The 123,815-nt window shown below is 38.3% G+C and overlaps 4 protein-coding genes across 11 annotated transcripts; 2 read left to right on the top strand and 2 right to left on the bottom strand.

Moving 5' to 3' along the window:
* Window positions 1-28,986: 28,986 nt before the first annotated feature.
* LOC131343508 (regulator of G-protein signaling 3-like) lies at window positions 28,987-59,868 on the bottom strand. 5 transcript variants are annotated; one of them, XM_058375242.1, is made up of 25 exons: window positions 59,737-59,868; window positions 56,307-56,486; window positions 54,186-54,361; window positions 51,990-52,040; window positions 51,702-51,760; window positions 51,221-51,315; window positions 50,612-50,680; window positions 50,424-50,487; window positions 49,108-49,198; window positions 47,765-47,832; window positions 44,887-44,968; window positions 44,661-44,766; window positions 43,160-43,529; window positions 42,740-42,788; window positions 42,355-42,611; window positions 42,151-42,234; window positions 40,709-40,820; window positions 38,547-38,590; window positions 37,492-37,614; window positions 35,072-35,830; window positions 34,291-34,361; window positions 33,892-33,996; window positions 33,268-33,329; window positions 32,950-33,116; window positions 28,987-32,500 (listed from the first exon to the last, which is right to left on the bottom strand). In XM_058375242.1, exons 1-25 carry the CDS (start codon window positions 59,781-59,783, stop codon window positions 32,288-32,290), a joined length of 3,504 nt encoding a protein of 1,167 aa, XP_058231225.1. In that variant the 5' UTR covers window positions 59,784-59,868; the 3' UTR covers window positions 28,987-32,287. The 5 variants fall into 5 exon arrangements, with proteins under 5 accessions (XP_058231225.1, XP_058231226.1, XP_058231227.1 ...); XM_058375243.1 differs by having other exon boundaries at window positions 50,424-50,484; XM_058375244.1 differs by lacking the exons at window positions 54,186-54,361; window positions 56,307-56,486; window positions 59,737-59,868 and adding an exon at window positions 52,265-52,384 and having other exon boundaries at window positions 28,988-32,500.
* Window positions 59,869-62,234: 2,366 nt separating this feature from the next.
* dnm1b (dynamin 1b) lies at window positions 62,235-92,064 on the bottom strand. Of its 4 annotated transcripts, none has more exons than XM_058375688.1 (23): window positions 91,666-92,064; window positions 84,522-84,595; window positions 83,847-83,996; window positions 83,413-83,616; window positions 83,089-83,187; window positions 81,909-82,069; window positions 81,486-81,628; window positions 81,146-81,281; window positions 80,575-80,642; window positions 79,200-79,338; window positions 78,741-78,827; window positions 78,587-78,657; window positions 78,412-78,463; window positions 77,745-77,756; window positions 76,897-77,010; window positions 72,031-72,140; window positions 71,311-71,422; window positions 71,100-71,111; window positions 70,685-70,858; window positions 70,294-70,535; window positions 69,367-69,564; window positions 67,837-67,874; window positions 62,235-65,614 (listed from the first exon to the last, which is right to left on the bottom strand). In XM_058375688.1, the coding sequence occupies exons 1-22, from the start codon at window positions 91,824-91,826 to the stop codon at window positions 67,853-67,855; spliced, it is 2,541 nt and encodes an 846-aa protein (XP_058231671.1). In that variant the 5' UTR covers window positions 91,827-92,064; the 3' UTR covers window positions 62,235-65,614; window positions 67,837-67,852. The 4 variants fall into 4 exon arrangements, with proteins under 4 accessions (XP_058231671.1, XP_058231672.1, XP_058231669.1 ...); XM_058375689.1 differs by having other exon boundaries at window positions 62,235-63,450; XM_058375686.1 differs by lacking the exon at window positions 67,837-67,874.
* A 2,064-nt stretch (window positions 92,065-94,128) lies between these two features.
* ciz1b (cdkn1a interacting zinc finger protein 1b) lies at window positions 94,129-101,884 on the top strand. Its single transcript, XM_058375743.1, has 16 exons — window positions 94,129-94,235; window positions 94,505-94,670; window positions 95,968-96,098; window positions 96,193-96,356; window positions 96,538-96,637; window positions 96,748-96,832; window positions 96,938-97,020; window positions 97,272-97,330; window positions 97,441-97,620; window positions 97,759-97,883; window positions 98,673-98,754; window positions 98,845-98,958; window positions 99,891-100,016; window positions 100,096-100,150; window positions 100,239-100,360; window positions 100,883-101,884. Exons 2-16 carry the CDS (start codon window positions 94,540-94,542, stop codon window positions 101,117-101,119), a joined length of 1,794 nt encoding a protein of 597 aa, XP_058231726.1. The 5' UTR covers window positions 94,129-94,235; window positions 94,505-94,539; the 3' UTR covers window positions 101,120-101,884.
* Window positions 101,885-105,878: 3,994 nt separating this feature from the next.
* surf4l (surfeit 4, like) lies at window positions 105,879-114,899 on the top strand. The gene is made up of 6 exons (XM_058375437.1): window positions 105,879-106,100; window positions 108,595-108,781; window positions 110,166-110,242; window positions 112,342-112,385; window positions 112,841-113,027; window positions 113,503-114,899. The coding sequence occupies exons 1-6, from the start codon at window positions 106,053-106,055 to the stop codon at window positions 113,767-113,769; spliced, it is 810 nt and encodes a 269-aa protein (XP_058231420.1). The 5' UTR covers window positions 105,879-106,052; the 3' UTR covers window positions 113,770-114,899.
* Window positions 114,900-123,815: the final 8,916 nt, after the last annotated feature.

Here is a 123,815-nt window from a genome sequence, read left to right as displayed (position 1 = left end):
GAGAGATGGAGAAAGGAGGGCTTCCTTTCCAGATACACTGCCATGTGGTCCACAGAAAACTGGACCACCTCTTCCAGTGATGCCGGACAGTTGCACTAGACCCATTCTGCTGTCATCTTGGCTAGTCAATCAACAAACTGCTCCAGCATTACTGAGATCTACTACATTATAGGTGCCACACTCCTCTACCAACAACCACCTCCAGCAGGTGTCTCAGTGCTGCTGGGCAAATGCAAGCAGGTTGTGCTCTGGCAGGTAGTCAGTCGGAAAAAGTTGGGCTTTACCAGATTGCAGTGGCAGCAGGTAGACCACCCGATCTGATTCTGGCTAGCCCTTTCCTTCAGTAGCATACTCGAAAATCTTGCTGAATGTTTCTGCACTGTCATGTGGACACATCTTGTTCACCATGATGTGAAGCATGGTTCCCGGGGCTGCACTAGTGTACTACCAGTCTTGGATAACAGCATCCAAACATCCCAGTTTACCAAAACTCCCAATGCCCATCAACCCTCCAGATCTGTGCCTTTACCCAAGAGAAAAGACCCAGAAGACAAGTTTGACTAAATAAATCAGATTTTAGACTAGATTTTAAGACTATGTCTGAGTCTGGACCAATTATTTCAAAGCTGTTCCATTATTGGAAGCCCCTAGGTAAGCTTTTTGCTGCAGCATTCAATGTTTGAGGTACCTACAAAGAGCCTGCATCTTTTGATTAAAGTATGTGTGACACATCATAAAGTCCAGAAGTTCACTCAGGTACAGCAGTGCAAAACTATTTAGTGCTTTATAAGTCATAAATAATATTTCATAATCAATGCAATACTTTTTAGGAGTCAAGGCAGTGAGGATAGGATAATGGTGATAGATAGTGGTCATATCTTTTCTTTCTAGCAAGGATTCTGCTGGCTTCTGCATTCTGGACTAATTGAAGCTTTATTCACCAACTGGAATATCCAGACATATCCAGACAAGATCCAACATGGAGGCATGAACTAATTTGTCTTCATCAAGTAATTTTTTACATTTTTATCTTAGCAATATTTCTGAGATTCCTGCCTGTTGTCACAGTAGTAATGCTTTGTTTTTATGGAAGCATTTATAGGATTTATCAGGAAAATAGTGGATGATACAGTTAATGTAAGCCATAATCAGAACATTGAACAGTCTACTATTCTTCTTGTCTCAAAGAAACCCAGGCCCACCTGGCCTCAATGACAATCACCCAGTAGCCCTAATTGACAGGGCTACAGTTCAGCATTTAATGACATAATTATCTCCATATTCACCACCAAGTAGGAGGTCCTGAGAGGTACCTGGGCCTGTCTCTCTGTCAATGGATTTCCTTCAGGACAGACCACAAGCAGTATGGGTTGGAAAACATGTCTCACTGTCCCTCACCCTCAGCACTCAAGCCCCCCAGGGTTGTGTTCTCACAAAGTACTCAGTGTACACCTTGACTGTGTGGCCACTTCCAACTGTACCACCATTGTTAAGTTTGCTGATGACTGTGGGCCTGGTCTCCAACAAAAATGAGACTGCCTACCTAGAGGAGTTTAAAAACTGGAGATACGGTGCCAGGACGACAACCTCATTTTGAACATCAGCAAGACAAAGGAGTTGATAGTGGACTTCAGCACAAAGCAAGAGGGGATTTAACAAACACTTGCGATCAACAGGACCCCAGTGAAGAGAGTGGACAATTTACTGCAACATCATGCAGGACCTCTTATGGTCATTTGTCAGTTTGATTTGTTGTGCATGCTTCTGTAGTGGTTTAACTCCTGGTTAAATTTGCTACAGTTTTAAAGAGTTTATGATTCATTTTGTAATTATTTATTAGGATAGAGAGGCATGTTGATCTAGCAATACTAAGAGCCTTTGTATAGCTAAGAAGTTTCTCCTTCCATGCTGCTCAGGATACTCTCAGTTTATTCCGAAGCTATTTACATAAAAAAATATCAATGTCTAAAGTGTGCATGTGATAGTTATACAGAGGGAAACCACATCACTGCTTGTTAAGTTCCTTGTAATTTTAAGACTAAACTACAGCAACAGCTCACCATATGACACCGGCAACTAATCCTGAATGCTCATCGTTTACCACATTTCCAAGTAGTTAGACACCACCCTACCTCCACTAGCTTCCTGTTAACAGAACAGCACCTGCCTACCTCCAAAGCACTTATCACACTTCATTCTACACCATGCTCCCTCCAATCCTCTTTAAATGAAGACTAAAGACCTACCTCTACTATAGCACTTTGTGTATCTATTATTTAAAAAAGAGAAAACAAAAAAGCTTGTCGAAAAAGTGGGTTTTTCGATTGATTTCACTCCTAGTGAGCTGGCAGGAGAATATGTTTTTGATAGAGACTACAAAGCACTTCAGTAAGTCACAAACCTATAAATGTGAATTTCTATTTCAGCATCCAGGAAATTCCCCGATACCCCTGAGTCTATGAGGGCTGGAAAATAGCATGCATTAATACATCAAGTTAATAATACACTGTAATGTAAATTTGCAAATTTCAATGATGGGTGGAAAAAGACCTGCCATCATTGATAGTCTTTTGTTTTTGGACAATTCTTTCAGTCTCCTTGCATCAGCACTTTAGGCATTTGTTAGGTTGCTTGGGAGCCACTGATTCAGAGTGTGCAGTTCATTCCATTCATGCTCTGCTGCTAACATGAAATTATAGGCATAATCTGTTGCTGATCCCTTTTCTTGCTTTAATCTCCAATGTCAGCTTGTTCAGCCACATGTCTGTTCTAATTACACTGTAAACTGTGCAATAATAATACTAATCAGGCAAACATTAGAATTACAATCACCCAGGGTGTACATCAACACACAGAGGATATGGAACCAGACTGGATTTTTCTTAATAGATCGGGTTGTTTTGATACTAAGTGACATGCTAGCCATAAAACTATGCAAATTACACATTTAGCGTACATATGATTTTTTTTTAAATAATAGATTTATTTAATTGTGCATGTATGACTATTTGTCATACAAGAGAGATAGACCATGTGTAAGTAAACCACTTCTTTAACACACCCCACTAAAAATGTACAGGTTTAGCTCAAAGTATCTGATAAATGATGATGGCAAACTTCTTCTACAGACATAAACCCTTGAAGAAACACAACATCAGATAACTCTGATGTTAACTCTTATATAATAAGTATGTGCTCTGAGATTTTGTGGGGCAGGAAGAATGGGCTTCATACACCCTATGACATTTAAAGTGTCTTATGGGAAGTTTTTGGTGAAAAGTGTAGTGCTGTTAAACTTTTGCAGTCCTTTTAGTAACAGGGACAAGCAGAGTGTGAGAACCTCCAAGAATATTCCCATGCCTTATCACAGATAAGTAAAAGATCTGTAGTGAATCTGTCATCACACACATTCTGAGAGATCAGTTATTAAAGGGTTACAAGATGCATCACTTAGAAAAGAGCTCAGGAAATTATTGACGGAAATATTGTCGAGTCTCCTTGAAGTATTTAATGAGGCAATCTTGTGATCCATGGAGGAAAGCAGGTCCTGTGGCCATAGGATAGGTAGAAACAGACGTGCATTTTGATGACAATAGTGAGACTAAACATAAGAGCATCCTTCTTTTTTGGTTTATTTACAACAGTTAATGTTTATAGGTGATGTAAAACCATATGCATTATATGAAGTTTGGTGGGCCATTACTCAAAGATATGCACACAGAAATGGGATTGGAGAGCCAAAGAGCCAATACAACTCTCTACTGCTCAGGGAAATGTGTCTTCATATTGAGACAGGCAATGGGACGAGTCATAGTAGGCTCAACTAAAGACCCATGCAGAGTAAGCAACTGGAGCACACAGTCAGCAAGTGTCTAGTGATGGATTTAAAGATAAGGTGACTATAGGAGACTATCTATGATCGTAGTAGTTAAGGACACTCTGAATGAATATCATAAGTGGATGAAGGGAGAAGAAGTAGAATTTAAAACCACATTAAACAGTAAACTGGTTTCTGATTGGTGAGAAGCCTCTCAGCAGATGCAGACGTTGTCTCCAAGCCATGAAGGATGAGGGCCCTGTGTTACTTTTAGAGACCGTAAATGTTCTCTTACCTAATGAATAAATTGTTTTGCCTGCTTTATTAACCTGTCTACATGTGTACCGTGTGAAGGTAGTTAATCTAATGCAATCTAATGCAGTCTACTATGCAATCATCTAATGCAATCTACTATGAGTGACTTGGTATTCCAGATAATGCTGATCTACCGGAATGACATTTTGGTTTTTTCTCAAACCAACTGCATTAACGCAATTATTCAATACCAGGTTGAAGGTAAATTTACAGAGGTGTAATTTTCTTCAGCAAGAAGTGCTTCCTTGGTCATCAGCTTTCACCAAATGGTTATGGGGTTTGACCCAAGCATATTGCAAGGTCAAGGTCAAACTCAAGGAATGGAAGGTCCCTATAACCTTCAAAGAGCTACAATCCTTCTTAGGATTCTGTAGCTCTGTAGCAGAATATTTATTGAGGGGTTTTTTTTGGGATCATACACCTCTTCTGTGTAGGTTTTTTCACTGTTGTTGGTGATCAGGCATTGACACTGTTATGTCATCCACAAATTTTACAATGGAATTTGTGGCCACATGAGAGGGGGTGGAAAACAGCTTTGCAAGGCTCCAGAGTTGAAGGTCAGCAAGGAGGAGATTCTGACCACCTGGCATTATGCCAGACAAAAGGTTTAGGATACAGCAGCACAAGAAGATGTTCAGATCCAGAGCCTGGAGTTTCACATCAGGTTTGGAGGGCACAACAGTATTGAATGCTAAGCTGTAGTCCACAAAGAGAATTCCCACCTATTCGTTCTTTTTGTCCAGATGGGAGAGAGTGTATAAGTCTGTAAGTCATTTCTTGAAATACAATAAACTGTATCCCTCATTCAGGGATACTTAAATCTTCAGCAGATACTATGTTTGTTGTTACAGGTGCACCATACAGCAGCAGATGTCATTTGGTGTGAGTGCATTCGAACAGACACTGCTGTAAAACTAGACGAGGAACAATGCAAGCAAAACAATTAATTAAATAGGCTAGATAAAACATACAAAGATAAAATGCCATATTTGCAATTCATAACTAAGCTGTATGAAAACTTAAAAGCACTGCATTTAACATTTGTTACTCCTACAAAATACAGTTGTAATGGTCATGGTATTCAGTTGTCAGTTTAAGTCCTTTGCAAATCCTGCATGCATGGAACGTAAACAATATAAACATATATACAGTCATGTTTTGACTATATATGATTTAAACATACACTACATGGTCAGACGTTTGTGGACACCTGGCCATCACATCTATATTCATCCCATTCTTGATTTAGTCCCCCTTTTGTTGTTGTATTAACCTCCACTCTTCTGTGAAGGCTTTGACTAGATTTAGAGCGTGGCTGTGGGGATTTGCTCATTCAACCACAAGGGGATTAGTGAGGTCAGGCACAGATGTTGGATGAGGAGCCCTGGGGCACAGTCAGTGTCCAATTCATCCCAAAGGTGCTCCTTTGGCTTGAGAAAGGGCTCTGTGCAGACAATTCCATTTCTTCCACTGCACCCTTGCCAAACCATGTGTTCATAGACTTTGCACAAGGGTTCCACTGAAGGTAAATTATAATGTTACAGCATACAAAGATATCGTATACGATATGCTTCCAACTGTGGGGAGGAACCATATGTGAGCATGCCCGTTACTTTTGGCCATATATTGTATAATGTATGATACAAGAATATCACAATTTCTAGACCAATTTAGGAAGCATCACCTAAAGAAAGGACAGCAGGATCAGAGAGACCCAAAATGAGTCCGTGGAAAAAAATATCAAATTAATAGGACAAAATTATCTAAAAGGCAGCAGGTGTTTTATAATATTTAGGTCACAACAAACATGTTCACTACATACATACATCATTTAACAGCTGAAACCCATACAAATATATAGATGACATAAATTTGAGCTCAGAATAAAAAAAACACAAATATATTAATTTATTATATAATGTGTTTATTCCATATATTCTTTCCCTACATGGTTTGGTATTGACAAATTCAATATAAAATCTGGTTACACTGTGAAGGACATTGGAAAGTACTTCTCTATGTATTGGAATGGTAGCTGGGCCTTAAATGAGTATAAAAATATAGAAAGTAGATCTGATTCACCTGCCATTTGAGTCCATTTTGTCCAAATGTTTTTGCGCCTGTCTGACATCAGAGGCTGCATACATCCTCTAAGCAACCAGTGAACTTGGCATAAGTTAGACAACCATGGCTTTGTGGCTTTAAAAACTGGTTCAGCCCCAGCAAGGTCACTGGGAGGCCCATCAGCTCAGGGAGGATGCTTGTACCCAAAGTGGGTGTATTTCATCCAGCAAGGGATTTTCCCCTACCTTCAGCCAGGGTGGAAATTCTGAAGAACACATCCGTTTTAGAAATGCACTTGACCTCAGGCAATGGTAGTGAACCATCACTCAGACTAGTGGAGCTTGTTATTTTTCACTGCTATTTTCGGAGGCAAAATATGAACAGTAACCAATGTTAATGCAAAAGGCAGGCAGTTGGTATATATAAAAACAGATACACAGAACTGTAAACAAGAGCCGAGGAGATTAAGGACATGCTAGGCCTAGAAACAAATTAGGGTTTGAGGGTTTTGTTGGTTCCCATCCCTGCTCAGGATAGAGGACCCACTTATTTTAAGAGATATATAGGCAGAAAGGTATAGTAAATCTCTGCTGTGTATGGTGCTCTAGAACTGAAAATAATGTATATAATGTCATTATTTCTATAATGTCTGAAATAATGTCATAGTTTCACTTATGTATTTGTTTTTAAAATGTTTTATTTATAAGTACTTCAATGTATTTTTCTAATCTCTATGCATTACCCCCCTATCTTGTGCAATTACCACAGACAACCATTTCAAAAATTTTTTTTTTTCGGAAACAGAAAGTTGTTTATCTAATATTGGGAATCTAAGGGCACTGGCTGAATTTTGTTAATACAAATGTGAAACAGTATAACAATATATTTCACTTGAACAAAAGGGTTCTATGAGGCCTTATCTTCTAGATGGTGCTCTCTCTAGAGAAAATTTGTTGTTAAGCTCATTATAGATGGCTAGAGATTAATGGAAGTTGTTGGTGATGGTGAAATTGGTGAAAACTCAAATATAATGGACAAGAAAGAGTGGTTTGAGCCCTGAGCTCATCTGTCATTTTATCCTTTGTTCAGGGTTTAGTGTGTTAACACTATCTGGTTCATAGCAAACATTTTGATAGGCGGACAACAAAATATATGCAGTAGAATAGTTAACAAAATTGGAAATGACCACATGTATAGTTTTGTTCTATATACTACATTTTGGCTAGCTAGACCAAGTTATCAGGCTAGCTACATCTAAAAACTTGTAAGTATGTGCAAAGGACTGTTTCCCACTCCCTTCTATTCACAAAGAAACTATGATCTAATCATCTGTTATAATTAGCACCAAAAGTTTGTTGTGTGCTATTTCTTTCCATCCCTTATGCTAGATTGGTTTGAGAACAGGAAAGATGTAAAGCTCAAAATCTTTTTGCCAGATATTACAGACTGAATGTTTCATCACAATCCATCTGCTCTGGTGAGTTTGAATGATTCTTCTCCTCAGGCAAGTGTAGTATCAGGATCTGAGTAATATGTGTGAGTGCTGCCTACTCTTGTTTGACATGGTGCATATTCAGGAGCCCTTCCGATAACTTTCTTAAAAAGCTTACATGGAAACCCTGTTTCGATGGGAACCCCTCTGGAAGATAAGAAAACTCAAAGCGCAAGTGTGGCAGAGCAAGAGCCTTCTATTGGCTACCCATTATTTTTTTAGGCAAAAGGAATTTAACAAGGAAACAAAAATACTCCACCTGTTCCAAAGGAAACAGCCCTAGAATTCAGCCATTCAATACCATGGAATCATTTGGTTTCCGATCTTTTCTCTGTACCTGAAAATACATCATACACATACATTATATGACCAAAATGTTTATGGACACCTAACTATCAGACATTTAAAAAGTATGTTCTTGTTAAACTTTCAAATCCAGATTTAGTCCCTCCTTTGTTGTTATAATTACTTCCACTCTTCAGGAAAGGTTTTCAAAAGATTCTGGAGCAGAATCTGGCTGTGGCAATTTATCCATTGAACCAAATGTGCATGAGTAAAATCTGGCACTGATGTGGGGTGAGAAGGTCTGGAACCCAGTTAACTTTCTAATTTATCTCAAAGGTGCTCAGTGGGGTTAAGGGTCAGGGCTCTGTACAGGACACTTGAGTTGTTCCACTCCACCTTAGGCAAGCCATGTTTTGTACTTCACTTTGTGCTACAGCAAAGACATCATATACCATTCAGAATAACACTGTCATGCTGATGATGCTATGTCAGCCAACTATGAATTGCTCAACCACCTAAATTGTGGCAGCAAACAGAAATACTCAAGAAACAGTATCTTAAATCTTAAAATACACGAATATTGTGTTTTCTAAGCTAAATTGCTTTCCATTTCAGAAAATTTGTTCCAGGTGATTACCTGCAACCTGACAACCTGAAAGAGACTAGTTAGGTGTGGAGTGGGGTTGAGGTCAGACATCTGTACAGGCCACTTGAGTTCTTCCACATCAACCTAGGCAAGCCATTTCTTAAACCTTGCGTTTTTGCACAGGTGCATTGTCATCCTGGAGCTAGTTTGGACTAGACATCTAATTTCCAATAAAGGAAAATTGTAATGTGACAGCATACAAAGACATCATACAAAATTGTGTGCTTCCATTTCTGTGGCAGAATCACACATGGGTGTTATGGTTGTCCACAAATCTCCAGGGATAGATATTTGGGTGAAAATGGTGTGTTCGTTGAAACTTTTAAGAGATTGTTTCATCCTGTGAAATATTTGCTTTGATATTTTTGGACCGTTAAAACAGTTCCTGAGCTCTATTAGGTTTACTAAGATTTTTAACTTCAGTCCCTTGTGTTGCAGTGTTGTTATGTGAAGCAGTATCCATAATATGAAGGGCCATAAGACCATAAGAGCAAACATCAGTTTCAATATTACTCTTGTAGCTGTCAGTTTCAGAACCATATTTGATCAGAACAGGATCTGGGGTCTGCTCCTTTGACCAGCAGCAATGTGCATTGAATATGTCAGAATTCTTCTCAGCCCATTAAAATAAAAAACCACACATTTAGTAATGAAAAAAATCTCAGCATGTAATAACTGTGACCGATCAGGCCGATAAAAATGAAAAGCATCCATAAAGGAAAGAAATTCCAAGCACTGCTGAGGCCCCCTTATTCTATGCACGGGTAATATCTGATGTTTGTGGTACAAAATGTACCGAGACACTAAATGTGAGATTTTTATGAGTCTTATGTGCTGACACCCACAAAATTCACTACTGCTGAGAAAGAGCTGCAGTGCGTAGCAGGTTGGCACAGAAAATTCCTAGGGATTATGTTACCCTCTGAAACTCTCCTGGCTTATAATCAAGACGCAAGGCCATTATCCCAACATGGATGCCTAAGCAGTTCATTCTCCCCATATAATTTCAGCATTAAGTTTAAAGCAAAAACATGAACTTTCAGCTCGTATTTTCCTACGCTACAACCACCTCATCACTCTTCACTCGGCTCAAAAACCTTCACGCACACTTTGTCCAAGAGACCCATCAGAAGCAGGCCAACACAGGAAAGCATTAAACCATGTTCTCATGAAATTCAAATTACATCTTTCACTGACATGTAGCAAGATATTATTATCATTATTGAGATTATTATAAAGGATGTTTTTGAGGTAATGCAGTACAAGAAAAGTGAAGTAACTGATGGTACATCATCCATCTGAGGCTGTTAACCTGCCTTTTGCTTTTCATTTTGTAGTCTGGGCTGCTCCATTTATATGGAATTCTTTACATGAGAATCATTTACATTCATTAAGCATGCTTGTGTTCATTACCGTCATGGTACGTGGCTTTAAAATCGCAAATGCAAAACTGTGAAAAACAAGAGTGGAAGACCACACTTTCATTTGTTAATGAGACAAGTGTAAAGGTTTCAGTCATTATATTTTACGACTTTTTTTCTCATAGTAAAATGCTGTAAAACTTATCAGAAAAGCTCTGATGGAAGCAAAGGCATCTGGGTTTAGGTCATTTTACACTACAAAATCATTTTCTGTTTCAATAAAAACAGAAACAAACCATTTTAATGCATAAAGAGGATGCTATGTCAGCCAACTATAAATTGCTCAAGCACGTAAACTGTGGCAGCAAACAGAAATACTTAAGAGAGAAACAGAGTCTTGAATCTTAAAACTGAATAATGCATTTTTTAAATCTTAAACTGTTTTCCATTACCAAAGATAAACACCAGATGACAACCTGCAAAATAACAAAAGAGATATAGAGGGAGTCATTTCCTCATATAAAAGGTTCTTAGTGTCTTGCTTTAAATGTCAAAGTGTTTGTTGCAAGTGCCAGTTGGTGGGTTTTTGTTTTTTATAGGGAAAGGACGCAGCATATACTGGCTCACAAATGTGATTGGAGGAGGATGTTTCTGTGCCTTACAAGTCTCAGTAAATCACCAAGCATCATAAATCACGGTGGAAAAATCCCATAGTTTCGATTAGTAAGGGAAGGATTTATGGTAGTCCAGTAGGAGCTGAACCCTGAGGAACAGGACACATTCAGTAGCACAAAGTGTTTCTTTCTTCTAGAAGTCAGGACACAAGTGTTAAAATAAAACAGTGGAACAGTAACACACACAGTCTCTAACATGGGGAAGGGACCTCTGTTTTTCTGGGACATCTTTGTCTCTCTGTTTTTGTGTGTGTGTGTTTGTGAATATATATACCCTGAAGGTTTGCTGTGTGTTGTGGTATCAGGCATCCACACATTAGAAGCCGATCCTTTAGGTTAAGTGGACCTCCATGGATCTGATTGCTCAACTGGGGGAATTTGGAGGCCAAGTCAACACCTTGAACTCTTTGTCTCATTCCTTAAAATGCCCTGTCATGTTCTTGAACAAGTTTTGTAGTGTGGCAGGGTGCATTATTCTGCAGAAAGAGGTCAACTGCCATTAAGGAGTACTTTTACTATGAAGGGAGGGGGGGGGAATCTTGGTCTGAAATAATGTTTAGGTAGGTGGTAAATATTAAAGTAACATCCATATGAATACCAGGACTCAAAATCTCCCAGCAGAACATTCACATTCATTTCAAAAAGATGATGTGATTCATAAGACCAGGCCACATTCTTCCATTGCTCCATTGTCGCCAGTGTTCTAACAACTTTCTGTCATAGCCAGCATTAAGGATTTTGACAATTAACTCTACAGTAGCTCTTCCTTGGGGTTTAGACCAGACAGGCTAGCCTTCTCATTGGGTTTTGTATGCCCATGACACTGTATCTGGTTTACTGATTGTCCTTCCTTGGACCACTTTTGGTAGGTACTAAACTCTACATACTGGGAACACCCCACATCACTTGTTTTGGAGTGCTGTTTTCCCAGTTCTGCTGGGCCTGAGCCCATTTCCCTAAGCTCTCTGATATTACAACTTTCCCCAAATGTTCTTGAGACTTCCATTCTTTTCTGTGCTACAACATCATGGCTAGGGCAACTTACTTTCTGGTCCTTAGCTCTGTGTTGTTTTATGTAGCTCAGTGTTGTTTATGTAACTCTGTGTTGTTTTATGTAGCTCTGTGTTGTTTTATGTAGCTCAGTGTTGTTTATGTAACTCTGTGTTGTTTATGTAACTCTGTGTCGTTTATGTAATTGTGTTGTTTATGTAGCTCTGTGTTGTTTTATGTAACTCTGTGTTGTTTTATGTAGCTCTGTGTTGTTTTATGTAACTCTGTGTTGTTTATGTAACTCTGTGTTGTTTTATGTAGCTCAGTGTTGTTTATGTAACTCTGTGTTGTTTTATGTAGCTCTGTGTTGTTTTATGTAGCTCTGTGTTGTTTTATGTAGCTCTGTGTTGTTTTATGTAACTCTGTGTTGTTTATGTAACTCTGTGTTGTTTTATGTAGCTCTGTGTTGTTTTATGTAACTCTGTGTTGTTTATGTAGCTCTGTGTTGTTTTATGTAGCTCTGTGTTGTTTTATGTAACTCTGTGTTGTTTATGTAACTCTGTTGTTTCTGTAGCTCTGTATTGTTTTATGTAACTCTGTGTTGTTTATGTAACTCGGTGTTGTTTATAACTCTGTGTTGTTTATGTAGCTCTGTGTTGTTTTATGTAACTCTGTGTTGTTTATGTAACTCTGTGTTGTTTTATGTAGCTCTGTGTTGTTTATGTAACTCTGTGTTGTTTATGTAGCACTGTGTTGTTTTATGTAGCTCTGTGTTGTTTTATGTAACTCTGTGTTGTTTATGTAACTCTGTGTTGTTTTATGTAGCTCTGTGTTGTTTATGTAACTCTGTGTTGTTTATGTAACTCTGTGTTGTTTTATGTAGCTCTGTGTTGTTTATGTAACTCTGTGTTGTTTATGTAACTCTGTGTTGTTTTATGTAGCTCTGTGTTGTTTATGTAACTCTGTGTTGTTTATGTAACTCTGTGTTGTTTTATGTAACTCTGTGTTGTTTTATGTAGCTCTGTGTTGTTTATGTAACTCTGTGTTGTTTATGTAACTCTGTTGTTTTATGTAGCTCAGTGTTGTTTATGTAGCACTGTGTTGTTTTATGTAGCTCTGTGTTGTTTTATGTAGCTCTGTGTTGTTTATGTAGCTCTGTGTTGTTTATGTAACTCTGTGTTGTTTATGTAACTCTGTGTTGTTTTATGTAGCTCAGTGTTGTTTATGTAGCACTGTGTTGTTTTATGTAACTCTGTGTTGTTTTATGTAACTCTGTGTTGTTTATGTAGCTCTGTGTTGTTTATGTAGCACTGTGTTGTTTTATGTAGCTCTGTGTTGTTTTATGTAGCTCAGTGTTGTTTATGTAACTCTGTGTTGTTTCTGTAACTCTGTGTTGTTTTATGTAGCTCAGTGTTGTTTATGTAACTCTGTGTTGTTTCTGTAGCTCTGTGTTGTTTATGTAACTCTGTGTTGTTTATAACTCTGTGTTGTTTTATGTAGCTCAGTGTTGTTTATGTAACTCTGTGTTGTTTATGTAACTCTGTGTTGTTTTATGTAGCTCAGTGTTGTTTACGTAACTCTGTGTTGTTTCTGTAGCTCTGTGTTGTTTATGTAACTCTGTGTTGTTTATGTAACTCTGTGTTGTTTATAACTCTGTGTTGTTTATGTAATTGTGTTATGTAGCTCTGTCTTGTTTTATGTAACTATGTTTTGTTTATGTAGCTCTGTGTTGTTTATGTAGCTCTGTGTTGTTTATGTAACTCTGTCTTGTTTTATGTAACTATGTTTTGTTTATGTAGCTCAGTGTTGTTTATGTAACTCTGTGTTGTTTCTGTAGCTCTGTGTTGTTTTATGTAACTCTGTGTTGTTTATAACTCTGTGTTGTTTATGTAATTGTGTTATGTAGCTCTGTCTTGTTTTATGTAACTATGTTTTGTTTATGTAGCTCTGTGTTGTTTATGTAGCTCTGTGTTGTTTATGTAGCTCTGTGTTGTTTATGTAACTCTGTCTTGTTTTATGTAACTATGTTTTGTTTATGTAGCTCTGTGTTGTTTATGTAGCTCTGTGTTGTTTATGTAACTCTGTGTTGTTTATGTAACTCTGTGTTGTTTATGTAGCACTGTGTTGTTTTATGTAGCTCTGTGTTGTTTTATGTAGCTCAGTGTTGTTTATGTAACTCTGTGTTGTTTATGTAACTCTGTGTTGTTTTATGTAGCACTGTGTTGTTTTATGTAGCTCAGTGTTGTTTATGTAACTCTGTGTTGTTTATGTAACTCTGTGTTGTTTTATGTAGCACTGTGTTATTTTATGTAGCTCTGTGTTGTTTATGTAACTCTGTGTTGTTTTATGTAGCTCTGTGTTGTTTTATGTAGCTCAGTGTTGTTTATGTAACTCTGTGTTGTTTATGTAACTCTGTGTTGTTTATGTAGCTCAGTGTTGTTTATGTAACTCTGTGTTGTTTTATGTAGCACTGTGTTGTTTTATGTAGCTCTGTGTTGTTTTATGTAACTCTGTGTTGTTTATGTAACTCTGTGTTGTTTATGTAATTGTGTTGTTTCTGTAGCTCTGTGTTGTTTTATGTAGCTCTGTGTTGTTTTATGTAACTCTGTGTTGTTTATGTAACTCTGTGTTGTTTATAACTGTGTTGTTTATGTAATTTTGTTGTTTATGTAGCTCTGTCTTGTTTTATGTAACTATGTTTTGTTTATGTGGCTCTGTGTTGTTTATGTAGCTCTGTGTTGTTTATGTAACTCTGTGTTGTTTCTGTAGCTCTGTTGTTTTATGTAACTCTGTGTTGTTTATGTAGCTCTGTGTTGTTTCTGTGGCTCTGTGTTGTTTTATGTAGCTCTGTGTTGTTTATGTAACTCTGTGTTGTTTTATGTAGCTCTGTGTTGTTTTATGTAACTGTGTTGTTTATGTAGCTCTGTGTTGTTTATGTGGCTCTGTGTTGTTTCTGTAGCTCTTTGTTGTTTATGTAACTCTGGGTTGTTTATGTGGCTCTGTGTTGTTTCTGTAGCTCTGTGTTGTTTTATGTAGCTCTGTGTTGTTTATGTAACTGTGTTGTTTTATGTAGCTCTGTGTTGTTTATGTGGCTCTGTGTTGTTTTATGTAACTCTGTGTTGTTTATGTAGCTCTGTGTTGTTTATGTAGCTCTGTGTTGTTTTATGTAACTCTGTGTTGTTTATGTAACTCTGTGTTGTTTTATGTAGCTCTGTGTTGTTTATGTGGCTCTGTGTTGTTTCTGTAGCTCTGGGTTGTTTATGTGGCTCTGTGTTGTTTCTGTAGCTCTGTGTTGTTTTATGTAGCTCTGTGTTGTTTATGTGGCTCTGTGTTGTTTTATGTAGCTCTGTGTTGTTTATGTAACTCTGTGGTGTTTTATGTAGCTCTGTGTTGTTTTATGTAGCTCTGTGTTGTTTCTGTAGCTCTGTGTTGTTTTATGTAGCTCTGTGTTGTTTTATGTAGCTCTGTGTTGTTTATGTGGCTCTGTGTTGTTTCTGTAGCTCTGTGTTGTTTATGTAGCTCTGGGTTGTTTATGTGGCTCTGTGTTGTTTATGTAGCTCTGTTGTTTTATGTAACTCTGTGTTGTTTATGTAACTCTGTGTTGTTTATAACTGTGTTGTTTATGTAATTTTGTTGTTTATGTAGCTCTGTCTTGTTTTATGTAACTATGTTTTGTTTATGTGGCTCTGTGTTGTTTATGTAGCTCTGTGTTGTTTATGTAACTCTGTGTTGTTTCTGTAGCTCTGTTGTTTTATGTAACTCTGTGTTGTTTATGTAGCTCTGTGTTGTTTCTGTGGCTCTGTGTTGTTTTATGTAGCTCTGTGTTGTTTATGTAACTCTGTGTTGTTTTATGTAGCTCTGTGTTGTTTTATGTAACTGTGTTGTTTATGTAGCTCTGTGTTGTTTATGTGGCTCTGTGTTGTTTCTGTAGCTCTTTGTTGTTTATGTAACTCTGGGTTGTTTATGTGGCTCTGTGTTGTTTCTGTAGCTCTGTGTTGTTTATGTAACTCTGTGTTGTTTATGTAACTGTGTTGTTTTATGTAGCTCTGTGTTGTTTATGTGGCTCTGTGTTGTTTTATGTAACTCTGTGTTGTTTATGTAGCTCTGTGTTGTTTATGTAGCTCTGTGTTGTTTTATGTAACTCTGTGTTGTTTATGTAACTCTGTGTTGTTTTATGTAGCTCTGTGTTGTTTATGTGGCTCTGTGTTGTTTCTGTAGCTCTGGGTTGTTTATGTGGCTCTGTGTTGTTTCTGTAGCTCTGTGTTGTTTTATGTAGCTCTGTGTTGTTTATGTGGCTCTGTGTTGTTTTATGTAGCTCTGTGTTGTTTATGTAACTCTGTGGTGTTTTATGTAGCTCTGTGTTGTTTTATGTAGCTCTGTGTTGTTTCTGTAGCTCTGTGTTGTTTTATGTAGCTCTGTGTTGTTTTATGTAGCTCTGTGTTGTTTTATGTAGCTCTGTGTTGTTTATGTGGCTCTGTGTTGTTTCTGTAGCTCTGTGTTGTTTATGTAGCTCTGGGTTGTTTATGTGGCTCTGGGTTGTTTATGTAGCTCTGTTGTTTTATGTAACTCTGTTTTGTTTATGTAACTCTGTGTTGTTTATGTAATTGTGTTGTTTATGTAGCTGTGTTGTTTTATGTAACTCTGTGTTGTTTCTGTAGCTCTGTGTTGTTTTATGTAACTCTGTGTTGTTTATAACTCTGTGTTGTTTATGTAGCTCTGTCTTGTTTTATGTAACTATGTTTTGTTTATGTAGCTCTGTGTTGTTTCTGTAACTCTGTGTTGTTTCTGTAACTCTGTGTTGTTTATGTAGCTCTGGGTTGTTTATGTGGCTCTGTGTTGTTTATGTAGCTCTGTTGTTTTATGTAACTCTGTTTTGTTTATGTAACTCTGTGTTGTTTATGTAACTCTGTGTTGTTTTATGTAGCTCTGTGTTGTTTATGTGGCTCTGTGTTGTTTCTGTAGCTCTGTGTTGTTTTATGTAGCTCTGTGTTGTTTATGTGGCTCTGTGTTGTTTCTGTAGCTCTGTGTTGTTTATGTAGCTCTGGGTTGTTTATGTGGCTCTGTGTTGTTTATGTAGCTCTGTTGTTTTATGTAACTCTGTTTTGTTTATGTAACTCTGTGTTGTTTATGTAATTGTGTTGTTTATGTAGCTGTGTTGTTTTATGTAACTCTGTGTTGTTTCTGTAGCTCTGTGTTGTTTTATGTAACTCTGTGTTGTTTATAACTCTGTGTTGTTTATGTAGCTCTGTCTTGTTTTATGTAACTATGTTTTGTTTATGTAGCTCTGTGTTGTTTATGTAACTCTGTGTTGTTTATGTAACTCTGTGTTGTTTCTGTAGCTCTGTGTTGTTTTATGTAACTCAGTGTTGTTTATGTAACTCAGTGTTGTTTATGTAACTCTGTGTTGTTTATGTAACTCTGTTGTTTTATGTAACTCTGTTGTTTATGTAACTCTGTGTTGTTTATGTAATTGTGTTGTTTCTGTAGCTGTGTTGTTTTATGTAACTCTGTGTTGTTTATAACTCTGTGTTATGTAGCTCTGTCTTGTTTTATGTAACTATGTTTTGTTTATGTAGCTCTGTGTTGTTTATGTAACTCTGTGTTGTTTCTGTAACTCTGTGTTGTTTCTGTAACTCTGTGTTGTTTTATGTGGCTCTGTGTTGTTTATGTAGCTCTGTGTTGTTTATGTAGCTCTGTGTTGTTTTATGTAGCTCTGTGTTGTTTATGTAGCTCTGTGTTGTTTCTGTAGCTCTGTGTTGTTTTATGTAACTCTGTTGTTTATGTAGCTCTGTGTTGTTTCTGTAACTCTGTGTTGTTTTATGTGGCTCTGTGTTGTTTATGTAGCTCTGTGTTATGTAGCTCTGTGTTGTTTATGTAGCTCTGTGTTGTTTTATGTAGCTCTGTGTTGTTTATGTAGCTCTGTGTTGTTTCTGTAGCTCTGTGTTGTTTTATGTAACTATGTTTTGTTTATGTAGCTCTGTGTTGTTTATGTAACTCTGTGTTGTTTCTGTAACTCTGTGTTGTTTATGTAGCACTGTGTTGTTTTATGTAGCTCTGTGTTGTTTTATGTAGCTCAGTGTTGTTTATGTAGCTCTGTGTTGTTTATGTAACTCTGTTGTTTTATGTAACTCTGTTGTTTATGTAGCTCTGTGTTGTTTCTGTAACTCTGTGTTTGTTTATGTGGCTCTGTGTTGTTTATGTAGCTCTGTGTTGTTTATGTAGCTCTGTGTTGTTTCTGTAGCTCTGTGTTGTTTCTGTAGCTCTGTGTTGTTTTATGTAACTCTGTGTTGTTTATGTAGCTCTGTGTTGTTTTATGTAACTCTGTGTTGTTTTATGTAACTCTGTGTTGTTTTATGTAGCTCTGTGTTGTTTATGTAACTCTGTGTTGTTTATGTAACTCTGTGTTGTTTTATGTAGCTCTGTGTTGTTTTATGTAGCTCAGTGTTGTTTATGTAACTCTGTGTTATGTAACTCTGTGTTGTTTATGTAGCTCAGTGTTGTTTATGTAACTCTGTGTTGTTTTATGTAGCACTGTGTTGTTTTATGTAGCTCTGTGTTGTTTTATGTAACTCTGTGTTGTTTATGTAACTCTGTGTTGTTTATGTAATTGTGTTGTTTCTGTAGCTCTGTGTTGTTTTATGTAGCTCTGTGTTGTTTTATGTAACTCTGTGTTGTTTATGTAACTCTGTGTTGTTTATAACTGTGTTGTTTATGTAATTTTGTTGTTTATGTAGCTCTGTCTTGTTTTATGTAACTGTTTTGTTTATGTGGCTCTGTGTTGTTTATGTAGCTCTGTGTTGTTTATGTAACTCTGTGTTGTTTCTGTAGCTCTGTTGTTTTATGTAACTCTGTGTTGTTTATGTAGCACTGTGTTGTTTTATGTAGCTCTGTGTTGTTTCTGTGGCTCTGTGTTGTTTTATGTAGCTCTGTGTTGTTTATGTAACTCTGTGTTGTTTTATGTAGCTCTGTGTTGTTTTATGTAACTGTGTTGTTTATGTAGCTCTGTGTTGTTTATGTGGCTCTGTGTTGTTTCTGTAGCTCTTTGTTGTTTATGTAACTCTGGGTTGTTTATGTGGCTCTGTGTTGTTTCTGTAGCTCTGTGTTGTTTTATGTAGCTCTGTGTTGTTTATGTAACTGTGTTGTTTTATGTAGCTCTGTGTTGTTTATGTGGCTCTGTGTTGTTTTATGTAACTCTGTGTTGTTTATGTAGCTCTGTGTTGTTTATGTAGCTCTGTGTTGTTTTATGTAACTCTGTGTTGTTTATGTAACTCTGTGTTGTTTTATGTAGCTCTGTGTTGTTTATGTGGCTCTGTGTTGTTTCTGTAGCTCTGGGTTGTTTATGTGGCTCTGTGTTGTTTCTGTAGCTCTGTGTTGTTTTATGTAGCTCTGTGTTGTTTATGTGGCTCTGTGTTGTTTCTGTAGCTCTGTGTTGTTTATGTAGCTCTGGGTTGTTTATGTGGCTCTGTGTTGTTTATGTAGCTCTGTTGTTTTATGTAACTCTGTTTTGTTTATGTAACTCTGTGTTGTTTATGTAATTGTGTTGTTTATGTAGCTGTGTTGTTTTATGTAACTCTGTGTTGTTTCTGTAGCTCTGTGTTGTTTTATGTAACTCTGTGTTGTTTATAACTCTGTGTTGTTTATGTAGCTCTGTCTTGTTTTATGTAACTATGTTTTGTTTATGTAGCTCTGTGTTGTTTATGTAACTCTGTGTTGTTTCTGTAACTCTGTGTTGTTTATGTAGCACTGTGTTGTTTTATGTAGCTCTGTGTTGTTTTATGTAGCTCAGTGTTGTTTATGTAGCTCTGTGTTGTTTATGTAACTCTGTTGTTTTATGTAACTCTGTTGTTTATGTAGCTCTGTGTTGTTTCTGTAACTCTGTGTTGTTTTATGTGGCTCTGTGTTGTTTATGTAGCTCTGTGTTGTTTATGTAGCTCTGTGTTGTTTTATGTAGCTCTGTGTTGTTTATGTAGCTCTGTGTTGTTTCTGTAGCTCTGTGTTGTTTTATGTAACTCTGTTGTTTATGTAGCTCTGTGTTGTTTCTGTAACTCTGTGTTGTTTTATGTGGCTCTGTGTTGTTTATGTAGCTCTGTGTTATGTAGCTCTGTGTTGTTTTATGTAGCTCTGTGTTGTTTATGTAGCTCTGTGTTGTTTCTGTAGCTCTGTGTTGTTTTATGTAACTCTGTGTTGTTTATGTAGCTCTGTGTTGTTTTATGTAACTCTGTGTTGTTTTATGTAACTCTGTGTTGTTTTATGTAACTCTGTTTTATGTAACTCTGTTGTTTATGTAGCTCTGTGTTGTTTCTGTAACTCTGTGTTTGTTTATGTGGCTCTGTGTTGTTTATGTAGCTCTGTGTTGTTTATGTAGCTCTGTGTTGTTTTATGTAGCTCTGTGTTGTTTATGTAGCTCTGTGTTGTTTCTGTAGCTCTGTGTTGTTTTATGTAGCTCTGTGTTGTTTATGTACCTCTGTGTTGTTTTATGTAGCTCTGTGTTATGTGGCTCTGTGTTGTTTCTGTAGCTCTGGGTTGTTTATGTAGCTCTGGGATGTTTATGTGGCTCTGTGTTGTTTCTGTAGCTCTGTGTTGTTTTATGTAGCTCTGTGTTGTTTATGTAACTCTGTTGTTTTATGTAACTCTGTTGTTTATGTAGCTCTGTGTTGTTTCTGTAACTCTGTGTTGTTTTATGTGGCTCTGTGTTGTTTATGTAGCTCTGTGTTGTTTATGTAGCTCTGTGTTGTTTCTGTAGCTCTGTGTTTTATGTAACTCTGTGTTGTTTATGTAGCTCTGTGTTGTTTTATGTAGCTCTGTGTTGTTTTATGTAACTGTGTTGTTTATGTAGCTCTGTGTTGTTTCTGTAGCTCTGTGTTGTTTTATGTAACTCTGTGTTGTTTATGTAGCTCTGTGTTGTTTTATGTAACTCTGTGTTGTTTTATGTAACTCTGTGTTGTTTTATGTAACTCTGTGTTGTTTATGTAACTCTGTTTTATGTAACTCTGTGTTGTTTATGTAGCTCTGTGTTGTTTTATGTAGCTCTGTGTTGTTTATGTACCTCTGTGTTGTTTTATGTAGCTCTGTGTTGTTTATGTGGCTCTGTGTTGTTTCTGTAGCTCTGGGTTGTTTATGTAGCTCTGTGTTGTTTATGTAGCTCTGTGTTGTTTATGTAGCTCTGTGTTGTTTATGTAGCTCTGTGTTGTTTTATGTAACTCTGTGTTGTTTTATGTAACTCTGTGTTGTTTATGTAACTCTGTTTTATGTAACTCTGTGTTGTTTATGTAGCTCTGTGTTGTTTATGTAGCTCTGTGTTGTTTCTGTAGCTCTGTGTTTTATGTAACTCTGTGTTGTTTATGTAGCTCTGTGTTGTTTTATGTAGCTCTGTGTTGTTTTATGTAACTCTGTGTTGTTTTATGTAACTGTGTTGTTTATGTAGCTCTGTGTTGTTTCTGTAGCTCTGTGTTGTTTTATGTAACTCTGTGTTGTTTATGTAGCTCTGTGTTGTTTCTGTAGCTCTGTGTTGTTTTATGTAACTCTGTTTTATGTAACTCTGTGTTGTTTATGTAGCTCTGTGTTGTTTTATGTAACTCTGTGTTGTTTTATGTAACTCTGTTTTATGTAACTCTGTTGTTTATGTAGCTCTGTGTTGTTTCTGTAGCTCTGTGTTTTATGTAACTCTGTGTTGTTTATGTAGCTCTGTGTTGTTTTATGTAGCTCTGTGTTGTTTTATGTAACTCTGTGTTGTTTTATGTAACTGTGTTGTTTATGTGGCTCTGTGTTGTTTCTGTAGCTCTGTGTTGTTTTATGTAGCTCTGTGTTGTTTATGTACCTCTGTGTTGTTTTATGTAGCTCTGTGTTGTTTATGTGGCTCTGTGTTGTTTCTGTAGCTCTGGGTTGTTTATGTAGCTCTGGGATGTTTATGTGGCTCTGTGTTGTTTTATGTAGCTCTGTGTTGTTTATGTACCTCTGTGTTGTTTTATGTAGCTCTGTGTTGTTTCTGTGGCTTTGTGTTGTTTCTGTGGCTCTGGGTTGTTTATGTAGCTCTGGGATGTTTATGTGGCTCTGTGTTGTTTCTGTAGCTCTGTGTTGTTTTATGTAGCTCTGTGTTGTTTATGTAACTGTTTTGTTTTATGTAGCTCTGTGTTGTTTATGTACCTCTGTGTTGTTTTATGTAGCTCTGTGTTGTTTCTGTGGCTTTGTGTTGTTTCTGTGGCTCTGGGTTGTTTATGTAGCTCTGGGATGTTTATGTGGCTCTGTGTTGTTTCTGTAGCTCTGTGTTGTTTATGTAGCTCTGGGTTGTTTATGTGGCTCTGTGTTGTTTATGTAACTCTGTGTTGTTTATGTAATTGTGTTGTTAATGTAGCTGTGTTGTTTTATGTAACTCTGTGTTGTTTATAACTCTGTGTTGTTTATGTAGCTCTGTGTTGTTTATGTAACTCTGTGTTGTTTATGTAACTCTGTGTTGTTTCTGTAGCTCTGTGTTGTTTTATGTAACTCTGTGTTGTTTATGTAGCTCTGTGTTGTTTTATGTAGCTCAGTGTTGTTTATGTAACTCTGTGTTGTTTATGTAACTCTGTTGTTTTATGTAACTCTCTTGTTTTATGTAACTGTGTTGTTTATGTAGCTCTGTGTTGTTTCTGTAGCTCTGTGTTGTTTTATGTAACTCTGTGTTGTTTATGTAGCTCTGTGTTGTTTATGTAGCTCTGTGTTGTTTTATGTAACTCTGTGTTGTTTTATGTAACTCTGTGTTGTTTATGTAACTCTGTTTTATGTAACTCTGTGTTGTTTATGTAGCTCTGTGTTTTATGTAACTCTGTGTTGTTTATGTAGCTCTGTGTTGTTTATGTAACTCTGTGTTGTTTATGTAACTCTGTGTTGTTTATGTAACTCTGTGTTGTTTATGTAGCTCTGTGTTGTTTATGTAACTCTGTTTTATGTAACTCTGTGTTGTTTCTATAGCTCTGTGTTTTATGTAACTCTGTGTTGTTTATGTAGCTCTGTGTTGTTTATGTAACTCTGTGTTGTTTATGTAACTCTGTGTTGTTTATGTAGCTCTGTGTTGTTTATGTAACTCTGTGTTGTTTATGTAACTGTGTTGTTTCTGTAGCTCTGTGTTGTTTCTGTAGCTCTGTGTTGTTTATGTAACTCTGTGTTGTTTATGTAACTCTGTGCTGTTTATGTAACTCTGTGTTGTTTTATGTAGCTCTGTGTTGTTTATGTAGCTCTGTGTTGTTTTATGTAACTCTGTGTTGTTTATGTAACTCTGTGTTGTTTATGTAACTCTGTGTTGTTTATGTAGCTCTGTGTTGTTTATGTAACTCTGTTTTATGTAACTCTGTGTTGTTTCTATAGCTCTGTGTTTTATGTAACTCTGTGTTGTTTATGTAGCTCTGTGTTGTTTATGTAACTCTGTGTTGTTTATGTAACTCTGTGTTGTTTATGTAACTGTGTTGTTTCTGTAGCTCTGTGTTGTTTATGTAACTCTGTGCTGTTTATGTAACTCTGTGTTGTTTTATGTAGCTCTGTGTTGTTTCTGTAGCTCTGTGTTGTTTCGGTAGCTCTGTGTTGTTTATGTAACTCTGTGCTGTTTATGTAACTCTGTGCTGTTTATGTAACTCTGTGTTGTTTTATGTAGCTCTGTGTTGTTTATGTAGCTCTGTGTTGTTTTATGTAACTCTGTGTTGTTTATGTAACTCTGTGTTGTTTAGGTAGCTCAGTGTTGTTTATGTAACTCTGTGTTGTTTTATGTAACTCTGTTGTTTTATGTAGCTCAGTGTTGTTTATGTAACTCTGTGTTGTTTATTTAGCTCTGTGTTGTTTTATGTAGCTCTGTGTTGTTTTATGTAGCTCTGTGTTGTTTAATGTAACTCTGTATTGTTTTATGTAACTCTGTGTTGCTTAATGTAACTCTGTGTTGCTTATGTAGCTCTGTGTTGTTTAATGTAACTCTGTATTGTTTATGTAACTCTGTGTTGCTTATGTAGCTCTGTGTTGTTTAATGTAACTCTGTGTTGCTTATGTAGCTCTGTGTTGTTTAATGTAACTGTATTGTTTATGTAACTCTGTATTGTTTTATGTAACTCTGTGTTGCTTATGTAGCTCTGTGTTGTTTAATGTAACTCTGTATTGTTTATGTAACTCTGTATTGTTTTATGTAACTCTGTGTTGCTTATGTAGCTCTGTGTTGTTTAATGTAACTCTGTATTGTTTATGTAGCTCTGTGTTGTTTTATGTAGCTCTGTGTTGTTTTATATTGCACCCTGGTTCTGGAGAAATGTTGTTTCATTTCAGTATGCACTGCATCAGCTATATATGGTTGAAATGACAATGAAAGCTTCTTGACTCAAACAACACTGGCAATACAGACATATAGCTCTGTTGTTCAACTTGATGTTCAGTGGATTATAAAAGAAGTAGTCAACACAAATAACGGGATCATGCAATATCTAGTGCATAGGGTCAGGGTCGGTGCAGTGCACAGCTCTTAGATCTCACGCACCACCGATATGAGACGAGCAATACACAGCTGTTTAGAATTAGCCAGGAATTTTGTTTGGAAGGTAGCTGGGAAAGTGGGGGTGTGTGTGGGGGGGTCATGTTGTGGAAACCGGTAATCTGTTGTTTTGCTTGTCAATTCAAACCTGATGGACTGCGTCAGGTGAGCTTTTTATGTGATGGTAAGAGAAGTTAGTTTGTTTTGAAAGAGTACAATATTTCCATATTTTGAAGTCAAAAGAGGATATGGGTCACTTAAGGCTGTGCTTATTTCAGTATTTATTTCCAGTCATGGCTGCTTTACTCTGATAAGATCAGAAAACAGAGTATGTTGCTTGCAAACATTGACATGCATGTTGTAGGTCATTGACAAATGCAAAGCATGTATTAAAAAACTAAACAGGCTTTAAGTTATTTGTCTCTGAGGACATTCTGAAAATTCCCTGAATAAAGCCCTGTCCAATGTTTTGTTTATCCATCTTATTTGTGGGGAAAATAAAGATGGCAAAAAATAACAATAGTCAACATAGCCAGAAATCAAATGATTCCCATATTGGTTGGATGGCCTCCTGGTATTGTGATAATGTCCTTTTCCTCTGCACAAAGAAACAGTCAGACAGAGGAGGCACATATATTAATGGTCCATATTCTGAGATGACCCTTCCACGATGTTGTGTGGCTGGGCTTTTTTCTTTTTTTTTCTCTTCTAATTCTGCTAGCTATGCTCTTTTCTCACCAGTGCTGCAATTTAATTAATAGTCCCACATCTGGAGTAACATTAACTTAAGAGCAAATTCTTCTGCTTTTTTTTCAGCCCAAGGTGACAAGAAACAGCAGGAGAACAAGTTCAATGTTTAGTCATTTTAATAGTCATTAGGCTGTGCTAAAAAACATGAGATTTTCTTAAGAAACCTCGTGTGTGATTAAGATATGAGTAATTATTGCACTTTATATAACAACACTGAATTCTTGAATCTGATTGATCAGAATGTATTAATTATTTACGACAGCACAGCTCTTACAATGGTATACAATTGAATAGATTACATAAATCTGCTTGGGTTAACACCATTATTCTAATAATAAGCAGAAGAAAAAAGCAAAGAAAAACCTGTTTTTGTTCATAAGGTAAGGTTGCGGTTAGCATATATTGAAGGAATCTCAAATGTTTTGTAATTGTCAGTACATTTGTAAATCTGCACCAGTAAAGTCTTTAGTACTGAGAACAGTGCTTTTTTGTCTCATTAACTTATTAACAGTGGAACAGTTTGCAGTGGAATTACTGTTTGTGTCAGTTGTAATGTAAGTGATAACAGGAAGTAACTTATCTTGTAGATAAGTAACTATAAGTGTGCCATCCATTAATAATATAAAAAATGTAATCATTAGCAGATTGCTGTGGTGTAAGCATGGTGTAAAATAATCTGTCTCAGATTGATTAGTAGTAGTTGTTACAAAAGTTAGATCTACTTTAATACCAAACAAGCAAGGTAGACTACATGTAATAGACATAACTTTTAAAAATGAAAGGGCTACCCCTATAGATAGATAGATAGATAGATAGATAGATAGATAGATAGATAGATAGATAGATAGATAGGTAGGTAGGTGTGTGTGTGTGTGTGAAATAAGAATAACTGCTGAGCCAAATCTTTTACCACTAAGCAACTGTAAAAAATAGCCGAACCTCCAAATTGTGTAAATGTTAATCTAGTTCTGTTTCCCTCCTAGTGTTGCTTGTTGTGGTTATTTGTTATTACTGCTGGAACGCTGCGCTCACTGCACAAACAAGCCCAGGAAATACTCCATAAACCTGCAGGCAGTGGACAGCAGTGTGCTTGTAACCCATTACTTCATCATACCTATTCAGAGCTTGGTTTGGCCTACTGCTTCTTACAGCCACAACAACCAACAACCACTCTGCTCAGCGTGACAGGTTTAAAACAACCATACTTCAGAATTACTGCCAACAGGCCTGGCTGCAAGAGTTACTGCAAGACTTACTTTTTTACATGCCTTTTTTCTTTTTCTTTTTTTTTAAAAGGCTACCTATTTGCTGTTAATAATTTTCAACTATCCTTCTCTTATCCTTGGATGCCCTTTGACCCTGACGGAGGAATGTCCCAAAAAATGAGGTTAAGCTCTGCATAACTGTCCAGATTTTTAATCAGCCTGTGGCAATGTTTGAAGGAGGCCGAGTTAAGCATACTTTGAGGTGAATGATGCAAAATGAAAACTTTTGGAGGATTTCAAGCGTTGGCAGAAGGATTGTAGAAAGGGTTATTTACAGTGGGAAAAGGGAAAGCCCTAATTTGAACCATCTGAGCCTTCGAAAGAAGTTGGGCACCAGAAAGAACAGCATGACAATGCCGGACAAAAAAGTAAAGGAGGCCACATCATTAAAACGAGGCCATGGTGGATTTTTATACTTCACGAATGACCAAAAATTCATTTGAGTCGCCATGACTAACATTACCTTTTATAGAAGTTACCCTGTTAAAAGGAATAAAACAAGAATTAACATGGCAGTGAGTGGCGCAGCCACAGTTTGGCCTCTGTAGCTGACTTTATTTTACTCATCATACTGCAGATTTAGTTGCCAGTTCACCTCGGCATGGCCTATTGATTAAACTCCTGTTAAGAACAGGATTGATGTACTCATCAGAGAAGTCGAGAAAGAGTGCTGCGGTGGTCATACTCTTCATATTACACTCCATAAACTCTCTGACATGAAGAGCCATGCTCGATTACATGATACAGTCTGGGAAGTCTGTGTTGCTCTGCAGGGTTTTGGAACTACGCTTCACTGGACGTGGTTTCATTTCTTGTGGAAGCAAGCTGCTGCCACAAATTCTTTTTGTTTCTGATTGTCTCAGAGCAAAGCTTATATAGTTCATAGACATAATCAATATCCATAAATTGGCCTGGATTGTGCATGTGAGAGAGGGAGTGCAAATGAGGAGAGTAAGAACAAAGTCTGACTTTCTGACATGAAAGTATGTGCATGAGATAAAGCACCAGAGGGAGAGAGAGCAGACAGACAGCGATAGTGTGAGACAGGGTGTGAGGGAGGACTGTTCCTTTAAGAGATAGAGAAAACTGGCTCAGCGCCCATTCTCCAATCTGCTGATGATGAGGCGAGGAAGGAGCCGGGAGCCATATTTAGCGATGAGGTCATCCTTTATGGTTAAAAAAAGAAAAAGATAAGGGAAAAGAGAGAAGCCATAGAAAGTGCAGTCACTGTTAATGTCTGATCCTATCAGCCATCATATAGAATGACTGCCTTTCTGCATTTGAATATATCTCTGAATTTGTGAGTCTCCTACATGTGACTGCCCTTTGCTGCATTGTGGACATATTTATTTATTTTTTATTAACAAAGCAGCTTAATTAATGCATATGCAACAGGTTCTTTGATTGGTTCATCACATTTGTGAACAATCTGCCGCATCAGGAGGCATGTTGAATCAGATCATAAGCATTGTTTATCGAAAGGAAATGCAAATGTATTTAAATAAATCTTAGCTATTGGTATAAATGTAATGAACTGGTTTTTACTGCACATATATTAGTTCTTTATTACATTGCTGGAGAATCAGTGAATGTTTCTAGTCCAGTTTGCTCAGAAGTTTGCTGAGTGTGTGTCAATTTTATGGAGTGGGATTTGCCCTCAAATACCCTTACTACTGAACTGTCTTTCTCTCACACACATGCAAGCATGAACACACACACATGCACACACACACACACACACACAAAGACTACTGCCCTGCCATCCCTCAAATGATTTGACTAAATATAGACTGTGTGGTCAGGACAGATGTGCCAAAAGAGTAAGCTGGGATTATAGCGCCATCTATAGGAATAAATACATTTTATAATCTAGCCGAGAAATTTTATTGCAATTGTTATTACCAATACATAGTTATGCCAACACCATTCCCTATTTTTATTCGTTTTTAATAATTCAATGAATTCCTTCATTTAATGGCTAGGCACCCCGATGCTCTGACCCCCAGTAGACTACATCTACTCTGTGCTGCCTGCCTTGCTCTACCCAGTGCAGTTTACTTATCTCAACAACCCCTCCAATGATAATACCATAGCCTTCAATCTACACACTGCTCTCTTTACACCGGGACAAAAAGAACACATATGTGAGCATGCTGTTTGTGGAATACAGCTCAGCATTCAACACCATTTTGCCCTCCAAACTTGACTTAAAACCAAGGTGAGCTTCCTTCCTTCCCGGACATCTACACCAGGTGTTTTCTGAAGAGTGCACAGAGGATCATCAACCATGGACTACTGTCACTGCTCCATCAGGCAGAGAGTATCACAGCTTATTCTAGCCGGTCAGCAGACTTTCAATCTATAATAACACCACCACAAGCACAGCCCACTCTTCCATACACTGCACCTTATTATCACCTTTACATTTACACTGTATATGAGGGTAAAGGGTCTTGCTTCTGATCAGTAGTCCACTGGCTTAACCACTTTCGAAAATTGCCTACTAAATGACTTAACATTTTGAAAATACCCTCAGATTAGCCAGACCAATTAGGATAAACAGAAGTCCTTTGTTTGAATGGAAGATTATTTAATATGTGCCTGTGCCTCGACACAATGTTGTTAAATTCTATTCACCCTGAAATTAGCCAGCGCGTCCGCATACAGCTGATTTGCATAAGTCATGAGTCACAAAAACTCACACAGAGCCGAAAACAATACAATGATTGTTATGAACAATGTAATGCATTGTTAAGACTAAAGCGTGAAAGTGTGCCTCACAAGCAGAGAACACTGACAGCAACAGCATTTTTTTAATTATTATTTTAATCAAATTACCCTAATTTGTGGGTTTCTTTTGGATGAAGTCATTCATATAAAATGGATGAGTAAAAAAAGATTTGTGTGTGTAATTAAAATAAATAAGCAGTTTAAACTTGACAGGATTATCTTTATATAAAATTGCAGTAACTCATAGAAATCTCATTCTAAAGCCTGTCTATTGAGTCTATATAACCAGATTTTCAAGAACATTTTTTGGGTGCATGTGCACAAACAGCAAATACTGTATATACCTCTAGTAAATTGCTCAATAATGACAAATATAAACATAACAGAAAAGGTGGTATGATGATGCAGTGTGTGGCTGCTGCATGCCAGGGTCCCCAGTTTGATGCTGAGCTCAGTGTATTGTTAGTGCAGTTTATGATTATGTATGGGTTTCCACCAGGTTCTCCAGTCTTCCAACTAAACTGGGTTAAACTGCCCATAGAGTAAACGAGTGTGTGTGTGTGTGTTCTTACTCCTGGTGTTCCCAGGACAAGCTCTGAATCCACTTTGAAATTTACCAAGATAAAGAGGTTACTGAAAGAGTGAGTGAGAAATGTTTTCTTAATATTATGTTATAGTGTTTATGTGCACAGCAGTTGGTTGACTAACAGATCAAATAACTACATCTACAACTACAGCATACAACCGTGCATAAAGTAAGGAAAATCACAAGCTTTCATATTGATTCAAAAACATGTTTTTAGGCTTTAAGGCCTGAATCAGCCAAATACTGTCTTGTTTTCTTACCCGTGTCTAATTTCCTTTAATTTGTTTTCGTAGTATATTAGCCCTCCGGCTTAGAGGGATGTAACTGTTTCAAAGCTCTCCTTAAGAAATGCTTCCAACCAAATAACTCTCACACCTGCACATGGAGCTTTATCCTAAACTAAACACCAAAACGTACAGTTTGGGTTTTTTTTAAACATTGAATATTTTCTAGGGATAAAGAGGGCATTCAGCCAGTAAATCACACAGAGCCTCATTTAGTACCTCAGAGAGCCAACATCAAGCTACTGTACATAATATTAATACACTGACACAATTTACCTTACAGGTTTAGCCAAATTTATGAATGTAGTGGACTACTGATCAGAGGGTCATGAGTTCAAATCCCAGTACTCCTGCTGGACCCTTAAGAAAGGCCCTTAACCCTAAACTGCTCAGTTGTCTAAATGTAAAATGCAATGTCCTTCATTTCGGTAAGTCACTCTCGATAAGGACATGTGCCAAATGCTGTGAATGCACAAAGATTATTATTTATTTACTTTATGTGTCTAACATTAAGCCAAGACATCTGCAGCCTACTAACAGCGTGACAAATAAAATGTCTTAGTCAAAATAAAAACAATATTGATGAAATGTTCCTGATGCAGAGTAGGTCCTAATGCAAAATACTTTTACAGTATAAAGGAACTACTAAGTTATGTAGCTTTATTAAACTCAATATAGAGCACTCACAGGCAGAAGTAAGTGGATGGTGAGCGCACAAATAAATACAGTAATGATCATATTTATAGCAAGAAGTTAGGATTTTTTAACAAAAAAAAAGCAATTTAATATAACTCAGATCTTGCAGAAGCCTAAAACACTGAAGCGCTGTCCCCTAAATGGACATGGAATTTACGACTTCTGACTTTTATGCACTAAATATATGCTCTATGCTCAGTTACTCCATAGCAACTAGAAAAAAACAAACAATACATTGAGGTTTTATTATTGTTTAACATCTCAGATGTATACTTAAATAATAACAGAGCCTCTCTATAAACAGGAAACAGAAACATTTCCACAACACAAAAGGTTTTACCACGACTAAATATTTATAAAGCATGTCTCCTTATAATCACTTGTATCCGTTGTGGACCTAAATTTTGTTTTAGAGCCTATTTATCTATATCCATTGTGAGGTCAGCTGGTGGGGAGAGCTCATTTATTGCACATTTAAATGAAAACAGGTAGACATGGTATAAAGTCTACAGTGCTGAAAATGTATTGTGTATCCAAATCAGACTGGTCTGAAATGCTGCAGTTGCACTGGGTCAGATTTGATGTTTACAGATTTAATCTGCTGAACAAAATGAATAAACATATAATGAACCTGTTACTTTTTTTCTGCATGAAAAGCCATGTCGGATGGCAGGTTAGATGATTAATTACAGTATAGCCTCACTGGAAATAAGGTCAAAGCTCTTAAACAGCTTTTGTAATTATCAAATGTAAAAAGGTCAGTATGTGGTATTTCAAATCTCCTGGAATACAACTGGCATGAAATATGAGCAATAAGGAGCAAGCTGCTTTTACCTGCTTTTGCTTCCCTTTACAACTTGATTAGTATGAAATTTAGCAAAAATCCATCTGACCTGTTATAACTCCTACAGACTCTTAAGATCAGGTTTAATCTATGCTGTCAAAGTTCATTTGTATGTACTGAAAACTCATACATGCAACCTCCTGCCATTTTAATCACATGTAAAGGGCATTCAGTGCTTCTGTTTAAAATCTCTGATATACAGGCAGGTGACAAATTAAAAGGATAAAAAACCAACATAAAGTGTCTTAGAAAGGCACCTGCATTAGCCCAACACAAGCCACCAGAATAACTCAAATGCACCTTTGAGATTTCTGCAAATCTCTGGGACTTTCCTGAAGAGATTAACATTATCCTTCCAAATGCTATTGCCTTTGTTGGTGTGTTGATGATGTTGGCAGAGTGTGGTCTAATACAATCAGTCCAAATCTTCCCAAAGTTGTTCAAATGGGTTAAGTGTGATATGCCATTGGATATAGGATCATTCCCATCAGGATAGAAAAGCTTCATCGTAGATGGGGAAAGGTGATCAGTCGGAATAAATCTGTATTGTTTAGTGTTGTCCACATTTTCATAAGGCCAGCAAAATACGCCCACAGCATGACAGAGACATTGTTTTTTCATCTTAATTTGTCACCCATCTGTGTCTACATCATTTTGTAAAACTGGTGAATGAAGATTGCAACACAACAGTACCAAGCTTCTTCTTTGCTTTCTTATCCAACATGTTTTTCATCCTCTGGATGCTGCTAATACAGTCAGCCATAAAGATCAATATTTCAGACCATTTTAAGTCCATATATCAGAATTTTTACCAGCATCATCCAACAGGGGGCAGCATTGAATCAAAATACACCTCACTGGTACATACTGGGTCTATATCAGCACAAAACACACACACTGTGCTATACACAGGCTGGGGAGTCTGGACAACACACACTGTTTACTGCTTGACATCCATTTGATATGGAAATCTGCATATCACCCTCGTGCTACTGACATGTAAAGACTCAGCAGTCAGAATCACCGGCTTTAAGAGAGCTGTGTAGTGGCACTCTCTTTTGGTGGATTAAATCCAGGTAGAGGTCGGATCGGAGGAAGCGAGGGTATGGGTCTTTCTCCATGAGTCCAAAAATCCGTCTCTGAGCCAGGTCGAAACAGTCAGCACCAATGTTCTCCATGTTCTCCTTGGTCTGCTCCCTGGTGTAAGAGTCCAGATTAACCTAGAAGAAAAGGATAAAGAAAAATCATGTGTTTGATGGATTGATCTGGTCTAATTTAAAGTACCCCTGGATTCATGAAGAGGAATTTTAAATGGCTCTGACTGTAAGGATTGGTGTCACTTTCTTTTTGCATAGTAAAATTCACATTTTCCCATAAACACAGACTTCCAGCACTTTAGGTGAGCAATGTTTACGGACGCAGTTTGTGACAGTTTTTTCATACATCACATCTGTTATAGCAGTTAATGTGAACATTACTCAAAGCTCTTGACCTGTTGGTGCATGATGTTTTTTGCATTGTGCTGCTGCTACATGATTGGCTGATTAAATAATTGCATGAATGTGCAGGTCTACAGGTTTTCCTAATAAAGGAGATGGTAAGTATAAATCCTGAGCTACATTACACATTAATGCCATTGTTACTGACTGTTTAAGTCTTTTTAGCCTACCTCTTTAGATGACTGGATAGAGATGTACTCTTCAAATATCTTTTTCGCTCTTGAAGCCATCTTGGATAAAGATTTGATCCTTCTGTAGTCTTCACAAGCAAGCCAGAAATCTAGGTTCTCCTCACTGAACTCCGTCTGCAGGAAGGAGCGGAAGACGGCAAGTCCATCTGTCCAAGCATATAAAGCAATCAGAGTTATCACACATGTAAAAGAAAAGATATTCAAGTAATGAAACTGATTAATTAATTGTGTTGCTGTGCTATTGTACAATGAAAATACTGTACAGTGACTGAATTTTAGAAAACAAGATGTACTTACATTTGTGAGACAGCAACAGGTCAAAAGATTCTCCCCATTTAAGAGCTTCTTCTGGAGTAGGCCTATAGAGCAACAGAGAAAAATACTTTTTTTATTCAATCCTATGTATTTAGTTCATTCCTAATGCCAATGATTATATTAAATTTTTCAATATTCAGTTCAATTTAACTGTATAGCGCTTTTAACAGTGGACATTGTCTCAGAAACATAGAAAGAAAAATGATAAAGTTTAAAGTTAAGTTACTATTTTATCCCTAATGAGCAAGCCTGAGGCAACTATGGCGAGGAAAAACCTTGAGAGGAACCAGGGCTCAGAAGGGAACCCATCCTCATTTGGGTAACACTGGACAGTAAATAATGTAAATGTTGGTAATGTCCTTTCTGCAACAGCAACCAAGAGCTCTTGAAGAACAGTTCATTATCAACTTAGCACTAATTCCTTCCTGCTGATGTAATATAAACATGTAATCCTTGATATTTATGACCATTCACATTCTTCTTTTCATTCTGTCACATTACTTGGAAACGTAAATTCAAAGAATTGATAAACCTAAGACTACTTAAATAAGACTTGTCGCATGTTACTCATTTCTGGTAATAGATGAAGTAGCCACTTAAACTAACTTGTCTGATTTGAGGACTTTCTCAAGTTTGCTGGAAGGATGGCTTCCTGGTCTGTCATTGTTCTTCTTCCTGAGGAAGGTCAGACGATTCTTCATATCTTTTGCACTGCAGGAAGAAAAGACACTAAGTTTCACCAGCCAGCTGATGTTCAAATGTGTCTAGCTGTTTGGAGTGTTAAGAAACAAACCAAGAGACAGGTAAAGACATTATTATCAAGAATATTGTAACAGCAGCTGGGTTTCGTTGTGAGCAAAGATTCCTTTGGCAAGATTCAAGTTGTCTTTTAGTGCAGTGTGGAGGCATTGTTTTGAAGCATAGAAAAGGTGTTATAAATACCTATTCAACAACAAATGAATTGCAACGCTGAATGGCAAAGAAAAAGAAAACATTATTACTTACAGATTTTTTGATTTCTTTTTCTTCATGGCACTTTTCCCCATTTGACACTTGCAGTTTGGCTCACCACAGACCTAATCATAGGAAAGGAAATGCATTAATACTGTGTAATATGCCCTCAAATGAGAGGTCAATGCACTGATACAGAAGGGCTAACCCCTGAGAAGTGTACTGCTATATACACTGAAAAATATCATGCAATGTTCACTGGCCTGCCACTTGATCCAAACTGCCAATTTTGTGGTACAAATTAAGAGCTTCAGTTACTGTTCACATCAAACATCACAATGGGAAAAAATGTGATCTCTGACTGTGGCATTGTTGTTGTTGATGCCAGATGGGCTGATCTCTTTGGATTTTTAAACATAACAGTCTCTGGAGTTCACACAGAATGGTGCAAAAAAACAAAAAACATTGAGAGGGCAGTAGTTGATGCACGATTAGGTGCGCACACACACACCAATTCATGAATGCCCAGAGAAATTTGGGAGTGCCAACGGGATCCCCCGAAACACAGGGAGAACATGCAAACTTCGTGCACACCAGACAGGACAGAAACCAAACCTCCAACCCTGGAGGTATGTGGCAAGCGTGCTAGCCGCTATAGCACCAGGCCCCACCCCCATATAAACAATAACGTAACATGCAATGTATGTAAATGACATTATTATCCATGTTCTACATTATTACCCTGGAACATCAAGGTGTTAAACACTAACGGTCGAGAAACACTTGGAAGAGAAGGAAAGAGAATGAGTTTGCATTCAGTAAAGGAAAAACCTACCCTCCTACCGGTGAAGAGCAAGCAGATCTGATGGACAGACCCTCTGTTCTTTGTGAGCTCTTTCCTCAGGGTCTGGGGTGAGGGGACAGTCCAGCGCTGCTGTGTTTCTCTGCTGTTCTCCATGCAGTGTATGGCCTGGTCAGAGATAAATCGTGGAGAGCGTGGCTCCTGCAGCAGGCTGCCCTCACTGTGTGTGCGCCGGTGCAACGAGCGCTGCACACACAACCTCGTGCTCTGCTGCCCCCTGCCAGGTGACATCTCCACCAGGCTCCTCCGCTTCAGATAGCCTTCATCACTGTCCTCTTCTTCCTCCTCCTCCTCCAGTTCTTCATCATCATCATCAGTGGATGGTGAAGTGAGAGCGTCTGGATTGAAGGAGCGATCTAGGCACAGTTTAGGGATGATAAGAGGTGATGAGGAGGAAGATGAAGATGTGGGCCTGGCACTCTCCCCTTCACCCTGTTCCCTCTTCTCGAACTCAGGCTCTCGTTCACCTTGCTTTGGCTCCTTCATCCTCTCCTTCCAGATGGCAGCAGGCTCCATGTGTGCGGATTTAGAGGTGTCTCCCAGTGTAGGAGGGGGTTGGACACATTCACTCAGATATGACACACAGTCAGAGGGGATACTGGTTCTAGCTCTTGTAAGACCACTGAGAGGGGAGCTGGTGGCTTGTGATGGAGAACATGGTTCTGAAACACTGTGTGCTGCGAAGCCCAGCAGTCCCAAATCAGCCTGATCACCAGCCTTTGGCTCTAGCATCTGCAGAGAAAGCATTCACCAAACATTACTTTTATAAAGTCCAAATTTTGAAAGTCCAATGTTTTCTAACCTTATCTCTCTCCACTGAGCCTTACAAAGTGTTTTACATGCCCCTGTACCAAAGGAATTCATTTATTTCTTACTTAAAGATATTTGCAAATCATGCTTTAAATATTTCAGAGCTAGAGCTACGTTCTCCACAGGTTAACAATGTCCCACAGTTTCAACATTTTACTCTACAGAACAATGTAAAAAAGCAGTGTTTAGCAGAGAAGAAAGTGTCCAGGAAGAAGCAAGACAGAGAGAACGCAAGAGAAGACACTGCTAAAAAAAATTTCCGTGCTAATGATTTCAAATTACTTGAAAGTAATTATTATAATGGGTAATTTTTGGTGTAGAACCACCCTTCTTGTCAACACTGCATAGGACAACAAAACTGGACAAGCATTTGTTTGTATGTAGCTTGTCCATGTTTGCTTGTGCCATTTGCTTGTATGTAGCTTTCAAAAACGCTGAAACAGCGGATGACATTTGTTCCAACCAAGCATTTGCACCTCTGTAACATCATTCTTCTGGAAATTTGGTGTCTGGCATTTTCTGGATTATCCATTCATGATCCATTTAGACTGTACACCAATGTTTTTGTGTTTTACATACAAGAAGACTGAATAATTTAAACTATATGCAAATACACATGCAAGCTTTTACTGCGGTCATCAGTTGTGCTGCTACCGACAGATATTTGATGCCACATCTGATATGTTCCACTTCAGGAAATTACAGCATGATGTTTATACAGCATTAAGGCAATAACACTCACCTCTCAAACATGAATCATATTCTTACAAGATTTACAGCTTAATGTTCTTTTAGCAGTAATTTAGCAGCAGTAGTCCAATATATGCTACAAAAATTTACCGCATGAGCTTTACATTATTGTCAAAACAAAAATGAATGTCAAAAATGTCTTCTATCAACATTAAAAACTAAAGCTGCTGTTTACTTTAAACTGTCAGAAATGTACAAATAGCCTAAACATACTACAAGCAAATGTAGAAAACAATTAGAAAAAGAGTTCTAAAAATCACTGATACTTGGCACAATGGCACATTGAAATGTACATTGAACATACAGTACATGCTGCAAATAGCTGTTACATCTATTGTCACAATTTGAATGACCTCACCTTCATTAATGATCCCGTGTTTATCTCCTAAAAACAAATAATGTGTTCTTTCATCAAGGCAGCAGCACTGGAAAAGCTCTTTGTGACATCTTCCCTTTCCACCCGCCCTCCCATTCGCCCTCCCTCACTTGCTCTCTCTAAGTCGCATGTGCGTATCTGTTTGTGCTGCTCTGATTAATGATGCCGCTGCTGAATCAATTGTTGCTAATGCCAGCCCAGGGGGCACCGAGTCACAGCAGAGATGAGAGATTGGCGAAAAAAATCTGATTTTCTCCTTCATTGTCCTCGAAGGGAATGAAATAAGACTGTAGGAGGCATCCTGTTTAAACACACACTGAACTGTAGGATTGAATTCTAGCTGGAACCGTGCTATAAAGCACACATGCTCAGGAGAGATACTCTACAAAACAGTGTGCCTTACCAATGTGATGCTGAGTGTGTCTGCGACAAATTGAGAAAGGTGTGTGCTTTGTACCTGATCAGGACTCATTCTTTCTCTCATAGTCAGCTGCTTGCTGATGTTGTCTCTGAGACACTGGTACACTCTTCTCTTCTGCTCAGCTGAAAAGGCCTCCAAGCTGAACAGACATTCAGTTCTCTAAATACAAAAAAGAGAGAAAGAGAAAGAAAGGTAAACAGAGAGCGAAATACATCCCTTTCATTTAGCCGAAGAGCAGCCGATATGTGCTTTATTGTCAGGGTTTATTATGTGTGTCCTTCTACTGCTCCAGCTCTGAAAGGCAACCTTTGTCTCACACACTGCACTGAATAAGAGGTGAGGGAGCAAAAGCAAGGGACAGAAAGAGGGAGTGAGAGAGAGAAAAGATGAGAGAAGGCAAAAAAGAAATGTCGTGTGTGTGTGTGTGTGAAGGAGAGAGAGGTGTTGTCAGGGAGATGGGCAGATGGCCGTGTGTTTAACGCTTCGCCTCTGCGTGTATTTGCTGGAGTGAGCCGTCTGTCTTGCTGACATGTCTACTCTTCTGGGAGAGAGAAGCTTGGAACGCACTCACATGTGACGTACGTCATAATCATAATTAAGAGTCACTCCAGCATGAAGATGCTGTTAACATACTGTAAAAGCCCCTGACACTGTGGTAATTATACAGTATTTCTCAATTACATGAAATGTACTATATGATACTATACAGCAGGGCTGCCAAATTCTTCTGAAAATGCATTCAGATTGTATTTTCATGAAACATTTACTCTTACAGTGGAATTGTATGCTGTACTTTTACTATTACAATGGAAATATTTACTAATAACATCAGCCAGACACAGAAGTAACACTGGCAGCAGCACTATGACGCTATGCATTCATATTGCATCTTGCTATCTTTTGACCTTTGCTTAAGGAGGAACATGTTTATCCCTTTTTACTGATATTTAGAGCAGCTGCCAGCCACAATTCATTTTAACTAGGTCAATTTGTCTTATCTGTTAAATATCTTACATATATGCAATTATTCAGAACTTTTGGGGGCAACATTTTTTTGGAGGTGACAAACAGGTGAACTCATTCACTCTTACCTCTATTCTGTATGAGACATACAGGCGTAGTTTATCTGCAGGAACTGCAAAAGAAGAGATACATGTTAAAACAATCAGTGCAGATCAAATGGACTGCATGTTTAGACAATTGCATTGATATTGTAAAGGCCCTCATTTATTGCGGATTTAATAATCCACATTAATGTAATGAACACCCATTAAGCAATGACAGTCTCTTCCGTGTAAATGGGCAATAAAATGCCTTATCACTAGAAAGGGGCAGAAGAAAGGCAGAAATGCCTACTGTGGCACGCCTTTGGATATTTCTATCCATCATCAGGAAGATGAATAATACACACGCCCTCCAAGGCAGCCAGGGACTGACTCTACCGGAGACAAGGCCATTGTTTATGGCGGACACAGCAGCAGAGTGCAAAGCAGCTCGACAGCCAGTCTCAGACACACACACACACACACACACAAAAAAAAAAAAAACTCTGCTGCCTCCTTCCTGAGTGTTGCCGTGGCTCATATACACAGTCACAAATAATCCAGGGTGGAGCTTGTCACATCCCCTCTTATCTAAACAATCTGTTCAGAGATGCTTCATACACTTTCACACAATATACACACAGCTGTCTATTTCACAATCCTGTAAACATATAGCAAGTCAGTAAACCAATGAAATAGGCTAGCTGTTCTTTTGCATCTCTCTCTGGGAACTGTTATTGCCTTTATTAAACATACCCTGTTTCTGTGAGGTATAAATATGAGGATGCACACATGTAAAATGCATTTGGTTCCATGAGAAAAACAAAGAACAAAACAAGTCTCTGACAAGCACAAATCATGTAATAGATGAGCAGGTAATGGAGGTAAAAGATTTCATTGTTATGAAAAAAACAACACAACACTCATCAAAACACTGTTTGGAAGCATTGCCTAAAAGAAGCGCTTCCTTAGGGCACCTCAAAATATATGTCTCCTGAACTTCACCAGGTGTCATTAGGTGGTCAGAGGAGACAAAATCCAAACTTTCTGGTCATGTACACCATCCCCCTCTTTGGTGATAAGAGGAGACTGCATACAAGGGAAAACACAGGATTTCCACTATAATATATGGAAGTGGCTCATTAATACTTTGTGGCTATTTTGTTGCTGGGGATGTGGAGGGGATCTTGTAATAATTGAAGGCATAATACAGTACATTCTGCAGTGTACCAGGATATTTCAGACCAAAACTGGTTCCCTCTGCCAAGAGCTCCAGACTTTGCCATAGTCAGAGTATTCAAGAGGGTGATGAGCAAAGCATACATTTGGACATTTGAACAAGTCATTTGTTAAAAAAGCAAAATCTGTCTGTCCGTGAGTCCTACTGAAAACTTGCGGCCTGAATAGAAGAGGAAATTCCAGAGTAGGCATGTCAAAATAATCATTTTAATGTTTGAAAAAAATTAAGTAAAGATACACCATGTTCCTGTATGTTTGAGTTCAGAATGTCACTTATTGCCTGTTTTATATTTCTATATTTTTACTCATTTTCATGAAGGGTGTTAATAATTCTAAAGGCTATTACTTTTTAAAATTTCATTCTAATGCAATGTTCTTGAATTTGTATTCCAGCTACCAGCTAATGATGCCAGAGAGGGCTTTTACAATACCAATAAGCTGCATGAATTAACATCACACAGTAAGTGAACCTGCACAGTGGAGTAAGGCTGTATATATGAAACTGCAGTTCACTATATAGTGCACCATTTTAGGAGCTTTGTGATTTTGATTAAATTCTGAAATGTACTGTAATTTATGGTGTCTTAGCAAGATGCAGGGCACCAAATTGCCAAAATGTATTTTGCTGCTTGTAAAGAATCGGGAGACATTTTTCCTATTATTTCTGTTCTGTTATCACTTCTGTGCATTCTATCTTTGTGTCTCTTACTAAATTTCTTCCTTTGAGTTTCTTGGAATGAAAAAATTCTCCATTGTTATTCTTACATTTGTCTCTTCTTCTTTTTCTCTTGCTTGTCTTTCTTACCTGTATAGTTTCTCATTTCATTTAGCTCTTTAAATGGCTTTTTACCACTTTTGTGGGTATACTTCCATCACTTTCACAAGCCCTCCAGCATGTGTTGATTTAGCAGAATCTCTAAAAGCAAAAAAATACCTGCCATTATGCAGAAAACAAAGGTGAGTGGACATACCGTCTTGCAGCTGGATCTGGTGGAGGTAGAGAGGACTCTGTAGCACATTGCATCGACCGGGTTCATCCTCTCTAGTTAGCAGCATTAGGTCGGTGTAGATGAACACTGTGATCTGTAGTGTTAGACAGAGGAGATAGAGTCTACTATAATTCACTGTAACAGCTTTGATCAACAGTGTAAAATCCTAAAGCCAAGAAGAGTATATTCATTGTCATTGTGGTAGACATACATGTTGGAGAGTTTGCCATATTACTGCCCGTCATCTGCAAATCCCCTGAGCTAATTGCCTTGCTTTTTATTAGGGATGAAGGGGCTGATGCTATTCAATTTATATAAAATTAGAAATTTTACATTTGTCTTAAAATGCACCCAAACCCTGTTGACCACCATTATTTTTTTATTAGAGTCAGAGTCTCCAAAATATGTAAGAAACAGCCATAGTAAACTGTTTTTTACTGAAGAATGTTTACATATTAAAATGTAATAGGACCTTGCTTTATATGATAATAACACTATCAGATATTCTAAGAAGCACTAAGATTTTACATTGATTGTACACTGAGATTCGAGGAAAAGTCCAGGTTTCCTAAAATAATGCGGCTCTGCAGTGACAGTGCTTCATCTTCAGTCTGTTTGATTCCCACAGAAAAGCCAGCTGGGTCAGTGTTTGTTTTGATCCTTACTCCAGCCTGGAGCAAGGCCAATCTAGTAAACTCTGCAGCTGAATAACACAGGCAAACACACACACACACACACACACACACACAAATGTACTTGTGGGAGTTCACTGGGGGAATGAGAGCTAGTGATGAACAGCTTCTCCTTATTAAACACACCAAACTTTACAAATGCCAAACTCCTCAGCATGCATTCACAAGAGCTTCAAAAGAGAATAAAGGTCAGTTAACAGTGGACCCCTGGTGAGAAAGCACTAGGATAGAACAAAAAGAGAAGGCAGGATTGCTATAGATACACCATGGATCAGAGTGGCTATTGTGGCACAGAGAGATTTATCTTTACTCAATATGACTCAAGCTGTGTTATCTAGAGGTCAGGCTATTCCCAAACCCAGAGTTTCTCAAAAGCTGCTGCCACAAGAAAAGTCAAACCCAGGTGTCTTCTTGCCCGAGTCCGAATCTGATTAGACATAGTTGCTAACGAGACCAGTATGTTTGTACTGAACACACCGCAAATGAGTTTCATGAAGATGAACAAAATATGTCAAAATGTCGAAAACTGTCTCCAAGGAAATTCTCATAGCAGACAAAATCTTTTAAAAAAAGTGTCAATTAGCCACCCAGTCTGCTGCTTCTTCTCCACTGAAAATGTTGAGAGTCACAATACAGGAATACAATCACAATACAGGAATACAAGAACAGGCCACAAGTCATAATGTAGCCCTTGTTAGTAAACCTTTCCTGGTTAGCATTTTTTGGCCTTACCTTAAGTGCCATGTTTGTGCTGTCATGAAGGATCATCTCTTCAGATAACAGCAGTGTCCTCTCCGGGCTGCATAGGTCCAGTGGCTACAATATATATATATATATAAAAATAGTTAGAGAGCAAGAAAGAGAGAGAGAGAGAGAGAGAGACATGAGCATCACAATCATCACAAGCACTGTGGGAATGAAAACACGATCCTCTACCTGGACAAACACAGGGAAGATGAGGATCTTGGGGGCCAGGCTGACGTAAGTGCCATAGCTGGAGTGGGGAAGATGGGACTGTACAAGAGTGCAGTTCTGGTAGTTGGCAAAGCTCTGTCTATATGATGAAGGTGGAATTGTGGCTGTCTTGCTGTTCAGAGACCTGCGTAATGTGGCTCGCGTATCCACTCCAGTGTCCTGGAGGTAGGCTGTGCTCTGTTGAATTCCTCTTGATGAGTGAGTCTGATAGATTCTCCCTGAACAAAAGAGCAGAGTATTATTTATTCCAGAAATTTTCTCCAATAAATATTTTCACTTGTATTCAATTCTAACAGCAACAATTATTCAACTATGTTAAACAACCATAAACTGTGGATGGTCTTACCAAGAGTTCCTAATGTTCCATTGCTGTCTGGATAAACAGGTTGTAATATCTGAATATGAAAGAAACATTTAGCTGACAAAGCAATCTTATAAGAGGAATAAGCCTCAGTGACAACATCTTGAAACAAAATGCAAACAGGTAGATGTCTCTACAAATAGTTATGTAATTTCACTGTCCATATGTTGAAGTTTGGACAATATAGAGACTAGGATTGAGAATGTATTATACTGAGCACTTATAAAAGAGAGAGAGAGAGATCCCACATATTTGAAAACACATTAAGAGATCAGAACTCAAGCTGTGCAGAAACACACCTTAGGGGAAATGGCCAAGGCATTCATATGAATGTAAGAAAATGGATTGCTAAAACACTGTAGTTTCTTGTCTGTAGTGAACGAGATGAGTTGGATTTATATTTACCTGGTTTCCTGGATTTACAGGGGACAAGATGATGTAATTGTCACCATTTGATGATGTCACACGAGTGCCCTTGAGGGTCTGTGTACGTGTTTTGTAGTCATTCTCTTCCCGTTTCCCAGTCCATGACCATCTCGGCTCCCGGGTTCCGTTTCCTGGACTCTCAGAGCTGTTTCCCTTCTTACGACGGCTTAGTTTGTGGTTGGAGGGCCGGGAAAGCAGGGGTGGTGTTTTGTTTTGGGTCTTGGTGGTGGGAGACAGGCTGTCAAAGCCGGAGGTTTTATAAGATGGCCTGTGAATCAGGCCTTCGTAGTAGGGCTTCATGACTGGCATTGTCCTCCAGACCACCACTGTGATTTCATTCCGACAATTTCTAAAGGAGAAGAAAACATTTTCTAGGAATTCAAACTTACAAATCATTTCCTATGATCATTTCCAGGGAACTCTTCCAGGAAAATTCCATATTTCTCTTTAGTTTTCATCCCTCCAGTACAGTTCTATAGACTTATTCTGAGTGAAAGGTAGTTACCAGAGTGTTGAAGTTGAGTTTTTATCTAAGCTGCAGTAACATGTTATGCCTACTGTCACAGAAACTGTAAAGCCTGTCCTTCTACCTTTCACATTGTACAATTTTACTTTTGTATGTCCAATGATGCACACTTTCATTCAGATGTTTTCTGTGTGTGTAGCAGAGAAATAACAGAATTAAAGAAAATGCTTATATTTAATGAACTGATGCTGATTATTTATACATCTTAACACCCAATTTTTTTAGTATGTTATATACCTATAAAAACTGCAACCAGTTCTTTAAGAATTTGTTTTGTTGTTTCAAAGAAAAGATTGTATACTATGTAATGACACAAAAAGATTCCACAACCATTTATAACAAGTATCAAGAGGTATGCAGGATGTTTAATCACAAGGGACATTAAAGTTGTTCATTTGATAACACGCCTACATATTGAAAAGTCATTAGCAGTTTGTATTACAGTTAGCATTTATTTGGTTAAGTCTTTTGGCTGTTAGTTTTATCAGTTGTTTCTGCCAAGAACTAGAAGGAGTTTCCGACATAGCAGTTTCTGACAATTGCTTTTGAAATGTAGCTGTTGTGTTTGCAGTGTAAATTATTTATTGTGAACATTCGAAATGATGGTTTTGTAGGGCATTTAGCACACATTATAAATGTAAAGCTTTGCTGATTATTTCTTGCATAACAGGTAGCCAAGACAATGGCAATGATAATTATGTCACTTTTTAAAGATCCAAGATCAGTCTAAAACTGTTTCACTGCTGGCATTAGAGTCAGATCAGGCTTACCCAAAATGCAAAATTAAATGCATTATTTTCTGAAAGTCCATTTATAATGGAAATCACTTCTTAAAAATGAATCTTGAAAGCATAATTATATAAAGTCAAGGCTGTCAAGAATCTGCATGAATAATGTTTCTATTATCACACCCTACAGCAGCTATGTGATATTAAAACAGTAAGAATGACAGACCTAATGGCATGAGCCAGGTCCACACACTTCCAGTGCTCTACAGGTTGGCCATTCAGCTGAAGCACTGTGTCTAACTGCTGCAAACCAGCCTGGTGAGCTGGACCACCTTAAAGAATGACAAAGAAATAAACACCATAGCAAACATGCTATAGCAAAATATCAGATGTGTAAAAACACACATCAGTTTCTCTGCATGAAGAATTTTATAGAATATCATGGGACTGACCTGGGTCCACAGCCTGCACACGCACAGGTGAGTCCGAGCAGATAGTGAAGCCGAAACCATCCTTTCCTCTCAAAATGGTAACCTGCATAAACACACATCAGCGAGAAAAGAACTGTCACACAGTCTGTGGGAACTGAATTGCTTCACCTTTGCGTGTGTTTAGCTTAGTGAAGCAATCAGCATCTGGGTCAGTTCCAATTCAGGAGCTTAATCAAAATCCACTTACTCAGGTCCAACAAGTGGGCCTAGGCCAGATTTACATCATTTATATTTATTATTAAGTATATAATTTAAATTGTTCCAGGAAATAGAATAAAAAGATTTCATATAAGATAATTAAATAAAAGGCCACTTAGATTTTACTTATTTTTTGCTGGGATTAGAGAAAAGAAGGTCCAACAAAACACACTTTAAAGAAAAAGAACGTCATGTGAGAAATACAGTATCCTAGCAGCAGTCAAGTTCAAATGCCACAGCTCCAAACAGTCTAGATTATTAAAATGTACAAGTTGCTGGGAGATGTAGAGAGGCTTTCACACTCAGTGGGAAAAAAGGGAAACGAGTTGCTTCTGAAAACTGCCAGAGCTCAGTCAAACAGTGCAAAGGGGGATATTTGGACAGGGCAGAGGTGAAATACCGAAAGAAGCAGGCGCCAAACTAAATAGGCGAATGTGGAAAAAAAATGTCACGCATGTAACACAACACTGGGTAGACAACAATAAAGTGCATGATGGAGGGAGAGCGGACAAAACTATAAAATTTTTGGAAGCTTTCCTTTCATTTTTTGCTTCCTCTGCGTCAGCTGGTTTAAGTACAGCACTAAAACAATATCAGTCCTGGCTCTCCCTTCTTCACCAAAACATTCTGCTTTCTTTCATGTCTAAGGCCCACGGTTGTAATGTTTTCTAACTGTACGATTTTACACTTGGTAGCATCCTCCCTGGAAAAGCACTTCTAAACCTGTAATCTATTATCTTTCCCTTTATGTACTTTTACAAATTTCAGATCTGCTTAATGTCTGGTATTCCCTGAAAACCAAACTACTTAAATATTTTAAATATAAAAAATAAAACCAGAGAAATCTGTAACAGAACAGGTGGTTAATGCTTACTAGAAAATGGACATACCAAAAATTCTCAAGAAATTATTTGGTAAATAATTACTCTACATATTAAGATATGTCTCCTTTATAGTAACAATGTAACACCTCTCCAACATTCCATGTTCCCAAATTTCCCCATCAGCAAGAGAAAAATAAGCAGCAAGACCAACCTGAGGCAAGTTGCGTTCAATGCAAAACCTGCACAGTCCATGAATGGTATGCATAGCTCCTGACCTACACCTGCCTGCACATGTACACGACTCCCCTAAAGCTCTGTACGTTTTGAAGAAGCCTGATTCACTACATGCATCAGTGCTGTTGTTCAGAGTGCGGTGCTAGTAAAACACGGCATGCCCGCTCATGGGAACCGCTCTGTATAAAAGAATCACAGGAAGTAACCTTCCAACCCCCCAGGCCGTGGCCAGGCAGTATGGCTGCACTTGATAAGCCAACAGGTTTCCTGAACAGTTCAGTAGTGTAGTGGCTCTACTCTCTCTCTCTCTGTGTCTCTCTATCGTTCTCTTCTGCTAGGCCTGATTTCATGTAAACACAAAACATCCATTATGACCATGGGGCATTAAAGACATGTTTGTTTAAGCTGGGCACATGTCAGCAAGGTGTTACAGCGGGACTTTCTCCTGTACGTGCCAAAAAACAAGTCCGGCACAAGTTATGAAACGCTCCTTTGCACAATATAAGTGTATAAGAGTATTTATAGGGAAAAGAAATTTAAGCACAAAAATATATGTTAAAAACATTAAGAGAATGAGCAGGTTAAGTAAAAAAATAGCTTATTCTACAAAATCCTTAAATATGTCTCTTTACTAGATACTTTCTCCTAAAGATCATATCAGCAAACTACTTTTCCAATAAAAGTCAGGAGACAAACCTTAAGAACTTAAAAGTCTCAATACTGTAGGACAGGAAGGAAAGCCATCTATGATTATGACTTGCTTTTCAGTTTCCAGATTTTAGGTAGGAAAACATGTCTTTGCCAAGAACAAACAGACTGGCAAGAGCATGGAACTCAAAAGGAGATAAATCATAAACAACACATAGAGGCGGGCTTCCTATTACGGTCACTTTGTTAGCCTTTCCCGTTTCCCAGCTTTGTCTGAAGAGAAAAGCCCAATTGGAGAGCAAGGCCTGGGAAAAGCTGCACGCTAAAGTGGATGGGCGGGTTTGGAATCAGTGGTGGGTGTAAAAGACAGAGACAGAAAGACAAGGAGACAGAGAGAGAGAGAGAGAGAGAGAGAGAGAGAGAGAGAAAGAGAGAGAGAGAGAGAGAATGATGATGAACAATGAAGAAAAATACAATGTGTAATATCCACAACCACCCACTCTCATTCTTCAGCATTAACACAGCTTTTGACAATGACATTATGTCATTAATGATAATGTTTCCATCTTAAATGAAAGTTTGTATAATGTTTAAATTATATTCACAGTCACTAAGAAGAACTGAGGAACACAAGGATAGAACAACTGTAATGAATTTTCTACCTATTTGTCTGTATTACACACGACATTTTGGGTGATAGATATATATATATATATATATATATATATATATATATATATATATATATGCATTAGTCTTATTGTTGCAATCATCGCTCGGGTTTATGCAAAATTAGGGATGCACAATTAAAATTTTAAACATAATCACAGTTTTTGTCTTTCTTGCACTAATACTGAATTAAATAATTTTGATGAAAATTTATGATTTAATTTTTTTTACCTATTTAAAGGAAAGAAAAGTTAAAGCTCACTCACAGTCAACGATTGCATGTTCTCCGGGGATGTAATATCAGGTCCAGCAGCATGGTTGGTCAGAGCAGCTTCTGAAACATACACAAGAGAATCCCATGAGTCCCAGGAGGAAAGAGTGGCCTTTGAGAACATTGCTCAAGTCTTGAAGGAATCCTGAAACACAGCAGCACGCTTAAACCAGAGTCCCGCTTTGGTCTACAGCGCCTCCGAGATGAAATGGAGTTAAAGAAGTCTGAGAGTGCCTTTATTCATCTCATGCTTTAGCCAGAGAGAGAGAGAGAGAGAGAGAGAGAGAGAGAGAGAGAAATCAGCTTCTCTCTATGCATTATCCCAATCTAGCAACCACAGGCTCCCCCCACATCTCTCCCAGGAAACAATGTCTTTTTAAGCCTTCTTCATTGAAGTTGCTTTCAGCTGGGACACAATGCAGCTGCCTTTCTCCCTTAAGGTCTGACCCAATGCCCTAACTCTCTTACTCACACACTCTCTTATTTTCTCTCTCTCAGTCATTCTGTCTCATCAAGTTTAATCTTTTCTGATTACACACATAGGACACGTGTCCTCCAGCTCACTGCATCTCTTCATCCTAACACACACACACACACACATCACAATTGTCAGTTCCTTTGCTCACTTACAATTACAGCATATTCACAATGCTTTTAGTTAAATACAAAAAGTAGCAGTCACACCCACTTGCATTCGTCCTAACTAGTCACTCTGAGTGAATGTCCCTGCAGGAGGGTTGTGAAAGAGACTAATCTCAAAAGTAGCTTTAAACTGACTTGGACACTCCATTGAGTTTCTCAGTGATTAAAACAAAACAAAAAAACTGCAGTCTGTGTACATCTTCCTTGTTATTGAATAGCACAGAGTGAATGCACTGTGCAGTGATACATTAGCTTCCTGCATTAAGCACTGTCTGTGTGAAAAAGTTGCAAGGATGCTGGCATTGTTGATATCGTGGGTTTTAATGAAAAGTTTTTTACAGGAGCATTTCTGTGCAACATATTAAAAAAATCTGAGCAGATACAAAACTATATAATTTTATGATGTGATATAGGAAGAGATGTCAGATTTTAATTAGCTTATATTTGTCTATTAAACAACATCCAGAGAGCAAATAAATTAATAAAGCTAAGCATGCATGTACACTGTCTTTCCCTTTATTGGTGGAAAGATTTCCCGACACATTCACGATTCCAAACAATTTCCAGTTTCAAAACTTACCATTTCAGTTTCAAAAGGTCATTAACAATAATATGAAATATTAATATTTCATAAAATTCCAGGCCTATAGCAGATAAACAGTAGCTATAAGCAGAGAAAACGTCATCTTAACTCACCATCAGACTGCTTGATGCGACGTGTAGCTACTCGCAGATGTTTGTTCCTTCCCAGCTCCTCACCCAGGAGATAATACCAACCCCTGATCTCCTGCACAGAGAATTGAAAAAGTGAGCTCTTTCACAGGTCCAGAAACACACAACAGACAGGCAGAGGAGAGATAGAGGAAAAGGGAAAAAAAATGTAAATAAATGTCCACTCAGTGTCTGGCAGGCCAATGCTGCTACAACGATCACTTTCCAAGAATATCTTGATTAATTTTTAAAAATAAGACCTTTCTATGTGTGGTGGGATAAGGCAGCAAGAAATTAGGTACAAGAAAGCAGCACAGACTTTCACATGCCCATTATGTTGTTCTTTTAATTATTGTATATTGTTTTGAAACACCATCATATTTGACCACTGAAGGGTGAATTAAATAATCATGAATAATCATGGCACCTGTTAGTGGGTGGGATATATTAGGCCTCAAAGTTGAACAATTTGGGTGAGTTTGAGTTTGATAAGGGCCAAATTGTGATGCCTAGACAACTGAATCAGAGCATCTCCAAAACTGCAGCTCTTGTGGAGTGTTCCTGGTCTGCAGTGGTCAGTATTTATCAAAAGTGGTCCAAGGAAGGAACAGTGGTGAACCAGCGTTAGGGACATGGGCGGCCAAGGCTCATTGATGCACGTGGTGAGCTGGCCCATGTGGTTGGATTCAACAGACAAGCAACTGTTGCTAAAATTGATGCTGGTTCTGAAAGAAAGGTGTCAGAATACACAGTGCATCACAGCTTATGGGGCTGCATAATAGCAGACCAGTCAGGGTGCCCATGCTGACCCCTGTGCACTGCCAAAAGTGCCAACAATGAGCATGTGAGCATCAGAACTGGACCACAGAGCAATGGAAGAAGGTGGCCTGGTCTGATGAATCACATTCTTGGCCCAGATCTCAATCCAATCAAGCATCTGTCGAGTGTGCTGGACAAACAAGTCCGATCCATGGAGGCCCCACCTCACAACTTAAAAGACTTAATGGATCTGCTGCTAACATCTTGGTGCCAGATACCACAGCACACCTTCAGGGATCTAGTGGAGTCCATGTCTCGACAGGTCAGGGCTGTTTTGGCAGCAAAGGGGGGAATAACACAATATTAGGCAGGTGGTCATAATGTTATGGCTAATTGGTGTCTATAGTGTAACTACAGTTTCAGACACAATATGGCCAAGTATTGTGTATATTTTTGCTCCATCAATGAATATTCATTATTCTATGTTCACTTAAACAATAAGATTTAATGCACATAAAAGATATAATCGCTGATGTATATACCTTTGCAGAAGTGATGAGGGACTGAATACCAAAACTCATACAGCCCAGGAGCTCACTCCGTCTGCTAGAGCAAACACACATCCAGACAACAAACAAAAAGAAAATTATGGGTGCCTTGAAAATTTAAAATGAAAATTTTGCAGAAACATAAATGATTCAGTAAATAAAAATAAAATAAAAAGAACCACCTAGAGGTCCGACTGCGATTCCAAGCGGTCACCAGTAGCCTCTTTATTTGCTTGTCCTTGCCCACATCTCTGTGCACAAACATCAAAATCTTCAAAAGCTCACCAATCACTGTCCAACATTCCAAAAATAACAGCTCCCCTCTATCAAAAAGCTGTGTCTAATAAAGAAAAGTATTTTCCTATTGATTCAGGCTGGTCAGCAGATATTGGTCTAACGGTGAAAACATGCATTTAAAGCTTGTAACATATCAAAGTTGTGGAATGAATAAACTCATACACAATGTATTATTTAGCTACAACAATGTGACCTTTAGCTTGCTCTTTATTTCCGTGCATAAACTATTAATTTTCTCCTTAAAAGCAGATGTAGTAGGGCTGCCTAACACAATAGCAATATTTTCCAGTAATATGCAACTAAGTCTGTAACAAATGAATTCTTTTGTTATCTGGGAATTAAATGTATCAAAGTATGACTCAGCACAGGTTCAGCAGCTATTTTTAATAAATTGCAAAGCATTTTGTTCATGTTTTGTACCAGTTTAATCACATTATACTGTTTCCGGCAATACCATGTAGTCGGTTAAAATGAACAATGAACACTGTATTTACATGACAAAGGTCTCATTAAAGACAGGACTCTTGCAATTGATGACAGTTCTGGTCTTCTGCCTTCTACTATGGTCAACATCTGGAACCAGAGCTATCTGAAATAGAACATCACTCACATTTTAATGCATGCTTTACACTGAAAGGTTTAACTATAACATGAGGTCGTTTGTGTCATGGATGTAACGCTTGTCAGTGAACGCACTGTATTTTAGGTTGTATCTATCTAAGTGGACAGATGACTCAGACACTTTCATCTGCCTGAAAGCAGCACAGCCTGAGAGTGGGTTCAGACTAAGGGTAAAACTCCTCAGGGAATAACATGACACAGATAGATGAAAACAACATCTCACTTCTCATGAGTCCAAACATTTAAGCTACAATTAAAGATTAAACATGCATTTTAAATGGTGTATTGTCCACTTACAACACAAATCTATATATCTATAAGTATATCTACAGTATAAGTTATTATCTGACCTACCTTGACATACGAATCACATGGCCTACTCTCCCGTCCCAGCAGACCCCTAGCTTCCAGAACTGTGGGTTTTGACACCGGAAACATTTTCTCAACAATGATACAAACCATACAAACAATGACTTTGAAGCAAAGTTGATTGACCATTAACATTAATGTATAGCCTTTAAAAAGTCATTTCAACTGTCCAGATGTTCAGACCATGCAACTGAATGCAACTTCAGTAATGATCATCTAATTCACAAATAATTATCTATACCTAATATAGAACATGGGGGTTATGGTACTTACTCTGAATATGTAGCAGATCATTGTCTGGTGTTACTGTCAGTTTCAGCTGACCTGCATGTAAAAAGGCACCTATTTTAAACACCTGTTATTATATAAAAATCATGGTGATCTCAAAACCTCCTCTTCCACTTTCAACAGTACATTTATTTTCATTTTAACAATGCTCATTTTAATACAAAATATAAGAATGTGGTTTTGTATTTAACTTAAACCATGCACTTCAACTAAAAAAAGTCTGCCAGGAGAAACAATGGCTTTAGAAGATCAAGACTCACCACAAGTTTGTAAAATGAACGAGAATTTCTGCCATTTGTTAGACCAACCAAGTGGCTCGCTCTCCATGTGTTCACAGTCCATACCAAAAATACTTATCTACTAAAGCTAAACATCAATCATACCTCAAAGGACTCACTTGAAACATTTAGCCAGTGTCAAAGGACAACAGAAAACAGGCATGCATATAACCGCCTTTCCACTTTTGAATAGCTGATAAGGCAGCTGGAGTTCTGATTGGTCAGAGTTGCTTTAAAAGGAGCACAGGGGGTGTGTCAGCAGCGGTCATTGTTACTTCTGACATCTAAACTGACCAGTTATGGTCTATGATCTGAGATCAGTTTTGCCATGCACCTTATTATGCTTAACATATAATCTGAGTGAATAAAGCAGGAGGAAAGAAACGATCCAGATGATAAATCACCTGCTCTTCTCCTTCCTCCCTGTGCTCACAACACAGTCGTCACATCACACAGACAACAGTTCAGTTGCATGTGCATGGAGTGGATAGCCTTTACACTAAACCAGATACTACATCAGTAAGAAGATTTAATGTCAGTGAAACAGTAAAATAACTAACTGACTGCAATATGAGTAACATATTGTAATATTGAACAGTTATTCCTCAGTTTATAATATATTGTAATGGAACCAGGTTTATGCTGCTGGGAGGTCTCTGTTTAGTCTGTTAATGGACTTTACTCCCAGTGAGTCACTCATTAGCCCAACAGGAAATAAACCATTCCCAACACCCATGATGCCTCATTAATTCCTGCGTCAGGTTATTCATGACCCTCAGCTAAGCCCAAGTTCACAGATCTGACTCATGTATGGAAACAATAACAGCAGACTTTGTTATTCCCATGTCATGAACTGGCATATGAGCTAGTTCTTGCTGATGTGATGGGCAGTGGTATGCAAAGGTCCCAACAAAAGCAAAATGATTTCCATACTATGTTATCTATTTTCATTGCATTCGTAAATGGAACAATGGAAAACACATTAAACAAATCACTGCATTCCTAAATCACATTCTTTCAAAGCAGGACACCAGTTTGGACACCAGCAGTGTTTTAGAGAGTGACTGAAACAGATACTATGCAGCATACATAACTAAAGGATTAACTCAATGTGAATAGCTGCAAACTAATACTGTCTCAGGCTCATCCATATGAGCAAGTAGCCCCAGCACACGCATCAGCCAAGCGGTCAGGCAAGACTTGTTTGTGCAAATTTGATTTTTAATACTGCACATTAACCATGTTTTATAGCAAATAACTTAGATTTTTTCTTGTTTCATAGAAAATAACTTGAATTAAATTGAAAAAAATAAAAAAAACAAAGTGTAACTGCATATAGTGTTACCCAGGGCCTGGTATTTTGAGGCTAGTTTCAGGAACTTTGTATGGTTAGTGAACTAAAAATGGTCATAAACTCAAAATGAACTGCTAGATATAGGCAGAATGACAACTACAACTTGACTAAAATCTATGCACTGCTACCTGTTGGTACATGGCCGGCATTTCTGATGAATAAGGATTCGAAATTTAAAAGATATTCCATTCTGCCATCTAGTGGCTAAAAGTATGAAGTACCAGAAAAAAGCTATTGTTTTCTGGACACAGCGCTCTCAGAGTTTTATTCCTGCTGAACACAGTGCATCATCACTGACTGAAAGAAGTATGTACTCTAACATATAATACAGTGCAGAGAGCCCTTTATTCATGGACTCAGTTCCAAGAAGCATGCATGTTTTACTGTTTGAAATATATAGTCCCTCATCTGCCAACTAAAAATGTATTCAATAAAAACTCCCCAGAGGTCTTAGAGATGTTGTATTTGTTTCCATATCAGATGGGTGTTACATCTACAGTGGCACTAAATCAACATATATTGCAAAAGAATAAGTAGAAATTTGCTTGCCTTTGCCCCTAAATCCAGATGGGTGAATCTTTCTCCTTTTTCTAGGGGCAGGTTTTGGAGTGGTGCAGGTTTTCATGGAGGTTTTAACCACTGCAGCTACTTTAACCTGTGCTCCTGGACTCCTGTGACACACTGTCCTCTTCCATTGACTGTTCTCTTGCTGACCTGGATAAACACTGACATAGCCATTGAAATAAAAAATAATTAAGTACATTACCGTAGGTATTGATCAAAGCAGCAGTTAGTAATGTAGTTTTTCTTAGACCTTTATTAATTAATAAAAAATATTCACATATAAATGTGCAATGGTCCTGGCCATTTTCTTTATTTCAATGTTTTGTTTAAAACCCAAAGTTAAAAATGTAAAATTTTCCCTGAAAGTCTTAAACCCAGTCGAGTACAGACCTACTCAGCTCTGCCCATTTTCATTTTCGTTTTCACTTTGAGTGGGTGAAGAGGAACAATTCAATATTTTTCTAATTATATAGCCTATATGGCCAAAGGCATGTGGACTCCAAAACACCCACACACCCATATGCACTTGATAAACATCCAGTTCCAGATTCCAGTCAGCATTCCAAATCATTCCAGAAATGATCAGTGGGTTTGAGGTCAGGGCTCTGTTCAGGCCACTCAACTTCCACTCCAACAGCAACTAATCATGTCTTTAAAAACCTTGCTTTGTACACAAGGGCACTGTCATGCTGTAACAGGTTTGGACTTGACCCCCTAGCTCCAGTAAAGGGAAATCTTAATGCTACTGCATACAGCAATATTGTGTGCTTCCAATTTTGTGGCAGCAGTTTGGGGAAGTACCACATATTTTTTATTTACCCTACATGCAACACAGAAGAGCAATTCAACAGAATTAACCTCTCAAGTTCATACACAAGTTATATATAAATATACACTCATCAGCCATAACATTATGACCTATGGCCTAACATTGTTTTGGTCCCCCTGTTGCTGTCAAAACAGCCCTGACCCATCAATGCCTGGACTCCACTAGATCCCTGAAAGGTTGCTGTGGTATCTGGCACTAAGATGTTCACTAAGACAGCAGATCCTCCAAGTTGTGAGGTGGGACCTCCATGGATCGGACTTGTTTGTCTAGCACATCCCACAGATGCTTAATTAGACTGAGATCTGGGGAATTTGGAGGCCAGGTCAACACCTCAAACTGGTTGTTGTGCTCCTCAAACCATTCCTGAACCATTTTTGCTTTGTGGCAAAGCTCACTGTCCTGTTGACAGAGGCCACAACCATCAGGGAATACCGTTTTCATGAAAGGGTGTATATGGCCTGTAACAATGCTTAGGTAGGTGGTACGTGTCAAAGTAACATCCACATGGATGGCAGGACACAAGATTTCCCGGCAGAACATTGCACAAAACATGACACAAACCTCCGTGGGCTTGCCTTCTTCCCATAGTGCATCCTGGTGCCATGTGATCCCCATGTAAGCAATGCACACACAACCGGCCATCCATGTGATGTAAAAGAAAATGTGATTTATCAGACCAGGCCACCTTCTTCCATTGGTCTGTGGTCCAGATCTGACGCTCACGTGCCCATTGTTGGCACTTTCGGCAGTGCACAGGGGTCAACATGGGCATCCTGACTGGTCTGCAGCTTTGCAGCCCCATACACAACAAACTGTGATGCGCTGTGTATTCTGACACATTTCTATCAGAACCAGCATTAACTTCAGCAGTTTGAGCGACAGTAGCTCATCTGTTGGATCGGAACACATGGGCCAGCCTTCGCTCCCCACAGGCGCCAATGAGCCTTGGCCGTTCATGACCCTGTCACCGGTTCACCACTGTTCCTTCCTTGGACCCCTTTTAATAGATACTGACCACTGCAGACCGGAAACACCCAGCAAGGGCTGCAGTTTTGGAGATGCAGTAGTCTAGCAATCACACTTTGGCCCTTGTCAAACTCACTCAAATCCTTACGCTTGACCATTTTTCTTTTTCATTTTGATTCTACCAACAACTTAAAATGTTCACTTGCTACCTAATATATCCCACCCACTAACATGTGCCATGATGAGGAGATAATCATCCTCAAGAAAGAAAGAGATTGATTCTTTTGAAAGAAAGACATTGTGGTGTTTACTTTAACTGTTGTGAAAGAGCTAGTGCCCTCCTGTGATGTGTGTCTCTTGCTGAAGATTTCCTCTCCATGTTCTCTGAATGCCCCGGGTTTTCTCTTCTCTCTCTACATAGCCTTTTTCCTAATGGTCCTTGGTTAAGGTCTGGCTCCTGTAGCCAGCATGGCTCTTTAAATGTGCTCCTCCTAGAAGAAGAAGAAGAAGAAGAAGAAGAAGAAGAAGAAGAAGAAGAAGAAGAAGCAAAAACAGTCAGGTGTTATTATAGAACAGGGTCAATCAATAAAAAAGCATATGAATGTGCAATCTGGCCATTTTCTTTATTTTAATCTTCTTATTTTTTAATTAATCTTATTTTCAGTCTCCAACCCAGTCAGGAACTGAACTGTTCCTAAACATAAGCCAAAACATAAGCCATCTTTAGTTGAAATCAAGAGGATTTCTGAAAGGATGATGGGGAACAATTCATTATTACTCAAATCACATAAACTATATGGCCAAATCTATGTGGATACAAGAACAAATTGCACCCATATCCACTATTAATTTCAGTAAGGAGTTCTGACACTTTTATTCAGTGTGTGATGGTTGTGTTCTGCCATTGTACTGAGCCAATCATGCTAGGGGTTTATAAAGTGGAAGACTTTTAATTCTCCATAACCAAATCATGGTTACAAGTTGAAACACAAACACGGTGAAAAAGTTCTCTGAGAGGATGAATTAAACATATTTAGGGCAAAATAATATTTTTTGTACAAAAATATGTTTCCTAAACAACTGCCTTTACATGACCATTATAATTAAACGTTTATAATAATAATTTTCCTTTTAGTTCTTACTACAGGGAAACAGGTCAATTACTACTAGTAGTAATTTTTACAAACACTACAGATGCATTAAATATTGAAAAAAATATGCTAAAACAATACTTTAAAGACTTCAAAAGATAAGCTGCTGGACAAATTATCACAGCAGGAGTTAACTAATAACCACAGTGAAGCAAACAAAGAAGGATCTAATGTGTAGAATCAAAACACTAATTTCCCCTTAGTTATTAACTGTACATCAGCAACATGTACAAAAAGAAAAGCAACCACAGCAAATTTTGTAAAAATAGAGTGTTGATGCATGAGCTGGGTCTAATTAAACAAATCTCCTGTAGCTAAATGAAGGCTCATGACAGCTCAGTGTGACATCGGTTGATGATTGGACCTTAGAGCATTCATCACACATCACTGAATCTTTTGCTTTAATATACAGAGTATATGTCCTGTGCTGGTACAAACAGGATACTGGAGTTTTTAATCATCTTGAAGTTGTTTTAATCACTAGTTTAGGGTAACAAATCTTTAGTTGTCTGGTCTGATCAGATCTGATCTGATCTTGGGTGAGATAATCAAGATTACAACCGTCATCTCTCCTACACTAATACATGTAGATTCACATTTAACATGTAAATCTACTACCAGTAGTTTTCGCAAAAATAATCTAATGTTACTGAGACATTTTTGTGGTTTGTTACATACTGCAAAATATTAGATAACAGACCATGCTGCTGATAAAAACATCAAGTCTATCCTGGTTGGAATAAGAACTGCAACAAGCTACCAGCTTCCAGATCTGCTAGGGGTGTAGCAATACACTCCAGTCTCAATTCAATTCACGGTACCGTCTTCACAATTCACAATTCAATTCACTGAATATTTTGAACAGAACTGTGATAAAAGTTAGGAGGTTCCTTTTTGCTTCTACATAATAAATAATGAAAACAATGTGCTATTTTGTAATGTACAAAATTTATTTTATAATGAAATTGAGTTGACATTTTAGTTAAACCTTTTTAGTGTATTTGCAGGTTTCCTACATTTCCCACACTGATATTCGACTAGATAAGATGCCAGAGGGATTTATGCCGTCTTGAAGGCGAAGACGCAACATACAATTCCCCACCTACAACCTGTAAAAGCCACCAAAAATCAGCTAGTCTTCTCAACTAGCAGCTGATTCCCTGTTTAAGGTTTGAGTTCAGATCAAGATAACTGCACACACTTAACTGTATCCAGTCCTCCAGTATTTACATTTAAATTAGTTTATATTAGTATTAACTTTAGATCAATCAATGTAGAGTGGGGTTCAAGAAGCTTTTTATGCATTAGACTCGAGTTTGCAACTTGTAATTCCCAATCTTGAGCCAGGGAAATCAAGTAACCAACGGTAACCAACAAAAGTATCTGCTTAATTTGGAAATCCTATTAATCATTTTGGGTCAGTCCTCACCAAGTTCTTTGCAAGTCTATGAAATGGCATCAAATCACCATGCATTCATGATCAGATGTAAACAAAAACTTTGTTCTTACTGTACCTTTAAATTTATTAGTAATGTATATTTACAAGGATTTACTCTGAATATCTCCACTATATCTACACTGGTTTCAGTATTAATAATATTTCTGGCATTTAGCAGACACCATTCTCCAGAGCAACTACATTTACATCTTATTTTATACAAATGAGCGTTAACGGCTTTGCTCAGGGGCCCAGCAGGGGCAGTTTAATGGTCCTGGGATTCAAACTCACAACCTTCCCATCAGTAGTTCAACACCTTCACCACTAAGCTACCACATCCCTCAATAATAGTAAGAGTTAGTTATCTCGCTGAAAATAAGGTTTTACGTTTGTTTTTAGAATCTAACAAAGAGATTGTTTGTAACACGTTAAAAAATTCAACTTTGAAATTGTTGAAAATTTCTCCATCTAAACAGCACTGTACTGCTGATAATAATGTACCCCTGTGACCTGAGTGGAGCAGGAGAGCCTCCTGAAGACATTACATCACAAACAAACAAATCTGAACTGAGAACACTGAACACATCGCAAACATTTTCATAGAAACATAGTGGTCTTTTTCTTTAAGGCTTTTCCACAGGCCATTGTAAATAAAGCAACACGTACAAAATGTGTGCATCACTGGAGACCTCTACACACATAGTATACATATAATATGTAAAATCTGTAAAAAGGTATAGACTCGAGATTTACATTGTAAACAAAGAGAATACATTGTAAACAATGAGAAAACATTGTAAACAAAGAGAATACATTATAAACACCAAAGACCTTGGCTCACAATGCTTAAGTATGTAGATGTAAAGATGTTTGTTTGTTTGTTTTATTATTATTTAATGCATTTGGGTGGAGCAACAGATCAGCCAAACACACTGGTATCTTTCAGCGGTTTAATATTAATATTATTTCACAATGTCTTCTAAAGTGCTAAACGTCTAAGATTTCCTGATGGAGAATTCTCCAAAACTAAGCATGGGTTTCTTGCTGATCGTGGCGGTCATGTTTTAACAGAATAAAAAAAAACAACAACGCGATTTCATTACTAAGCCGTCTCAGGGGGGAAAAAACACTTCCTCTCGTATCAACACCCACCTTTTCTCCAAGTGTGCGGACTTCCTCCGTGTTCTGCGGCTCTCCATCTTGGCAGCACCGACAGCATTCACGCGTCCTGTTGTTGTCAAACGCTGGGAGTTCACAGGAGCCGCCTTTCACATTCAAACCCCGGGACGCCTCGCCTTGTCAGAGCGCGAGCGCACTGTCCGCCAATCCGCGCGCTGCATTTTAAAACCGCTGGCCACGTCCAGCCTCGCGCACTAGCCTACTAAACAACTATCAGGTCCTCCAGAGGTAACATGTAGACTACTATCTTGGCATACTGTTTAGTAAGGTAGTATGCTGTTAGGAATCTAGCCGGTTCAGAGTGTTAGCAGAAAAGCCGCCTTTTATTTGCTTTTTTAACTGTAAAATCATTACTAGGACCTCCCTCAGATTCATCTAAACATATGTGATAATATATAGGCTGTTGCTGTTGTGGAGCCATATAGCTTTATATTCCTCAACCTTCCTCTGACAAAACACATATTTTAATTACTGTAGGTATTTTATTTTGCATGCATTTGTATTAAACCACTTGCAGGAAATAGCTAGGAATGTAACTGTATGATTGGTTGATAAGACATTCGGATGAAAGTGAATTATTTATGCAATTGATATCCGTAGTGAGTATCAGTGTAACAATTCAATACACAGCATTGTCTTTTCACCACCTTCCAAGGAAATATAGCTATGTAAATGTGTAACTGTACTGTTCTTATACTGTTTGCATCTCATATGAAACAAATGCTCTCTTATCTCCTACTTAGATGTCTAACTAAATCTAAATTTCATGTAGAATCATAAGCTGTAATCACCTTGTCTTTGTATGACAAAATAGCGGCGTTTTGGAAGAGACTGATCTGTGCCTGTTTGTTCACTTGGGCCCCAGACTGAATGACTACTACAGTGTCTGTTGTATCAGTGAAGAATTTAACTTCTTCCTTTTCTTTTCTCTGCTCTCAAACTGTAGGATGCGGTGTAAATGTACTGTAGCCCATGAGAAGACCATTTGTTTGTCCCACATGACTTTCGTGAGAAAAAAAACATCTACTCATGTAGTCGGTCATTTAATGTTTAACTAGAGGTAAATTAGTGTTTACATAATTAACTTGATAGTTTTGCACATTTATGGACAATTTGATGGAGTTTAAATCAGTAACTGTGTTCCTCCATGTCTAAATAGGCTCGGTGAGATAAAACAGTAATTAAGCCCAATAGGAAAAAACAAGTCTTGAGCAGCCATTAAGGCTTTTGCACAGTGGGGGTCAGGGCCAAAGAGACAGTGTAAAAGAACATGCTTGTCCATGAACGAGGGCTTAACGACAAAGGGGATGACCTCCATTATAATGCAAAAGATGTAAAACTTTGAGCATCAACATAACATAGACTTACAGGAGCCGAATTGCAGAGGTTCACTTCTTACTGTGGTTCAAAAAAAAGTTGGGTATGACTTTTAGAATGATGAAGATACAGTACGTTATAGCTGTCATAAAATACTGATAATACAGGAATTGGTGTCTGTTGGTTTTGTAAGACAGAAAAATCCATTCCCGTTGATTATTTTGAGTATAAGCTACATAACATAATCAAATAAAAGTCAAAACTTTTATTTGGACCTTTGCTGTCACATTTCTTTGTTTCATTGCTTTTTATTTTCTTCCTTCCCCTCATTGCTAGCAGAAAAATTGTACACACAATGACTTGTGATTACATTAATTCTCCTCTGTTTTAGGGCGGTTTCAGAGCCTTACTTTAGACTCCAGAATCCCTTTCTCCATAAAACCCATGGGGTGAGACATATTTTACAAATCTTGCACAGAACTGTGCCTCATTGTGCAAGTATGTCATTGGAACCAGATGTAGGGTGTACTTTCTGGGTTTCAAGTGACTGGAGGCATGAAACAAATGTAGTTGTCCTGGTTTGGGGTGAAGAACCTACACTGTATGGTATTTCTGTTTGGTCTCACTTTAAAGAAGACATTAAAATCTGAAGATCATTTGACATCTGATTTAATTATCAAACCATTAATGAAAACTTCATAGGGTTTTTCCTTACTGGTTGGGGATTTCAAAGCTAAAATAAAGATATGTGGTTTTGCTCTAATTTTGCTGATGATTAGGGAGTTCCTGTTACTCTGATTTAAGCACTCAAACCTCCCATGAGCTTTAGCTGCACAGTGAACTGCTTTTGAACCTTGAATCATGCAGAGACCTACTGTCACTCTGGATCGCCCCCAAAAGGCAGAAATGCACATAACACAAACTAGTAAAACAAAAAGTTTTTCTTATATAAAACCAGCTTATAACATTTTTTTAAAGGTTCAGGGTGGCACAGTGGTGTATATTTGCTGGGTGTGAATGTGTGAATGATGTCTTGCATACGCTGATCCGGAGATTCTAAGAAGCACTGCAACCCCTGCCAGTTACTGGAGGTGATTAAATGTTTAAACGTTTCAGCTGATGCCTACATTGCTATAAGAATTTCCTTGCACTAGTTAACATCTTCCACAGTTTAATGAAAACACAATGCACTGGCCAGTTTCTCAGGTTGGACCAGTGGCGTTAAAATACAGGAGGCCATATCAGGCACAAGACACAAACACATTCACATTATTCAGTTAAACAGAACAATTCCGAATATATACACATATCAGTCATCTGTTTACAGTCAATTCTTTCACTCTGTTATTAGCTACCTAACAGTTGTACATGTGTACACAAAGTAACATATACCAACACAATACAAATCTGTGTATAACACTGAAAAATAGTGGGAAATATCATTTTTTTACTCACTCTCACATTTGTTAAGTGGATATTTTTCTATCATTTATCCAGATCAATCCCCATTCCCATCTATAATTGTATTCAAGAAATTATTCCATTCAAGTTTCAGCAAATTAAAGCAAGGCAGCATAATTCTCTTATAATTTGGACAACATACTCTATTAGACATATTGCACAATATATAATCCAATATATATGATGTGAATTCTTCACCAAGATTGATAGCTAATAAGAAATAAAGGCAAGAGGAAATCCAGGAGCATGATTTCATTGCATAATATTAATTCACTCCAACTAGCTTTTATTCATTATTAGCATCATTAGTAGTTTTCAGGTGATGTATTACTTTAAATATAGCAGAGCTGTTGGATCCACAGCTCCTGCACACAGTATTAATACATTTATGTGGTTGTGGTTGATAATAAATGAAACATTCAGCACCACAGAATATTTAGCTCTGCCTCAGATGGAGCCTGAAAGCATGTGTACAGTAACCCATATTTGTAATCTGACAAACAAGGCAAAATGTTTGCAGGCATTTCTTTAGTGACAGCTCAGCACACAACACATTGACATTATCTATTGTGTAAACATAGAAACACTGCACAGCACCTTTATTACAAATAACACTGCAGTCAACACTGGTATATGAGTCCACACTGGGCATTCATCTCTTCCATAATCTTCCTTGCTAATATCCCTCTGCGTCTCCTCTGCATCTAATCACACATTAACAATAAATAGTGTAAACAAATCTTCATAGCAGATAGATATATACGGATATATCTGTCCTTCGTGTCCACCAATCAACGTCCTCTTGGTCAGAGGAAAGGCAGTAGAGAGAGGGAGAGGAAGGATGGGTTCTACGAGTCAAACGAAGGATGAGGGCTCTCTCCATGAGAGGGGCTGCCTTTGCTCGGACGGCTGGGTGGAAAAAAAGAACAAATGGAGCAAGAAGGAGAGACAAATAACGGGCAAAAAGAAAGCATTAAAATTACCCACAGGTAACTCTGTTAAAAGATATTTCTGTTTTTTTCCTGACAACAGCAATACTGACACGCACAGAAAAAAGTACTAAACTGTACTGTTGTTTGTCACTAGTCTCTTTAGTGAATGTTAATGTATTTAGGGGTGTGGTTTTTAGGCCTAATTATACCTTTAAAGGAGTTTTAAATAAAGGGTGAAGATTGTTGAGGGTACCACCCCAGTGAAAAACAAAAGTACTTTTTGGAACCTTTTTCTGAACACCAATTATTAAAGGAATACAATCTAGTGTTTTCCAATCTATCTACTACATATCTAGAGTAAGATCACTTCCTGCAAACAGATTTTGATCTGTTTATTTATACTGGGAAAAGTATAGAAAACCCATCAGATCAAAACTTATAGTACTAAGAGTAGATGTTCAGCTGATAATTTTTGTAAATAAAGAAAATAAACCTAAATAACTCATCTTGTCAGAGATGTTCTTACTTTCTCAGTGTGATGGTTGTAGCTCTGAATTTGGTTTACAGAATCAGTATTTGAATGGCATGGCAGAGCAGCAGGTAGCATTATCGCATCTCTAGGACCCCAGGTTGAATCCTGAGCTTGGGTAACTGTATATGTGGAGTGATGTGTATTCTCCACCCATGCTGGTGGGTTTCCTCCAACTGTCCCATGCAGGTTGGTTGAATGGCTACACATTTGGGCTTTGGTTGGTTAAATGCAGTTTTGTACATGGTGCACTGCAATGGACTGGAGTGTTTGATTGTTTTGTTTTTGTTTTGCTGTACCATCCATTTTAAGTTAATTTGAAGTAAACAGGTTTTACTTTCTTTTCTCAGTACAGGATCAAAATGCTTGCCTTAATCTTACATATGATACAGACGCAGTAGATAATACATAGATTTAAAACATGTATTCCTTTAACTTCAAATTCCTTTAACTTATTGCTATATATAGATTATATATATTATATATATAGATTATATATATTATATATATAGATTATATATATTATATAGACACCCAGGTTATTGCTGTTTTACTGGCATTTGTTGAGAAGTCACATGGTTAATGTGTTTACACATTACAACTGAGGAAAAAATGCATTGTTGCTTATTGCTTAAATACAGATGGAAGTATAGATTGTTTAGATCAGCTTGTTTCCCAAACCAAAAGATTTGAGTTTGGAAAACCTGTGTCAACTAAATGAATAAATATGTCAGACATGCATATATAAAATGTAAAATTAACCCAGGAGAATCAAATCCCTAATTCTTGCCTCTAGAGCTCTAGTTATAAGCCAAGCCCTAAACAAAATGGCAAGACTAATAGCTACATTCTAGTGTGAGAACGAAGCAGGTTTCTCAGGGAAGTGACTGAATGAGTGAGCCAGTGTTTAGCAGGGGGTCTTTTGTTTGCTGTAAGCTGCATGCAGATTGATCTTGAGAGAGAAGGAAGTGAGGCAGCAGGGGGCAAAGGTCAGCAAGGATAAAATATACTAAATACAACTGAGAGAGGCTAATGTCATCTAGCAGTCATATGCTTTTATATTAAAATATTCAGAGGATGTAGCTCCAACCCACTTCCATTACATGAGTAAAGCTGTGAGCTGTGAGTTTATGAACACTTAACTTATTCAGTTAAATGAAGTGCATTTGTTCTTGCAAATTTTGTGTGATAAAATAGTAAAATAAAATAGTACAAGTATGTTATTTGGGACACACCTCCCATGTCTCATGTGCTGAAGGTCACACCATCTGCTTCATTTATAATATATGTAGCTTGTGCTGTTAATGCCATAAATAACCATAAGACAACATCTATTACACTGTAGTATTAACACAATCAGATATCAGTACCATTACTGTCTTCTTCCTGGTTCATGATTATTTCAAGGACAAGGATGCCTTTATGTAAACATGTGCTCCTTAGATAAATTCCATTCAGGAGATGTGTAACGAGTTGTGTGGATGTGTACAAGAGTGTGGATGTTTGTGTAAGGAGACAGTAGTTCTTTCTGCCTGCAGGGATCCAGGGCTAATAGTTTCTAAGGGAATCTGTGGATCTGTTGGGTCTTGTAGGTGATGCTGGAACTCGTCGACTTCGAGGATGACAACGAACAGACAAATGCAGGAAGACAGAAAGGACAGAACAAACTATCAAGAACAACACAAACACAAAGTGTTAATGAACACACAGATATATTGAGATGAGTACAACACACATAGAAAATGAACCTATTCATGAAAACAGCATGGTCATGGTCACTCGTTAGGCTTTTTTTATTCCCTTCCTTGGGCTTTTGTAAGTCATGCCTCATAAAATGCCATGCCATTGTATGACAGGGGTAAGGATAGTTATAAACTCTGATTACTCTCACTTTTAGAATACAAGAAAATGTTAGTCATATAAGCCAGGTAAAGGCTTAATTGAAGTTAATGAAGTGGTTAAAGGTATCATCAGAAGGTAGAAGGAATCAGAAGGAATCATGTCCTAATTCAATGCTTGCATTAAATGGTGCCTTTATGCTGTTTATGAACAAATACATTATTTATTATTAACTGTATAACTAGACTGAAATAGTTTGTGTACACATAGAATAGAAAAGAATAGAAAATTATTTGTAGCTTCTAAAATACTGACTTATAAGATGCCAATGTATGTGTTTCTGGACACAGTTTGGGATTTTGTTGGAAGTTAGCTGAAGCTAAAAGTTTCAGTACTCAAAATCCAAACAAATGGAGCCACTCCCACCAAGGACACACATCCGGAACACAAGCCTAGACCACTACAATGGAGTACTGGTTTAAGAGGCAAGCTTTCTGAATTTATGAGCATGCTTCTTAGGCAGTTTGAAATATCTCCTTGTCCTGATTGGTCAGAAAATAATATTTTGCAGAATTTACTCATTTACAAATTTGACAAAAGTCTCTTCACTTTAAAATCACTAACTTCAAAGTAGTGAATAGTAGCTTCATTAATGGAAGGCACTGCATTACATTAGGTTCTACTAAACAAACACAACCAGGTGCAGGAGGGTAACCAGGATTGAAACTTTAATGAGGTCCACACAACAAAAATGGGACCCATTTTTTATTAAAAAAATACCACAATGCTGAGTGTATAGCACACATCCTGTTCACGCGCCTTTTCTCTCTATTGATTCTTCTCACTGAGTACTGAAAGAGAATAGACTAAAATGCTGCATACCCACTAGCTTACTCAGCTAATTTGCCTAGCACCATGATAAGTGCTTTACACTGTTCACATTAATAGGAACAGCTATACATCTGGTCATTTATGCATTTATCCAAACAGCCATCATGTAATCATGTAGCAGCAGCACAATACATAAAATCATGCAGATACAGGTCAAGAGCTTCAAACATCAGAATGGGGAAAATCTTTTAACTTTAACCATGACATGATTCTTGGTGCTGACTTGAATTCAGAAACTGCTGATTTTTACACACAACAGCCTAAACTGAATTATGTGAAATACAAAGCAAACAGAGTGATAGTTATGTAGGTGGAAACACCTTGCACATAAATGAGATCAGAGGAATCGTGCCAGATTGGTTCAAGGTGCCAGGAACAATAGAGTGACTAATATAATCACTCTTTATAACTGTGATGAGCAGAAAAGCATTCCAGCAGGCACAAAATATTGACCCTTGAAGTGGACAAGCTACAACAGCAGAAGCCCACACTGTTTTCCACTCCTTTCAGCCAAGAACAAGAATCAGAGGGTATAATGGACACAGATTCACTCAAACTGGAGAGCTAGAGATTAGAAAAAAAATCATCTCGTCGTTTGCCAGTCTTCAACCATCCAGTTTCAGTGAGTGAATGCTACATTCTGCCACTACATTATCAGACCATCGCTGTTTTCACACTTAATTTAACTAGAGACTACTAGCAACAAAACCTTCCAAAACTACCAAGGTCTAGGTCTCAGAGCCTAGCTAGCTATACTACTGCTACTAGTAGCTATTTATGACTGGGTGAACGGGTCTATAATTAATTCTCTGAACTCACCAAAATATCAGTATGCTCAAAAAAATGGACTTCTATAGCGTATTATTGTATATTAATATTGTAACATGTAACATGACATGTTCAGAAAGCTCATCAAATGGTAAAGCTGAACCAAATATACATAAATACAGAGTATACAGAGAATACAGAAATATAGAGAATAATATTGATTTTGGTCATTTGATTAGATATTAATGATAATCAGTGGGTGAAAGATGATTGGACGTGAAACCATGCACAGAGATAACCATGATGCCACACAAGAACAATATGCATAAGACATACCATTTTGTGGACCTCCTCATTGGTCACTGATAGAAATTCTGAAAGAATAACCGAAGTCATTGGGGGTGGGGTTTAGTCAGAGTGAGGGTTGGCTAAAATGGAGAGGAACAGCTAAAGGAATACGCATCAACAGTTTTCCTTTATCTTGAACATATCCCTATTTCTCTAACATCCCAGCTCTTTTCTGGGAAATGCACAATAAGAGCATGATCTCACAAAACTGATGACATATTAACAAATGTTGGTGTAGGGGTATGAACATGAAATGAACTTAAAACACTGTCAGGAGTGAAGCTAAGGAAACCTAACAACAGTGATGATGTGCCATTGTGGTATGAAGTGAAGCACTTAATGTCCATGAGTGGATCATATAGTGTGAAGACTAATAGGGGAAAGGGGGAGAAGAAGAAGAGGAAGAAGAAGAAGAAGAAAAAGAAGAAGAAGAAGAAGAAGAAGAAGAAGAAGAAAAAAGAAGAAGAAGCAAAAAAGGAACCAAAGTAAGCCTTTTTCTCAATGTGAAAGGATCAAGGTACTGAAATCGTAGGGGTAATATAAGGAGGGAAGTTTGTAGATCATTGCTCTCTTTATCAATATCACACTGTTACACAAAATGCTAGACATTGAATTTCTTAGCTAGCAAATGAATCCTGAATCATCTCAGTTAAACTGAACACACTTACACAGAGGTTCCAATGATTTCTTATTCCATCAGCTACAGAATATTTATGCAAGTCAACCAGTCAAGTGTCAGTTTTCACACTATATTCTATAATTTTGTTTAGCCCTTAGATATTGAGATAGAACTAAGTACCTTTAGAACAAATAAAAAAAGACAAAGACAAGTATGGCAACCTGGGAAAACCCTTCACCTGATGGATTGCACAGATCTAAATCACAATTAATGTCATAGTGTTTCTAAATCTGTTTCCCATCCAAATGTGAAAAGATCTAATGAGTCCACAGCATTTTTCACTGACACTGTTTCCATGTTGATTTGATTAAGCAAAAAATCTTTTCTGTTTTTGATTAAATATGCTTTCTAAAGTAAATTAACTTATGGTCAAAATTTATTTGGTCGAAGGTTCACTTTTCCTCATTTTTGTCAGTTTTCCAAAATTCTAGCCGTAGTGACTTCATTCGGGTTTTCCCAGGAACCACACAAGTTATTTCATCTGTCAGGTTTGACTAATGTTGCTTTATTATTATTATTTAAATTATTATTATTAGGTAACAAAATAGTATTTGAATGTGATATTTGAATAGTACTAATAAATAGTAAATATCCAAGATATCCAACATTTCGTTTTATCTAAAAAAATTTTTGCATTCATTGGTATAGCCTTAATAATTATTGTATCAATAGGATTAAACATCATGTAATAAATCGTTCTTCAACAGTGAGGTTTAAGGTTTGTGCTCGGTGAAGAAACATTTAAGTGGCAGTGTATAAAACTTTGATCAGCTTCAAAAAAATACTCATGTTTTATATATGATCTATAATAAGTAATTAACACATCATACAGGACTCACCTAGGAACACCTGGAGGAGCACGGTTGGGACGTGAGGGCACCTGGGGTGGTGGGCCACTGTGGGGGTCTGGGGAGGCTCCAGGTCTGGAGGGGACTGGTGGAGCTCCAGCAGCAGGAGGCCCAGGAGCAGCACGGGCTCCAGGGCGAGGAGGTCCAGGAGGAGCTCGGCGCTGAGGCGTGGGGCTGGACATGGGGGATCTGTGCGTGATTACAAGAAGTCACTCATTCTGTGGCTGTTTGTCACAGAGTCAATTTGATACCTCACAGACAAAAGGAACAAATTTATGTACTGTATATTGTATAATAAAGCAGAAAACATAACACAAATGATCTGTATTACATATAGATAGTGATGACTATGTTTACAAAACAGAACAGAGGTAGAACAGAATAGAATAGAAGTTTAGTAGAAGCACTAAATGTGTAATATGTATAATAATAGTAATAATAATAATAATAATAATAATAACATTAAGCATAAAAATATACAATACGTTGTTATTCTGTACATAAAGTATATTGCATAAGTTCTTACTATTTTATTTTACTTTATATTACTTTTATATTACATGTTCCTTGCCACCGCTGCCTGAGGCTTGCTCATTAGGAATAAATGTTAGCAATAACTTATCTTTAAACTTTCTCATTTTTTCTATGATTCTGTACTTCTGTAAAGTTGCTTTGAGACAATATCCAGTGTTAAAAGCACTATACAAATAACCTGAATTGAATTTAATTGAATTATATGGTTACTTAATCTATAAAATAAATAAAATGACAATGAACAATATAAATACATTGTATATATAACATTGCAAAAGTACCAAATTAGCTGTACAAAAATCAGACATTACACACATAGATACAAAAATTTAAACGAATAAAATTGTACAGCAGAGAGAGATATAGTTTCTGCTAGTGACAGACCTTCGTCCTGAGGGTCCTCCCTGCACCTGAAGCCAGGAATCATCCACTGGAGGAGGCATGGCAGTGGACACAGTGGTAGTACTGATGTCTCCAATAATGCTCAGTGCTTCCTTGAGTGCATGGTACATGCGCAGCATCTCATCCCTGTGCTGCGCCTGTTCAGCTGATTCCTCCATCAGAGTGTTCTGGTCTCCGCAAGAGTAGAGCTGGGCCAGCAACTCAGCGTGGATGAACTCTTTAGTCTAGGAAATATTGAAAGTGAGAGAAAAAAGCAGCTATTTTTGTACTGTGGCGGCAGTAGTATTGACTGTAGCCTGCATATCTTAAACCCTGGTTTCACCATAATAAAATAATCAAATAGAATAAATAAAAGAATAAAATAAATAATCACATTGATAATCATAAGATGCATGATGGTCTTGGGCATCAAATCGCGCACAGTCTTGTTGACGATAGCCATATAGGAGTCCACCAGGTTGCGGATGGTCTCCACCTGTCTCTCCAGCTGAGGGTCCATGGAGTGCATGAAGCTGTCCGAGCTGCTCTCCTCACTGCTTTCACTCTGCTGCACAACACAGCATCAACATTATACTATTAAACTATTAAAATTCGGGAGAACATTACTGCAAAACAGACTCGGGAGAATTTAGTCAGTTTGCATTGAAGATAAGTTTAAACAAAGGCTCAATTGTGTCATTTTAAATGTGTTTTACAAGAAGAAGTTTAGTGTGTAGTTTTGGCTTGTGTCAGTGATTAGACTGAACAGTGAAGAAGTTTAATGAGATGAATAGCAATGAAGCTCTTACCTTCTCTTTGTCCTTTCAGGTCAGACACAGGTCACCAGTAAAGCAAGGATAAACGAAGGTGTTAAGAACGTCAAAGAAAAGCAAGCGAGCTCTTGTCAAACATCAGTATTATATTAAACAAGCACACTACAGTGTATGAGTTACTGCTGGAAGAGCAGCCATAATGTCAATAACATCTATAACAGTTTAATTTGTATTGAAGAAGTCATACCACAATGCGTTCTGGGTAAACACCAGCACGCAAAAAGGAGGCTTTCCAGCTGTCCACCTCTTCTTGTGTCTCACACGCCAATTCTAGCTGCCTGTAATCCTTATACACGTTCCTGTGGAGCGAAAGCAGCAAAAATCCACAAGGCTACCTGTAAAGCTTTATTTTTAGCTTGCTTTCATAATATAAATTGCTATACAACACAACAAATTGCCTGGTTCTAGACATCAACAATGCATTTCTTCAATGTGCAACAAGAGTCAAGAACTACAGCCTCAAAAGACCAACCTTCAGTTCAATATGAGGAATAGTCGCATCTATATACAAGTGCAAGGATTTTAACAGATTTTACTGGAAAAATAAAGGTAAATACTTTTTTTTTTTTACATGCCACACAGGAAGTTCATACATTTTTTCAGTCAAACTTTGTAAACTGAGCTATAATTCTGTATAATCTTATAGAGCTGTGGAGATCAAATCACACATGGAGGCCAAAGCAGCTTTCCCAGGACATCTCCTCCTGCTCTTTCATCCAAAGTGTTAGACTTTAACAGTTATAATTTTGAATTTGCATTATATATAACGGAGTTTCAACATTGGGTATTCTGTATAGGGAAATATCTGTCACACACTACTGACATTAGGTTAAGTTAAAAAACTGCAGGATTCCTATTATTATTGGTATTAAAGTGCACTTATATGGAATAATGGAGCTGAACTGACCTTTGTTCAGTGTTGAAGAGGGCAAAGATGTGTTTGCTAGACATGAAGCTTTTCTCAATGTCTCGGAGCTTCAGGTTATCCACAGGCAGCATGTACTTCTTCTCTTTCTCCTGTAGAGGGAAGCAATGTGAGAGAGCAGCGGGAAGCTGAGTGCTGAGCTGGAGCTCTGACTCGAGATCTCAAGTTAATTTGGCTCCATGAGTAACCTTTCTACATGTGTACTAAACCGCTTGAGAAAAAGTCTATCGTAAATAGTGGCTTTTGGTCTCCTTATGGCAGTAAGTCTATTTATAAAAATAACATATTCTAATATCTTGTAATGATTCTTATTGTTACAATTTGGTAAGCTAAGAATGACAGTAATGTGACTTTTTCTTTTAAGGACAATGTAATGTTGTTGTTTTTTTGAAGGAGGGGTTGTATGTATACGAAAATAAAAGGACAAATGCAAAGACAAAAATTAAAAAGAAGAGGAGAGGAGATTGCAGGAGAAGATAAATCTGCAATATATTACAAGAATAAAACATACACATATGTTTTTTATAGACCAAAAATATGGTTTTCAAGAAAATCTAAAATGGAATTTTCCAAGACATTACATGTAGTCTGATTCTAGCAAATTCTCTATTCTGTCCAGTGTACTGTGTGCATTATGTAAAATAATTAACCGTATATCTTTACAACACCAGCAGAAAGCTCTGCAATGTTACTCCAATATCATAATTAAATGGAATTTCAGTTATCTCATCCTTTCCTGTAACACTTGAGTATTTTCCCTTGCACAGTCAGCATCCAGTAATAATATGGCTGCTGCGAAGCGTCTTAGCGAAGGGCTTGCAGAAAATATTAAATCATAGTAATTGCAACAGCAGAGAAAGCATCTGATTACTCCTCACAGTCTCACAGTGTCTGGACTGAAAGTGTGTAAGTAAAGTTATTGTTAAAATGTAGACATTGCATCATCATCCATCAAAACACTGAATATTCTATCGACACTTCCCTGCTTTCAATTCTATATAATGAAAAATTAAATAAAATTTTATTTGTGTTCTTCTGGAAATTTAAATGTTATCCAGCTCCTCACATTTTTTACAATATCCTAACAGAAAAAGACAGTCATTGCAAAGATGATTTCCCACCCATTTCTTGTTGAGTTTTAAATGATTGCTTCTCCTCATTGTAACATTATTATTATTATTATTATTATTATTATTATTATTATTATTATTATTATTATTATTATTTTTATTGTTGTTATTATGATTATTATTATTATTATAGATTATTATCTATGAATTACAAAATTGCTCATGAAGAAAAACTGATTACATTCTTTTTACAAAAAAATTAGTTTCAAGCTAATATCACTGCTCTTTTTATATCCTAATGCTCATATTCTCAGTCATCACTGAAAGTCAAAGGGAAAGGGATTTGTGGTGGATAAAGGTTAAATTTGTATAGCGAAAAACCATGCTCTTGAAAAGTCGCTTTAATGTTCCGTTTCCTGTGTGCATTTGTGTGTGTGCTCAGTATAAAGAGCTCTTTATGTAGTGAGCTTCAGAGGAAAAGCAGCATGGAGAGAGGTACCGTCCAAAGGCCTACACATCTGGAGATACTACAACTTTCCAACATGGAAAGAAACTCCAACATTCCTTGGAGTCAGTCTCTCCACCCTAAACGTACACACACACACACACTCGCACACACACACATACACACACACGCACACACACACACACACACGCACACACACACACACAGCAGTCACCAGAGCATAAACACTCTAATGCCAGCTCTTCTACTGACAGGTCTTCAGCATTAGTCTGGCCTGCAAAAGAGGCCAATTTTCACTTCCTGTTGACCTCTGGCCCTGTACTTCCTGTTGAACGAAAAAAGAGTAAAAAAAAAACGTTTCAATGGATAAAAATGCATGCTCCGCCTCCTCCCGCTCCCTTTCCTTCTCCTTTTTTCCATTTCTTGCTGAAGAAAATGTGCCACGTCGATTTGGTACAATCTACATTTGCTCTGAAGCGAAACATTTCATCTGATGAAACCTTGGTAATGAAAAGTTTTCGGTTTGGTTTTGGTCTATCTTCAATTTTATTCCTAAAGGATATTTGATATTAGCTTGAACTTTCTGACCCTTCTGATGAGCAATTTTGTCTTTTTACAGCATTTGGTTCCCAAAGCTGTCCGAGTGACTGCAGGGAGATTTATGAGCTGTCCAGATGAAACAGGTCAGGAGAGGAATGACTTCTTGCCACCCACGTTCCTGTCTTCTCTCAGCAGCATCAAACACTGATACCCTTCCAAGGAACCTCCTCTTCGCTCCCCTCAACCCACCCACTGCTCCCTCACTCAGACCTCCATCAGTGCGTGGCAGAAAAAGAAAGAGAGAGGGAGGGATGGAGGGAGGAAAGGATGGACGAAGTTTTTTGAGAGGAACGAGAAGACGTCTGGTCGCCGACGCCATTTGGCAAAAGACGCAGGAACTCAGAGGTATCCTTTTTAGTCTTTTCAAGTATTTATAGCCTGCATGTGTGCAGATGAGCTTTGGAATGAAATGAGACAATGCAGGAGTCAGATTGTGGATGATGTCCAGTGATATAAACAAGTCTGTAGACACATGCCGGCTTCCTGTCTGATTAGCCAGTGTGTTATATTTAGTGTTGGACACTTGCACCTTGTTATTATACACTGATGTCGGGTTTTCTTTAAATAAAAGCAGAATCCACAGATCCAGATTTTTATGCAGACAGAAATAAGAATTGCTCTAAGATAATTAATAAATAAATAAATAATGCATAAAGTGTAGTTATTACTGTTATTCTTCATAAAGTGAAGTCAAACCTAATACTGTATATTGATCTGTATTTTCCTCCTAAGGATCGATGCATGTATTAATTCTCGGTTGGAGCAGTTTGGAGTGTTTGGTCCTTCTGCATGTCTGTGGACTCAGAGGCCTGGCCCGCTTGCCCAGTGTTCAGACTACCTGTTCAGGATGTAGTGATTGTACAGTAGTCTGCACATTGGTTAGGCTGATCAGGAGAAAGCACACTGAATCCCTATGACATGCAATCGAACAGGCACATCACCATGGCTCTGGATGCCATTGAAGTGTTTAGTGCAAAAGGTTGAAAAATGTGAAAAATGATTATTATGATTCTGTTTTAAACTTTGATGGTAAAAAATGAAAAGTAGTCAACAGTTGCCAGTTATGCCAGTCTCAGGTTACAGACCTGATTTGAAGAAGTGCCTGTATGACCTCTGGTTAATTGTGATTTTGAACCATTTAGGTTACTTGTGATACTAAAGAAATGATAAAGAAACTATATATTAAAGAATAATTTCTATGTTCTTTTTTTGCAATGAATTAAATTTGTCCTGTTTTGTCTAAATTTGTCCTAAGGATATGTAAACCTTTGCACATAGCATTGTGTATGTGTGTGTGTGTGTGTGTGTGTGTGTGTGTGTGGGTGGGTGTGGGTGTGTGTGTAATGCACCACATGTGTATGAAAAAAGAAGGACTGCACTGTGTATCATGAAAAAATAAAAATGACTCTTTATGTCAGAGTATTCTTGCTGTATTCTTCGTATCACTCATGGCATGAAGAATAAATTCCATGAATATAAAGACAGACTTGCAACCAGAAACATTTCACATTCTTGCCATATCACTATTGGAAATCAAAACCAGACATTGATTTGACTCTCTTGTCACCTCAAATCTCCTTCAGGAGAGGAGGATGTTTTCTATTAGCTTCAGATTTTTGCAGACTTTAGGAAGTGCTGGGCTTCACAGGGGTTTGCAGAAGTGTTGGATCGCAGACTTAGAGTCTGGTATGTAAGGTAATGAAAACCAGATGCCTCCTCCCTAAGGCCCAGAGCAGCCCCACCAGCACAGTCTGATCAAGCCCAGCTAAATGCCTGACGTCTGGTGTGTTGGATGGGGGTGGGGGTCATCGACCCACCGTAGGACACACACACATACACATACACACACACACACAGACACACACACATACAGAGCCCTATGGAAAGGCTGTCTTGTGTTGTGTTTGGAGCTAAAGAATAAAGATCCTGCATTTTCTTTTTTTTCAACATTTTTTACATTTTGCTATGTCTTCATCTACCATCCATACCACTGCCTCGGGGGAGCAGAAGAACAGCAAATGCCAAACAATACATTACAGCCAGGGCATTAATTACACAGAAAATGGGTTCCAAGACACGTAGCCTAAATACACTTCAAGGCAACCAAAACCCCTGAAGTATGCATGCATTAAAGTAAACATTTGATGATTTAGGCAGTGTTCAAACTGTATAACTTTCCAGGGGGTGGTTAGTTCAAAGAACCAGGAACCCCCAGCTATTCAGATGCCAAAAATATTTAGCTACAGAGGAAAAATGAAAAGCACACAGTGATAGCTGGTTGTGATTCTAGATGGCAGGCTAAAATCTTATATTCAGGAGCTCAATAATATAACCATTAGAATTGGCAACACTCAGTGTGGTCACAGGCATCTGCATTTTTATTTCTACTTGTGAAAAGTCAGTATTGACCAACTAGGCTCATGATCATGTTTGCAAAATACCAAATGTGCAAAAGACTGCAGTGAAAAGAAAATATTATAGTAATTTGTACTTTGGCTAGATAATGTGAGCTGAGCCTATCTGCTTGTGGTCACTCCTCCAAAAGTATTTTGAAAAAAAAACAAAAAAACCAGAGTAGAGTATATCATCCACCTCATTACGTTGGTTTGACAAACTCCAGAGAAAGTGTGTGCAGATCACATGGATGTGATTAAATGGGTTGTGGTGTTTTGGGGGGAGTTTGAGAAAAGAGTGGTGAAAGGATGAACTCACCTCATCATCTTTGTACCAGGACAGAGTCTCAGCAGTCAGCACAAACCAGTACTCTTTCGCCCCTCCCTTCATGATACCAATGTTATTGATGGTTAGCCAGCCCTTTCTGATCACCTACACACAGGCATATTAAAAAGACTTAAAGGCTTAGTGCAGCAGATAAAGCACTATGTGTGTGTGTGTGTGTGTGTGTACAACAGCATGCCTGGACATATTCACATTTCTCTGATTTCTGATACATTGCACTCGAGCTCAATCATCCATCCCCTATAAATAGACTTTCAGTCATTGTGTAGTATGCAGTCAGTTCTGTTCGTGATATTTGACCTGGGTTGTTTCCCTGTTTTTTGTGATTTTGTCTTTGCCTTGTTTCTAACCAAAGATTATGCTATTTTTTTAATCTGGTTGCTATTTACCATCTTTAGTGAAACCATAACCCACAACTGCAGCCATCTCTGCCACCTGTCACATAACATAACACATCATACAGAAAGCTTCAACATAGCATTATAATACATATTTCTATGATGAATAAATCTATGAAGTGTCCAGCACACAAGCCCATTAAAGTTAGGTCCTACTACTACAGAAATGATAAGTTATTACAGGATTAACATAAGCTTTTGAGTTGAATTCTATCTAGAACCACTGTTAGAGCTGCTGTTATCAACTAATTCACAACCTTCTGACCAATCAGAATTCAACAGAGCTAGGGTGTAATGTTGTATATAATTATACATATAGAAATGTTGCATTTATTTAGTTTGCAAAATATAGTTAGCAACTTATTGTGCGCACACAAACACACACACACACACACCTTTGAGACAAACACTCTGCAAACTTACCATTATCTCTTCCTGTGTTGCCGTTTCCATAGCAACAGTGGCAAAGCAAAGGAGAGGGTTTAAGAGAAGTAATTAGATAAGCTGAAAAAGACAGGGTGGAGAGAAAAGAGCGACAGAAAGTGGAAAATAGTAGAGGAGCAAAAAGAAATACAGCCAGAGGAGATATAACTTAGGGGTGCATGCCACTCAATGACACAGTCAACAAGTATTATTATTAAACACTTCTAATAACGGCGTGAATAACAATCATTGTAGTGTCTAATATCCATAACATTTACAGTACTTTATTATGCCACATGTTTTAGTGTTCAGTCAGTGATAAAGTGTCTTAAAGGACCGGATTGTGTTTTTTTAAGGCACTCTGCTGTGTATGAGGAATAATCTAAATACAATGGACAAAATGACACTGTTTATGTCTCATAAGGTGTATTTTAAGCAAAAGGGACAAGGAATAGAGATGAGAAGATCACTTCAGGGTTAACTTCAGGGCCTGAATGATGTTAACAGAAGCCTAAAGACGGCCTTTGAAATGAACCTATTGTTATAAATACTGAAGGATTTTTAACTTTTAACTGCATGTTTAAAATATTCATTAATGTCCAAGAATGTTTTAATGATATCTGGTTAACCAAACCAGAGTTTGTGTAGGTGGGCTGCTGATGCCTACCTGATTCCCTGCAGCCTTCTTTTTACTCATCTGACTGCTTCTCTGCTGGGCACTGTCAAGCAAAATCCAACAAATTCACATCTAATTGCACAACACAGTAAACCAGTACAACATTTCTGAACTCCACTGTATAGAAACTATACACAGTGGCTTTAATAAAGGCATATGATCTTACTTGGCAAAACCAATGAAATCCTCATGGTTGGTGTTCATGTAGGCCAGCTCAATGTCAATCAATAGCATCACCTACAACAAAAATGAGAAAACAATCACATGCAGGTGTATGCATAATTTATAGATGTGGATAGATGTGGATAATATAGTCAAACCTGGTCCTTTGTGCGACTCTCTCTGTCTCTGATATGCTGTGTGACAATCCTCTCCATTTCCTCCCTCAGCATTGGATACTGAGCCAGCTGTTTAGCACAAACCAAAGCAGACCTTTACACTTGGAAGAATATGACACTAGTTCATGGACAAAGACTTTCATTACTATTTGTATAGACCCAGTACAAAACTGAAAGTCTAGACCATATTTAAGCTTATCAAGGAAATTGCATTTCAGTTAAACTGTTACTTAAATAAACACAAGACACAACAGTTGGCAAAGCATTTTGGCAGCAGTTCTGTGCTTGTGACCAGAAAGCTTTGTTCAAATTGTTAGGCCCATAAACAGGGTTTGATGCTTCTGTGCAATAACCACTACATAACCTCACTGTTTTTAGACTGTACAAAAATGACTAAAAAGGTATTTTGTCAGAGTGATAAGTACACATATGTAGGCTTACCTTCTTAGTGCACTGTCTGACTGTATTGACCAGCTCAGAGATGACCAGGTCCACACATTTCTGACATGGCTCTTTGATCTTAGCTATCTGTCTCTTCACAATTGTCTCAAAGGCCATATCAGGGGTGAAGAGGCCAGTCCTAGTAAGAGAGAGAGAGAGAGAGAGAGAGAGAGAGAGAGATGCTTATTTGACAGATATATATTGAAGTATTGCAAAATGCATTCCATTTTACACCTAGCCACTTTAAGTACAACTGTCTTGTAGAGTATTGTATTGTATTGTCTTGCCCTTTTTCTTGTCTTGCACTATTTGCACAAGATTGCACACATGCACTATATGTAGATAGGTTAATTTACTTTTTAGCCCTTAGTTCTGTGTTGTCGTATGTAGATCTGTGTCTTTATGCAGTTCCTGGAGGAATGATGTTTCATTTCACTGGGCACCACATCAGCTATATATTTTCAAAATGACAGTAAAATCGTCTTGACTTGACTTGACTTGACCTGCTCATTCATGCAATTACCAAATCAGGCATCAGACATCATGTGGCAGCAGCACAATGCACGGAATAATGCATGGAAAAAAGGTCAAGAGTTTCAGTTAGTGTTTCACATCCAGTTTCAGTGAGTCTGTAGCCATGATAGCTTCAGATTATTGTACGTGGTGCTAGTTTTACAGCATTGCATCAGTTCACTGATGTTTGAGGGCATTTGCATGCATCTCTGATGCTCTCCTACAACAGCGGCACAATGGGATTGAGGTCTGGAGTTGATTTTTTTTAGCCATTCAGATAAGTTGCTTGTGTGCTAGAGATCACTGTCCTCTTACATGACCCAATTTTGGCCCAGATTAAGCTGCAGGACAGATGGCCTCACATTTGTCTCAAGAAAATTCTGGTATCAAGTGGAGTTCATTCTTGTCTCAATAACTGCAAGTTTCACAGGTCCATTGTTTGACTGCAATGAGCTCAAACCACTTCACCAACATGTTTAACACTTGCTATGAGGTGTTGTTGTGATACTCTGAACTTGGATTTCACCAAACATGGCATGGTAGGCGATGACCAACCAACACCACCTTGATCTTGCCAGTCCATTTTGCAAACCTAAGCTGTGAAACCATAAACTTTATGGAGAGTTGCTAAAAACCACACAATTTTTATTTAGACACTGATAAATAAAATCAAAATTTATGGATGGTGTGATTTCTCATTCCCTTGACTGTATGTACTATGTTTCATGTTTTATATATTAGATTTAGTTATATAATATACTATATAATCCACAGCATAATGCTGTGGAATGCTTGATCCTGATGAAAAAAAAGTTAATGTCAGTGTGTGTGTGTGTGTGTGTGTGTGTGTGTGTGCACGCACCTGATACCATGGATGTTTTTAATAGCATAGCTGATTTCCTTACGCAACTCTTTTTCATCAAATTCCATCTAAACATTGAAAAGACAGGGAGAAGAAAGACATTGCAAAGCAAAAAACACTAAAATCAAATACAATATATCTGTGTGTTTCCTATGTGTGAATTGCATTCAGTAGAGCTAATATCATTAACCAGGTTTGGCAGGTTTTGGAAGAATTCCCAGGTCAACTAGATCTCAACATCTACACAAAAGGCTTGAAACTAGCCCAAAACGGTCATTAAAAAAGGCTGTTCCATTAACTCTTCCATCCACTGTCTATCTATTGACAAGTAATACTTAGACTCCTAGACTTCTATTTACAGTTTTCTGGTCAGATAATGATCTCTACACTTAGCCAGAACAGAGTTGCACATTTTCTATTTATTTATTTATTTATTTGTCACTTTAAATGATGTATGAGTGATGGTGGGAGTTAGTGACTCTATCACGCTTAACAATTACAAACTGTCAAGTCAAACGAAGCCAACTGCCCCGTGTTAGAGAAATTATTCAGAAGAATTTATTATAATCACCTTGACCAGTTCAAAAGGGAAACGCTCATGAAAGATACGGTTGATCCTGGCTCCCCCTGACAGTTCATAAGTGTCGATCTGATCACCAGATCCTTCAATACACTTCTCAAAATCCACTGCAAACTGCTGAACCATTCTGTAAGAAAAGAAAGCAGCTGCTCAGCTGATCAGCTCATGTATATGCTGAAATGCCAAACTTGAAATGGCACTATAGGAGTAAAATGAATTGCATCAGAAAAATGAATTACTGTCACCCAGAATAAACCCTATTTGTATAACAAATTTGTATACATGCTAGATTTTTTTTTTTAAAGAATGACAGCACAATAATTTTACTGACTGAAGAAGGGCTTTGGTCTTGCGGGAGGGATCATCTGGGCGGAAGTTCTTGTACTCTTCCACTTCTTTTTCAATGGACAGCAGCTGGCTTTGCAGCTTGTTCCTCAGCCCTGGCAGCGTGTCTCGAATGTGATTGGTCAGTTGCTGCAAACACAAAATCCACATGATTTGTTTACTCTGCCTGTAAATTAACCTGATGCAAGTGAATCAGGTTAAGTCAACATGTAATATTGAAATATCTAATGATGTGCCACATAGTATTTTATTCCCATTCTTTGAGCTAGGTATATATATATATATATATATATATATATATATATATATATATATATATATATATATATATATATACTTACTTTCATTGTATTTGTTATTCTATACAAAATGGCACATTAAGCTTTAAGGTATGTCTACTGTCTCTTACCTGATTGAGGACTTTCTGCAGGTAAGGCGTCCCCATGCGATCTGCCAGGTGGCGATAGGAAGGGTGGCTGAGGAAGAACTTCCTCTCAGCTGCCATGGCAGCAGTAATGTCCTTTTTTCCATCAATATCTTTCTGACTGCGATTCACAACTCCAATGTAGCCTACAGGGGGCATCAGATATCAGCAAGCCAGACCACTGGTTTGTATGTGTACAAAAACCCTAGAGTAATTATTCTCAATAGGATTTTTCATACTTTAAATATTTACCCCTGCATCATTGTAAACCCCGGCTACTTAATTCTATTTTACTGCATTTTTAATAATAATTTTAAAAAGTCTGTGATTTGGGTAGATTGTGCAGAGGTTTTTTTTTTGTTCACATGTGATGTGAAGTGGGTAGTGTTTCCACCTCACAGCTCCAGGGTCTGTGGTTCGATCATGAGCTTGGCTTACTGTGTGTTCAGAGTTTCACATGCTCTCCACTGTTCCTGTGGTTTCCTCTGAATTCTCTAGTTTCCTCCCACTTTCCAAAGACATGCCTGTAGGTGGATTGGCTAAGATAACTTGCTCTTGTGTGTGAATGAGTGTGTACATTTGTGTGCATAGTGCCCTGTGATAGACTGGTGTCCCATCCTGGGTGTATTCCAACCTCTGGCCAAGTGTAATCCCAAACAGAGTTACTGAGGATAATGAATGAATTATGAATATTTTTTATCTTTACCAACCACTAACCACTCCCAGTCAGGATCACAGTGGATCGAGAGCATCACATCAAGGAAAATCTTCACACAAAGTGGGTATACAGCATGGATGAGAAAACTCCTACATGGACAGGAGGAGAACAGCCTCACTCAACAATGACAGCAAACCAAGCTCAAGTTTGAACTGGGAACCCTTGTGGTAGCAACATTTCATTACAATGGAATCAGTATTTTTTTGCTGGAAGAGGTCCCTGGGAACAAAAAATTGAGAACCCCTGATCTATAGCAGGATATTTTTTTTATTCTGATGTTTCTGAGAATTAAGATGGATATTCACTCTTAGAAAGACACATCACTGAAGAGTACCCTCTGTCCCTCTTCACTGCTGGCCTAAAAATAACTTGCTGACTCAGCGATGATGCACATTAGATTATGGACTAGGGACAGAATGAACTTAAAGTACTTGAAATGAAATGTACCTCTACGCAGAGGAAGAAGCTTGTTCTCCAAGATTTCACGTGCATCTGTGCCCTCATCCATCAGGTCCAGTTTAGTTATCACACCAATCGTTCTCACGCCTGCTCAGAGGAACACATATACACATGCATAGTCACACACAAAAATGGAAAAAGAACACAAACACTCCAGAAAAAAACACCTCTCACCATCAGCTAACATTAAAAACTACAACACCTACTTTTACACATTCGGTACATTTGGCCATTTACGACAAGGTTACTCAGAAGCAAAACACAGTAGACATGGCTGCTAGACTGATATGGATTAAACACTGTATTTCACACCTTGAGGGTCCACTTCCTTGGCAATCTTGAGGGCATCTGAGTTGGCGAGGTCTGAGTTGGCAGGAGAGACGGCCAGCAGGAGGCAGTTCTCCTTTGTAACAAACTGCATGATCATGTCTCTGATCTGGGACTCAATATCAGCTGGCTGATCCCCCACTGGCACTTTGGTCATTCCAGGCAAGTCCACCAGAGTCAGATTCAGGACTGGAGAGGAAGGAAAATAGGTTTTATATCTTAAGTGTCTTAAACTTAAGGTAAATGGTAAACTGAAGATAAATGGTAAATATCTGTCAGTTTGGACTTTGTGGCAGCATTTGTCTGGTCCCCAAATTGCTATGTTTACTGTAATAAATTTTGAATCTGTAAAGTGGCACATATGCAGTCTGGTCCAGTAGACAGTCAGGTTTGGGTGTTGTATGTACTGTATGTTTTACCGTGTGGGGAGTAGACTCTCAGGTTGATTGGTACTGGAGAGATGCCTTTGTTCTGTCCAGTAACGCGATCTGTTTCTGCTTCAATCTCCTGACGCACTTCCTCAAAATCAATGAACTTTTTCCCTTTGCAGTGGAGAAACTCAGCATACTCTGCAAAAAAAATCATGACTTTATGAAAAAAATTGGAGAATTTCAATTAGAAGAGTTACAACTTGCAGAGGACATGGGTAGTTCAGTGCTTAATATATTGGGCTACTGATTTCAACAGACAATGGATTCTTTTCTGTTGCGATCAGGCAAAGCACCACTTGGGCCCTCGGCTGGAACACATATGAATAGAGTTGTATTTCAGCCAGATTTTTGTACACCACATATTATATTTATTGCTCTGAATTGAGATTTATTTAGCAAAATAAATATATTTTTATGACATGGACAGTCAATAAATATAATAATAAATTTTATAAGAATAAAAATAATAAATTTCACTGCATGCTGTGTTGTGTATGTAACAAAAAATATTTTTAAAAAATTAATTATTTAAAAAATTTATTTGACATTTGAATAGTTTCGCTCCACTTTGATGGCATTTCTAAGCACATTTAAATGTAAGTATTATTCTAAGGGGCCACAAAAGTAACCCTGGACCCAGTTTGCATGTCGAGTTGTTGTTACCTGTTGGACAGGTGATCAGCTGCAACACCAGGGGGCGACGAGTCACGATGCCAGAGCCTCGAGGCAGAAAGTCCCTTAAAACAGAAAAAATATATTACAGACATCAGCAACTCTAAAAAAAAAAGGGAGAAATCACCAAGTTTGAAAAATTAAAAGTCTAAATTCAGGATATATAAAAATAACCAAGGTCAACTGAGACAGTAGACAACCTTGAGACTGATAATCAGTAGAATAATAAATGACTAAAGACAACCTCCCAAATCAACACCCAACATTTTATTATACCACTGTCATAAGACATACACTATATTGCCAAAAGTATTCGCTCACCCATCCAAATAATCAGAATCAGGTGTTCTAATCACTTCCATGGCCACAGGTGTATAAAATCAAGCACCTAGGCATGCAGACTGTTTTTACAAACATTTGTGAAAGAATGGGTCGCTCTCAGGAGCTCAGTGAATTCCAGCGTGGAACTGTGATAGGATGCCACCTGTGCAACAAATCCAGTCGTGAAATTTCCTCGCTCTTAAATATTCCACAGTCAACTGTCAGCTGTATTATAAGAACGTGGAAGTGTTTGGGAATGACAGCAACTCAGCCACGAAGTGGTAGGCCACGTAAACTGACGGAGCGGGGTCAGCGGATGCTGAGGCGCATAGTGCGAAGAGGTCGCCAACTTTCTGCAGAGTCAATCGCTACAGACCTCCAAACTTCATGTGGCCTTCAGATTAGCTCAAGAACAGTGCGCAGAGAGCTTCATGGAATGGGTTTCCATGGCCGAGCAGCTGCATCCAAGCCATACATCACCAAGTGCAATGCCAAGCGTCGGATGCAGTGGTGTAAAGCACGCCGCCACTGGACTCTAGAGCAGTGGAGACGCGTTCTCTGGAGTGACGAATCGTGCTTCTCCATCTGGCAATCTGATGGACGAGTCTGGGTTTGGCGGTTGCCAGGAGAACGGTACTTGTCTGACTGCATTGTGCCAAGTGTAAAGTTTGGTGGAGGGGGGATTATGGTGTGGGGTTGTTTTTCAGGAGCTGGGCTTGGCCCCTTAGTTCCAGTGAAAGGAACTCTGAATGCTTCAGCATACCAAGACATTTTGGACAATTCCATGCTCCCAACTTTGTGGGAACAGTTTGGAGCTGGCCCCTTCCTCTTCCAACATGACTGTGCACCAGTGCACAAAGCAAGGTCCATAAAGACATGGATGACAGAGTCTGGTGTGGATGAACTTGACTGGCCTGCACAGAGTCCTGACCTCAACCCGATAGAACACCTTTGGGATGAATTAGAGCGGAGACTGAGAGCCAGACCTTCTCGTCCAACATCAGTGTGTGACCTCACAAATGCGCTTCTGGAAGAATGGTCAAAAATTCCCATAAACACACTCCTAAACCTTGTGGACAGCCTTCCCAGAAGAGTTGAAGCTGTTATAGCTGCAAAGGGTGGACCGACGTCATATTGAACCCTATGGATTAGGAATGGGATGTCACTTATATGTCACTTATGTCTCATATGCGAGTCAAGGCAGGTGAGCGAATACTTTTGGCAATATAGTGTATCATCATGCAAAAAAATTTCTTTACTTGTGATTTTCTTTAAGTGTTACTGTAGATAGTGGATGGTGATGTGTGAGTTTGTACCTGTTAATGGGCAACTAAATGGCAGAGGACCCCTGCCTAGGCTGATGAGTGTAATGGTGCTACGTGTAGGTGGTGTGATACAGACAGCAGGCACAAAAAAACTAAAGCCTGTGCTGTACTTTTGTCATACACCCTGAGTGTGGCATACACAGAACTGCAGCACAGCTGAATACACACTGCAGTGCAGGTCTGTGGCAGCAGCTCCACAGCAATGGCATTTAGCTTAGATTTTCACACACAGACACATTTACTGACTCTATCACACATATTCACACATACAGTCTCACAGCACAGCCTCAGACACTAACAGTTAGTCATCAGATTTACTCTAATATTTGTCTTCCTTTTCTCTAAAATTATTACTCTGTAATAGACCAGGGATAGTCAATTAAAATATTAAAATATGAAGACATACTAATTCCTCACTTTATTTCAGCTATTCTTCTACACTACTACAGAATTTAATTTAATTTGATTTACTTTTCCCATATTTCAAATAATCTATAATGGCAAAGCAAACCCTCACAAAACTCATCTTCCCTCGCTCTAAAAGCAGTGGGCAATATTATCAGGAAAAAGTGTCCATGCATACACACTTTGAAGATCTACTAGAAATGGTAGATCATATACAAACTTTTGGGATAATCATTTCAGTATATTATAATTTGGGAGACACTAATTCTGACCTATACTATATAGCAAGGATAGCAAGCAAATTGGGACACAGGGTAAAACATTATGGAATGGTGACAATTATTATCTTTTAATGCTTAACTACTATGAAATAGTTTATGGCTGCAAAGAAGCTGTACGTGCAAACTGATTGTGTTTTGATGTGAGTGGTGATCAGTCACCATTTTAATAGCGTCAAAAGATATGTTTGTCTTTTTTCCCCAATTTCTGCCAGATATTCTTGCCATCTCCTATCCATTACCTACCTGTCCCTGATCATGTGACAGGTACCAACTGAGGTGGGTGGGGCAAAGCATCCATATTTTTTCAGACTGCTCCACCCAGAGAGCACTATCAGGGTTGTTTTATCCCATCCCACCATTGACACCAAGAGCTGCTGTTGTATAAATGTTTTGTTGTTGTGCCACTTGGGAGCCTGACTTTATTCTTATCTCTCTCTTTTTTTTTAAAGATAAATCACTAAATAAAAATTTTTTCCACAATTTTTTTTCTGCTGCTATATAACTCGGCTAGGTCTGCTTTCAGTGACAGTCCCTGACACTGTGCAGTTCTTATATCTTCTAAGTGAATGAAGAACGTAATTGAAGATGTAAACATGCACTGGGATACTGAGATGTTGTGCTTGTATTGAATGTATTCAGTTGTTTACTGTATTTTGCAGTGTAGGTCTTTCAGATTAAATGGATAAACACAAAGACTCTCGACAAAAGCCAGCTTAGAGTAACATATAATAACGTCTGGAATCCTGCTTTTTATAGAGACATGTTTACATTAAGAAATATTCAATTTACTAGTAGAATGAAAGGATTTTCACAGAGCAAAGTGAGCAGCAGAAAGTGCTGGATTTGTGTTTACATCAATGTCAATTGGTGCAATGAACTGCTTGCAAGTCAATCTGCGAAGTCTAAGGTCAAACCTGAATCTAAGGCCTTGCATCTGTTTTGTCTGTCTACTTTGATAATTTGAATGTATTTCCTACATTAGTAAGAAGGAGGTGGTGCAACACTATCAGGTGAGGAAGGAGACAAAGAAATGCCCAAAGGAGAATAAATTTTTTTGAGTAAAGAAAGAAAGAAAGAAAGAAAGAAAGAAAGAAAGAAAGAAAGAAAGAAAGAAAGAAAGAAAGAAAGAAAGAAAGAAAGAAAGAAAGAAAGAAACTTCTGCACTTTGTATGCAAACTCACTGAAGTAGGAAGCTTGGATGATATATATGGATATATATATTCTATATTTGTTTATTTATTGGCTCAGAAATGTCACACTTTCATTAAATTGCTCTGAAAATGTAATACTAGGTAAACCCTTTAAAACTTACTTTATATAATTCAATCTAGTAATTAGCACCTAATTTAGTAAATGAATGAAATTAAAATGAAGCAAAATGAAAGCAAATGAAACTGAGTTTTGATGAGAAACCTCTTAAATCTGAGTGATCACATATTCCCTTTCTTAGTGTAAGTAAAAACAAGACATGCTACATGCAAACACAAAAATGATTCATCTGAGTTGGGTAGATAGCTAGTTTTACACACTGAAGTAGGTTACACTTTCCTCATGCATTCCTTTCACAGTACCATAACCAACATTTTACTGTATTTAATGTTGATTTTTCTGAAACTTTGAATGTATGGATGTAATAAATGAGGATATGAAGCTAGTGGATGCAAGTGTTGAGGATGCAGAAGATTTTCCCCTGAAGGGAAAAGCCGAAAGAAGAAGAAGAAGAAGAAGATTTTGAAAACTTGTTTTTTACAACATATACACTACCAGTCAAAACTTTGGACACACCTTTTAATTCAATGTTTTTTGTTTAGGGATTTATTTTCTACATTCTAGAACAATACTGGAGATTTCAAAACTATGAAATAACACACATGGACTTAAGTAATCCATATGTAATGACAACAAAAAACAACAGTCAGTTGTTATTTTAAGACAGGAAGGTCAGGTGTTCTGGAATAGTTCTTGCAAGAACAGTATTGTCAAGTGCATTTGCAAAACCCATCAAGCACCATGATGAAACTGGCTCACATGAAGACCATCCCAGTAAAGCAAGACCAAAACTGACCTCTGCTGCAGAGGAGAAGTTCATTTAGAGTTACCAGCCTCAGAAATCACCAATTAACAGCACCTCAGATTAGAGCCGTTATGAAGGCTTTACAGAGCATCAGTAGCAGACATATCTCAATATCAACTGTTCAAAGGACATTATTGTGTATTTCGGCCGCCTTCAGCATTGTTTTACAATGTAGAAAGAAATAAACATCAGGAAAGACCATGGAATTAGAAGGTGTGTCCAAACTTTTGACTGGTAGTGTATAATGACAAGTCTTGCAAATCCTTCCTTGTTTCAAAGAGCTAGCTAGCTAGCTAGCTAGCTAGATAGATAGATAGATAGATAGATAGATAGATAGATAGATAGATAGATAGATAGATAGATAGATAGATAGATAGATAGATTCTTTATTCATCCCAATGGGAAATTTACAAACTATCTATTATTCCATAAACAGCAGCATGCATTTTAACATCAGTGGAGACTTTAACAGGACAGATGATGTTACAGGCTCCTCAGCATCCACGGTGCTCAAAGTCAAAGAAGGACAAGAAACAAAATTTCTTATACTAAAACTGCCAGTAGAAAGGATAAGTAGGAAAGAGAGACAGAGACAGAAAGAGAGACAGAGACAGAGAGAGAGAGCACTAATGTTCATTGACAGTCCCTGATGACAGTCATTAGATAATGTCAGAGTATATTCATCTCATAACACTGAAAGAACGTTACATAAGTGGCAGATCAGGAACACACACTGCTCTCTGATCAGATCACACACACACACACACACACATTGCACAGGCTTTTTAGGCTTTTATTTTGTCGGGATAACCTGCTGCCATGGATCGAACTAACCAAAACTAACATTTCGACGTGTCACAATTGACTTGTGCTTTTCAAGTTGCTCAATTTTTAGCAGAATTTTCATGAAAATAATATGAATAAGAAATTGTGAAAAGTGTGTTTTTATTGCTTTATTTATCTTGTTATAACTGGCTAAAAAAGGGACTATAATGGTTTTCTCTGTATTTGTTAGAACGTATCCTTCAATTCGCAGATGTTGTTGCTTAAATGTTAATGTTAAAAAATAAAACATTTCAAAAAGTTGATACATGTGTTCCTGGTTAGTTTTTTCTGTCAAATAAAGTCGCTAAACTAACATCAAAGGTAAATGGCGACCACAGTCACAACTCCTGCATCTTTTACCCTGCTTGTACCACGTAGTCTGTTTGCTCTCACTGGGGGTATCGCAGCTAAGTATGCGCATGCGCAGCACACAGGGCGACAGTGCCAGAATGTGCCTGCGCTGCTCCGAGGTCGCGCGCTACAGGCGCACAAAGCTGCCTGTGTCAGTGCAGAGTGGAGAGCACGAGCAGCTGATTGCACACATGAAGCGGATGTTTTTGAATGGGGGCCTCTCCTTACCGTATAATGTCCAGTCTGTGAGGAAAACACAGGCCTTCTTGCTGTCCGCCAATAGCCGAACAAAAACCCTGAGTAACAACCTGCCTGTAATTTGACAATTATATAGTGCGATATGCAAAGGAAATATATGTATCCTATTAATTTGCATTTAAATTGTGTCGATATCACTTGGGATACAGTACGTGTACAGTACGTGTACTGTGTAATTCAGTTTATATTTTGAATGCCTGTTCTTGACATGCCATGTATTAAACATGTATTTTAGATATAATTACAGGTTAATATATTTCCTTTCAACTGGATGACACGGTTTATTGCACAGGCTGCACAGGGGGCAGGGGTACTGCGTATTTCTGCTATAAACCCTTCGCAGAACTGTCCTTGGTCCTGAAAACACGAGACCCGGATCTCTCTATTTTGGGGAAGATTATGCCTACAGTGAACAGACGTGGGAGTGTCACGTGCCTGCATAGTGGTCATCTCTTCCCTTTTATCTAATACGCCAGGACTGCTCTATGCAGCAAACATGGTGGGATAATCATATTCCACCAAATCATATTTTAAGATAATTTAGTAAAAGTCAAAACATAAAACCATAAAATGTCCATAGTCCAGAAAAAAAGCCGAGGGAGGATTATCCACGCACCATCCACGCATGCATTCCTGGGCTTGCGTCCATTTTTTATGTCGTTGCAGAACCCTAAAAAAATTTTCTATGCCTATAGATAGCATATGTACTATAAGCAACTTTAAAAAAAACACGTAAGTGATGATATGCCTCTTAATATAGCACTAACGTAAAAAAGAAATAAAGATCATGTTGATGCGTGAACTGTGATACTGTGAACAGGATCATCCAGCCTTTGAGCTCCTCACGAATCCGCCTGTTTAAAATTCACAGAGACAGCTGGCCTATCGATCTTCCATGTATAGTGAGAAAAACCACCAGCATCATTTTCTTTCAAATATATTAGAACTGGGTCCAGTGGCATAATTCATTATTTCGGTTATTTGCTTGTGGTGGTGTTTTAATTGAGAAATGTCCTATTTATAGCTACCGCACTAGTTACATTAGAAAATGAAGATGCTGTGTAGACATTAGTGATGGTTCACAATGAATCTTATTTACTGTAATTAACCTGCTTAATTGCAAATGCTTGTTATTAAGAGAACATGCTGAAAGCATTCTATTAAATATTGTAAAGTATAAATCTGTGATCTAGTTCAGTGTCCTGTAGGAGTGTGATGAGCCTAGTGTTTATATCTGTATTTCAGTCATTTTAATGGTATATGAAGATTGTACTGGTTCCCTTGGCATTACTTACTTCCCCACGAAGTTCTCCAGTACAGAGCTTTTCCCTGCGCTCTGACCGCCAACCACGGCGATCTGGGGAAGGTCCAGGTTGGCATTTTGTCCGATCGCAGAAAACGCATCCTGCATTCGGTTCACCAGCGGAATCAAATCCTCCATCCCCCGGTTTCCCATTCTGACTGCTTGCTGGGCTTCTGCTTCACAGTGAACGGGAAAAACAGCAACGAATCACTATAGAGCCGCCTTTTATAGGTTCCCTTTCAACGCCACCGTGATGTTCTGACCTCCAGATGTCCAAAATCTTTAAATGTCCAAATGCCTAGTGACAAATGATGTCTAGCGGCTCGCTCAGATTTAAGCGGACTGCTTCACAGACAGGAGGCACATCTCTCTCTCACACACACACACACACACGAGCACCATGAGCTGATTTGATATGAGGGTTGCCAGATTGCTAAATATTCTACTATTAACAAACACTGACCATTGTATGTAGTGGCACTTTTTAAAGAAAGAAAGAAAGAAAGAAAGAAAGAAAGAAAGAAAGAAAGAAAGAAAGAAAGAAAGAAAGAAAAAGAAAGGTTATGCATAGAACAGGATTAACAAAAGGAAAATTTATTAACAATTAAATAATAATAATAATAATAATAATAATAATAATAATAATAATAATAATAATAATAATAATAATAATTTATTGTTGTTGTTATTGTTGGTGGTGGTGCTGTTGTTGTTATTGTTGTTATGACCTTATAAAAACATACTGATATGGTGGGTTGACTATGCTAAATTGCCATGGTTCTCTGTGATGGTCCTGCATCCAGGTGTATCCATGCTCTGCTCCCCAGTGTTCCCATGATAGACTCCTGATCCACCCGTGAGCGTGACCAGGATAAAGGAGTTATTAAAAATGAATGAATGTCTGAATGATATAAATCATTGCAGGGACATAATGACTTACATAACTTATATTTCTTATGAATACATTGATTGTATAGAATAAATGTTAATACCATTTGAATAAATTAATTTGGGAATTGTTTTAATATATAGTCAAAATGTCATAAAAACATTTTTAAAACTTGCCTCAGGTTTATGTTATACATACTGTGTTTAAATATTTATTCATTTTAATAACATAATCGCAGTCGTGGCAACCCTGTGTGTGTGTGTGTGTGTGTGTGTGTGTGTGTGTGTGTGTGTGTGTTTCAGACCACTAGAGGGCAACACACGACACAGTTGCGGGTGAATAGGAGCTTCATTTTTTACATTTTAAAATGTGTTAATAAATAGCCTGCACACTAAACAGGGTACTTGCTTAAGAACAATACAAACTGCAAATATGTATATGCAAATATAAATACAGAACTCTTTTGATGTGAAGCAGGTGTCTTAGAGCAGGGAGGTACTCCAGGACTAGTTTGTAATACCCATTCATCCATTTTCTGTACCACTTATCCTACACAGGGTCACAGGCAACCTGAGGGGCACAAGGTAGGGGACACTCTGGACAGTGTACCAACCAACTGCAGAGCACAATCTCACACACACACACACACACACATTCACATTTCACATGCACATGTCTTTGGAGAAAACTGGAGTACCCAGAGAAACCCCCTGAAGCTAAAAGAGAACATGCAAACATGTGCATGCAGGGTGGAGGTGGGACTTGAACTCCAACACCCAGAGGTGTGAGGCAAAAATATTTCTTTCTTATTATTCAGGCTTTATATATCTGCTGAAAATAACATTAATATTTCTATTTGTATTGCTAAGCAATAGTTATAATAGTAGAATAAGAAGGAACCTTTATTCTTCACATATGAGAGTGAACACAGTGAAATTCTTTTCCCTCCATATCCCATCTTATTAGGAAGTTGGGATCAGAGCACAGGTCGGTCAGCCATGATGCCGAGCCCCTGGAGCAGAGAGGGTTAGGGGTCAGAAGTGGCAGCTTGCCCCCAACCTTCTGATCAATAAATTGAGGATAAAGTGCACAGCATATAAAGAACGTCCATCCAGCCATTTTCTATACCCGCTTTATTTCTAATTAGGGTCACAGTGAGCCTATCCCAGCACATATTGGGCAAAGGGCAGGGGTACACCCTGGACTGGTCGCCAGTCCATCACAGGGCCACATATAGACAACCACACACACTCACACCTATGAGCAATTTAGAATGACCAAACAACCTAATGTACATGTTTTTGGACTGTGGGAGGAAACCGGAGTACCCGGAGTAAACCCACAGGGAAAACATGCAAACTCCACACAGAAAGGCCCCTGCCTGTTCGAACCCGGGATTCGAACCCAGGACCTTCTTGCTGTGAGGCAACATTGCTGAACTAAACCACCGATCTGCCCCAAATAAGGAACGTATTAAACTCATCATCAAGGACATGATCGAGACTCTTTGCGAAGAACAGAAATGACTCTGAAATAAACACCGAACCTGCAGCTCTTCCTCCGGGTCGCACGGGAGCGCACGTGCAGTTCTGTCTTTGCCCTCACTAGATGAAGAAAACGTTTGATTTATTTACTATCCTGGTGGAATTTGAAGCTAACGACACTTATAACTGGTAATTAAATACATAAATTAAACTCATATATAAAATACATTTTGTGAAATGTGTTACATTTTGTGGGTTCATTCTCCGGTTAGTCCTCAAAGCTATTCAGGATTAGAGGAGATTTAAGGAGCTGTTAGCTTGTTTAAGAGACGCGTTAGCATGCAGATGGCAACACTTTACCAGACCGCAGACTGCATATAGGTTTAAGTGACTGGAACACGTGTCGCTATAAGAGATAAAGTCCCTCAAGTACTTTTCTGACAGATCTGTCTCTCTAGGTTTGTGCAGCGCGGGGGAAAAGAAGAGAGAAAAGATGATCCGCGCAAAAGACAAGCAGCAGCAGCGTCTTCCAGCTAATCCCCGAACCCTGATCCCGTCCCTGCTGTCTCTGTCCACACCTCCACCTGTCCTCCACTCAGACCCTCTCCTGCGCACAGGGACACGGTATCAACAACTGACCAGCTTTCTTACAGACAGATAAACAAACTGCCATTTCACTTATTTTACCTTACAGCCACTCTGTGCTTCATTGCTGTTGTTTATCTGTGGAATATTATTAAAGGAGAGGAATATGATTCAATCTTCCTCCACTGAAAAATGAGCCCAATAAATCTGGAAAGTAAACTTTTCAATTCAATTCAAATCAGTTTTAGTTGCGCTTTTAACAATAGACATTGTCGCAAAGCAGCTTTACAGAACATATGAAGCAAAAAACAAAACAAAACATTCCTAGATGTTAGACAAAATCATCCCTAGTGAGCAAGCCTGAGGCGACTGAGGCAAGGAAAAACTCCCTTAGATGGTAAGAGGAAGAAACCTTGAGAGGAACCAGACTCAAAAGGGAACCTCATCCTCATTTGGGTGACACCGGAGAGTGTGATTATAAATTATTATAAACAGCGGAGAGTGTGATATGAACAATGTCCTCTCTGTATTTATGTGTAGTCAGTTGTGTGATGCAGATACAGCATATGTAGAATGTTATGTGTGTATTAATTAAGATGCACCCTAAATGCAACCTAACCTATACATACATGTAACGTCCTACTTAAAGAATTGAGGCCTTACTGTGATAAGGTTGCTTGGGCTTTTGTATTTTGCAAAGTGCAATAAAAAAATACATGTTCTATCTTAGAACTCACTTTATAAGGTCAAAAATGTACGCAGGGGTATTCTGATCCAGGTCTACTCTAGCTCATGTAACACAACCTAGCTACCTGCCGTGTGCATTATAAACTGATCATCAGGTGGAACTGGAGGCTGAACGTCTCCTGTGTCACTCATATGTCAGATATATGTCACTGTATGCAGATTTCATTTAAAGCACTCTTTTTGCACATACAAAACAATAACCTTGAAACTACGTAAGCAGAGATGGCTGACGCTCAGAGACAGTCGCAAGCACTATTAACTTCTGCGTAATAGGGCAGCGTAAAAACGTCAAAAGAGCATGTATAATTAAATAATTCTTTTCTAATAGAGTTAACATAATTCTAGTAATGTTGTTAAGAAATAGTTTAATTGCAGCACAGAATTGTGGTATTGTAATTTTTATTCAAGTGATATTGGTTTCTAAAGTAGTTGTTTTGCTCCAAATTATGGAAGTGCAAGTATAATGTCGAAGATGATTCACCACTAGACATTTCACGATGAGATGATTGATGTTTATCAGTTGAATGGATGTGTGATAATATTTTCATTCATGCTTGAGTCTTTCTAAACTTTTAATACTGATTCACAGAATGCCAAGCAGAGGACCTCCTGCAGGACATCCATTTTCCTCTGCACAGACTGTCAGACCTGCTACTTCACCGGGCCTCCTCGGTCCATATCCACTGCTGCGGAATGCAGTGCCCATGCCCCGACGACCAGGTATGAACGTTATCTTAAGTTCTGTTTTTTTGAACACTTTTCTTCTGCTTACCAAGTAACGCCTTAATGTCTTTCACTCTCTGGACTGTTGCAGAGATGTCACCGTATCGTGGGAAGCAGCTACACCCACCTTTTCTATCTTCAGGAGGAGGTCGGTCTCTTCTCGGTGCCGCTCCTGTCGGTGTGCCACTGAGGACACCACGTATGGCTTTTCTACCTGAACATCACAATGAGTCACGCGGAGCTTTCATGAATAAGGTGACGGCTTCTCACCTCAACATTATTTTTAGAACAATTTGTAAAGATAAAAATAAGAAAAGTTTGTAGATTGAAGAGACGACTATTACTTACAATATTAATTTGTCATTTCAGTATTTTTGGGTTGATTAGTACCAGTTTTAAGTATTGTTATCAATGATGATTACATTTTCTGTTTCAGGAAGGTTATCTTCAAAGAAAGAGGCACAACGAGCATGTTGCTGAAGAGAAAAGTAATGGACAGATGAGCAAATTCAGAACAGATGTAAAAACAAAAGAGGGTGAGTTCTTTGGTCTGAACAAAACTGTGCCAGCCGGTAGCAGAACTCTCAGACATGATTGAATATGATGGTATTGAAACAGCAAATGTTAATTCAGTTGTTTGATGCAGGTAAGAAACTAAAAGCATCTGTTGAAAATCAGGCCTCATCCTCTGAGCAAACAGAGCCACCTGGGAAAAAGCAGAAGAATCATGGGTACCTACAGTACTAATAAATAAAGAATGACACTAAATTGAGAATTTAAATATGATCTGCTGCTGTTATGTGTTTCACTAAACTCGCACATACTGAATTACGCAGAGCCACTGAGATGGTGGATGAGTGTGAAGATGGAGGCGCAGAGCAGAAATCAGCAGATTCATCAACGATGCGAGAGCAGGAAGGTTAGTTGGCCTTCTGATTGGTGTATGGTAATGTGCATCTTTCACACCTGATAAACATTACACATAACTATTCTAACAAAAAAAATAAAAATTGTGGGCCACAACAAAAATCCTGGAGCATCTGATCCAATGAGTAAGAGGTTTATAGAAAACAGAGCCCATTATACTTTCTCTTGTTAAATTGCACGCTTTGTGTCATTTAGATAATGATGGTTTAAAATTTGTCTGTTTCTTTTCCCTGCCTTATACAGAGGAGGAATGTCCAGCTGCTGAAGCTGACAAGGAAGTGGAGCAGAGCAGGACAGCAGAGGTACATCTGATCCTAATTACACTTGTCTGTACCACCTTATTCATATTTTCATCAGCCATGTGATATAATTAGCACATTTGTGTGAAAATGAATGGCGTATTGGTGTACAGGTGCTGGGTGTAGGCACATCTCTTAAGGTGACCATTCAGCGCAGCAGTGAGAGTCGAGCCTTCAGCACTGGATCGGAGGAGGCAGCAGCCACTGCAGGCCTGGCCATGGAAAAAGACATGAGCATGACTGCAGACAAATACTGTTGCTATATCTGCAATGTCACATCTCCTGACCAACATGTAAGATTATATCCTGTTAAAAGGGTTGAAGCAGTTTTCCTAAACATCCTGTATGTATTAGCATTGTATTTTAGTTGCCATATATGGACAGCACAGTTATTTTGTATTCTGATGGATTAGCATGCCGGTTTGTTGCAGGAATTTCAGACTCACATGATCAGTTTGGAACATCAGCAGAAGATGATGGAGATTCAGCACCTGAGCAACACCTGCCTGGCAACACTGCTACCCAAAATGCACCAATCACTCCAGGGCAAATACAGGCAAGGATTGCACATAGTTCTGTTCAGTTTTATCACTTAGATATCCGCATGCCACACTGCAAGCATGTTAGCGCATCAGATATTAGACATACCTCTACAATATTACCCGTAATTACCTCTCACTAAGCTAACACATAGATGGATTTAGAAAAACCTGAGGAACCTGTTAACCTGAGAAAACTGTTGTCTCCAGAACACTGCTGTGTCCAGTATCCTTTCTTCAGACAACTGGTGGTCTCTGTAATGGCCTTACATGTTACATGTGTTAGCGTTTATTAAGAGCAGAGCTCTTTAACATGTTTCTCAGCTAGAATCCTCAGACCAACAGATTCATTAATTGCATCAATCAACTCGAGCAATTAGTTGAAGAAGGACAGAAAGATCATGCTGAATATGGTTTTGAGGATGAATTCCAGTCTTAAATGCAAATGCATGTGACATCTCCTGAATAAATCTATGTTGTAAGGTTCATTTAAAGATGTATACAGCAGTTTAGCAGTATTATGGATGTTACATCATTTGAACACTGTACTTAGAAGCAAGTAGGAATTAAATGTAAACTAAAAGTAAATGTTAACTTAAGAAAGATGTTTTTTTAATAACAGTGTAGACTTTCCATGGAATTACTCTACACCAATTAGTTTTTCATCTTATTTCATACTTACCTGCTGACAAAAGATTAGACCTGTGTTTAAAAACCATTCAGTGCTTATTTGCGTTAGAGTTGTGGCAAGTTTGCAGGAGGATTTTTAGAGCCTGCTATGGTTGTGTTTTTGTGATGTGTTACAGAAACCTGCAGCGCTGGTGTGCAATCTGCCAGTGTCACTTTACTGGTGATCTTATCGAACACAGAAGAACTAAAAAGCACAAGGTATGAACAAATGTGGAAAGAGCAGAAAATGATTCATTTTTCTATCATCACTCTGCTGATGTTCATATGATGTTCCCATGTTGATGACAGATGGCAAAAGTCTGTTCCAGACCATTCTGCACGGTGTGTGAGCGACACTTCAGAACTCCTCGCAAGTTTGTGGAGCACATGAAGTCCCCAGAACACAAACAGCAGGTTGAGGAGGTGTGTACACTTAAGAAAAAATCCAGTCTCAAAATAAATGAAATGTGGCTGCATTCTGCAGCAAGACAACATTCCATACCATGAGGTAAAATGAAATCTTTGAAAAGATTTAAAAGAAGGAAGTTTTGTCATGACTGTCTCAGTTACCAGACCTGGGTCAGGATGGGAGGTGATGCAAATTTCATACTTCATGCTTAAGATTTACTCTTGGGATGAATGTATTAACATGATTTCTGTGACAAAGAAGGTTAATTTAAGAAGCCTAGCACACTATTTTATTTTTGTTTTTAAACCAAAGCAAAGTACCATGGGCTGAGGGACATGTAGGAGTGGATGGCGCTGAAAATTACATGTAAATCACTTCTATTCTTTTACTTACAGAAATAAAGCAAAAGAAAAAGGTTAAAAACTGTTTGGCAGGTGGATGGGAAATCACCCAGATCAACTGAATATGGAAAAAGAATAACATGAATAACAGGTTTCAAATATTTTGTGTACAGTGCTAAGCATTTCTGTTCTTCGGCACAGACATATGTCCTTTTGCTCAGTTTGTTCCTCCCAAATTGCACAGAATGTTTCATTCAGTTCCTGCATTTGGGTTTATTTCAGGCTTGAATCAGTTTCTTGAGTTCACTTAAATGAGGATCAAGACCTCATTCAGGCAGTTTGCTTCACACATGTGTATTCTGTGTTCTCACCCTGCTCAAAAGACCATACCAAGGAAATAAACGGATCAGGATAAGATTTAGTGCTGAGTAAATAATGATACCCATACACCTCTTTGTCTTCACTTGACTGCTTTGGTGTTGCAGTAAATTGCAGGTGTTTCTCAGCTCTGTTGAAATGATAAAATCACAGTCATGTAAGTAGATTGCATATATAATTATAATATATATGCTTTATAAGTATTTCACTGCTCTGTTTTGCTCCAGCTAAAAGAAGAAGGAGGACCTGAAGTTATGGAGGAACTCATAACATTAGATGCCATAGGTTGCTTTGAAGATGAAGAGGAGTATGAGGAAGAAGGAGACGAGGAGGAAGACATGGTGTCTGAACAGGTTAGTGTCCCCTTTGACTACACTATAAGTTCATTTGGTTGTTTTATTGTTTATGACCTTCTGCTGTTCTCTCTAACAGGTTACTACAGCAGAGATCAATGATAATAAAGAGTTTGATCCAGACACACAATATGGTGAGCCCTGAATCTAGAAAGACTCATCATGAGTTGGGGATAAATTCTTTATTATGGATCTGATCAGTTTTTCCATCCCCTTTCACAGGCACCAGTTTTGTAGTCCCTGTAGCAGGCTTCCTCTGTAAACTCTGCCATAAGTTCTACCACTTTGAGTCCCGAGCTCGGGAGACACACTGCAAGTCTCTCACACACTACCAGAACTTACAGGTGAAACAGATTTAACAGCATAGTAACTATAAATATACAGTAATAGATGACTGAGCATTTCATTTTCTTTACACCTAATAGATCCATGTAGGTTAAAAATACATGTGTGTTTGGAGCTATCCATTATTCCCTCTATTTTGACTAATGCCCCAATCTGAGCTGAAGAGAAACAGCCCCATAGGCTAATGCTGCCAGCACCACGCTTTACTGTCTTTAGTGTCTGTGAACTGTATGTGCCAAAACATATCTAGCTCAGATGTGAAGTATTGTTGTCAAGTATTGTTGGGAGTGACCAGTACATGCCAGATATTCCTGCAACTCCTTTAAAGTTTCTATAGATCTCTTTACAGCCTCACGAATAAGTTCTAGTCCTTTGGTAAATTTTGGACGGACATTTTCAGTAATGTTCCATGGCACATTTATATCTACTGTATCTTTAATGGTTCTGCTTTATAAGGAATATTGTTTTGATTTTCTGGGATTTTAAAAAGTTAAATTTTATATCAAATCTGCTATTTACAGAAGTACAAGGCTATGCTGAACCTACCTCAGGAGGATGAGGAGAACCCAGCCAGTTGCTTGGGTAATGTTCAGAATGTTGAGAACAGCAGTGGATGCACTGCAGAGATGAAGGACAGACATGAGGAGGAGAAGAACCAGACAGCTTTCATTACACACCCAGCTGCTGCCCACACTAAGACGCAACACTCAGAATCCCACCACAAAAGTCCAACCGCAAAACCAGTCCCTGAGTCCTGATCCACAAAACCCTAGTGTGGATGTAAAGTGTCTGACTGCTGAAAATATCCCTGATTTTTTTTCCGCACACAAAAAAGAAACCTCTTAGTAAGTCTAAGGAAACCTCAAAGGCACATTGATGTACATACAGTATTACTGCTATAGTGCTGATTCTGAAGATCAGAAACTATAGTCTGTTACTCCTGTGATGGAAATAGTGCTTCGGGTTTAGATTAAACTTTCTTTCTTTTTAGCCAGTAACTAAATTAAATTGTATAGTAAGTTTATTACTTGATCATACATACAGGAACATCATCAGTTTATCAGTTTACCTCATCACTTTTTAAACATCCAGATAATCATTGTCCCTATTTCAGTTTCTCGGGATGTCCTGGTGATCTAAGTATTATAACTCAAAACGTGTTTTGTTTTCCTTTTTTTATACCATGAATTTTTTAATCCGTCAACGCTTTGAACATTATTTTATTATTTATATAAGTATGTTTCTGTTTTTATTTTTACTTACGGTACATATTTTGTGAAACTAAAATATGATGAAGAGGCTGGAACCACAGTGTTCTGTCCAATTTTCCAATTTTGTTAATATTCTCCACATAGAATTATAAACATTAGCTTGATGTTTAAACTACTACAAAGACTGATATGGATATACTGAGATGGAAATGAAGCATCACTTTCAACCAAGACTTAATTTACTAGCCAAAGGATTTTAATGACCATCACTAAATATTCTAATACTTAAAAATAAAGATTTACTGTTTTAAATACCGTTCCTGTATTTTTCCCCCTCTGATGGTTTTATATCATTAGAGATATTATTGGGTGTGCTGAGATGTTCTAATATACAGCTCTGGAAAAAAAATAAGAGACCACTGCCCAAGATTTGAACCCTATTGAAAACCTCTGGCATGTCATCAAGAGGAAGATGGATGGTCACAAACCATCAAGTAAAGCTGAGCTGTTTGCTTTTTATGCAAAAAGAGTGGTATAAAGTTCCCCAACAGCAATGTGAAAAACTGGTGGAGAGCATGGAACCAAAACGCCTGCAAATCGGGGTTATTCCACCAAATACTGATTTCTTAATATTTATTTAGTCAAAGCATTAACACAGTTTGTTTACAAATGATTTGCATTTTGTTTTATTAGAGTTATTAAAGCTCTGCAAATACTGCATGATCTTGGGTTATTTTGATGTGTTGCCATTTCCTTTAAATGTACACTCTAAATAACAATAGTTATATTTTGGATTTAGGAGAAATATTGTCAGCAGTTCACAAACAAATGAAACAAAACTGTTCATCTCACCAATACATGAACCTGTAAGAAAAAAAAAAAACATAAGAAACTGATTATTTTGCAGTGCTCTTATTTTTTCCAGAGCTGTATAGATGCACTTAATTTACATGAGTGACTTCAAGATACTGGTGGAGTTTAACCCTTATAATTTGTATTACTGTTAATTTTTGAACTAAATTACCAAATGTATAAAATGTGGTTAATTAGCATCCATGGTAAAGGCACAGGGGCATTTATGGCACAAGGGCATTTATGACATTCTAACCATTTTAGTTTTTAATAATTTACTATTAATAAAATTTTAATATATATTAATATAATTTTAATAAAATCAGATGGGATGGATGGCACTACTCTCTGGGAGTCTTGGGCTGAGTTAGCTTTGTTTAAAATGTCATGTTTACATACATATTCGTTAACATAATATAAATGGGACACAATTAATATTCCAGTCGTCGAATCTCCCAGTAAAACCATACAGCCACTGACGAAATACCCAGTGTCCCCGGATACGCTGTCAGTATGAAGGGTTTCACCGCGCATCTGGCAACCACGCGAGCATTGAGGAAGTAAGATAGGGTGAGGCGTTTCCTCAACGACGCGTTGATCACACCGGACAAATAAGATCTAACGTTTACGTTAAAATGCGATAAAATTGCGTTAATGTTTCAGAAAGGGCATTACACACTAACCACAACCGTCTACCGGTCGCCGATCGGTGTTTGTTTTAACATTATCCTCCGCGGCGATAGGTGGCGCCGCAACAACCCGGGTTGCCAGGTTGTTCTGTTTCATTCAGACAAGGCAGAAGTGTCCTAGATGTTTAAATTTTGTTTGTCACAAACACAACCATACACAGTACGAGATGTAGTGAAATGCTTGTTGACTGTCAAAAAATATATTTATATAGTTATAATAAAAATGGAAATAGAATTATCTGTACAAGCAAGGGGAAAATGTATATACAGTATTTTTTTAAAGGTGTAGTGAAAAGAAAAGAAAAGAAAAGTTAGTGACAAAAATTAGTCTAGCACGTTCTCTTCACCTTCTCTTCCATTCCTTCTCTACAAAAACTGCAAAGTGATGTGGAAATTTATAAACTTCAAACCCAAAAGTACATATTAGTATACTAATTATTAGTTTACAGTTTCTTTTAACAGCTACAGCTGTGTGCAGTTTTGGAAATGACCGATAACACTAGACCTCGATTTCGACTAGACCTGCAGGGTTGCCTCAGGTGTTTTGGGACATAAGATAAACTAAGACAGTTTTACTGAGCAGCATTTATGGCCTATTAAATACATTTCAAATGTTACTGCCAGGTGGAACTGCTTGATAGAAGAAAAAATAACAGAAGTAATGACTTCATTCATGTGAAACTAAATAAGCGTGTGTGGACAGCATGAAACAGGATATTGTCTCTGAAAGAATGCTTGAGGAAAAATGACAAACATTGCAGTTAGATAGTTTACCCTTTACAATGTTCTGTATTTTTGTGTACATTTTTATTTGAAATGTTATCAGATCTTCCTTAAATCTTCCTAAATAAAGAGATCACAGCTGACAGACACAAATACATAACATTAACTAAACATTAAATATAGATTTTAAGGAAAAGTAGGCTCTAGGATTATAAGTTATTTTAGTACTTTACTCTAGGAGTATAGTAATTGAGGTCAAGTTTTCTCATCGAGAGAATGGCAGTCAGATGTGAGATCAGCATGCCCTCTCATGTTTCAACAAAATAAACCACACAGTTTTGTTGAAATGTGCCAATGTGGATGTTCAGGTTTTCTCAGGCCTGCATGGATGAGCCAGAAGTTTTGTGGGTAGATGAATCAAAAATTAGCAACTAAAACCCAATGCATTCGAACATAAGAACCTCATACCATCTGTGAAGCATGGTGGTGGCAGTGTCATGGTTCAGGGCTACTTTTCTGCCTGGGGTCCAGGACAACTTTCCATTATTGATGTGCCAATAAATTCTGGGTTGCACTAGCAAATTGTACAAGAAAATGTCTGTTAACTGAAACTGAAACATCACTCTGTCGAAGTAGTTTTGTAAAGAGAAATGGCCCAAAATTCAACCAACCTGTTGTGCAGGATTGAGCACAAGATACTAAAAATATTTCCTTGAAGTTATTGTTGCTCAAGTAGGTCACACCCATTACTGAAAGCAAAGGTATGAATGCCTATTCCAACTTAGATATTTAATAGATTGGTACTTTTAGGTCAACATCTTAATATGTATTTAGTCTGCATTGTTAGCACAATATTAGAATATTATGGAAAACCATTCCTTTTAAAAAATAAGATTTAAGCATATTTTCTTTATATCTAGACAATCAACACATTAGACAATGTGTAAAACACATGTCCCAATACATCACCCTTGATAACAAAGAAGCATCAGATTAATTATGGTCCCAAAATAGCTGTTCTACTCAAGTTATTTCAGATTCTCAGATCTGATTGGTCAGAGGTGTAGACTGATTTTCTACTATTTGGAACAACTTTGTCAGGGGGTTGTGAGTTCAAATCCCAAAGATGTTACATACCAGTGAGTTACATGTGACACAGCAGTTTGTATAGATGCAGGCTGGCTTTAGTGGTGTCAGAGGAAGCACATATTATTCTAGGTTCACACATACAACAAAAAGAGACTATTTACTTATAATGAGAGCTGGAGACTTCCAGCAATAAAAGTCAATGGCAAATAATGTCAGATGCATGTAATGTGGTGCAGCTAGCTTTAGCAGAATAAAGTGATTTTTTTTAAATCACACAACATGAGCAATTTTATAAAACATTTGTAAGCTGTCTTTTCTAGCGGAGTGTCCCCAGCTATCCTGGAAATTTTTTTCTTATCAAGTGTCAGCACCTGACAACAGCATGCCAACATTCCACACATTGTTTTTCATGAAGAAGTGCATCATGTGCATCAAGTGAAGAAGTGCATCATGTGGGTACTTTAATGCACTTCTTCTTGTTGGAGAAGAAGTTTCTTCTGGGTGGAAACTGGCAGGATCAAACTGGTGCAAAAGGGGGTGGAGAATGGTTGAATAAATTGTTGTTTAATCTATTGGAATATTATTTGGGGATTGGTAACAGCCATCAGTTTCACCTCGTGTCATCCTGCCCCCCACCACCTCATCGTTGATTATTTTCCTAAAAGCAATGCTTCCAGTGGTGTGTGTTTTTCTTTCTTTCTTTCTTTTTTTAATTTTGTACCATAGCCCTAAATTAGGGTAGAATTGGTCAATTCAGTAAATATGTCTACTTGTATGATATACCATGGTTTAACATTAAATCAGATTTGTTTGGCATGCAGTTTGTTGTTACAATTAAACGCAACCGCGGGGCAAAACAAACCCCATGCAACAAAAATACGAATCTGGCAACCCTATCTGGCTGCGTAGGTCCACGTGGCATGCAGGGCCAGTTGTAACCTACAGGGGGCGGCATGAGCTACAGGATCGGGTATTATGGGGCGGCGATGCTTTTCATCCACACCGTTAACGAGACGTCGCGTTTAGAAAACCTGTAACATCTGCAGGAGGACACAGATTTTGGCCGACATTTTTGGATCAGACAGTGATTTTTGTTCTACAGCGTGCGGTAAAGACAGCAGTGTGAGATGGTCCAGAACAGTATAATGAGCACCGCGGAGGACGTGGCGGATCAGGTAAGGGAGCAGAGAGCAGGCGGCCTGTCCTGATGGAGAGAAAACCACACACACACAGCCTGGAAGTACACTCTTACCATTTTATTTTTCTCTCTAACTTTCTCTCAGACATGGCCTGTCGATTATGTGAGTTAAAGCAGACAAAATAGTAAGGTTTCATGTGTGAAGTGAATTGGGATTGGGTAAATGTGGAACGAGGAAAGGACGCGGTGCGAGAGAGAGCAGCAAAAGTGCAGCTCCAGGAAATAGTTAAGAGTAACATACAGTGGCTGTGTAGCTTATAACGGTTATTTACACAGCATGCCAGGAAAACACCAGTCCCTTTGGGTCTTCAGGAGAATCTTTAGGTGCCAGTTTATTTCCTTTTCCCATATTGGTTCGAGAGTAAACGTCAGAAGGCGTTTAAATAATCCGCCATATTAATGAACACTGGTCAAATCTCCAGCTCCTGTAATACACACTCGACTAGGTCTCCTAATTCACTCAGCAGCTGCTCTTTATTACATACTGCTTTGTCTGTTTTTGTCATGATTCATGTGTGTACCTGGTGGATGAAGGTGCTCAGTCTGAGCTGTTTCAGTGTTTCTATCCTGCCATATAATCACAGAGCTTTAGTCAGGCCAGCTGCTGACCACTCACTCAGGTCCATCACTGAGAAATGAGGCACTGAATTTAATTAAAGAATAAAAGCACAACACAGGATTTTTTTCCTTTCTTGCTTTTTTATTATGTTTGAATGCCTGGTTTTTGTCTTTGTTTAGAGCAGTGAAATGAATCTTGCTTAAACCACAAGGTGAACTAATTCATTCTGCTGCTGCATTAAACTTTGTGCAGTGTATTAGTGTAGTCTGACTGTCGCTTCAGCCTTCATGTGAATTTTTCTGAAGGACACGGCCAGTATACACACACACACACACACACACACACACACACACACACACTGAACAGGTTTTTAATACAATCCATTGAAGGTTATCAGCTCATTGCCATCTGTAGCTTGAATCTATAGCAATATGCAGACATGCATTTTTTCCCTTTAATCAACACTACCTGTGCTCTGCTGTTACTGAACTGAACAGATGGGTCATGTGGTCAATATTCTTTGGCTGCCAGGCAACTAAATAAACATGGTCCTGAGTGATAATGCTGTATTGACCGAGTCCTACACTGCTCTAAAGGTCTCTTCCCATTCATGTGTGTGCTTGGCTGTTACTTGTTGATTGCTGATTGGCTGCCTTAACTTCCTGCCTCTGACGTGGAGCCTGTAGCAGTGGGGCTTAGCAGAGAGCCTGGAGGCACGGACACTTTCACAAGACACTACAGAACGTAGTTTCGTAATGAACGCCTTTATTGGCGAATCATAGTGTTTCTCATACGCGAGTCATGAAGAGTTGACGTCTCTCGGTCTTTAGATCTTGTCTGTAATCTGCTGCAGGCAAATGGTTGATTTGCTGGAGTTGTTTCTCCTCTCTGTGCCTCTATCGTTTTTTAAATACTGCATGGTTTGTTTAATTTTTGCATATGTACAGCATCTTTGTCTTGTTCTGACCCAGGGATGGATCCTTTTTCTTTCTTTCTTTTTTTTCTTTTCATCTGCCCCATATGCGATGATTCACATTGCCTGTCCCTGAAGCATGGATATTTATTGTCTTTCTCAAGCCATGTCCAGCTCTTCACACTCTTTAATAAGAGAAAAGCTTTAAATCTCCCAATTTCAATATCTATTCTCTTCTACTTCAAAATCTGGCAATCATAAATCCTAAAAAAGAATCCAGCAATCAAAATGAAGAATTCTGGATTAGAGCAGGAAGTTACTGTTTAATGTAAATATATTCGATAGAAGATGCCTGATTGCAGTTTACAAGCTTAAAGGGTATCTCCTTCACATATCCTGCCTCCTAATTTCTCTAAATCTGGGTTAGAAGCCAAATATAAATGTCCTTTATGCCATATTTGACCCTGTAGATTCATGTCAAATGTGCATTTAGAGCAGATGATGATGATGATGATAATGATCAGAAAATCAAGTGCACATTTTGCATATTTTGTACCTCTTTCCTTTCCTCGGCTGAAGAGTGTTCAGATCACGTCAGTGGCGGGCATAGACATGTCATTTCGGCATTTCACGTCAAGCTCAGAAGGCTACACTTATGTGTATTGCTGTCTCAAACGATTTGGGATAAATTATAATAATTAGGTAATATTGATGTTGAGGTAAATTGCAGTCAAGCACACTTCTTTTTTTACTGTAGTACACTGGCTTCATTCATACTCACATTGGCAGATCTAAATGTTTAATATGTTTTTGAATCAAATGTTTTATTTCGTTTAAAATTAGTTTTGTGAATGTTGAATAAAATTGATTTTATCTAAATGGACAATGTCATTACTGCAATGTGTTACTGTATCACCTCAACTGTCCTCCAGGAGCAGGGTTAGCCACCTGTGTTATAATATGCTATTTGAATGTTTTCTGCTGTCTTATCTGTTGTAGTTCTTGCGAGTGACGAAGCAGTACCTTCCCCACGTAGCAAGATTGTGTCTGATCAGTACCTTCCTAGAAGATGGTATCAGGATGTGGTTCCAGTGGAGTGAGCAGAAAGAGTACATCGAGAGCTCGTGGGGATGTGGCTTCTTCCTCGCCTCACTCTTCGTCTTAATAAACTTACTGGGCCAGCTGGGTAAGGTGGTAGCTTGACTGTATTGAGAAGGGCTGCACTGTCAATTAAGATGAATATAAACGGGTCATTTGTAGTGTATTTTATGTAATAAAAGGATGATATTAATCAGTGTATAAACCTGTAGCACACAGAGGAAACAAACTGGGAAACATTCTACAAATGCAGGGACTGTTCCAAAGCGCACACTTCCAGTAAATGTTTAAATGTTAAATAAAGTCTTCATCGCGTAGATGATTACACGTTTAGCTTGGTTAAACATTACATTTTAACCAAGGTTGTACAAGTTCCTGTCTATGAGTTGTTACTATAGAAGCAAGAATATATTAGTTAAATTAATATATACACTATCACACTAGCTAACATCTATTCAGCTCAACATTCTAGCTAAATAGTATACTGCGGAAACCAGTAGACAAGTTTGTTAAAAAAAAAAAAAAGTCAGCGAACACCGGGCTAACTCTGACATTTGGCTGTGTTACAAGTTCAGGGCAAGTGATCTTCATCAGGCTTATAATATCCATCCACTCTCAGAGATTTAGGCCTAGAGGTTAAGATTATTAGATCAATTTATTTATAGATTCATAAACAGTATTTTATGTTTTGTTAAACGTCGCAATATAAAACATGAAAAAAACCTATTGCAACTTATCCTATGTATTGTAATTCATACATATGTTTTTAAACTTAAAAAGAAAAGAGGGTGAATTTATTTATTTTTATTCTTAAAAAATTCCTACACTGTTTAAAAGCGGTAAAAGTTTAACACTGAGCACTGGGATTGTGTCTTTCATGGGTAAAAATCTGATGCCATTAATCATGGAGAAATAAGGGTTCTTCTTGTAGACTTTAGATGTTCATAAAGTTCTGATTTTAAAAATATAATTATAATGAAAATTTGGGTTATTCTGTCCATATTATCCATCCATTCTCAATGCTGTTTATCCTACTGAGATATGGGGAACCGGGAGTTATTATGGAACCCAGAATCACAGGACACCCTGGACAGGATGCCAGGTCTATCGCAGGGCAAAATCGCATACACTTCTTTACACATTACAGTTTTTTAGAGATGCAAATCAGCCTGCAATGCAAAGCATTTGTACTCTGGAGGAAACCCCTTAGACACGGGTGAACATGCAAACTCCACACACACACACGGTAGAGGCAGGAATCAAACCCTGGAAGTGTGAGGCAAGCATGTTAACCACCACATTATCGTGTCATAGCATTAATAATGTCTGATTTCTTGTTTATTCTATATTTGAAAAGCAGCTAATACTGCTTGAGATATGGAGATAAAGTGTTTTATCTCTCTATTTTTCAGACTGTCCTGTTTATAGAAATGAATGTTAACTGTGCTGGGGTTTAATCTGTCTGTTCCCAGGTGGTTGTGTATTGATCCTGAGCAGGAATTTTGTGGAGTATGCCTGTTTTGGATTATTTGGAATCATTGGACTGCAGGTGGGTTACAAGGGAGTTGTCTTGCACTGAGGTTACTGACACACTCCTTACATTTGACTCATGCCTCTGTCCAGTCTTTTAATTGTAATTACAGAAAATGAACTTCAGGAGAACTGTAACTTGCACTGGTGTAAAGCCTCCTCTTTCTATTGCCTGATATTTAACTTCAGTTAAGGAAACACTAGTCTCAGATTATCAAAACTTACATAATCATCACATTCACAGTAACGGCTGTCATTGAGCTTAAAGTGGCAGCAATATGAGTCTATGTAGTAGCCATGGCTGAACCACCAGGGGTCAGTTTTACCACCAGTACATAAGAATATAATATTTAGGGCTGGAACAGGAAAATAATAAAATGTTCTACACAGAAGGTGATTCTTTTCAGGTAATAATGTGTTTAAGTCCTCTTATTCCATAGAGGTATGCCAGTTTCTACAATTTTTTAGTTCATCAAACTATCCATGTATACAAAATTCCTGTTCCTGTTATCGTTTGTGTGAAAGCAGCTAGAAATAGTTACCTTGTTTCATTCTCTTGAAGTTAATAAAGCAAAAGAAAATAGCCAAGAAACCGCAACACCTTCCGTCCTGTCTCACGTTAGCTAAGTTTAAAGGTACAAGTCTAAATCTAACCCTTTCTAAATTCTCAATAATTATCTCCTCGCCGGTGTTAAACAACACCTTCAGAGCATTTGGGAATTGAATCAGAGGTCATTTAGAATAGACATACACTATATTGCCAAAAGTGTTCGCTCACCCATCCAAATAATCAGAATCAGGTGTTCCAATCACTTCCATGGCCACAGGTGTATAAAATCAAGCACCTAGGCATGCAGACTGTTTTTACAAACATTTGTGAAAGAATGGGTCGCTCTCAGGAGCTCAGTGAATTCCAGCGTGGAACTGTGATAGGATGCCACCTGTGCAACAAATCCAGTCGTGAAATTTCCTCGCTCCTAAATATTCCACAGTCAACTGTCAGCTGTATTATAAGAACGTGGAAGTGTTTGGGAACGACAGCAACTCAGCCACGAAGTGGTAGGCCACGTAAACTGACGGAGCGGGGTCAGCGGATGCTGAGGCGCATAGTGCGAAGAGGTCGCCAACTTTCTGCAGAGTCAATCGCTACAGACCTCCAAACTTCATATGGCCTTCAGATTAGCTCAAGAACAGTGTGCAGAGAGCTTCATGGAATGGGTTTCCATGGCCGAGCAGCTGCATCCAAGCCATACATCACCAAGTGCAATGCCAAGCGTCGGATGCAGTGGTGTAAAGCACGCCACCACTGGACTCTAGAGCAGTGGAGACGCGTTCTCTGGAGTGACGAATCGCGCTTCTCCATCTGGCAATCTGATGGACGAGTCTGGGTTTGGCGCTTGCCAGGAGAACGGTACTTGTCTGACTGCATTGTGCCAAGTGTAAAGTTTGGTGGAGGGGGGATTATGGTGTGGGGTTGTTTTTCAGGAGCTGGGCTTGGCCCCTTAGTTCCAGTGAAAGGAACTCTGAATGCTTCAGCATACCAAGACATTTTGGACAATTCCATGCTCCCAACTTTGTGGGAACAGTTTGGAGCTGGCCCCTTCCTCTTCCAACATGACTGTGCACCAGTGCACAAAGCAAGGTCCATAAAGACATGGATGACAGAGTCTGGTGTGGATGAACTTGACTGGCCTGCACAGAGTCCTGACCTCAACCCGATAGAACACCTTTGGGATGAATTAGAGCGGAGACTGAGAGCCAGACCTTCTCGTCCAACATCAGTGTGTGACCTCACAAATGCGCTTCTGGAAGAATGGTCAAAAATTCCCATAAACACATTCCTAAACCTTGTGGACAGCCTTCCCAGAAGAGTTGAAGCTGTTATAGCTGCAAAGGGTGGACCGACGTCATATTGAACCCTATGGATTAGGAATGGGATGTCACTTAAGTTCATATGCGAGTCAAGGCAGGTGAGCGAATACTTTTGGCAATATAGTGTATTTGACATGGCAGCAGTATCCGAATGATTGAATCAGTTATGTGGTCAATAGAATTAGGCGATTAAATGATGCAGAACGTATCCGGCTCCATGTTCATTATGTTTGTGCTCTGTTTCAGACTATTGCCTACAGCATTTTGTGGGACCCAAAGTTTTTGATGCGGTGAGTTCAAGTCAAGATTAAATCAAGTAACCACCCCATTAGTATTCCTTCTCCATTACTACTGATTCTTTCTCTCTTTCTGTCTTTTATAGGTATGCGAAAAAATAAGTGTAGATTTGTATAGCAAAAACAAGTAGAAAGGCATAGTAAAAAAAAAAAACAAGAAATATTGTAAAATGACTAAATAAAATACAAAGACAGATTTTTTTTTACAGTGCAAACCATGTGTATAATTTAATTCAATATAAAGGCTCTATATACAGAACAACAAAGAAATGTATAAAATGATCAGAACAGAATTAATAAAATTATGTTGTGTCTACATAAGTCTGTACCATGTCAAGGTGTGTGTCACTGTAAAAAGCCACAGTGTACTGTCTTTTTAGGGCTAAATAGTATTGCCTCTCTCTCTCTCTCTCTCTCTCTCTCTCTCTCTCTCTCTCTCTCTGTGTTAGGAACCTAGCACTGGGGGGCGGCTTGCTGCTGTTGCTGGCTGAGTCACGTTCAGAAGGCAGGAGCATGTTCGCTGGGGTGCCCACGGTGCGAGAGAGCTCTCCTAAGCAGTACATGCAGCTCGGAGGACGTGTGCTGCTTGTGCTAATGTTCATGACCCTGCTCCATTTTGATGCCAACATCCTCTCTGTGAGCACAGACACACACACATGTACACATACACACAAAAGCACCGAATCCCTAGCTCTCATCATGGTCCATGATGTAAGCTGTAGTGTACTGGTTAGATTAGTGCATACTGGGTTTATTTTGGCCAGATGAGTGTGTTTGTACATATTGCTATATAGCTGCTGTTTTAATTGAAAGGAAGGTTTATTTTAATAAGCCCTAATTACTTTTTTTTTATTAAAACAATAATAATAAGGAATATAATGCATTGTGGTTTGCTGTTATCAATAACAGCATTAGTCACTGTCCAGCCCAGTAAGAAAAGAAAATTCAGCATTGTTTCTTTCAATGCAGTACAAAATAAGTATATGCAAAGTGTAATACTCTGATTGGCCAGTAGGTGTCAGACTAACAAAGACCCTCATAATTCTATGTGTCATTTTGAGCACAGAAAGCTGTGCATTACTGATGTCTAATTTATTTTCTTGTCTTACAGATCTTACAGAACCTGGTGGGTACGGCTCTAATAATCCTGGTGGCCATCGGGTTCAAGACAAAGCTGGCTGCTCTCACTCTGGTTGTCTGGCTCGGTGTCATCAATGTCTACTTCAATGCCTTCTGGACCATTCCAGCTTACAGGCCCATGCACGACTTCCTCAAGTACGACTTCTTCCAGACCACATCTGTGATCGGAGGTCTGCTGCTTGTGGTAGCACGAGGTCCCGGTGGAGTCTCCATGGATGAGAAGAAGAAGGAGTGGTGAGATTGTGCAAAGCTCAGATGGCTCTCTTGCTCACTCTATAGTGTGTGCTCTGCAGTAGTTTCCTGCAGCATTATCCCCTCAAAGCAAGAGCACTATATAGGGAGTGATGAGCAGTTTGAGACACATGGCCTGTAGTGAAGAAACCTAGAAGCCAACAACATGACTCACTCTTTTCTTTTGCAGCCCAAGCACTGTCTCACTTTTCTATGGTTTCAGTGCGTTTTCTTCATTTCTACAGGCCTTTTAGGCGTTTATATATATTTTTTGTCATATTTATTAGCAACAAATATGGCCAGAACATTTTTTTCCAATTCCTGTTGTTAATATAACCATAAGATCTGCTACATTAATATAACATTTTAATAATCCCCTCTGTTTTTGGAGCCAGTCATCATGTCCACTGACCAAAGACACATTCCTTTTTTTTTTCTTTTTTCTTTTTTTTTTTTTACTTTTTATTTTTATATTCAAACAACGGTGGCTGCTCTGGTGTTATCTGAGCCCTGTTGCTGTTCAAATTTTTTATACATAAGTTATAATAACATCAAGGTTTCAATTGGTTGGCCTTGTAAGATCTCCAGTAATGGGTATTTTTACATCACATAGCTGTTTATGAATGTATCATCATAACTGTGCTGAATCAAACCGAATGGTTCCATTGTGTAGAGCTGTGTGACAGCTGATGTTCATCACTACAGCTCAGGAGTACAACAGGCAAGAAGTAAGAGATTAACAAACCCAGTTTGTGTGTTTTTCAGTTATTTAAAAATAAAAACAAAACAATGATCTATGACTACCCTTAATGGCCTTTTAGATTTTTTTTTATTTTTTTTATAATAATTATTATTATTTTCCTCACCGTACCAATATAGATATTTTGATTTATTATGTCAGTATATGGCATTGTTAACCGTGTGTAAACTGTTGTCAGGTCACTAAAGTTTACAGTAGCTGAGTATTTTTCAAAACAAGCGAAGCAGGAATTTTAAATGAATGAAACCCTGTGATTTGTCATGCAGTGTTTTTCCTCTTTGTACAAAAAAAAAGTCCAGAAAAAAAAGTTGGTTTTCTAAATGTCTCAAGTGTCTCCTATATGTTTTGATAAAGGGAAAATAAAAAAGCAAACTTAAGCACAGTGTTCTTGTTTCAATATCGCCTTGTTTATAACTGCCTACACTGCCAGTCTTTTTCAAGAATTTCATTTGTGAACATATTACTGAACAGACACTGAACAGTGTAGCCATCACTGGAGCCTGGTGAAGGGTTGGATAGATTAGGCAGCAAGACAGGTCAGTTTTTCCAAAGTTGACACGCTGAAAGCAAGACATGGGCTGTAAGAACCATAAGAATCTGAGTGACTTTCAAAAAATCACAATTGTATTGAATAGACAACTGGGCCAGAGTGTTTACAGTACAGCAGGTCTTTTGGTGTTTTCTCAGTATGCAGTGCCAAAATTGCCCCAAGGAAGTCCTTGTGCTGAAAAAGTTCACGCTGGCTATGATAGAAAAGTGTCAGAACATGGAGCAGTGACGAAAGGTGGTCTGGTCTGATGAAATACATTTTCTTTTACATTGTGTGTGTGTGTGTGTGTGTGTGTCACTTACCTGGGAAAGAGACAGCACCAGGATGCACTATGGGAACTATGTGCCAGGAAAACCTGCTAAGTCCATGGAGAGATTTATCATCATTTTAAGAACCTGTGGCAATTTTTCAGCTAAACAAATGCCCTAAATTGCAGCTACAAGTTCTGCTTGTTCCAATAGGAAACCTGGGACAAAGGCTTTTAATCATTTTAACCTTATGTGCTCATAATTCTGGCAAATATACAGTTGCAACAAAATGTGCATGCCTGGGAATTACTTGGCTTTCTATTGTAATTACTCACAAAATCTGATCATATACACGAATATTATACACAAATACACCCTGCCTTAATAACACACAGTCCACTATACCCTTAATGTCCTTATTAAGGAATTAAGGAATAATCATTCACAGTTAAGGCTGGGAAAACAACTGTGGTCAAATGTTTCCTGTTGATAAGACTTGCACAACTGTAGGAAAGACTTTCCATTCTTTCTGTGCCATGCAAATTGACTAGGAAGAAAAATTATTGCTGAATAGCTTTTAAAAACATTTTTAATAGATTAAAAAATCAAAATATAACATTTGCTATTATTGTGTACTCCCTTTCAGTAATGGCATTATCCTGATCAGGGTCGAGGTGGATCCAGACCCTTTCCCAGTATCACTGTGGAATACACCCTGACTGCTTGTGTCACATGCTCAAATCACAAATGTAGTGTATCTTAGCCATTTCACCTACTGGCCTTATTTAGTGTGATGGTTGGAAACCAGAAAACCAGAGTTTCATGAGGGAAAATGTGCAGAATATCCACAGGGACCTGAGCTCAGGCTCAAACCTGGGACCATGGAGCTGTGAGACTGCAATGAAAAACACTGCACCACTGTCTTGCCCAAACAGAATCACTAACTGCTAATGATAAATAATTCCTATATTAGCTTTAACAGTCTGCCATTATAAAACTGAAACCGATGCTTGTTTTCCTGTGATCAAACAGAAGCTATTACCCCCTGTAATGCTCTTTAAGCAAACTTGAAATCACTTAAATATCCTGAAGTGAGGTGAGCATCAGAAGTGGGATTCAGGCTAAAAAGGTCATGAAAGCGGGTGGTTTTTAATCTAATACAATTGAGACTGGGTGGTTTTTAGTCTCATGTGGATGGGACTGGGGTGGGGGTAGTTTAACGTGTTTGGGAGCGGTCAGTTTTTATTCATTTGGTCATTTTTAGACTTATCCATTTGTTTTAAATAAGTGATTGACCCTGGTCATAGCTGCTGTGGTGTCATTAAGGATGGACATTTTTTTAAGGTTTGGGGATTTAGAACTATTTATACATCCGAGCAAAACTAGCTGCATGAACAGTAAAAAGAAATATTTTAATAATAATAGATAATAATCTATTTTAATATCCATGATGCTGCCTGATTTACATCCGCGTTTTCACCTTTACCACAAGGTGGCGCACGTGATTCTCTAAACAATCATAAAGGCGGTTTTTTTTTTTCCATATTGAAATTAGGCTGTTTCTTTTCAATCCAAACCCAGTTCTCTCCTGATACAGATAGTGATGTTTTGAAAACTGTATCATGGAGAGGAAAATTTACATTGTTAGAAAACATCAATTGCATCACCGATCATTTAAAAAAGAAAAGTTAAGACCGAAGTGATTCATACTTCAGTGTCAGTCCATCCAACCCTAACCAAAACTAAAGAGCTTGACTGTGTTTAATCAGTGACAGGGAAATATCTGTGTACAACATAGGTTCTGAAGACGATAAAAGTGCACTAATAAATATATGCTAGCAATGGTACAGTGTTGGATATTGTAAAAAGAAATATTAAGATATTACACAGTAGAGTCAAGTACACTTTCTGTTCTCTATCACTAACACAGTCCCAGACCTGATTAGCAGGCAAAGTGAAACAAAAAAGCCAGTTATTGGACATGATCATTAATATTAATTTTTTTTTAGTTATTTTTACTTACAAGAGTAACTTGTTATAAACTATGAATAAAAAGCTCTTAATAAAAATTTTGATGAAAGACTTGGTTTTATGGGGATAGATGAAAAAAGATCAATTCAGTGCTCTGTGAGGCCTAAGTTCAGGCCACACTATGTTTGTCTGTGCTGAGCTGAAATTTAGTGAAAGTTGGTGGCAAGGTCAACCACAAAGCATCATCAAAAAGTTGTTCTTCAAGGAGAGCTAAAGACATATGGACAATGATTTGTCATCAGAAATGGCCCTTGTAATTTCCAATTTCATGGGAGACAGAGACGAGGTCGGGCCAGTCAGCCACAGTTCTGGCTGTGTGTGTCCACTGCAGGCCAAGCTTTTGTCCTGAAGCTGTGCCATGGGCCTCTACATGTGGGGGAAACTTCTCCTCCTGACACTCTGACACCCGCGTGTCACCAGCAAGCATAAGATGTAGAATTGCAGCCATTCATAAAGGACTCTTCACAGTCATATAAAGGGCTCGTGGGTCAGGGTGAGCCAAGTTCAGAGAGGCAGAGTTGTGCTGGGATTCGCTGGTGTCATGCTTGTTCTGCCCTTTGATGTCTCTTCAGGGCAAATATGGACCTTTTCTCACACCCTTTACAAGTGTCACTCATGTTGGTGAAATCTTGGGTTAAACAGTTGTGTCTTGTCAGTGGTAGCAGTGTGAAATCAATGATGCGGACAAATCGGCACGTAATATAATCCACTGGATGAGCACCTCTGGTTGGTCTTTCACCCAATACCATGATCATAGTTGTGTTTAAGGTTTGTCAAAGCCACTTGTGATAACTTGCAATAATCACATAGACAACCACACAAGTTCCAGGTCAGCAGTTTAGTGGCTGCCACTGACTGTCAAAGCCCTCAGGGCATCACTTAGCATCACACTGGGGAGAGCAACCACACCCAGGCCTCTCCACACTTCCTACCTCACTAAAATTAAGAGTAACACTGGCTCTTAACATCAGTGTTGGATAAACATGCAGGCGTCTTTGATCAGAGCGTGGGTGACCTGTTGATGTTGATAAGCAGAAGAGGGAAGAGAGGGATGGGATGGATGTAATGACAGAATAGGTTGCACCATGATGGAGGAAGTAAGATCAAACAGTCTGTGATTTCTATTGTCTTTAAGGGGTTTTGATTGACAAGACACTAAGAGCCCTTGGCCTAAGGGAAATGTACACTTAATTACCCCATACTCAGATTACTTCTGAGGTCAGGTGTTCTTTCAAGGCCATATGATATCAGTCTAAAGAGTAGTATAGTGTATTTCTAGATTAATGAGACTTATAATTGAGATTCGCAAGTTTTCATGACCTCCGCTGAAACTTACAGCTACTTACTTAGACCCTATGTCCAACTTTGCAGTATTTCGTATTTTCACTTCATCCCTCCCACACTCCTTCCTCTCTGCCCATTATGCCCATGGCTCTCTCTTTCACTCTATTCTCCCTCCTCTCTCTTTTTCTTTCTTTCTCCACCAGGCTCTTTTCTCTGGACTCTCAGGGATTCAATTGAAGAGCAATGAGGCAGCTAATGTGCAAAAAGATAGAAATTTACTTGCTTTAAGTTCATGCTGCAAGCCTCTCAAAGAGAGCATTCAGTGGCCCGCCGCACCACAATATGGGCCGAATGAATAAAGCCTGTACACAGGTTCCTAGCGGCTACATGATGATTCAGTTCACGGCCCATTTGCCTCCAATGCTCTCCTCTCTCTCTCAGCTTCAGGTTTTTTATCTTCCTCTTTCTTTCAGAATGGCATCTCAGAGCCCTCCAGCTGTGGAGGTCGAAAATGAAATGCACTGATACAGGCACAAGAACCAATTTGTCTCCTAAACCGTTTTGAATATTTAAAGCGATTGAGAGGATCTTTAAAAGTCAGGGACTCAACTTTCAATCGATGAAAACCAGCACAGGATTTTAAGTATGCACCTCACACACTAATTCAGTTGCTGCTTTTCTAGTTGTGACCGCATATTTTTTTTAAATGGCTGGAAAACACACACATAAATGATGTCTTTGCTTCTGTATTCAGATGCCTTTTGTGTCCTATTGAAGTACTCAATGGCAGAGCCAGGGACAAGATTCTTGAGGTAGAATGCAGGTAATGCCTTCCAAGTGAGGCTTTTTTTTTTCTTTTTAACGCTCAGCCTCACACTAACTACAGCTAGGAAGGCCAACAATCGAAGTTCATTCACTCTCCACTCCACTTCAATGGCTGGGCAACAATTGCTTTTATCAGAGATGCAATCACAAGTTTTCTTCCATTGACTGTTACACTTTCTCATAAGATCAGGTATATGTGACCTCACCAACAAAGTGGTACAAAGAAGCATTTGACCTCAGTAGAGTGTCTGTAGCTGCCAGTCTCTCTCTCTCTCTCTCTCTACCACCCACCAACCTGTCACAAATTCTCTACTGGGAGGGGGAAAGGGGGGAAAACATCTAGAAAAAGAAACACAGTGGCTATTTTTAGTTTAGTTTTTCTTTTTAGATCCAGGATCCTTATATTACATTTTCTAGAACTTCATTTTTCATGTCTTTTCTCAGGCTGTACTTTTCAACACATACTGCATGTACCATTGTGAAGAATAAAATGAGTAGGAGATCAAATTAAAAGATTTGATCCGAGTCAAGCCATACTAAAGGACTTTTTTCTGCATTTACTTACATTTATGTTCAAGATAGATAGATAGATAGATAGATAGATAGATAGATAGATAGATAGATAGATAGATAGATAGATAGATAGATAGATAGATAGATAGATAGATAGATAGATAGATAGATAGATAGATAGATAGATAGACATTTACTTTGGAATGACCAGCTTGCTTTCCAGCGACTTCTCAGTCTTAGCATCTACCCTGCTGAGCACATTGTTCATTGCTGGTCTCTGGTAACATTAATGTATATCACAGCTATTATTGACAATTAAAAAGAATTTTAATAGGCATTAGGAGCATTGTTTAACCACAAAACTCCCTTTTTATCCTGCTTTGCCTTTTTCTCTGTCTTCTCTATTCACCAAAAGGCCATGAATTCCCATAAAGCACTCAGGGAAAGAAAGAAAGGGCACAAGGCTGCAATTTTTTCACCAACAGGGTCTTGGGTTCTATTGTGTGAACTGGGAGAAATCCTTGTGATAGGCTCAGAGACAGATTGCAAGTAGGGAGACTCCTCCTGGCTACCCTTATTCACTGTGCCACTTAATTTATTTGAAGTTTTAATCTAATTATTAACTATTTGGGGGGAGATAATAAGCTTTGAGGCTGTAATAAGCGATTGGTATCCCAGCACTCTTTGACCATTCAGAGCTCTGGCACTGGGGCCAACTTTAGGGGGGAAGTGAGGTCCTTGACAAAGCCCTTGTCCAAAAATATTTTGTCAAGTCTTTTACGTGTCATTCTAACAGGGCTTACATTGGGGTGCTGAAAGGAGGCGAGAAAGCCGCTTTTAAGGCTTGATTGGCAACTGCAAGCGCGCTAAATGCTAATGAGGCCCAGATGGATGGAAGATTAGCGTGGACATATTTTCCCTGCTTTTTCTCTCCACAGCCACAAAAGTTTGCCTGTCTGTCTCCGTAAACCCCCCGTGACCCTTTCTGCACGCCACCTTCGCAGTCTGCCACCCCTGCTTCCACCGCTAAGCCCCTTTTATTGCTCATTTCAACTATTAATAACCCAGCTAATAGGACCCCCTATTCACACTGAGTAGAGGGACAGTAATTAATTCATGGGATCCGGCCCCTTGATCTGGCTACAGGAGGGGCCTTTGAAGAGGTCCAGAGGCTGAGGCTGGAGTGTGCAGGGGGAAAGTGAGCAGTGTTGCTCTCTCATTTCCACAACACCCATCTAAGGGGCAGTTACAGTGCAGTTTTGGGGTTGAATTTGTATCACTACAAGTTTTTAATGTACCTGATTAAGAGTGGGCAAAGTCCTATGTGCAATGCAGTAGATATTATGTTTCTTCTATGATTATGGTCGAAGTGTTTTTACTCAAATACAAACAAGAACGTACAGAGACAGAGCGAAAATAAACTCAGATTCCATGTGGAGCTGGTGGGACAGAAGGTGTGGAGTACATTACAAAAGCAAGCCATGAAATTCAATTAAGAGGGGTCTGCCTGTGATTTCACAGCCTTCATGGGAAAGAATAGCATTTGATAGATTGGTTCTCCTATTTACAGCCCATCTAGGCATTGCTTGTCATTAGCAAGTGCCACACCTCCAGCTCCTCCCTCTCCTTTCTCTCTTCCTTAACCTCACTCCATCTCCCTCTCTCTGTCTGTCTTTCCCTTGACTTTATGCCCCATTCTGCCTCTTTCTTTTTCTCTCACCCTCTCAGCTGGTTGGGATTGAACAGATTGAAAATGCTTTGTTTTGGCTTTATTTATGTATTTATTGTTCATGAATCAATAACTTGGTGTCTGTCACAAAGCTTGAAGTTGTATGATTACTCTGAACTTAATATATGTCATAATACAGTCATTATCTGATTTTGTCAGTTACCAGATTATCCAATTGGTCATTTCAACTGGACACTATGATCCCTTATATCAGTTTGGAAATGTTCACTCTCTAGATTGAGTCACTTTCTATTTCTAATGCATTTCATTAATACTTTAATCAATTTTAAAACATTGTTATTTCATCCTGAATCTGAAACAGTACTTTATTTCTGTAATTGGCCAACAGCCTGATGCCAGAGGTCACTTTTAGTTTTCAGATCTCTCTCTTTTAACCTCTTTGAGTGAAGCTCACTTCGGGTTCTTAACACAAGACACCCCCACTGCTCTAACAACTGATTTCATGTGTTATTGTGATTTATTATTTAGGTAGGTTTGTTAAAGGTCTAACACATTTCTAAAGAGTGTCACAAACTGGGGCTCGTTATGAACCAAAATTGTGATAGGTTACATCATAGTGTATTCACAGTCAAAATAGATACACAGCACAGAGGAAGGTATGAAACAGGTGCACATGTGTCACTGTGGTAGTGACTGTGGTAGGGGAGGTACAGCATGTATGCGGTGTAAGTTTATAGTTGTGGAGATAGCTAGGCCCAGCTCTGCAAATTAATAACATATTAAAAATGATGCAGAACTGCTGATTTTAAACACTAACAACCTGCATTTAAGCTTAAGAATAATGTGAACATTTTTCTGATAATAAGTATTGAGAATGAAAAAAAAATTAAGGCTTAAAATGTATTGTATTCTTTTATGTGCGCCAGCACAAGGCTAGAAAACGGTGACAATTTGACACAGAGAGAAAAAGGCAAGAGGAGGCGTGGAGCTAGGCTACTTAGCCCTGACAATTGTGTGTGCTTTTAGAGAACTCCATGAAGTTATGATCCCTCAGTGAGTCTCTTCACTGCCACCCCTTCCTTCTTTCTTTGTTGCTTATAGGCCATTGGGTAACTGATGACAGGGAAGTAATTAGGGCCAGACTTGACTGTTGGCAGGTACGGGCAGCTGTCCTTTGTAAAGACCTCAATGTGGGGTGTTTGGATTGCACAGGGAGAAAAAGAAATATCTGTCTCTCTCTCTCTCTCTCTCTCTCTACATATATATATATATATATATATATATATATATATATATATATATATATATATATATTTATATATATATATATATATATATATTTATATATATATATAAAGAGAGAAAGAGAGTGGTGGAGTGAGGGTCTAGGGGATAGGGGAGGGGTAGCCCATCTGTTTGCTTGAACACACAGCTGTGAGGATTCTGAAGTGTTGCATTTGGGCTCAGGGATTTTATACTGTGACATCTCATTTTTGTATCACTGACTTTGGCTTCACACACTAGTATATAATCAGAAGTGAGGAAAAATTAAGTACAGTTACATTATTACAGTAGTTAAGTCTGTTTTTTAGTATCCGTACTGTTTGTGCATTTTCGATCATGTCATTACATTTCTCTATAACTCTATAAACGAACACACATAATGTGCCTTTTCAGCATCAGACAGCTTTAAGAATTTGCGCTAAATTCCTAACAAATTTCAAATTTTACAGATTTGACAGCAAGAATGAACCCTGCAGTGTATATTCACTCTACACTGTCTATATCCAGTGCTGATCTTAAATCTGATCTACCTTGTTAAAATCATTTCCCTTGGTTCTTTAAATATTTGAAATACTGGGCAAAATATTCATCTTGTTTGATGATCATTGAAGGAATTTTGTGGTATCAAAGGCATGATCAACGGCTTTAAATGGAAATTCAATTCTGTAGCATTTTTTAACTTAAAAGGAAACACTGTCTGTCCATTATATGGGTCATGGAATTTAGTCTCTTTTTTTTGCTGTTGAGTTAATAAATGCCTTTTTTCATCCCTTTGTATTTGTGTTTGTTTTAAATAGGAAGCTGTGTGTGTGTATGTGTGTGTGTGTGTGTGTGTAGGGGTAACACTCTTTGTGATGAAAGGGATATT

The sequence above is a fragment of the Hemibagrus wyckioides genome, linkage group LG22 (genome assembly GCF_019097595.1).
Source record: "Hemibagrus wyckioides isolate EC202008001 linkage group LG22, SWU_Hwy_1.0, whole genome shotgun sequence".
Classification (NCBI taxonomy): Eukaryota; Metazoa; Chordata; class Actinopteri; order Siluriformes; family Bagridae; genus Hemibagrus; species Hemibagrus wyckioides.
This window is presented reverse-complemented; position numbering and strand designations above follow the sequence as displayed.

What these genes read in the sequence shown, in the direction of transcription:
- LOC131343508 (XM_058375242.1), bottom strand. Translation starts at nt 59,783, where the DNA reads ATGGAGAGCCGCAGAACACGGAGGAAGTCCGCACACTTGGAGAAAAG. An exon ending in TTTAATGAGACCTTTGTCAT is followed by an intron (nt 50,681 to 51,220) that starts GTAAATACAGTG and finishes GTTTGTGCACAG; the next exon opens with AGATGTGGGCAAGGACAAGC. An exon ending in GCACAAACATGGCACTTAAG is followed by an intron (nt 40,821 to 42,150) that starts GTAAGGCCAAAA and finishes CTAACACTACAG; the next exon opens with ATCACAGTGTTCATCTACAC.
- ciz1b (XM_058375743.1), top strand. Translation starts at nt 94,540, where the DNA reads ATGATCCGCGCAAAAGACAAGCAGCAGCAGCGTCTTCCAGCTAATCCC. An exon ending in AAGACATGGTGTCTGAACAG is followed by an intron (nt 100,017 to 100,095) that starts GTTAGTGTCCCC and finishes TCTCTCTAACAG; the next exon opens with GTTACTACAGCAGAGATCAA. An exon ending in CACACTACCAGAACTTACAG is followed by an intron (nt 100,361 to 100,882) that starts GTGAAACAGATT and finishes TGCTATTTACAG; the next exon opens with AAGTACAAGGCTATGCTGAA.
- surf4l (XM_058375437.1), top strand. Translation starts at nt 106,053, where the DNA reads ATGGTCCAGAACAGTATAATGAGCACCGCGGAGGACGTGGCGGATCAG. An exon ending in CGGAGGACGTGGCGGATCAG is followed by an intron (nt 106,101 to 108,594) that starts GTAAGGGAGCAG and finishes TATCTGTTGTAG; the next exon opens with TTCTTGCGAGTGACGAAGCA. An exon ending in GACCCAAAGTTTTTGATGCG is followed by an intron (nt 112,386 to 112,840) that starts GTGAGTTCAAGT and finishes TCTCTGTGTTAG; the next exon opens with GAACCTAGCACTGGGGGGCG.
- dnm1b (XM_058375686.1), bottom strand. Translation starts at nt 91,826, where the DNA reads ATGGGAAACCGGGGGATGGAGGATTTGATTCCGCTGGTGAACCGAATG. An exon ending in TCAGACAGTGCACTAAGAAG is followed by an intron (nt 78,828 to 79,199) that starts GTAAGCCTACAT and finishes TGTGCTAAACAG; the next exon opens with CTGGCTCAGTATCCAATGCT. An exon ending in GATTTCATTGGTTTTGCCAA is followed by an intron (nt 78,464 to 78,586) that starts GTAAGATCATAT and finishes TTTGCTTGACAG; the next exon opens with TGCCCAGCAGAGAAGCAGTC.